At 40.2% G+C, this 129461-nt stretch overlaps 2 protein-coding genes and 1 long non-coding RNA gene across 6 annotated transcripts; 1 reads left to right on the top strand and 2 right to left on the bottom strand.

Annotated features, from left to right (window-relative positions):
- Positions 1-7776: 7776 nt before the first annotated feature.
- LOC308390752 (uncharacterized protein) lies at positions 7777-9647 on the top strand. The gene is made up of 3 exons (XM_080873028.1): positions 7777-8548; positions 8647-8929; positions 9062-9647. The coding sequence occupies exons 1-3, from the start codon at positions 8286-8288 to the stop codon at positions 9521-9523; spliced, it is 1008 nt and encodes a 335-aa protein (XP_080729154.1). The 5' UTR covers positions 7777-8285; the 3' UTR covers positions 9524-9647.
- Positions 9648-18820: 9173 nt separating this feature from the next.
- On the bottom strand, positions 18821-37860 carry LOC308390890. Of its 3 annotated transcripts, XR_013970518.1 has the most exons (5): positions 37731-37860; positions 33181-33335; positions 27621-27830; positions 19053-19231; positions 18821-18974 (listed from the first exon to the last, which is right to left on the bottom strand). It is a non-coding gene; the product is annotated as an uncharacterized lncRNA (long non-coding RNA). The 3 variants fall into 3 exon arrangements; XR_013970517.1 differs by having other exon boundaries at positions 19053-27830; XR_013970519.1 differs by having other exon boundaries at positions 19053-27830; positions 33181-33338; positions 37731-37855.
- Positions 37861-48633: 10773 nt separating this feature from the next.
- On the bottom strand, positions 48634-111333 carry LOC308390548 (glutamate receptor ionotropic, NMDA 2C-like). 2 transcript variants are annotated; one of them, XM_080872673.1, is made up of 16 exons: positions 110015-111333; positions 96838-97210; positions 95162-95260; positions 83839-83904; positions 81999-82187; positions 80873-81213; positions 80180-80294; positions 75576-75787; positions 67274-67442; positions 65397-65550; positions 64879-65004; positions 63368-63597; positions 58618-58778; positions 55875-56062; positions 53957-54189; positions 48634-51492 (listed from the first exon to the last, which is right to left on the bottom strand). In XM_080872673.1, exons 2-16 carry the CDS (start codon positions 97192-97194, stop codon positions 49933-49935), a joined length of 4200 nt encoding a protein of 1399 aa, XP_080728799.1. In that variant the 5' UTR covers positions 97195-97210; positions 110015-111333; the 3' UTR covers positions 48634-49932. The 2 variants fall into 2 exon arrangements, with proteins under 2 accessions (XP_080728799.1, XP_080728800.1); XM_080872674.1 differs by lacking the exon at positions 110015-111333 and adding an exon at positions 109104-109520.
- Positions 111334-129461: the final 18128 nt, after the last annotated feature.

Genomic DNA, 129461 nt, shown 5'->3' with positions numbered 1-129461 from the left:
CTGCTCTGAGCGACAGAATAAGGCTAGTACTGGAACAGGCAACAACAACCACGACCAAACACCGAGGCTGAGCTTGAGGCTTGTGTCTGCGCATGTAAATGTGTGTGTGTGTCGTAGTGGATTGGTGGGAGGGGAGGCCATCTGTCCTGGCCTATTATGTCCATAAGACACACTCAACCTCATACTGTGAAACATAAATTGTGTATAAAAAAAGGAACAAGAACAGACCAATTCTGTATTTGGTTTCATTTGGGGGTTTTATTATTAATGGCTATTTTGAAAGAATATTGCATCTTGACATTACCAGCAGGGGAAAGTGGGAACATGAACAAGAGATGGAGGGAAGGGCAGAGGAGTGGCGCACAGAGATGACACGGCAGATGGTTGATTGGAGATTATCACTGTGGGAGGAAACACCAGGAAGTCAATTAGAGGAGGGGACAGCGACACTCAGACAGTTGGAGGACCAATCAAAATTAGTTATATTTGATCATGATATTTAGAGCTGAGCACTCAGAGTCCCAACCTTGAGAGCTGAGAGAGATTATGGGCCAAAATGACCACTACGCCCCTTTGTGAATACAAAATATGACAAACTGAATCATGGAGGACTGTAAATGTGTTTCTCTGTGTGCTGAGCTCCAAGCTGACTTAAACAGTTTTAGGAGCTTATTATTACTGAGACCTCTGACAAGTTATTTTAATCAGTGCTCAGAAAAACAAGAAAAGAACGAAGGACAAAGAGGCAGAATGCAAGATGACACGAAACGCAAACAGGAAAATATAGCAGCAACAATCAGACAAAAAGGAAACTAGAGAGTCGATTTTGACAAAACATCACAATAGTCCTCTGACTTTCTTGTCAACCATCCTTTTTTCCATCTCATTTTTTTTCTCCTTCCTGAGTCAGTGAAAGTCTCACTCACCATTTCCCTCAGCCTGCAGGTCTGCATTATGGCGTGTATTGCTGTCATTCTGCTGAATAACGATGACAGTGTTAGTAAGCACGGCTATCACTTTCTTTCATAATGACTACAGCTACCCTGACAGGCAATACCTTGGACAACTCTTTTTCACTCCTCACAAACACTTCCCACTGCAAACATATGCTCATACGGTGGCAGAAACAGCAGATAGCAAGAAGTGTTGAAACATGTCACTTTTAGAAGTATTAAGGCTTCCCTTGTACGTGTGACTCAGCAGGAGTTTAGCGGTTAAGCTCGAGGCTCTTATCCCCACAAAACAAACTTTCAGTGTTTTATTTAAACTGAAGGATCTTTCAGGTACAATGGCTCTGAATACAAATGCTACTCAAACTCCTGATTGAACTGCCTAGAGCCCAAACAGGAAAAAAGAAAGTAATTGAGTTGTAAAAGCTCAGTTCTGAAGCAGGCCAATTAGTTTCAACACTGAGGAAATAGGACTTGTCAGGGAGTTTGCGAAGGGCAGACTAAGGGAGAAAAAGAAGCAAGGAGAGGGAAGGGTTTATGCTAATGTGTGTCTTAGTACTGCTCCTGTCCCGGAAAATATCGGGGCTGAGAGGCAGCAAAACCTGGGAGTGCAATCTACATGTGACCCCCTAGAGAAGCACTTTGTGTGACACCGGGAGGAGTGGCTGCTCTGCAGAAAGGGTTATGCAAATGTATTCAACTTTCCCAAGGAGCGAGGTTCAGATTTAGCAGCGATGCATGGACAATTGGCAAAAAGTGAATATTAACTGAGAAAATAACATTAAACATAAGAGAGAAAAGTATATTATTGGCATACCTGTTGGGCAATATGGCAACCTTTGCTTACAACCTCAAGCTCAGCATATCAGTTGGTTAACAAGGTGGTGAATTTGTAATTCACTGTGACGCTCAAATAACTTTAAACCTCAGTATATTTAAAACACAGTCACAGCCAAAAGTTTTAAAGGTCTTGAAATTCATTCCGATTAGAGAACGAAGGTCTGTGCCGTCCACTGATTGCACTCAAGAAGTGCAAATGTTGGCATAACTGTGGCAGTAGTAAAAGTTTCAGAATTGTCAAAGTCAAAGTAAATTATTGTGTGGGGACTATGCAATTTTCTAAACTCAGGAGACTACAAAGAACATTAGAAGTCATCCTCTGGGCTTAAGAAAGATTTGTGTTCAATTTTTGTGCCAATGTGTCCAATTATTGATGATGCATTTCACTAAAAATGTAAAATTATAAATAAATCTACCTCAAACTGACATTGCCATCCCCTGAGTTTTAGCAAGTGTGGGTAATAGTGCTGTTAGTGAAAAACATCAACAGCAAATGGCACCTTTGTAACAAACAAACAAAAGAGTTTCAAGGAAGAACCCATCTGTGTTCAGGCTAATCAAAACGCATTATCACTACATTTTTCCCCAAAGCTGCTGCCAGTTGAGGTCTGACTGATTAAAATCAGGCACAGGGCTGCTCTCTAGCAACCCTCCCAAGCCTAATTAAGATACTTGGCTGATTAGAGACTTGGCTGATGACAGCTTTCACGTTGATATCACATTGAACAACATCAGATACAAGCTTAATGGAGCATAATAGAGCACACTTTTAGCCTTTTATCCCTTTTGAACACGTCAACAAGTATAGGTGTCTGCTCATCATCTAAAAGCAACACACCCACCGTTTGTGATTTTTTTTTCCTTCTTGCCCCATTCCCCATATCTCCCCAGAATGAAAAACAAAGCTGCCAGGCTTCCCTCCTCTTCTCTTATTTCCTCTCGTCTCGCCTGATCTGTCACCGAGTGTCTCCCAGCCATCACTCTGTCTGACAGATGGACTATCTCTGAGTCGTCAGTCACTCCACTGCCTCTACGCAGCCGTCATCTGTAGCCGGCAGGGACACCCCCTGCAACACACCCGTCACGCTGCAAATGAAGAGAGGCCCCTTGTCTCCTGAAATAGGGGAAGCATGAGGAGAATATATTGTACAGATTAAGGAGTCTCCCTTCACATGTGGATGTTGGCATTGCTGTGAGTGGTTGTAATGTGAGTTTTAATAGTCAGGATGAGGTTTGACCTTCAAGTTGCACCATGTCTCTTTGCTTTAATCTGATTTAGCACACTCTGCCCCCTGAACTACATTTCCCCCCCTGGTGAAACAACAAAGTGTTTGCATTTGTCTTATCTAAAACACAAGAATGTAAAATATCTTGTAGATAGTCTGAAATATATACAAGTAAAAGCAAATGAAACACAGAAAAGACAAATGCTCTATCTATCATAGACATGGAACAAGTGTTGCATTAATTTCCGCTTCAGCAATGACTTTTACTAACAAAATAGAAACGTAACTTTGATGCAAAAGTGACAAAAACATGCTTGCCTTCAGGAAGTAGAGGAGCAGCTCCCGTCACGTTTGCCAAGCCCATAAACATTTTTCAAGAGGTGATTTGCAACAAGCCAACCACAGATGTAATATTTAAAAGTCAAGTAGCTTCTTCAAATACTTTGGCCGATTAGATTGCAATTCATTTCCGACAGTCGAGTGTAAATGGAACCGTGAGATCACTTGCAGTCCCATGGTTTGTTTCCTAGACACATTTCGAGTAGGTGTAAAAGGCATTGTGTTTTTAAAGCATGATTTCTATTAGTCACAAGTGGAGTGGAGTGGTATGTGTTGACCTAACAAAATCTGGCTTGCAGTCTTTGTTTTTTTTGTTTCTTCTACCAACAGCAAAGCGAATGCATTTAAATTTTATTGCACGTTTCAAGAAAAAGACAATTCAAAGTGCTAAAGATAAGACAGAATGCTAAATTTAGAATGTTATATTAACCTAAAAATAGACTAAAACTGATTATGTAGCATAGCGATTACAGTACTGCTGTTGTGCAGTATGAAACAATAAATAGACAACATTCAAGGCAAACACAGACATGATGGAAGGTGTTTTAAGATGGGTCTTAAATGTGTCTGTGACTGTCAAGCTTTCTAAAGTGATACATAACATAACATTATGACCATTGAATCAGTGACCGACACTGATTTTCTTTTCATCAGGGCTCCTGTTAGCAGGTGGGATACATTAGGTAGGAAGTGAACATTTTGTCCAGTTTGACAAGGGCCAAATTGTGATGGCTAGTCGAAGGTCGGAGCATATCCAAAACTGCAGCTCTTGTGGGGTGTTTCCAGTCTGCAGTGGTCAGTATTTATCAAAAGAGGTCCAAGGAAGGAATAATGGTGAATCAGCGACGGTGGCATGGGCAGTACACCTCGTTAACATAAATATCCAATCAGCCAATTACATGACAGCAATTCGATATGGCTCAGTTGACCTGTTAAAGTCCAAAAAGAGCAACACAAATAAGAAGGAAGGAGATTTTGAATGTCACAGTGTTGTCGGTGTCAGGCTGGGAAGGTCTGAGTATCTTTGTATTTGAGAAAATGGTCATTTTCTGGCATTTTCCCCACACAATCATCTCTGTGGTTTATAGAGAATGGTCTGAAAGAGAGAAAATATCCAGTGAGTGGCAGTTATCTGGATAAAAATGCCTTGGAGATCTTACAGCAGGATAACAGGCCATGTCACAGATCTCAAATCAAATCACACCGTTTTCTTGGACATGACAGGAAGTTCACTGTACTCAAATGGCCACCAGAGTCACCAGATCTCAATTCAATAAAACAGCTTTGGGATATGATGGAATGGGAGATTCTCATCATGAAAATGCAAGAACTGTGTGATGCTTTCATGTCAGCTGGATCAAAATATTTAAGGAATCTTTTCAGTACTTTGTTTAATCTATGTCATAAATAATTAAGGCCATTCTGAAGCAAAGATTAACTAATAACAAACACAAAAAAGCTCTTGCTCTTAAGCTGTACCACATCAGCTTCATCTTCATTTAAAAAAAGGAAAAGGAGAGAAAAAAAATGCATCTAATTTGAATTGGACTACCACATTTTTGTTTCCAGGTAATAACTCTCACTGGGATTATATGCTGGTGAAGTCTGACAAATTACATCTTTGGCCATGCCTGTGGTATGCTCCTCCAAGGCGACTTTCCATTTAGACTGAGGCAGTCAGATGGAGATGTGAAGTTATAAATGTGTTTTCCCCCCTCAAAGCATGACAGATAGCTGCAAGAGATTTGAAAAACACAACAATACAAGGGAGGTACACATGTGTGTGCTTATCAGCACGTGTGATTAGTTCTGTGTAAATAAAGAGAGCCTTTCTCAATATAGATACACCCACCAGAGCTATCATGGTTAATAATGTGTCAGGGAAGATTGATGGTCAGCTAAACAGATGGGACAAGCTTGTTAATGTCTGTGCCTGTGTCAGTGCTCATGGTGGCGAATAAGTATGTAAAAACGACAGTTACATTTTATTCTTCCCTGTCGTCTGCCTGTTAATTATTCCTTATCCTCTTTCATCTCAATTCTAAATACGTACCATGTACTTACATCCATTTATAAATGGCACATGGACTTTAAATGAAATCAGAGGACATATTAAATGCTAATTATAATGTAGTCCAATCCCAGTGCACTTCAATGGAGAACCCACTGAATACGTCTGAATGGGGTTTTCAAAGTGTTGCAGCACAATTAGGCAGAGTTTGAATACATAATCAAGACACATGTCAGCTTTTGTAAGAAGTGATTGTGAACACATTTTGCTGACTGTACTCTGAATGCCGTTTTCTTTATCCCCATTTGTTCTTAGTATTTTCTGTCTTCACCAAAAATGGCCCTCCCCTCCTCACTTCTCCTGGATTACATCTCTCTTCTTTGTGTGCTTTGTCAATAACCGCTTTCAGCATCGTCAAATAAACACAGACAACACACTGCTGGTCACTTTTCCCACAAGTCCTCAGCCAATAAAAGCAACTCTTCTGACCACGAGTGACTGAGTGAATAAAAATAACTGCAAAGCAAATACAGATGACAATTGTTTGGTTATTTGAAGTGGCATCAAATCCAGTTTTCAGTCCAAACACAGTCTAAATATTCAACACCGCTGGTCACACAGATGCCCAAAGTGACCTTGTTGTGTCTGTGTATACATCAGATAATGTTTGTGTCTCAGTGTGAGTGTGTGCCTTGTGGAGGGTATTTTGTTTATTTCCAGGTTGGATGTGCTGGGATGAAAAAGACGACTGTATATTTAATGAAATCAAGCCAGGTCACCTTTATTTATATAAGACAACCACAATTAAAGTAAGGGATATATAAAATATATAACATGAACACATAAAAGTGAAATCAATGCACAATTGGCTTTAACCTGGATTCTTTCTAGTTGCAAAAAAAGGTCTAAATGACTCTGCTTACTTGATGCATGATCTCAGTAAGGATTTCTGATGGTGGTCTCATTCACCAGTTTCAAATCTTACATGCAGCATAATGGACAACAAAGCTAAACATACTTTGCATGTGGCTAATTTTTGATTGTCAAGTCGCTGCCATATAAGTGTGCAGTGTCATTAGTTTCTCCGTCTTAAAAATGTATATTTCTTTCTGGAGATCTTTCAAAGTTTTTCTTTCTGCTTTTTCATTCATTTTCAATCCAGTTCTTGAGCCCGAACATTTTCAGAGGAATGTTTTCTCTATTTGTTAATCCACTTAACGCTAATCTATGAATCATTCGTGCATAACGATTTTTTTTTCTACATAGCATAGCATTCTTCTCCTCTGCTCTTCTCCCTGTACACCAACTGCTGCACCTCCACCCACCAGTCTGTCAAGCTAATCAAGTTTGCAGATGACACCACCGTTATTGGACTCATCTCGGACAGGGACGAGTCTGCCTACAGGAGGGAGGTTGAACGTCTGGTGTCCTGGTGCAGCCACAACAACCTGGTGCTGAATGCCCAGAAGACAGTGGAGATTATTGTGGACTTCAGGAAGCACACAGCCCCACTCCCCCCCATCATCCTGACTGACACCCCCATCACCTCTGTGGACTCATTCCGCTTCCTGGGTACCACCATCACCCAGGACCTGAAGTGGGAGCCCACCATCACCTCCGTCATCAAGAAAGCCCAGCAGAGGATGTACTTCCTGAGGCAGCTGAAGAAATTCAACCTGCCAACACGGACGATGATGCAATTCTACACTGCAATCATCGAGTCCATCCTCACCTCCTCCATCACCGTGTGGTACGCTGGAGCCACTATCAGGGACAAACAGAGACTGCAGCGTGTTGTGCGCTCTGCTGAGAAGGTGATTGGCTGCAGACTCCCATCTCTGCAGGACCTGTACACCTCCAGGTCATTGCGGCGTGCAGCTCGGACCTCAGCTGACCCTTCTCACCCTGGACACAGTCTGTTTGACCTGCTCCCCTCAGGCAGGAGGCTCCGGTCCATTCGCACCAGAACCTCTCGCCATAAGAACAGTTTCTTCCCCTCTGCTGTTGGACACATGAACAATAACCATATGACTGTACCCGCCACTAACACATGACCCTACGCTGTGTCACTGCATCATTCTATGTTTGGCACTGATCACCACCTGCACTCATGTATATATCTTTCAACGTAGCACTCTTAATTCTTATTCTCATGTATATATCTCATGTATATCTCATGCACATATCTTTCCACGTAGCACTTTTAATTCTTATCCCTACTTTTATTTTTTTTCCATGTCTATTTAAGTGCTATTTATGACAGCATGTTTGCACTGAAGCACCGCAGCAATTTCCTAATGTTGTAAACCTGCTCAACATTTGGCAATAAACCCCATTCTGATTCTGATTCTAATCCCAAAGCATCCCTGGATAGTAAAACACACACAGGCATTCTATACTTACAGTTTTTTTCAGTCGCTAACAAGCGTTTGTCCAAACAGTTGTCACATTTGCAAAACTCTAAACACAATTAGCACAGCATCGGTCTGTTGTGGCCATACCATTCACACATTTCATGTCGTGTTCACCCAATATGCAGTCAGTGAACACATTTCCACAATGCTTACATTTTCTTAACAGACAAGCTATACCTCCCAACAAAATTATGGACTGTTTTTGTAGTATCTACGAATGTTAACACACAACATCCCACAATCGCAAAAACAATATTCCAAACCTTAGATACAGTATAAAAACCTCTGCCTCTGCAATGATATCAGTACAAAAACAATATCAATATCAAAAACATATCTCAGCTGATAATAAACAAACAATTGAATAATTGACACACAGCTGATTTATGTTGGGTAAATTGGGCCAACCACAGCTTCTTCCATTCTGGCTTAGACTCAGTGGGGTTTATAAGGCAAGACCTTGAGGAGTGATGTTTTTGGAAACAAAAAAAAGACAAACACTGTAATGTCTGGTCGAGGAGGAGTAAGAGCAAGGGGCCCAGAGAGAAGAGCAGGCCCAAGGAGAGGGCAAGGTAGAGGTGTAAGAATGCGTGGTGGTGGCATTCCAAGGGCTGCAAGAACAGTAGTCAGTGATGAAATTCGTGCCACTATCATTGACCATGTAATCAACCATGGTCTTTCACTAAGAGAGGCTGGTGAAAGAGTGCAGCCCAATTTGAGGCGGTCAACGGTTGCCTCCATTATACGCATCTTTCAACAAACCAACAGGTAAGTATTGCATTTTACATGGATTGTTTCTATTCTCACTTGACATGTCAATATTGTCATACAGTAATGTATATGTTGAATTTTTTGTCTTTCTAAAGAATGCAACGTCTTCCACCCTCTGGGGGAAGAGGAAAGCTCCTCAGTAATGATCAGGAGCTTGCCATTGTAGAAATGGTTACTGCAAATAATGCAATAAAACTGCGTGAAATTCAAACTAGAATTGTGGCGGACCATGAGATATTTGACAATATCGATAGAATCAGCCTCACAACCATTACGCGGACATTGTCCAAACACAGAGTGCAGATGAAGCAGCTCTACACTGTTCCCTTTGAGAGGAACAGTGAGAGGGTCAAGGAGCTACGACGACAATATGTCCAGGTATAGTGTATATTCAATCCAATGTCCAGTTCTATAAGCTTTGCACTTTGCAAGTAGGTAACCTACACAATACTAGGTTACAGTACAGTATGGTATACAGTAATAACATGACTTACATAAACTTTGTTTCAGAGAGTTATGGAATTGGAGGCCAACCAGGCCCCTCATGAATTCATATACATCGATGAGGCAGGATTCAATCTGGCCAAAAGGCGTCGACGTGGACGAAATGTAATTGGAAAAAGGGCCACAGTTGATGTGCCGGGACAGAGAGGGGCAAACATTACCATGTGTGCAGCAATTGCAAATGCAGGATTACTCCTTCACAGATGTCAGGTTGGACCCTATAATACAGAGCGCTTGCTTGCCTTTCTCAATGATCTCCACCAGCGCCTGGTTCCAGAGCAGGGTCAGGAGGGTGAAAACATGAGGACCTTTGTAATTACCTGGGACAATGTGGCTTTCCATCACTCGCAAGCAATAACAACATGGTTTGAAGTCCACCCAAGACTGGTAAGTCTCTTCCTTCCACCCTATTCACCTTTCCTCAACCCCAGAGGAGTTCTTTTCTGCATGGCGGTGGAAGGTTTATGACCATCAGCCACATGACCAGATGTCCCTCCTTGAAGCCATGGATGCTGGCTCCAGGGACATCACAGTTGACGATTGCCAAGGGTGGATCCGACATACCAGGCGGTTTTATCCCAGGTGCATCGACTTGGATAACATCAGATGTGATGTTGATGAAAACATGTGGCCTAACCCTGAAGATCGCAGAGATTAGATGCAAATTTTTTGCCTTTTTTTTAGCCCCCCTCCCCCCCTTTTTATCTTGGCTTTTTGCTGTTGTTTTTTTTGTTCAGAATGCTCTTGTGTGTTTCATGGATATTTTGTTCACTGTAAGCAATACTGTAAAACTTTCTCTGTCCTATCATACCGTGTTTCTACTGTACCTCCTGTAGTAAACAGTAAAGAAACAAAAACTTGTTTGCTTTTTACTGGAATGCTTTTGAATGTGAACATTACTGTACATGTGGACATACAGTTACCAACCAAGACATTTCTGGTGTCAAAATGGTGGATTGCATGTTTCGCATGCAAATACCTGTAAAACTGAAACATAAAAGTCTATGCAGTTTTTGTAATGTCAATAATAGCCAGTATTTTGAAACCTGGTGTACTTTGATTGACTGCATGTACCTTGTGAAGTGAAAACAAGTGTTATTCTTTGACAGACTAATTTCATTTTGAGTCAGATTCATAGTGTTTTTGTACAGTTAGTGTGTGCAGAGAAAGATGTGTTCTGTTTTGAAATGAAGAGTTAGTATATATTTAACAAAATGTATTTTTGAGAAGGAAATTATCCATTTGGCCAATTGTGTTTTGTAGGTGTGAGTCTGTGTTAAGAGTTTAGAAAAGTATCTGAAGTATGGGTAGGCGCTTGTTAGCGATTGAAAAAAACTGTAAGCACAAGTAAAGATACTAGTGTTAAAAATGCTCCAGTAAAAGTTCAACTTCTTTACTCAAGTGAAAGTGAAAAAGTACCAGCTATGAAATGTACTCAGAGTAAGAAAGTCCTAGAAGAACATTTCTACCATCAGTTTTAATGCAAAGCTCACTGAAACTTGTGCTACATTAATGTAATAATAAAATAATATTAGTAGGAATACAAACTTGTTTCAGTCTAAATATTAATTCTAACAAATATACTCAGAATCAGTTAAGTAGAGCAGAGAAAAAGAAGGTTTGTTTTCTGTTGCCTACATTGTAGAGGGTGACTTTGCCTCTAAACAGGAAAATGAGCACAGCAAATGGGGTAACCCTAAAAACAGTTGTAGTGGCTCAGTGCGGGAAAAGAAAAAGAATCACAACTCAACAATATTTGAGTGTCTGCATTTGGGTTCATTCTCCTGGTCTGGTCACTCTACTGTTAACACCGGCCTACTTTAATCCCTGACTATGGCACACTCCCCCCCCTCTTTAATTTATTTTTATGCAACATCCCCTGATGATTAATACATGAGCAGGATTGACTTTCACGTGTTACTGTTTAGGACCAAATGGGCTTGATGTTTGAAGGCTCGCAGTGACATGAAATAGTAACTCCCCCTCAAACGTAACGAGGAGTAGAGAGTACAGATATTTGTTTTAAAATGTAGGGAGTAAAAAAAAACAAAAAACTACTCACTTAAAAACTACTACTTAAAAATTGATCTTTCAATAAACAACCTCAATGTTTCAGCAGCACTCGAAGCGGCCACACTCAGTCAAGAGCTAGCTAACGAGTGAGTGCCTGTGCTGTGACAATGTGTCAATGACGTCGCATTGTCCTACCAAATTCTTAAAGAAAGCAGGTAATCCATGCTAACTGGTCAGGGATGCACAAAATTGTGCTGCTGAAGGGCAAATTCCAAGTTCCCGTTGAAACGTAATGCATCTGTATAAGGGAGTCAAATTATAATACAAGAATTTAATGCATAATGTAATGAAGTTTGACCACAAAAACGATTTTAGCAGGCCACACATGTTGTATGAGCAAACTGCACGTATTTGTAATATATATTGAAATTAATTGTTTTGCGGTATTTTTATGAGAGTCACGCCCTGTATTGCACGCTTAAATAAACTGCTCCACCTATTTTACATTTTTCTAGCAAAACATTAAGAAATGAGATGTGGCTCAAGACTTTTGCACAGCCCTGCGTCACAGTACACTCGCACAACCAACAATTCAGTTGGGTTCATTTGTAAACATATTCTGACTCATGTTTGTCTAATGAGAACAAATGTAATTGCCTTGCACTCGTTACTGTGATAGCGTTTACTTTTGTATGCAAGTCATACACTGAAGTATCACTACATGCAGCCAGGAAGGATGACAACAAAAAACTTTAGCTTGTCACTGTTGACTCTATCATTTCTTGGTGTTCATATCACGAAGACTAAATGAAACATTGCCAAAAGTGAATTGCATCAATGTAAGAGGGAAAATTAATCGGTTTTATAGGAATACTTAGTTTATATTGCATCAGTTGAATTCTCTATACAGATGTTTCCTCTTCAACACAGTATTATTACTGACATCTGAAATACATTTACCATTGTATCTGACTTAAATGAATCCCACTGACCAATTTGTTGATGTGATTTTGATGCTATAACCCAAAGACACAACTTTTAATAAGATTGTTTTGTCCTTTGAGATACGGACACTCTCACCTCTTCCCTGTTGTCTGTCTCCACCTCTCTCCCCATTTGAGGGGAGGATCTGTCCTTGTTACATGGTGGCATATTGACTTTTGCTGGAAAATAGACATCATGTATCCTTGGGGTCGCATTTGTCTTCATAGATACCGTGTTGAGACACCGAAAGAGGGTACGAGACACACAGAGTGACACAGAGATGGTCAATAAGCAATGAATGGAGACGACTACAAGATGGAAACAGAGTGAAGGACGGGAAAAGAAAGAGACATACAGGGAAACAGGACACAGAAGGACAAGAGAAAATGGAGGGAAAGCTGGAGAGATAAAAAATGATCTTCAGATGTTGGCCGGCTGCTTTGGGCATCTGGGATAGGAGGAGAGTGTGAGTTGATTAAAGTATTGTGTTAGCCCCATGAGTACTGACAGCCATCTCTTCTGTGATCATATTTTCCTCACCGAGGAAATGCCATCCCACCTCTCCTCTAGATTTAATCACACGAGAATTTGTAGAAACAGCTGGCCTCAATGTCAGCGCAGGGCTGCTTCTCTGGGATCTGTGGAGGGATGCATTGGGGAGACAGATGCCGATAACTAATGGCCATCGCTACACACCCGTCCTCCCCCAAAGCTGTGCATGTAGGGAGAGAGACTAGAAAAAGTTTTGCGAATTCCTAAAAATAACCATGTGCTTATTTCTATGAATAGATGCCATATTGCAAAAAAGGTTCTTTTAATGTGACGTTTTGTTGATTCCACCAGTATCAGCCTATTTTTTTCACACCATTTAAACCTTTAAACTGTCCCAAGAGTATTCAGTGTTGTATCTTTACCAAATAAACTTCAGTATATTGTTTACATGATCAAAATAAATTAATAAACAACAAAAACAAACAAACTGAAGCTTGCCTAGTGTTTCTAGTCTCATTTTTCCAAGTTATGGACCCAGTAATTCCACGTCCTCCAGATTCCCAGATAAGGCTCTCATTCAGACCTGCTACAATCCCACCTACAGCTACTGTGTATCGATTCTTGACCTCTCCGGCTTCACCTCTGAGACAGTTACTACACACTTCAAGTTTCAGTAAACATTGGTAAACACTGACTGACAGTTTGGGTAATCAGTAAGGTTAAGAACCCCATCCCTTCCATGTTTGCTAACATGGTTTCTGCTCCGTTATATCACAGGGGTCGACAGGCCATGGTACTACTAGTCTCAGTCCAGAGCCTGGATAAATTGAGAGAGTTGTGTCAGCAAGGGCATTTAGCGTAAAATCTTTCCCATAACAAACATGCGGATCCTCACTAAGAAGGAGGAGGATGATCTGGTGTGGTGACCGCTGAAAAGAAGGAAAAGAAGAGCTTCTGTCATAGCACGTACTGTTCTTATCAATTCTGGTTTATTTGGCTAATAAAGAAAACAGGACCACGATGACAGTCACTGCTGAGCAGGTGGATGACACGACTGGCACAAGATGGCAGCAGTTTCTGCTCTCGCTTAAGTAGGTGGAGGAGGTGGGAGCACATTGCACATCTCTTCTTCTTCTTTTTAAGGCCAGGGTTGCATCAAATGAACAAACGGGTCTACACAATGTCTTGCTTCAATACACATGCAGTAAATGTCAGATTGTGTTCAGGGACAAATGAGCAACATACAAAATTTGAGTGTGTGTGTGTGAGAGAGAGCAAGAGCGAGTGAGTGTGTAAGTATTCTCTGCATGGCAGGGCAATTCATTCTGTTGTGACAGTAATTCTGAGAGATTGTATTGATTGGTCCTGATGGAGGATGAGATATCAAGCAGAAGGACACTTGTCCCTGTCTGTCGTTTCACTCTCTCTTTGTCTGACACACACACACACACACACACACACACACACACACACACACACACACACACACACTCACTCAGGCACCCGTCTAGAGAGGCCGCATGAATGGATAGAAATGGAAAGTAATCACACAGTTAAGTGATTACACAACAATTTTAGTTTCGCAGTCTTCGCTCTATGAGTCGTTCTTTTTCGTGCCCTTCTGAAGTCCACCGTATTTTAACGACAGAAAAGGGAATTCAGTGGCAGCTCACTTCATCACTGCTCTGCACGACACTGTTTTTCTTCATTCCCTGGATGTGCTCCACTGCAACTGTGGTTCACTTTATGTCACAAGAACGCCTTCATTTAAGGTTTATTTTCTGGCAGATCTGCTTCGCCTGTGTGTGTGCGGGTTCGGGTTGGTGGGAGGTTTCGCTTATAAAAGAGAATTAGTAGAAATAGATATCATAATAAGCTGCAACCCTTTGTATTGTCATTGTGCCCTGTCAGTACAACCTCAGTGGCTGAGCAACATGTGGCTGTCCTATAAAACAGCAGTGCTCACATGATGCGTCTGCTTTATCTCTATTGATTCTGGCTGGTTCAGACCTAACAGGTATCATTCCTCTCATTACTCAGTAATAGTCCTTTAATTGGTCTATTATTGGCACTTTTTTTTTAAGAACCTAATTGGTGTTTTGCAGCGTAGCCAGCAGTTCCTTCTGGCTGCCAGCGAGAGTGAGGGTCCTCAGGGCGCTCTCAGGTGTCTGAGCTGATTGCCTGCCTGCCTGTTTGCTCTCAATCTGTCAGGGCTGTGGCCATTCTGGCAAAAAAGGAAGCGAAATTGCCAGACAACATTGTGAAAGTGTGTGTGAATGTGTGTGTGTTACCCGGGAAGGCGTCGGCATGGCACACCATCCTTCAGGCGGCACCATGACAAGACCCATCTGCCAGCCAAAACAGGGGGACTGGTCAGAGCGGTTCTGGCACAGAGTGGCACAAAAACAGCTCCTCTCCACCTTCCGTTAATAAGCCTCATCTTCTCTCTGTCATCCTCGCCTGCTTTCGCACCGTTATTATTCTCCTTTATCCGACCCTGTGCTGTCTTTGATTCGTCCCCTTTCTTTGAGAGCCGAGTTATCCAGCTCTCTTTAAGCCTCACCTTGTCTCAATTAAACTGATGAGCTTTTTCTACTGACTATATAAAATGTATATTAATCACACTTTCAACAGAAATCTGTCTTATATTAAATTTTTGTATTAAATCCTGTCTCATATCTATCCCACCTACACCCTGTACGAAATAGGTGGGTGGATTAACAGAGTATTCCTATTGATTTATCTCACTGAAAAACAGACTGCCATAGATATTTTTGCTCACCGCTTGGTATTACATTATACCTGCAGATTTAAAGTCTTTCCACTGCATATTCTAACCCTGCAGGATGCTAATTTGACCTCTGCTGCACAAATTAAGACGTGCCAATAGCAGGGACGGGTCATTTGGATGCAACAATATTAAAAGAAAAGCTTTGATTAAGCCCAATATGTGGTTTTTTTGTGTTTGTATGCATGTTTCTTGGTTTGCCCGACCTCAGACTTGGTAATTGGAAGATGTTTATCAGCCTGTTGCTGCTGCTGGAGTGTGACTGACACCAGGTCGCAGTGAGTCATTCACACAACAACAAACACAAACATGTAGTAACAGAGAACACAGCCAGATCCCATCAAAAGAAACAAACACACAAGCTAATATACACACAGGCCACACATGCTGCCATGCTCAGATACATTATTTTGCTTGTGTGTGTGTGTGCGCGCTTCCTGTAACTTTTCTCTATGAATTTTCAGCCATGCTGAAAGTAATTTTCTTGCAGAGGCTAAGTTCATTGAGGGTGAGGATGTCCAGACTTTGCAGGATATGTTGACAGCAGCTGCAAGGGCCAACATACACACAGACCATGTTGCTTTCAGCAGGACTGTCCACCTGGGAACGCCGTAGGGACTTTTCACTGACTTCACTTTCTTCATTTAGCTGCTGTGACATTATGACTGTGCCACAGAACACTGTCAGGTCTGGTTTGGGAGAACCAGGCCCCTGTCCAGTAATTAGCAAGCTGCTATAGAAGCACGGTGTCGGGACAGGGCTGCCAAAGTGACACAGCAAAAATTCAGGGAAAACTAATTTGTTGGGCTGCTGGTGTTTGTTTTGAGCCTTGAGTAATACACAGCAGCTGTAGCAGCAAATTTAAAGAGTGGCACTAGAGGGGAGAGTATGCATGCCTTTACGCTTACATTTATATTTACATTTTTGAAATCCTTTCACATCCTTTCTTGTATCTATTGCTCTTTTTTTTTTTTTTTTTTTTTTTTTAAACTTAATCTTTTCTATTTGATATCCTTGGACAGTAGGGAGTTTTAAAATCCAGATTATCTTATCTTATCTTATTAAAAACACAAATCAGTCCAATTGTTCCCAGTGCAGCAGCACACTCAAAACGATCCTGTCTTATACACAGCAGCCAGATGGTATGAGATGACACAACACATCAAAGGCTCTGATTGACAGTGAGAAGGTTAATAAGAGGGAAAACAGATCACAGAAAAGAACATGTAAGCATCAGTGCAGACGACCCATCGCCTCAAGCAAAGAAGGAAAATGAATGTGAGGCAATATTGCAAAAGCTACAGGTTTTATGGCTTCAGCTTTACCGGAGATGTCTGAAGCTGTCAGCCTAAAAGGTTGGGAGAATACGGTACCAAGCAAACTAAGAGGGCATTCGAAAACGAAACATCACTTTTGGGAGAAAAAGTGGCTCAAAAGAGTTCTAGATCTCAAACAGAGGCTAGAAAATTGTCTGCTAGGACCAGGTAAGTCAAAGCTAAAACAATTGCAGGTGTCCTGGTAGGTTCAGAAAATGGAAATGTGCTGTCAAAATGACTTTGTCTGACTATAATATCAAAAGAACTGTCAGTATGCCACATGACAGTGAGGCTATTTTGTAAAGACATGATTACATGTGTTTCCTCACATTTTATGTCACCCTTTGGTGTGACATAATGATTTCACACAGGAAGTAATTAAATAAAAATACATTTAAAAGAAGGCAGAAAGGCAAAGCAGTTTTTCAACTAACAGCAATAACAGGTGAAAGACAGGTGAGTACTATGTGCTCTATTTTTGGTTGGACAAACACTACGGCCACACATGCATATCCACTCAATCCACAGGTGATAAAAAGGGTCGTCTTCATTAAAATGTCACTCTCCATAAATGAATGCCCATATGTTTCTGTGACATACAGGGTCAAACGCATATATGGAGGTCAGCGTGGCCTCCTAATGAAGGTTGCATGCACAAACAATTAAAGCAAAATGCTGCAAAAATGGTTCGCAATGGTTTATGGGAGCTAGATGATACTGATTCATCTGGCTTCTATTTGATTTGAAAATCACCAGTGGTAATTCCACATCAGTCTTAGTGAAATATATAGTGTATGCTATTACCTTTATACTGATATTATGCACTGGCTAAATGTGATGATGTGGTGGGTTCATTATATCTTGCTGTGGCTAAGACTGCAGGCAAAGCTACTTTGCTGAAGTTTCAGGTATTAGCAATTCTGTAATTATCATTAGCATCATTATGTCCCTTCCTTTCCTCTCTTCCTCCCTTCACCCATCCTGCTCTTCCCCCATCTCCCATTGGCAAAGTGTAATCATCTGAGTTATCAATCACAGCGGACTGCCTAAGGCGCAGAAACATAATACCTGCAATGACTGAAATAACTCATATCTATAGTATGACTGAGAGAATGAGTGTTTTTTGACCCAATGAAACGTGTCTGTGTTTGTGGAACGAGCAGAGTTGGATTCTGATTTGCAAATGTGTCTTTTGTATCTAAATCTGAGGTAGTGGGGATAAAACATTGCAGTGAGTACTGCGACAAACCAGACTGACTAGCTAATACATATTTATACTCTGAATATTATTTTCTGAGATGTGTAATATTTGTGATTTTTATATGTTGTTGAGAAAAACATTTTTCAAATATTAATGCTCAATTTTTTTGCTCAAGTGTGCTTGGAAAAAAAATGCATTCAGAAGATGAAGCTTTAGAGTTTACACATTATTGATTGTTTCTTGGTAACTCAGAGAAATTTAGTCAGCATGGTTTCTGAAAAGGAGTAATTTCAGTGTAAAATTGCTTTGGAACAACTGATCAAAGAAATTCAGAACTTTTAGCAACTTTTATGGGAATGTGTTTGTGTGTGTGCACACGCTGGGGAGGGATGTGCTATATTGCATTAATAATAGCAATGATACATGTAAAAAAAAAAAATCTGTTTTTAAAGCTGCTCAACACAACGCAAAGCTCACCTGAGGCAGATGCAAATCTCTAACAACAGCACATTATTAATGGCGAAGAGAAAACACGTTCCTTTGTGCAGTCTTAAGCATATGTTGGGTGTAGAATATTCATGTGGAAAAAGCATTATGCAACAGTGCCATACCCTACGGTGATGTTATAGCCATATGCAGAATACTAGTGGGTATGTACTGTAGACATGCAGCAGCTTGTGCACATTAACAGTAAGACCAAGAGCAAGTTAACAGCAGCATCTCTGCTGTAACTTTCAGATTGTGTGTGTCATGTACCGCTTACGGGAATAAATGGGGAGGGGAGTTTGAGAGTTGGACTAAGAGGTAAACAGCACTTCAAATGTCTGTAACATCTGGTGGTGAAATAAGTGTTTAAAAAGCTTCCTCATAATTGTCACGGGCTGCGATGGCAGACCGTGGAGTTGCAGTGAAAGTAGGGCCCAAAATGCGAGACTCTTAGTGAAGGACAGTGGATTTATTGACAGCGGGTGGAAAACACACAACTATATACAAAATCCCGGCACTGTGGTCCTGTGGCGATTCTCCCTGAATCCCACACAGTGCAGATGTTCGTGAAAGGTGAAACAGTGGCGACTCCAAAAACTCCCACACCGTGACTTCCAAAACACACTCTGCTCCAGATTCCTGGTAACACAAACACATTCAGGTCAGCAGGGACTCTACTTTCTCAAAGGTTTATACCAAGTCCACGGCTGTACTGACGAGTTCTGACTCAAGAATCCGGCATCGGCCTCAGCTCAGCTACAGTCTTAAATGCTGCTCCCTTGACGAGCGTAATCTGCTGCAGCTGGCAGAGGACGACGAGCAGCAGGTGTGGCTGTCTCTAGAGCAGAAACGCTTCCAGGTTTGCAGTCTCCTCAGCACACCAAAACCTCCGGAAGCTCACACGGAGAAACATGGAGAAAAAGGAGAGAAAACCAAAACACCACACGGAAAATATAAACATACACTAAAATACATGAGCCCTGGGTCCCTAGACCCAGGTCATGACAGTAATTGCACTACCTTATCAAGTTATTGTCGTAAAGTCATCCGCTTAAAAATTGAGAACCAGCATAAATAATGTGTATTAGGAGTTTTGTTTTACACGGGAAAGAATGATGAAATTTACTGTGAAAGATGTCATTTTTGAGCATTTTGTTATGTAAACCTTAAAGTGGACATGAAACACTACATTGCGATGCCATCACATCAATATGGACTAAAATCACAAAAGTATGTTTCCAGCAGCTTGTTTAATCTATGCCATGAGAAATTGAGACTCTTCTAAATACAAAGATGGTTCAACTTAATACAAGCAGTGTGTACCGAATGAATGGGAGTGTATGTGACAAAACATAACACTCAAAAATAACAAAAGAAATACTCTTAAGTCAGTAGCTTCAACATAATCTTTTTTTTCTGCAGGTTTATGTTTCCTCATGGTATCCTGTAGCTTATCAGTGTAAACTGATCAAACTCTTATCAGTCCTTAATCCAGCAGCAGGCAGCTGTATCTGTCACAGTTTGCAGGTTAAGGACCCAAACGTGGGCTCAACAGGCAGGCAGGATTAAACAGAAAGTAAACTCTTTAATGTGGCTGTTTGCAAAGTCTATAACACAAAGCCAAAAAGGTAAAAAAAGAAAAGAAGCCACATGAACACAGAGGAAGGACCATACACAAGCTAACCAAAAATCAAAGATGGGCAGGTAACACACTGATAAATTTAAAAGAAAGTGAGAAAGGAAATCATCAGAGGGTAATTGGAGAAATTGGGAACAGGATGGTAACGAGGCACAAGGTGAAACCAATAAGACTAATGACCCATGGGAAGTAAAACTAAGCACACAGGAGACAAATTAAATGAAAAAGAAGAAACATTTAAATGCAGAAGTTCGACACACATATACAAAGCAATTTTACACTAAGGGGCACTCTGGGAAAGGTGAGAACACTTGTATGAGAAAGTCTTGAAAGACTAAGATCGCGAAAAAAATACCTAACAGCAATTTAATATCTAATAGCTCTAAATAATCCCAAAATCAAACAAAAACACAAAACACAATTTCCCGCAGCCCAGTCTACGATCTTTACACGACCAAGCAGGTGATGCACAAAGTTGTAGAATAACCTTGTGTTGAACATAATTGAACATTTAGCTACTAAAGATGCCGTTATTTTCCTCTGGTAAAGCATAAAAAACTCAAAGAATGATCGATATTCAACTGACAGTGCTGAGGAATGCGACTCATATTGAATACTAATGTTGCTCCCTACCTGCTGTGTGTGTTACCGAGCATGTTGCCTGAAATTGGATTTTCACAACATTACTAGAGCAGAAGAAGAAATAATACTATATAATAATGCAAGGTGACCTCTAAAGTAGCTTTCAGATCAAGCTGATGTTCACGCTGGTGTGAAGTGCTTAGAAGGTAAATTTCATAAAAAGCCAAAAGTATGCTCTAAATTATGCAAACATGCTTCTTCTTTCTTTACTGCTTTGCCACTCCATCACTTGAGTCCACCTCTGCCCGTTTCTGTCTGTAGAGGTCTGATATAGTGACTCATCAGGTGAACTGCACCCTGAAGTTTATCTGTTAGAGTTGCTGTTATGCACTAAAACCAGGGTTGTGTCACCGCTGAAATTACAGGTTGCAAAGAAAGCCTCCAATCCTCCCAGTCCCTTTCACAAGGAGCTTTTTTTATGATTAGCTTTTCATTTTTCACTCTGTGCATCAGCTTTTAAAACCCCAGAGCCTTTAAGACTTCACACAAGTGCTAAACAGACATGCACCAGAGAGCCCTGCTGGACTTGAATCCATATTTGAAATATTTCGTATTCTCAGCCCTTGCTGAGATCCTTTCGTTTCCTTGTTTCTTAGGCCGTTTGCTGTACATTTACACTGCTGGCCAATAAAAACATACAAGCTGCTTTTTATAGGAAATCTGGACACATGACACCTGCACAGCTCAGGGTTTTCATTTTCAGCCATTCTGATGTAGAGTTGCTGCTCTGCTTGGGATCCTGTTTCATGACCTAGTTTCATCCAAACTTTAGTTGTTGGACAGATGGCGTCACATTTGACTCCAGAATACTTTGGTATACAGAGGAGTTCATGGTTGACTCAGTGACTGCAAGTTGCCCAGATCCTGTGGCTGACAACTGAGATAAAATCATCATCCCACCATCAACTTTGGTCTCGTCTGTTCACTGGACATTGTTCCAGAGGTGATGGGGTTTGCTCAGATGCAACTATTCTAACCTAAGCTGTGCTGCCATGTTCTTTTTAGTGAGCTAAGACTTTCTCCCAGCAGCCCTTCTAAACCAATCGCACTTGTTCATTCCTTTCATAATAATGCTGCCACAAACTTTAACATGCTAACTGAAGGTTTTTGCATTGCACAGCCTGACCTCGGGGTAAATGGGCTAGGACACCCCCTTCTGGGAAGATAGTGACAACGGTCTGAATGCTCCAGACCAGCAAAACTGCCAAAACTTCTTTTTCTACAAAGGGAGGAAATCCTTCCTTTTTAAAAAGAAATAAATTTTTTAAATTCCTACTGAGGGAATAAGGGTGCACTTAATCTTACTTTCTTTTTCACATGACTGACAGGTAAAAAAGGCCTGATAATAAAATGATGAAATATTTCATTTTATTAGTTTTTTTTCTCTTGTTCCAAAGACTTTATTCATTGGCACTTACGTTTATATTTATTGTAAAGGGGAGAGAAGGATAGCTTTACTTTATCTGTGTCTGCGCAGCCATTCCTCAAGTGGGACAGGCAGGGTCAGGAAAAGATTTACTCTGTCCATTCTTCTGGGTCACACTCACTGCAGAAATCAGTGTTGGTGGATAACACATGCTGGATGTCACGTCTCAGTAGGAGCAGAGATTGTAAAGATAGTTAAAGGAGCCGGCAAACTGATGTGCAATTGAAATCTAAAGATCGAACGAAAGAATCATTTTATTTGAAGTGACATCAGCTGGCTCGAGGGATGTCGATGAACCAGACAAGAATGTCTCAACAATTGGACAGAAAAAATTTGGTACAGGCATTCATGATCCCCAGAAGAATCCTACTGACTGTGACGATCCCCAGCCTAGTCCCTAAGCCCCAATAGCATTTAAAACTGTTTACATCTACTAGACTGGCAGTTAAAAAAAGACTTTTCCCAAGAGTCCTAATGATTTGGTTGATCAAGTTACTGAACCTCAAACTTAGGCTTAAATTTCTATAAACTACACTCGATTTTTTTGCACTTATTTCTTGTAATACTGTAGTTTGTTAATTAATATTAAAGCTAGAAAATTGATCCAGATTTTCAAATTATAAAAAAGAGAAGCTTTTTCACTTTTAAAAACTCTGGAATAATTCTTATGCAGGCTGTTACCTGTAATGCCACAGAAAGCCTGGAAGAAGTCATTGTGCTATTTGTGATTATTGAGCTAAAAGAGCAGTATGATCATCTAAAACTCCCCCATCTGCTTCAATCAGTCAACAGCTCTGTGGTGGACTCCAGGTTGGAGGTCATGTCTCCGGACAGGTGGGAGGATTTTGTTTTTGGAAGACCCCCCCTTCTGGGTTCCCATCTGTCTGGCAGTGAATGGAATTAATGTGTCCCATAATCTGTAAACATAACCTAAAATCTGATTCAGGCCATAGAAAGCAAAAAGTCTGTGCAGTAATCTGTCCCATGATCTGCAAAACAAGCTACATATCCTCTTTTGTAACATGCTTCTTTTTCCACCAAAGAATTCTGACGTCTAAGTCGGCCTCAGAGAGCTTTCCAGCATAAAACTGCAATTTCAGAGCTTCAGTTTGATTGTAATGGAGTGCAGAAATCTCTCCAAACTGTACAGTGATTTCAGAGATGAAATGTTAAGTTACTTCATGCTGCAAGAAGGAAAAATGTAGTGGGGGGAAAAAGCTGAAATAGCTGAATGACTTTAAAGCATCAGAGGCTGAGATGTGCTGCGATAGATAAAACCCGTGTAGCAAACTGAAACTCTTTATATTACTCAGTGAACGATGTGTTCAGTGGATGTGAGTTCCCAAATTTTTTAATTAAATTTCATAATATTGTTGAGAGAAGTAAATGCACTGGGGGAAAAAATGACATAACTACTCGTCACCCTGAAAATGAGAAAAAAGAATATATTTATTCTCATGTTAGACAAGCCACAGTTCTATTTATCAGTTTGTAAAGTTGCTGACTTTAAAATGACAGTTTTTAGAAGATCGTGAGTGAACAGAGAGTGAATGCAGAGAACGTCTGAGATGAGGCCACTGTGGGGCAGGCCTGTAGAAAATGAACTGCCTGTGACTATGTTTGTGTTTGTGTGAGAGAGAGTCTGAGGAGTCAAGCCCGCTATGTAGATCTTCCAGTTCTGCTTTGTGTTTGCTATGATGTGTTTTTACATGGGCGAAAAACACTCAAGGGTCATCTGGCGAGAGGAGCTACTGTTTAACACTCCTGCTATGTTATTAGATATTTTATGGCAAAATTTCTACCTAAAGCAGAGACAATGTGCATATTCTTCTCCCCAAAATGTGCCTTTTTTACATTCTGACTATTTTTGTTTTTTTCTTTTGCCTTTTTAAATACAAATATTTCACGTGACATTTTCAGAATATTTGTTGAGATTAAAGGGAACCTTTGGACATTTTTACCACGAACCAGTTGTGTTTGTTTGTCTGACTGAGAGCAGGTGAAGTGACACTGTCCAGAAAACTGATCAGCCACCACAGTCTGAAGGCAGTTAATGGAAACGCACAACAATTTTTTGGACAGTTACATAGCTTTTGTATTTTTTTTCTCTTTTAAATAAATCAGTGACCATGTGAATACAGAAGAAGATTTCAAAGTTAATCCCCCCATTTTCAGAGGTTTTAAAAGTAATTGGACAGTTGATTATTGTATGATTATTAGTCCTATGCACATGTGAGTCTGTTTCCTGATTATTCCATAACAGATTCAATAAATAAAAGACTTGGAGTGTTTCTAGGTTTTTAGCTTGTGTTTTATAGCTTTTGATTACAAAAACTTTATGAGTGCATTCTTAAAAGAGAAGAATTACAGCTCAGGGCTCTGGGCAGCTCAGTAACTCAGTAAAGACCCCAGAAGACAGTTAATGTGGATGATGACAGAATTATTTCCATGGTTAATAAAACCAACTTTACAACATCCATTTCTTTAAGTCTAAACACTCTTTCGGATTCATTTACAGGCCCAGTTTTCTTCCCTGCTGGGTGAAGCATTGCCTTCAGAGAATCTCAGAAACATAAATGATAAATAAAAGAAACTTTCTACATTGAAATGAATGAATGAATTCTCTTTCTTTCTTTCTAACCAGGCTGAATCAGCAGGTACAGTAGTGAAGATCAAGAACGCCCTTCGTCACATTCATGCTGCGATGTAAAGTCACACTTCTGCATCTTATGTTGCAGGAACTTTTACAGTGGCAGTTTCTCCAAACTTCCAGCAGATAAAGTCACCTCAGCTGTTGATAAGCTGACTTCTCTCACCTCGAGGGAATACTGACGCCGTTCCACACATATTTGTGCGAGTGTGTGATCAGGCTCAGAGTTCTAATATTTGACAGTTTTGGAAATGTTTTGGCTGCGAGCAGCCCGAAGAAAGCAGAACTGCCACAGATAAGCAGCTGAATACACTGCCACATCTCAGCTGGCTTCGGCAGCGTGGTGAAGATGGTGTTATTTGTACCCTTGTGTGCAAACACTTCATGTTCTAAAACGGGAAAAAAGGAACTTGAAACTTGCACAAGCATGAAAAGCTTGTCTGTGGTGCTGTATGAGTATCACATACTAAGTCAGTTAATGTCAGCTGCATATGTACATAACCACTTTTTGCATTAAATACATTGTCAGAGTACTAGCGATCTAAATGATAAGCTATTTATCCCCCAGCGTTTACTTTTAGAGCTCATCAGGGGTTTTAATGATAGTTCAATATTAATATTTAAGTTGACACAAGTAACACTGTCACAATATTTGCCTTTTTTATTTAATATCTATTGAATAAAAAGCAGCTGAATCAGTTTGGTACAAAAGTCTATTTTCTCTCCAATCCCCTACCCTGCAGCTTTTCCTGTGCTCCACTCTCACATCCCCCTTGCCAGCCTGTGATCACCCTGTGATCTCGCTTGACTCCTGTTCCTGCAAATATAGCCAGTCTCCCAGTAGTGCTGCTCTGTGGCAGCTCATCCACACATTACAAATGTGTTTGACCCTCTGTGTAGCCTTAAACAACACCCTTCAATTGTATCACTGTGGCATTTTTACCAATGCAAATGCTTTAGTCTTAGTTTGTTCCTGTTTCAAGCTCCTTTTATACTGTAGTGTTTTCAAGGTAGCAGCTTGTTAGTACATATACACACAGTGTGGAGGAGAGAGAGTGCTACATGTTTTCCTTTTGGGAATTGATGGTATTGTGGTGTTTTCACATGAGTAAGTATGCTAGAAAAACGTACAACTAAAATAGCTCAGGTGGTAGAAAAAAACAAGAATTACTTGTTTCATAAATTAAATTGTGTGATAACAACGTGAACAATGCAGAAACACCTCTAACATTTCCCTGAATGTACCACTGGCACCAGCTTTAACAGAAACTCTACAACTACTGTTTAAACAAGGCTGTACTATGACAACACATAATTGGCCTCAGTTTGCCTGTTTTAACAATATAAAGTGCAAGTTGTAGTACCAGATTAAGCTCATGAAAATGTTACTGACCTTTTCTTCTCCCTCATGTTTTATTCTGAAACGAAAACTTTAATTCAATAAAACAGACAAGGTCGATTCTCCCCTTCTACACAGCACAGTACTGCACTGACCTGTCATATCCTCTCATACCACTCCTGACACACACACACACACACACACACACACACACACACACACACACACACACACACACACACACACACACACACACACAGTCTCGCGGACACAAAAAGTCTCTTCTAACCTCTCATGTGTTCCACTCACTCTACAGACATGCAGCCTTTGTTTCAAGGTTAAATTGTCCCTGGACAGTGGGTAACAGGAGGCAACAAGAAAACATTTGCTTTCCCACTTAATATTTTCTGCTTTCCTTCACTTTTGCTATTTTTGTCATTAATGCAGACTATCCCATTTCAGTCAGTTTCTGCATTTACAACTTTTTCCATGCGCACTTAATACAAAAGGTCTTTATATCATCTAATTATAGCAAATAGTATTTTCCTAAAAAATAAGTGTTACTATTGAGAATAATATATATAATTTAAGGGGTCATCCATTGAAGCAAAATACTTCCACAAATTCCAGATGTTTCTGCATTCATGGTTTATAGCAAAAGGCCTACAGATGTCATGCGCTGAACTACAAAAACTACCATAGGTCAGTTTTGGCATGCTACTATGTTCAAGGACAAAAACAGTGAACATTTGAAAAGGCAGACATCTAGGCACTGCTTCAAAGCAGATAACTACTGTTAGTAGTTATGTTTCCAATATATAACAAGTTCACTGTGTTAGCAAGCACTGGACATTGGGGTAGAGTCTTGCTCACAGCAACAGAGTCCTGGTTTCATGGACTAGTTGGGGCCTTTCTGTGTGGAGTTTGCATGTTCTCCTGTGCCTGCGTGGGTTCACACTCGGCTATAGGAAAAGGAAAAGGCATTCTTCTACATTATTTGAACTCATCCTCTGTGTCTGTACACAATAGCATAGCAATACATCTGTGAAAACAGATAAATACAGTAATACACTTTAAAAATTACCTCTCCTAAATGTAAAACTGCAAATGTCATTATTAATCATGCAAGACAAACAATGTTTAACTTCAAATGCATGTGAACAGTTATGAAGGAGGACTTGCTTCATGCTGCTCATAATCATTAGGAAATGAAAAATCATCACTGGTCACAGGAACTTTTAGAAAAAAAGAAAGGTGAAAAAACCTGACAGTGCTTGTAAAGCCTGACTTTCACGGCTACTGCATCTGTTAAAACAACAGCAGGCGTTTCAGCAGGTGCAGTTCTCCATCCCATAACCACGCTGGACAAATGACAATAAAGTTTCCACAGAAGATTCTTTTTTTTTTTTTATAGTTTTGGATTAGGTTTGATAAGAAAAAGGACAATCTGAGTCCTTAATAGCTGGTCATGGTGACATATGACAGGTTTGTCATAGTTGCAGCTTTGATATTTTGCTTGAAATTAATAACATTTTAATTTACATCTACAATTTTTCTCTCATTTCAGAAAAAAAGAAGAAAAAAACTACCTCTTCACTGGAGGATGAAGTGTGGTGTGTGTTGATTTACGTGTGTGTTTGTGTGCTCAGCGGCACAGCCAGATGACACTTCCTCCTCGTTAACCTCTTAGTTTTCAGCTTCCCACCAAGCGAAGTGTAAGAACGATGGCGAAGAGGAGAGGAAGAGAAAGATGGACGAGTGATGTTCCCTTTCCCATTACTGCTCTGTTCATTTGAGCCCTGGAGGGAAAACAAAAGAGACACCGAGCTGTAATAGACACTGTACATTTCTGGACAGACGAGTGGAGTCTGAATATTATTAGTCTGTGTCTACCTACAGGAAAGAAACATTAGAAAGCAGGAGTGATATTACAATCCTCACACACTTCATGCACAGAGTGTGCTCTCAGGAAGGCGTGGGAATTTATAGTTTTTTATATTATGCTGATTTAGTTTGATCTAAATCTCCTGCGGGTGAACAATTAATAACATTTTCTTCACATCTCTGGTTTTGCATAATGATGCATGACTTGAATAAAGATAAAACTTCACATGGTAGATGATGGCTCAAAAGATAGAGACTCTCCGACTGGCTCGACACGTGGCTTTTGATAGACACCGATGTTCATTTAGCGCAGATTGCTTTTCATAAAAAAGGATATGGAAGGTGTTTCATGTCAGTCACTGGAGAAGACGGCACCTTTAAAGCTGCAGTTCTGAGGGTCAGACAGTTTCAATCGTCTGATTATTTTTAGAGGCAATTATGCCCTTGTATTTGTCTCTGTTTATAGTAAGTAGAGCTATTCTGCGTTAGACTTTCATGGCCTTGTCAAGGTATAAATTAATAAAGGCTCAGGAGTAAAAGCTGTTTACAAAGAGACTAAAGGGTATTCATCAGAAATATTTCAAAACATATGATTGGTTATGATAAAAGGTTACATGGACATGTGAGATGTTGAAATTGTGCATGAACATTAAGAAAGAAGCAGTTATCTGTAATCTGTCTTCTTCTTAGATCATCATTGAGTTCTTTAAACCTTCCCAATGCTCTGATTACTGGTCAATCCAGTGAGTGTTGTCAAATAAAAGCCTTTTACTACTAGCTGTAGTCAATCATGACCACAAATGAGAAGTTAACAGACGTTTACCTTGTTAAGATAGAACCTTCAGCACAGCTTATTAAGGTATAAGTGAATGTATGTATACTTTTGAGCCTGTGTGGGCTAGAGAACATGCTAAATAAATTCAAATATGAACGAACGATTTAAAGAAATCATTAGAAGCCCAACATTACAATGGCATCCACGTCCGTGATGAGCATATGTACACTTCTGACCACAGTTGTACCTGCAATCGCACCTTAGTGTAGCATACTTTAATTTAAAGGCACTGATTTAAATTCTTTCCCTGGAGGATCAGCCTTACCTTAACCTCAATTACTAACCTTAACAATTAAGACAGAAATCACTTTACATCTGCTGAACGCTGGGGTAAAACTCAAATGAGGACATCAATTTTGGTCCCTAATTAGACGCACTCTCCCCCAGTCAGTTGCTCAAAATTACCCCAGAAAGCACACACAGAGAGACAAGTGAAATGTCCAGGTATATCAAGGGGAAACCTCCACTGGGCAGAGTTTAGTTTGACTTTCATTTTCAAGCTATTGCATACACCCATTTTTTTCTCTCTTTTCGTGAGGTTGTAGGGCATGAGAGATGGGAAGGGATGTAGAGCGTGAAGACATAAGTGGGTTTGGAAGTCACATTGACAAGCTACAAACCTCAGAGATGTTCATTACCTCCCCTGCTCCTGTCTAGATGCTCCTAGAAACACAAACCGTCCCTCCTGTATGTACGCATGCTTGTGTTTCACGGATTCAGCCATTATATGATCCTTCTGTGAGTCTGCCTTGAAAGTGAAGCATGTGACATATTTCTTGCAACAAACGTTTTTACATCAATTAGAAGCAGATGTTCTTGATCAACTTAATCTGGAACGTGGTTCAGGTGGACTATTCTGTGTTAAGAGTTACTGAATCTTTTCATCAAAATCTAATATTTTTACTGTGGTAGATAAAAGTCAATCAAATGTTTCATGTAGGTGGTCACAATAGTTTTCACCTTTTTAAGAAGGTATATGTTTTTTTTGCTGTTCATTGCAGAAGGGGAATGGGTATTAGGATATTAAAGGCATTTGATTTTTCTAGTGAATAGTCTGGTAAAACGTCTTTCCTATCTAGGAGTCACATCCACTTATTGCTTATTGTTTGTGATTGGAAACTTAACAGAAATGATAAAGCTGCAGTTTTGAAACCCAAAACAATGAGCCAAAGGAGACTAAATTGCTCTGCAGAGTGGGACGAACCCTGTGTTTTGTAATTTTCCCCAACAGACAGGTCAAGACAAACAGACACAGATATACCAGCAGCACCTAATATGATTACAGTGTTTAATGCTGCACTGCAATTACTCCCTTACTGTGTGAGCTTTTGTAACAGATGAATACATCAGGGTTTATTTAAACGCAAGCAAGGCGAACGTCTCTCACATCAGAAATGAAATCGGCAGGAATAAATAAGTAAACAAGAACAGCCGGCTCTGTGTTGATGAGAAACGTGTGCTCACTGGGTATTAATCGATAGCAGCAGTTTTCATCTTCGATCCGGCATTGTTTAACAAGAGGAGGACAGCAGAATGATTTCTGATTGTTCTTTCTAAAACGTTGTGTCCCAGTTTGGCATTCGGTCTAATTAAATTGTGAGCATTTTTCTCTTTTTCTTCTTCTTCTTTAATTTAATTTGAATTTTGTTTACATTTTCTTCTATTTGTTTGTGTTTTGCCTGCTTTGACCCATTTAACAGCTGCCTCCCTCCTGCTTTCTCGTGTTGTTCGGTCACTGTTGTCACAGTTTTGTTATATCAGGTGAGGGTTTCATGGCATAAGGTGACAACAGGCAGGTAAAGATGAATGGAGCCCTGACTGGGCTCTGTGGGCTAATCTGGCATTTTGCACATGGATCACTGGCAGAGCTAATTCAGGCATAAACAGATTCAAAAGCACACAAAGAAAGTAATGAAGCGTAGCTGGCCAGACAGCGCAGACAGAGTCCCTGCACATCTGAACTCAGACAGGCACACATGTGCCAACACATATACACCAGCTGAGAGACACAGACTCACATTAGAGATATAAAAAGGCTGGCAAGTTTGCAGCTCTTCACTGGGGCATGCGTATGCTCGCCTGTCAGTGCTTCAGGGAGAACTGACCAAGTGTGTACATCTGTCTCGACCTCGGGCTCATCTCTTACTTGTCTTCTTTCCACCTTTTCTCCTTTCCTTTAGCTCCTTTTTCAGTTTCCTTTTCATCATTTTCTATCTCGTCTTCTTTCATTTCTTACCACACACACTTTATCTTCTTTTCTCCTTTCCTGTTGTTGTGCAGCTCATCCCTTGTTTATCCCCATATCTTTTCATCCTTTGCCTATATACACTAACCTTTCTTATAAATTTTCTGGCACTTTAAATCCTTGTCCTCTATTTTCACACTTCTCTTTTCTGTTCCATTACACTTCTCCTCCTGTCCTCCAATTTCATTTTTGGTATCCGCTGTCTTTTTCCCGATCCTGCTTTCTTTTCCATTCCCATTCTCTCATTATGTCCAAAACAGTGAGTCTGGTTTGATCTCTGGCTGATGGTGATTCCTCTCCGTGAGCGCTGACAGGTAGGATAGGCTTCATATCCTCGGCTCGGCGCCCAGATGACTCAAGAAGGGGGCTTCTTAAAGTGCAATGTTCCTTCCTCCGTAAATGAATGTGCTCAGATACATGGAGAGTGAAAATGAAATAGGGAAGTGCAGGCGCAGACAGGAAAGCAGGTACAAAGGAAACATGTACAAGCGTGTTTGCCTGCATGCATGCAAGTGTTAGAGAGCGAGGGGCATAAAAGCAAAATTACAGCAGTCAGTAATTTCTGTTACCGCTGAATCAAATTTACTACAAGGTATGCAGATTTGTTTGGGGGGATTATTATGTCTTATTTTGTTAGAGTACATACAATCCTTGACCCTTCTAACATTATTTTCTTCCACCCGGTGTTAGTTTTAGTCTTTTTAATTAATTATTATTGTATCAGTGGCATATGTCATAGGAAATATTTAAGAACATCAGTACAGGTAATGCAATAAAAACTTTTTGAAAGTTGTAGACACCCAAAAGTCTCAAGAAATATGTCTATCAATGTCTCATCGGGCACATTGTGAAAGCATTTTTACCAAACAGATACTAAAACGAAGCACTCACAAAATTCACAAAAATCTTTCAGTTAGTTTACTTTTTTCAAAAGTCTAGTATTTATTTTTTACATTAGTTAAGTAAAATATTTGTTTTTTTCCACACGTAGTTTTAGTTTTTAGTTTAAAGGTGGTTTAAGCAGCATATGGGTGGGGCTGCTGCATAGCAACAGCTGTGTGCCTAATATCTACACTCTGTATGACATCATGAAGCTACAAATAAAGAAAAAGCTGAGTGTTTATCACAGTCTGAAACATCCAGTTTTTTATAGTATACTGAATATATGATATAACTCAGTGACTCAGTGTAACAGGAGTTACTGTTTGTCAAAAACAACTTGCTGCCCTGCTTTTGAGTAGCTCATAAATGGTGACACAATCATCTTCTTGTTTTACAATCTTTTGACTAACAGCAGAAAAAAAATGACTAGAAATACAGAGATGATGATGCGGTAGAGGGACTTAGGGTGGATGCAGTATCAGTAAAACTGACCTGAATTAGTATGTGAGTGAGTGTGTGACACACAGACACAGAGAGAGCTGCTCAGGGAATCTGTACACAAAACCAAATCCTGATCCTCAAACAGCTGTCTAAAGGACTGCTCCAAAGTAAGGATTTGCTGTCCAAATATATTCTCAATTCTCGAAACTTAAATTGTTCCCCAAACCCAACCTCTGTTGGTCAGAGGTGGATTGTGCTGACTCAGCTCCTATCTCACCGTCTCCCTTAAAGTGCAAACTTGTCGACAGTCATCTGCTCTCCTCAGCTCTGAGCACACACGCACATTCTTATGTAAGACATGACCTTCCCAAGGTTTTTCTGATAACCTCTTACGTATTGAGAGCTCTCCTGTCTGATGTCGCTGCATATTATCAGCTGGTAAAGGCTGATGTGTTAGGCATAAATCATTATGAAGGGGTAGAATTGTTGGTTTCCTGTTTGGGGAAAAGGAAGCGAGACAGAAGATATCCTAAAAAAACTAATTATATCCACTAAGATTTTTGTTGTAAATACAACTTAATTACATGTACTAAAGTAAAGTATTAATTGTTTTTTGAGTGTTTTTTTCTTTGTGTATTGATTTTGTTAACCCTCAAAGCTAATCCTGTGGCCGCGCTGACTGACAGGTGTGCTGACACAGACACCTGTCGCAATACTAGGTGTCACCTTCACTAAGGGGGACTAAGGAGGTGGTTACTCCAGGGCACGATTAGCACAAAGTGTCTAGGACACAGGGAGAGTTCAGTTAGTGGCAGAGCAGGGCAGAATATCAGACGGAGGTTGTGTAGGGTTGACTGCTTACTTGTAGCAGAGGTGCAGTGAATCTTGGGGGAAGCTGTAGATCCGAGTGGGAAGCTTAGTGGCAGGATTTCCATGAGGGGAAACAGGCAGCAGGCAGGGTGAATGATACTGATAGGTCCTTTTACAGAGCGGGGTTGCAGAGGTGATTAGGGGTTCCTGCTGATGGAAAGACAGTGTGAAGGTTTGTGGTAAACTGTTGACACAGAGAGAAACTTGTTAGGCAAGAAATCTACATGAAGGAGACACAAAGGAATAGGGCCTGTGATCACTGGGAGTAGCTGATCAGGCCAGGTTTAAGAACTGCCTCCTGATTGCTGCTGACCGGTGCCAGGTGCGAGAGATCGCCTGCCTCCACCTCAGAGAAACTGCTGCCAGCCTCCAGGCACATCCACCACTCACTCAGACCGTGACACTATCTTTATTTAAGTGCAAAATCCAGCCTAAAGAGACTTCAAAATGATCACCACTGCAATTCTACAAGTGTAGGTGCAGATAGAAATGGATGCTAAATTGCTAAGGGGCTCACTGTTCATTACTGCCTTCATTACCTGTTGAAGATCCAGCTTTGGCAGCTGGGCTTGATTCGGCATCCACTCAGCTTTAACATCACTGTTCATGGCTAGCTTTAGGTTAGCATGCTGTCCGTGCAGATGTTTTCAAAGAGCCGTTGTCTTAGCAGTATACTGCGGTTGTTTCTGTCCTGGACCCAGTTTACATGTTACCACAATGCTCTTGACCTTTCACGCAAAAAAAATAAATAAAAGTAATATTCATATCTCACCATTGTCAGGAGTTTTAGACCATAGAACAGGAACATTTGATCATTTTCTTTCTAGCAGTCTTTGTAATAAATATTAACAGCATTAACAACACAAATTATATGTGATTTCTGAGTTTAGCACATTACTGAAAAAAGCGTAAAGTGATTAAGGTGACTAAAATACGAAAGTACTAAAATAACCTACTGTGTGATACAGATTGTCCATTAATTCTGTTCTCAAATTTAGGTAATTGAAGCTCTATTATTTTTTTTTAGTCTAGTACTTACTTATTAATCTGAATGTGGCACCTGTACAGCTTACAAAACAAACTTTCTTCAATCTGATGACAATTTAGGATGAAATTTTGGGCTGTAGCAGAATTACAAATGTGTTGAAAGCACGTTTACTTTTTTGTGCATGCACAGTTGATAATGCTGCGGTGCATACGGTTCACCTAGTCAAAATTTCACCTTTGCAGGTGACTTACTTGGACCCCAACAAATAAGTGTTTAATAATACAGGGGACTGAATGTGAGATACACCTTTCATCTTTGCATGGCTACTTCTGCTTCTGTGGTTTCCATGTAATAAGTCAAGTCAAGTCAAGTCAAGTCAACTTTATTTGTCAATTCTGCCACATGTACAGGACATACACAGAATAGAAATTGCGTTACTCTCAAACCCTAGTGATTAGAAAAATGCAAATAAAATAATTAAAAAGTAAAAATTTAAATAAATACAATACAATTTTACGTATAACAAAAAAAAGCTATGCAATATACAATATACAATATTCAAGTAAGAAGGCATAGTGGTGCAAAATAGGCAAATAGTGCAAATGGGGATTTAGTAGTGTACGGTAAGAGATAGTGTAACAACAGAGTCTTATGAGGTCCAATGCTTAAGCAGTCCAATGCTCCACAAAGTGACTGGAGCAGGCCAGTGAGTGCGTCAGAGAGTGAGTGTGTGTGTGTGTGTGACAGAGTTCAGTGAGACCGTGGTGGAGAAGAGGGGAGAGGGGGGCAGAATCGGGAGGGAGTTTAGCTTCCTGACAGCCTGATGGATGAAGCTGTCTTTCAGTCTGCTGGTCCTGGCCTGGAGACTCCGCAGTCTCCTCCCTGACGGCAGCAGCTTGAAGAAGCTTTGCATTGGGTGCGTGGGATCAGCCGCTATGCAAAGGGCTTTTTTAGTGAGACGGGTGCTGTAAATGTCCTGGAGGGAGGGGAGAGAGACACCAATGATCCTCTCTGCAGCTCTCACTATGCGTTGGAGGGATCTATGGCAGGACGCATTGCAGGCTCCAAACCACACAGTGATGCAGCTCGACAGGATGCTCTCGATGGTGCCTCTGTAGAAAGTGTACATGATGGGGGCTGGAGCTCCTGCTCTTCTTAGTTTGCGGAGAAAGAAGAGACGCTGCTGTGATTTCTTGGCCAGTAAATAAATAAACTCAGTAAAGAAGCTTCTGAGAATGTAACTGGAAGGTAACAAGTAGCAACTCTACAGCAGCTTGTTGTTTGCTTGTTGACCTTTGTGATGAACTCTATGTACTCTTACAGTGATGCATAAAGAACTTGACTTTCTTAAAAATGACAAGTTTAACTATCCAGCTAACCTTGAAAATACATTTGAAATGCATTGTGTGTAGCCAGAAGAAGAGGAAATGTTTTTACCCAAATGTGTAAGATGACATTAAGCCTCTGTGGAAGACAGCTGACTCAAAGTCTGAATCCTGAGTGGCCAACAAGGCTGTGTTCATTTCACCAACAATCACACAAATTGCCCCTGCCATCTATTGACTCATGCCTAAAAACAATTTCTATCAACAAAACATACGAGTTAGGGCGAGAGTGAGTCCATGTGATGACAGACTGTTTACGTAGTCCTGAGAAAGGTCGCTGTGTCCCTGTACCCACTGGGCCGGAATCATCGTTCCAAATTTCTAATAGTTGCCGCATCTCGGGTGATTTCCTCAGGGGTGCAAACTGAAATGGACTTTTCTCAACTCAGGATACATCATATGTTTTTCCCATTTCCTCTTGCTGGTGTGATTTTTTTTTTGATCCCTTTACACAAAAGTCATATGTTCTGGTTAGAAAATATGGGTTGCTGTTTTGTTAAATAGACTACAATGAATATATTATTAGTAATCAATCGAATAGTATGAAAGGAAATGCTGTTCATGGAAACCGCTTCTTGAGGTTTTTTTTAAAATCTAAGTCTGATATTATGATGTCGTCACGCTGCCTAGGAACCACTGTACTGACCCATTTTTCATACACAGATAATTTTATTTAAAAAATATCACTATCATTGTCACTTTCATGACAATAACATCTAATTTATATCTAAGACTGAATATTTAGATGTTATGACAACATTACATTGCTTAACAACCACCTTCTAACATATATATGTATGTATGTATTTTTATATATATATATATATATATATATATATATATATATATATTAGGGGTGCAACGATACACAAAATTCACGGTTCGGTTCGATACTTTGGTGTCACGGTTCGATATTTTTTCGATACAAAAAAATGTTCATGCATTTTTAATTTGTCATTTATTAAAATTATAAATATATATTTTAACTCAAAAGTACAGTTTTTAAATTTAACCCTAACCCTTGTGCTGTTTTTTATTTTGACAGCGAATGCGCACCTGCGGACCACTTATGTGCAGCCCTGGTTATTTAGCTCATCATATCGCAGCCACAGAAATTATTTTGTCCATGAAACCATAAAGCTGCACTTTCTTTTTGCCTTATAGTCTGATTTGTCATAACTTCTCCGTTTTGTGGTAAGCTTTTCTTTGGCTGTCACTTCTTCACCCTGACCTGTCTTATTTGGCTCAGCAGAACTGAAATGCTTTTACACGCTCACTCACATAAGCTCAGCGATTCTCTGCGCGATCAACCTCTCACATGTTTAAGCTGCGGGAGATTTCACTTGTCATGTTTGCATAGTAAGCTAACGATTAATAAGACGATGTCAGAGGAATTGGTGCACAAATTATCATCACTCACAGATCAGTGCTGTCGCTCTCTATACACAGTTCGCACGATTGCAAAGTGAAAGCAAAAAAACAAGCGCAAATTCAAACGCGACTTCAATATGTCACATATTGACAGTGGCTCACCGATGCCAATGACATAATTACCCAGCTACATTTCTGAAAGAATGCAAAAGCATTGACATATATTTTTCCTACAATAGCCCGACGGGCAGGGAAGAGATAGATTTTGGTAGCCCGACTGAAAAAATCGCTAGCTCCAGGACGTCGGGCTAGCGATATTGCAAGCCCTGTATCTGATTGAGGAATCACTCATCTTTGGAAAAGAGAGTTTATTACAGAGAAATGGCTCTTTCCAAAATAAAAGCTATACTATCCGCTTCTTCTGGGCTATATTCTCAGCAGCATAAGGAGAATCATGTGCTAACAGCTGTCTAAATGACTCGGCTAAAGTTAGTAGCATGCTTGCTTTTTTTTGTCTGCTTCCACTTGTCTTTGCACTAGGATGATGTCGGCGTAAATGTGCAGTCATATTCGTTGTGTTCCCACTAGTGCTTTCAGGTTAATCTCGTTGAAATGACCTTAACGCCACAACACGGCAAATCTCCGTTAACGAGCTACCGCCGATCGCTCTGTGCATGGGGCTAGACGGCCAACACATTAACGAGCTAACTGCGCTAACACACTAGTTCACACCAATGTAATTGAGCATTGCATGGCACATCCAACATACTGTTTTACTTTAGTCCATGACTTGCTTACCTTCAGGGTCATACGTCACATGAAAACCAAAATAATTCCAAACGCCAGATCTGAATGAGGTTCAATTTGCCTGTTGCAAGTAGAGCTTAACTTCTGTCTCGCTAGCTTGCCCTGCGCTCTTCCTTCTGACTATGCTGTCTGTGTTGAGCGCTCAGTGGATCTGCGCTGGACAGTGCAGCCTAGGCGGAGTAGTCGAACACAGATTCACTGAGCGCTGAACACAGACAGCATCGTCAGAAGGAAAATTGATAAAATAAATTACAAATGTTGTATTGTTCATACATATGCGTACCGAACCGAAAGCACTGTATCGAACGGTTCAATATCGATACGAATATCGTTGCACCCCTAATATATATATATATATAAAAATACATACATATACAAGTTTATTTGTATAGCACAATTCAACACCAAGGTGATTCAAAGTGCTTTACAGAGACGTTAAAAAAAAAAATAAAATAAAATAAAAAGCATGATTTAAAATTGATTAAAAAAAACAGTAGATAAAATCAGTAGTTAAAATGTAAGTTTTGAAATTTAAGCTTAAAAGTGTGGATTTGGTGTTTTATTCAAATGCAGCTGAGAATAGGTGAGTCTTCAACCTGGATTTAAATAAACTGAGTGTTTCAGCTGATCTGAGGCTTTCTGGGAGTTTGTTCCAGATATAAGGAGCATAAAAGCTTCTCCGTGTCTGGTTCTGACTCTGGGAACTGATAAAAGACCAGATCCAGATGACCTGAGGGATCTGGAAGGTTCATACTGGGTCAGGAGGTCACTGATGTATTTTGGTCCTAAACCATTCAGAGCTTTATAGACCAGCATCCGAACTTTAAAGTCTATCCTCTGACGGACAGGCAGCCAGTGTAAAGACCTCAGAGCTGGACTGATGTGGTCCACTTTTTTGGTCTTAGTGAGGACTCGAGCAGCAGAGTTCTGAATGAGCTGTAGTTGTCTGACTGAATTTTTAGGTAGACCTGTAAAGATGCTGTTACAGTAATCAAGCCTACTAAAGATGAATGCATGGACTAGTTTTTCCAGGTCCTGTTGAGACATCAGATCTTTTATCCTTGAAATATTCTTGAGGTGATAGTAAGCTGACTTTGTTATTGTCTTAATATGTTTTTCTAAGTTTAGGTCTGCATCCATCACTACACCCAAATTTCTCGCCTGGTTTGTGGTTTTTAGGTGTATAGATTGAAGTTCTCTGGTGACCTGTGATCGTTTTTCTTTGGCACCAAAGACTATTACTTCAGTTTTGTTTTTGTTTAGCTGGAGAAAATTGTGGCACAACCAGTCATTAATTTCCTCAATGCATTCACCAAGAGCCTGTACAGGGCCTCGGTCTCCTGGTGACATTGTGATATATATTTGTGTGTCATCTGCATAGCTGTGGTAGTTTATTTTGTTGTTCTTTATAATCTGTGCCAGTGGGAGCATTCAAATGTTAAACAGAGGGGGTCCCAAGATGGAACCTTGGGGAACTCCACATGTGATACTTGTCTTCTCAGATGTGAAGTTACCTATTGATACAAAGTATTTCCTGTTTTCTAAGTATGTTTTGAACCAGTTTAGTACAGTTCCTGAAAGACCTGTCCAGTTCTCCAGTCGTTTGAGTAATATGTTGTGGTCAACTGTATCAAATGCTGCACTGAGATCCAGTAAAACTAAAACTGACATTTTTCCACTGTCTGTATTCAGACATATGTCATTAAACACTTTGGTCAGAGCGGTTTCAGTGCTGTGGTTCTGTCTAAAACCTGACTGGAAGTCATCATAGCAGTTATTCTGTGTTAAGACGTAATTGAGCTGTTGAGAAACTGCTTTTTCAATGATCTTACTTAAAAATAGGAGATTTGAGATCGGCCTGTAGTTGTTCATTTATGTCTTGTCAAGATTGTCCTTTTTCAGTATAGGTTTAATTACAGCAGTTTTTAGTGTTTCTGGAAACACACCTGACATTAAAGAAAAGTTGACGATCTGTAACAGGTCTGACTCCAAAGTCTTTGAGACCTTTTTGAAAAAACTTGTTGGCAGGACATCTAAACAGCAGGAGGAGGAGTTCAGTTGACCTAAGTTCACTGAATTTCCCGGAGGAACCCACCCAAGGGATTAATAAAGTTTCATCTAATCTAATCTAATCTAATCTAAGATGTCCTCCAGGTCTTTGCTGTTAATAGGGTGAAACTGTTTGATGGTGTTTAAACAGTTTTTCGATGGACACAGTACATATCCTGAATCTGCTGTTGATGTACCAATTGCTTGTCTAATTTTTTGGATTTTTTCTGTGAAGAATTTGGCAAAGTCATTGAATGAAGTTCATCTGCCACTGACACAGGAGGGTTTGTTAGCCTGTCAACTGTAGAAAATAAGACCCGAGCATTATGACTGTTTTTGGTGATGATGTCAGAGAAGTAGGAACTCCTTGCACTTGAGCTTACGCTAATGAGAAAAGAAAGAAGAAAAAAAAAACAAACACTTGTTTTTAGAGCTCTTTGATGGAGGGACGCTTTAGACCGTTGTCATGATTGTTGGTGAAACTACAGTTATGAACAGCTCTGGTGCTGTCGCTGGTAGAAAAATGGAGCCAAGGTCCAACAAGTATGAATTAAAAATAATAAACAAAAAAACAACCACCAAATGTAGGATGGAATGCAGGGAACAGACACGTTGATTTTAGAGGGAGAAAACCCAGCTAAGCTACATTTGCTGATGATCCTCTCATTTCATGTCGCCTTCCATCGCATCTACTGTACAAGACAGCAGAAGGAGTGACACGCACAACATCACTAAACAAAGTATGAAAAAAAAGATAGAAACAAGCAGAGTTTTTGAGTGGATGTCAAAGAAAGGAACTCTGTTCTGTCCCATTTCCAGCTGTGAAACCATCACACACTGATGCATTAAAAGGGATCAACAGCTCTGAAAACCATCATCCCATCATTAACAACACCCTGATGGATATCTTTACTTCTTATTCTGGGCTCCTCCACCAGGAGAGCATAGGACTTTACCTCATATTAGTGGAGGAGGGAAAGACTCATAGAGGGGAAAAAGATGTTGAAGATAATAAGGCTGCTCACAGCTTCTAGGTCAGGAGGCTGGGACTGGTTAATTAGAGGGCTATGGTTTGGGCTTCTGTAGCCTGCAGTGTGTGTGTGTGTGTGTGCATGTGTAGTTATGTGTCTTCCTGGCAGGATGTGGGGCCTCGTTCCTTGGCTGTGCCATTGGCGGCTCATGATGAGGCTTTGTTAATTTGCTGAAGTAATCGCTGCCAAAACACCCCAGGAGCTGTCACCTTGGAAGGACAAGAGGAGAGGCGACAGTGTGTGCTTTATACTGTTGTTCACAGGATGTCAGCAGCGTGACACCTGCTAATCACAGCTGCCACTTTCATGTGAGGAAATCAAGATCTTCCACAGAGCTGATTTATTCGTCAGACAAGGTGGAGCAGAGCTTCTGTGTTTACCTCTGTGTTTCTTGGTGAGGTCGCATCTGATGATATATAGGCTGTGTACACACAGGCCAGACCCTGATGTGCTACACTGAAATTACTCCCCAAAAAACTCATTGAGAAACTGGTGTGCCTCAGGATTGGGGCTTCTGGTCTAATAGATACTGGTGACAGTTTGGGAGGGATGAAAAATCCAGCTAATCAATAAGAAGCTGAGGAAAATGCCGTGTGAGGTGCAAGACATGGTACCACACTCCCATTTTTCCACCATGTCTCCTAGAAAGTACTTATTTCTTATCTAGTACTCATTTGGGTTGGTAGGAAGTATAACTGTTGCTCAGATTATGTTTACAGGCAACAATTTTTTCTTCGTTTTTGCTCTTATGAGCAGTGGTAACAAGGAGTCTGGCGTTAATGGGGTTAATATAAACAGCAAAAGATTTTTACATCCTGCAAAGAAAGTGTGGGTGTGTTTTTAATATTGTAGCTTGAATTAAGGTTGTTACCTAAGAGATGTAGCCACTATGGAGTGAGCTTACATTTTAAAGCCTTGGTTAGCATTTTGGCTTCATAGTCTGATGTGTTCCCTTGTCTTTTTCATCATGCTTGTTGCTGTGGGTTTCATGTTTTCCTTATCATCCTGTTTTAATATTGATTATTATTAGCACCTACAGCTACAGCAGTGTCTGCATATACTCCGCCTGTCCCTCAGAGCAGCCATGTCTCTAACAATGCAAAACTTTAAGCTTTAAAACAGATTAAACTTGGAAATTACATTGAAGAAATCACTGCCCTCTGTAGTTGTGATGGAGGGGAAGTTTAGCTGCAGTAATGCTGGGCTGCTCCAGATCTAGCTATTCTAACATGGTTAGACTCACTATACAAGAGTCTGTCGTAGTCTGAAGAAAAAAGGACAAGCAGCCTACTTTGATTAAAAATGATTAAAGAGCAGAGAAAAAATGCATTTCAGTAGTTTGTTTAAACACTAGATAATTGATCTGTTAATTAGGTTGACACTGGTCTAATTCAGTTACATATCTCTGTGTTTAAAATTCCCTGACCAAAATTGATCTCAACTTAACAAACAGTAGAGTTACTTTTACACCAAAGCATTTATTGTCTATGATTGTACCAGCTGTTACAGAAAGTAGAAGCAAATATAAATTTTTAAAGCCAAAACGAAAATTGCACATCCAAACGTGCTCTGGCCTCCATCTGTATTGTTCTGCTTATTTGATTTCCTTCTCCCTCAAAACAGATTTGAATCACAGCCTCGGCCTTCCTGAATGGCCGAGCTCATTCCCCTCCCAAAGATGGGAGTGATTGTGGGGCATGAGCCTGAAGATTGCTGAAGTAATTAACGTTCCTGCCGGCTGGCAGATCCAATCGTCTCGTCTCGGATACAGCGGGAGCTGCTGCATGCCCGCACGTTCACGCACACAAGCACGCACAGACATGCACGTGGAGTCTCAAATTCAAAGTTTAATTGCATACTGTAGCACAATAAAATATGTCCTCATATGCACAGACAGCTGTCACACTCAGAATGCTGTACTGCTTTGATGATTTAGTTAATATGAAAGCGAAAGTCAAAACAACCAGAGCGTCTGTCATCTACAGCATGTTCTTGCATGTACGTATGCCAGTGAAATAGCAATGATGTTGTTTTTCAGTGCTTGTGTATCTCTCTTTAATTTTAATAAGGCCATCATTACAAAATTGTACTCCTTCACGCAGCTGTAATTTCACCCAAGATTTGAAGATGCTTGGGATCTTTTCACTGGAAGGTTTTCCACATTTCCTGGTTTTCCATATTGTCGTCCTGCAATTCAAATGATAATCCTTCCTCTGTCAGACACAGAGAAATAAATCTTTCCTTACCTCTCTTTGCTCTCCTGCACACTTCCCACCTGTTCTCATATCAGCTGTCCTAATATTTTTCTCTTATCCTTCTCCTCTTCTCTCCTCATTCCCTCCACCTCCCCTACCTTATTCTCTCCATCTCCTCGCCGAGCCACCTCATCTCGTGCCCTCCTCCTCGCTTTCTGTCTCTCCTCCTGTGACAATTCTCAGCCATCTCCTTTGCCATCTCTAGTTTCCCTCGACAATCTTTTTTCCTCCCCTCAACTCTTGCTCCAAATATTTTTCTTCTCTTCATTTCTACCCACACATTTTGTCCTCTCATCTCATCCCCTCTTCCTCTTTCCTTTTCCTTCTTCTCACCTATCAGGGAGGGCAAACCAGCCTTTTGTCTCAAGGTGACTCAGAGCATCTGGAGCTGTTGCCGCGACATGTGAAGCAATTTATTCGCAAGCGGGAGGTGTGAGGAGACCGGACTCCGGCTCTCTGGTGACTCCAGACGTTGTGGCCGTCGACCCTGTCAAGGTTGCTGCTTGTTTATATCCGTATATTTTTTAAAAAAGAAAAGCATATGCATAATTAAAAATTAACTGGGCTGCCAGATTCAGTTTGTGCTTCTTGGCATTAATTTTATTTAAAAAGAGGTCATAAACAAGCAGATTTACACACTGGATGAACGAGTCGAACATCCCAGTGTGAAGTGAGGTGTGTCAGTGCAAATGACAAGATGAATGGATGAATAATGTTTTACCTTCAAGGGTGGTCTTTATAGACTACTGTGTCCTGACATGAAAATTAAATCAGCAAGCTGTTAAAGGTGCCTAATTGTTCTTCATTTCTTCATGTGCTTCCCTCCCCTTTCATCCGTGTCTGGGATTGAGATGCCATATGTTTATGTGTGTCAGTATGTATTTATAGATGGAAAAAAATGATTTGAATGTGTAAATGTTGTGCAAGTACTTCATATTAAAAACATGTCAATGTGTTGGTCTCTGTGTGTGACGTCGGCAGCCTGTCCCAGGTGCTCCATTGATGTTTTCATATGCATGAGTCACATCTTTCATCATTTGGCAGGACAGGTCCTTCATCAGTACTGATGGAGCCTCTACACACATGTAATCAAGACACAGGCACACAGACACACACACACTGGAATACATCCAGGTTTCCAGGCATTTAGTCACCTCAAGGAATGCAAATGACTGTGCTTATTTTTTTTTTAATTCAAAGCACTCAAGTAAAACACTGAAATGATTTTCTGTACAGTGTCTCTCACAGTTATTGTGTGGCTATTACCATTATCTGCTAGCTGTGCCAGCCTTTTCATGCTGTGCAACAACAACAAAACAGAAGAGTCTGCAGCCGTTTTTGCTGTCCTTAGGCACAGTGGTTCATCGAGCAAGTGTCGCAGCCTGCACAGTTTGTGTATACAAAGACATATGACTTGTTAAAAAGAAGAGACTTGTTGGAATTAAAAATAATCAAATGACTGATCATCAACAAGTGTGACCATCTCTATGAAAGCTGTGGTTTTCACAGTGTTAACGCAATGACACAATCTTCGCGGCAGTGAAGGCCCCAGCATATACACCCTAAGATCAGACCATGCGATACTGGGCTACATCTGAGACTCTGCAGGCTTCAGTTAGTATGTTAAATGTTAAAATGAATAACAGTGCAGTTATAAAAAGACTAAAACCATATAGGTTTGTTTTCTTTTGTGAAGGATTTCCAGGAAAAATCTTAATCTGTTTAAAACATCCGCTTTATCCGAGACCGGGTCGCGGGGGCAGCAGCCTAAGCAAAGAAGATGGATGAAGATGTTTAAAACATTTTTTGGCCATAATGTGCATAGTTCAGCCGAAGTCCAGATCTCAGTCTGATTGAAATGCTATGCAGGACCTTTAGAAAAATGTCTATAAACAAATGTCTGAAAACCTCAATGAACTGTAAGAAGAGTGCGCTTATTGGTTATTGTTGCTAAAGGTGGTTCTGCAAATTACCTAATCATGGGATTACTTAGTTTTACTTCGACTGCAAAGAGTCCAGTGAAGATACACCAAAATCTTCATTTTGTCTTTTTAACCACTCAGAGGAGGCTTGCTTTTATGTTTCTGGCCATTGTCTTACTGAATAACACAAGTAAGGCTATGCTTCAAAGCATTTCCTTCAGGATTTTCTAGTAGACAGCAGAAATCATGATTCCATCAATTATAACAAGTCGTCCAGGTCCTGAAACAGCAAAGCAGCCCTAGACCACCACACCACCTCCACCACGTTTAACTGTTAGTATGATGTTCTTTTAATAAAATGCTGTGTTAATCTTATTTGGGCAAGTGTGGCATTCAGATCTTCAAATGTTGTTCCGGGTTCTTCTGTGACCTCTTGGATGTGGTGGGCTCTTGGAGCAATTTTGGTGGTCCAGTCAATTTTACGAAGGTTCACCCGTGTTTCTCGCTGTGACTTTTGATTTTTTTTTTTTAGATCCATACATGCTCCAAAGGGTGGCTGGCCTCTCCCTTAGAGATAGGGTGAGAAGTTCAGCCATCCGGGAGGGGCTCAGAGTAGAGCAGCTGCTGCTCCACATCGAAAGGAGCCAGCTGAGGTGGTTCGGGCGTCTGACAAGGATGCCTCCTGGGCGCCTCCTGGGTGAGGTGTTCCAGGCATGTCCCACCGGGAGGAGGCCCCGGGGCAGACCCAGGACACGCTGGAGAGATTATATCTCTCGGCTGGCCTGGGAACGCCTTGGTATTCCCCGGATAAGCTAGAGGAGGTGGCTGGGGAGAGGGAGGTCTGGGCCTCTTTGCTTAGGCTGCTGCCCCCGCGACCCAGCCTCGGATAAAGCGGATGAAGATGGATGGATGGATGGATGGATGGACATGCATAACAATCCATAGATCCATAGAGATCAGGACAATTTAAAATTCAGACTCAATGAAAAACAAAGTTTTGACAAAGAGTTTTTATGAGTCATCTTAAGGTTAGTTATTAGTTATATTCGTGCAATAGTTAAAACTTTTCACTAACAACTAAAAAATGTGAACTGTAATTTAACATATGGTAAATATAAAAACAATATGCAAGAGCTAAAGAATGGCAAAAAAAAAAAATGGTGCTGATGTGTTACAGTTACATAAATGTGGAGAGATCTGGTCACAGAGCCCCAGATGGCCTGATAGCATGTAGAGGGTGTTTACTGATGGCTGGGATGAATTACTTTCCCCACAGCAGAATGGAGAAGCTCTTCCAGATGTTAATGTGTAACAAAGAAGTGAAACGTGCAGTTCTTAAAACCTCCATCTGAAGAAGGTTATTTTAGATTATGCTATATTTAGATTATGTTTTTATTAGCACAAGTACATCATTCTCCACTGTATACATTGCTGCTTCATAGATTACAAGTTCAAATTCAGAAGCATCCATTTTTTCCTTCTCACCAACAAAAGAAAATGACATAGATGCTTTATGATATAGAGATGGGCATCTCTTCTAACTATACTTTCCTTTTGCACAACAATGCTATCAGATAGTTGTACCCAAAAAGATAAAATCCACCTTCACCAGTTCAAATCCAGGCTTTTTATCTTGGGCCAAAAAGCATGTCTTAATTACATAATTACCAAAGCCCGCTGAGCCTCTTTCTGATCTTCTAGGATGAAAAGCAGTCCAATTACCTCAAATGCTAAAAATATGGGATCAGCAGCAGAGAAGAGGATTAAATCAATATTATGGTCCAATCTAAGGCAATGCTCCAATAACAAAGAAGAAAGTAATGGAAAAATCATAGTGCTCAATGTTTTTGCTCCCGAACATTACTCATCTGGCTTCCTCAATGGAGTCTTATCTCGTTATGACAACAGCATGGAGTAAAAGGTCACCTTGGACTGAGGTATGTTATCTTTGGTTGAATTTGCTTCAGGCAGGGGTTACTGGAGAGTTAACAGCGTGCCATGATCGCCACTCTGTCAGGTTTGGTAAACGCTGACAGAAATTATGTCAAAAGTTGAAAAGTTGACAGCAGATTAGAAGTGACAGAAGAACATCACTGCCAGTTGATGGTATCTTTTTTTCTGCCTTGTATTTGTGTCACCAGCTGACATGTGACCCAAACACCAAAAGGATATTCCTCCCGGATGCTGCAGCAGATGATTGACCTCCATATGACAAGATCAGCGAAGGAGGCTTTGATCTGTGACCAGATCCTCATCTTCGTCCGCTAGTCTGCCTTTCCTGTCCTTTCTAACTTGTATATTTTCTAAGTTCTTAGTTATCAGATATCACTGTTGTGCCATTGTTTGATATTTAAGTATGCTTAACTATATTTTCTACACATATGTGTTGATTTTTGATATGTGATCAGAGGTTTGGCAAATAGAGAAGTTAGTTCAAAAGTCGTGTATGTATTAACAGATGTGTATTTACAGAGAAGTCTGAATTAAGACACTGAACAGCAGGCACTTAGCTGTGCCTCATAATCTACCACAAAATCTCTGTAACATACACACAATGACATGTTTGTATATTTTCAACATGCAACAATTCTTTACAAAAACAGTACTCACCCCTCAGAACTTGATCTTTTGTCACAGCAAAGTCACTGATAACTCAGATCCGAGGTCCTGGTGACATAGTTACTCTGCTCTCTTATCTCCTTCCTCCTTTGATCACTATTACAGCGGTCACCAACCCCTGGGCCATGGACCGGTCCGTGAGTCGTTTGGTACCAGGCCGCGAGAGTTGAGGCTCAGGTGTGAAATTTATGGTTTTCAGGGTTTTTATCATTTTTTGGCGTTATTTCTTTTTTTATTGTTTTTATCGTTAACTCTGTTTCCCTGGATCTTTTCCCAGGTGTTATGAATAAATCTTCTCTTTTTTTTGTACTGGTACTGGTTTTATGTTGTTGCATTTATCTGCAACACCTTAAAGGCTGGTCTGTGAAAATATTGTCGGACATAAACTGGTCCGTGGTGCAAAAAAAGGTTGGAGACCGTTGCACTATTATATTACTTTACCTGCTAAACGTAATTTATAATGCCACTGTGCTGACGACATTTACTATAAACAAATTATTGCATCGTTGACGTCAACCGGTTCACGAGCGTTTTCTACAAATGACAGGAAGCTAAATCAAGAAGCACAAGTGATACATTTCCCAGCATTCCCGTCCACCATCAAAACTTTCCTGAGGCAATGCTTGTTTTAAATAATTGAGTGCAAAACGCTTGAATAAATATTTGATGCATAAAAAAAGGCTTTGGTTCACAGTCTGTCCACCTTAACATAATAGTGAACAATGTATTCTGTGTAACCTGAAGGATCCGTATGATATTCCTTTTGATTTGACCCCAGGGCTGAATAAGATTTGCGATACAGATGTGTAGCTAACCAAAATCTCTAAGGAATGTTTCCACCACCTTGTACTATGAAACTTTCTATGCTGTGATGAACTAAGGTCATGGAATCAAGTATCAGGCTACCCAGAGTACTGTAATATGGCTTTGTATTCTATTAGAATACAAATGTTCCTCAACAAAATAGGAGCAACAAAGAAGAAGTACACATGCATATTCTTTCAAAAAGGCTCTTTAATTGGTCTAAGTGATTAATTACAGGGTGAGGGAGCCAGGTAATATAGATACTAGAATAGCTTTCAATTACCTCATTTAAATTTGATCATTAAACAGTTAGAGGAGATGGGAAATAGGGACAATGAGGGAATATAAAAGAGTGGAAAAGAGGGAGTGATGAAAATCGTAATATAGGCAAACTGTAGAGTTAATACAGTAATAACAAATGTTTCAATAAATCAGCGACAGCTTTACAAAAAGAAAAACTCAGAATGTGCCAGAGGTGTATTTAGAAAAAGAGTGACTATAAATTCCTATCATATGTAGAATACATGAATATGACACTAACAGCCTCAATTAACACATTTCTCTATATTGATATAGTATTTAGGATATAGAATTGATTTAATGTCAGGCCCTGTGCGATGTTGTGCTGTACTGTAGCCTCACAGTGAGACACAGCGAGGAACGAGAGTCCATAGTTTAAGACACCTAGTGCTGGTCAATCCTGTCCTGTCGCTTTCACCAGTTTGCAGATTGTGTTCACATGGACTGCTTTCACATAGTCAATCCCTTGTCTGCCTCATCACTACATGAAGACGTGAAGATTTTAGCTCCAAAACATTATGAATATTTAATTAAGTTACCTGAAAATAACAGATGTCTCAAAATGATTATTACTTCAGTTTAGAAAACTGCTGCTGCTTTGTGTTTCTGGAATACAAGCATTTTAATACTGAATGTTTCATGTTGGAATAAAACTCTCCACGTCTGCTTTGCATCTCTCTTAAAATATCTTGCTACAATGGCTGCTTGTTTTTGGTGGTTGTGTTTAAAGATAGTCCATCTATTCGACACCCAAGACTAAATCCCAACCATCCACAATAAAATATACACAACACACACAGCATGAAAACTCTGGTTATAGTTTAACCATGCGCCAACACCATAGACTGCTGTAAATTTTGGTGCACATTGAAGCACAGAAAACACATAAGCGTTGTTCATAAGAAAGCAGCAAGTGGGTTTAACCTGCCAACGTCAGATTTCGGTAGCTTTCTTGAGGATATATTGGTAACAGTGCAGTCTTCTTTCTGTACTGATTATCGCGTCAGTTCAACATATCCGTAAAATCTGGCGAGCCAAAACTTTGTTCTTTACCACATAAAGTCACATCGAAAATCAACAGTTACTTCAAGTCACACACTTTACCCTTTTACGTTAATCTAACCAATAAACTCTCTCCACAGTGGTAATGTTTTAATGTCCTGTCAACTGTATAACCACAATTTTCACCTTTTGAGGTCCTAGAGGTGTCCAATCAAACTTCAGATTCCAAGCTGGACACCCGTCGCCAGGGCCTAAGTACACAGGGGCTCCCCACAGGCTGCCCCCCTGCTCCCTGACCTACCTGAGCCTCTGATCCAGTCTGGGACCCCTGATAGACCCCGTAGGCTCCATACACACTGTCCTGGTACAACAGAGCCCGCTGCCCCCCACACCCCCCACCACCACAAGCCAACAGCTGGCAAACTGGGCTGGATCCTGGGTGATTGCTAGCAGTCTGGCTGTGGTGCTGCAAGTCCAGAGGACCATGGTAGAGGGGGAGTCCAGGGTATGAGTTCAGGTAATGTGCATACTGTCTGCTGAGCAAGCTGGTGGCTCTCCGTACCACGCCCCGCCCTATCCCAGTCCCATGTTGCACTGCTTCTCCATATGTTGGTAGGTGGGTTGAGTGCGAGTAGCGCAGCCGCTGGCCCTTACGCCCATTGGGCTTCCTTTGGTCCTCCCTTATATGGAGGTAGGCCTGGTTCCTCGGGAGGCACAGGTTGTTTCGAAGATGTGCAGGATTGTATGCCTTAGCAGGTGTAGTTTGAGTAAGAATACATGGGAAGAGGTCTGGAAGGGTTGAAGGTGATTGACTGGACAGGGAAGACTGGGATTCATCAAGCTGGTGGATCTGCTCGCTACCCCATGTTGCTTTGAGAAAAGAGGGGCGTCTGTGCCTGCGTCTGCCTCTCAGCACAAGGTCCTCCGGTGGCCAAGAGCCGTAGTTCTCTACACGCGGAGGCATCGTCTCCCCTGTGTAAATATTGTCAACGCTCGGGGACGACATGTGGTTGTCTTGGAGGTGGTTGACTTTAAGCTCACTCAGACACACAGGACTTTTGTCACTCTTTTCCTGCTCCCCGTGTATTCTCCTCTCCACATCCCCATCGTCAAACTGAAAACTCTTGGACCTCCTTTTCCGTCGGGAAAACCCCAGTTGAACATGCTGGTTTTGGGGTGAGGAGGCTGGGTGAGAGGTGTAGATGTCAGGTAGCTGGAGATCGGTGCAGGGAATGAAGGACGAGTGTGAGTGGGTGTCTACATAGAGTCTCCCGGTGGTTTGGTAGTGGTGTGGATGTTGATGAGGGAGTGGCTCTCCAACGGCCAAGTGGGGACTGCTGAGGCTGGAAACAGGAAGTGGTCTGTCATACAGACATGAAGTAGAGCGTGTTGGTAGTGTGTAGCGCAGTGGTGTGGGCCTGCTCATACCCCTCTGCTGTTTCAGAGAGGTTACAGCAGTCAGAGGTGGGGTTAGAGACTGCTGAGGAAGAGAGCAATGATTCTCTGTAATATAAGCAAACCCTGCTGGTACAGCTTCTGTGGCAACTTGTGGAACACGAACAGGCAAGCTGCCACCATGTCGACTCAGCTGTTCAATGGTCTTGGTGGCGTTGTCCAGGGAGCTCTCTACATTAGCGGTGGAGACCAAATCCTTTGCAGTTCGAAGCATCTTAAGCATATTTGCTTGCGCGTAATTGGAGGTCAAATCAGGTTTGGCCAAACCAGACGAACGCCCAGTATCCTCCACTCCATTGAAGCAACTGTAAATACCCTGAAAGATAAACGAGAGGGACAAAAAAAACAAATAAAGAATGAAGACAAGACGTGAGAAAAATTCTTTGCCCCCAAAGATCTTTTTAAGGACTACTTTGGCATTACCTTGAAATACTGTTTAGTTTCTTTTATATGTTTGTATTTCATCTGATCTAATGAGAAAGGCTGAGCTGCATTACAATACAATGTTGTGTGTTATAATAGACCACTGCTGGTTATAACTACAGTGAGAGTTGGTGAATCCTTATTTATAGCTGCTGTCTGTGTTTCTAATATTAGGAAGAAACAGTGAACATAGTGGTGGTTCAGGCAGGGTTCAAGAAGTCAATCTCTGCAACAGTCTTGGCCACATTACTGAAGCTGCTTTAGGCTACTCTCAGCTGTGGTGTGTCTGCAAGCAACTTTGCAACCCACCTCCATCTCAGCTTCTCCTCTTAATGATGTCAGTGATTCTGGCTGTAGCTGTGCATTGGATGTTAACCTGACATATGTTGGTTGCACATATCTGAGGGAAGCACAACAGGTTCAAATAATACTAGTCCTATTCTAGCTGGATATGTCTTTCACAGATTGAACCAACGGCACATATCCAGCCACAGCTTCATCTGTCACAGCAGGAAGAGAAGCTACCGTTCTGCTTACATCCAGATGTCTACTGTCTGTACTGCAATACTTCTCTCAATTACCACAGACAAGAATGACTCAAAAGACAAGAAAACAGAATTTAGGAATAAATCAAGAAATCACTGGTTAGCCACAAACTGTTTAACTTTGAATCGCCCTAGTGGGAACAATTTGACAGATGAGATTTCCCCCATCTTAAAGTGATGACCCACCTCTTATATACTAAACATCCCATTGGCATAAAAATAGATTTCATTAATATCTTATCTTGTCACCAAGGCAAGTGTTAGTCACCAGTAAATTATGCATTCTCCCCGAACCCAAGGAAAAACTGTTTAAGCTGAGAGGATTGGACCAATAGTGGCACATGGGGACACATGCCTAAAGTCCCTTACAGAACAAACTGTCTCTAACTCTAACAAACAAAGAGCCAAATCCCATGACTGTTCTCTGCTTACAGTTAGCTGAGACATCCTGAAAGAGCCAAATTTAATTTGGTCCTTGGGGCCGCCCCATATGGATTAATGATCAGATAGTCATTTAGCCGTTAATCTGATAAAACCCAGATCCAGGCACAATGGTATGATTACACAGTAGAGGAGGCTGGAGTCCATAGACATTTTCCTGGCTGTAACTGAGGCCAGAGAATTTTGCCTCAATAACCACATTCCAAAACAACTGCATCAACAAACTGGGTAGTGATTTAGGCTAATTGAACATTAGGCAATCAAAGTTAAATGCTGAGTAAACATCAGAATTAGAGCTGCTTTTCATCCTTTTTTGTCTCTCCCCTCCCCTCTCATTCTTAATAAGAATACTGTACCATTTTAGCTAACATTATAACAAGGCCTTTCAATAACGCAATGTAATTGCATGCAAATACACAGCCATTTGCATTAATTTATCATCACATAAAAGCCACTTCGTGTAAAACAACATGTTAAATGAAGAAAAAACCAACCAACCACTTAGAGCCAAAATAATATACCAGCCAGTCTTTCAATCTCTCCAGCAAGCTGTTATACAACTAATCAAATTACAGGGGCCAATCAGTCACTTAACTAAATGATCAATGCAAAAATCAGCGAGGCAATTTCTCAATCCCCCTTCTGTAAATCATGCAATCAGTTATCAAACCAACCGAGGATGCATAAACAACCCAGCTCTCTCACAAAAACAACTTAATCAACTGACAAGAGGCAACCTGATAGCTGAGAGGTTAGAGCACATAACAGCCATCCATCCATTTTCTTCATCGCTTATCCAGCCAGGGTCAGAGTGAGGCTGGAGCCAATCCCAGCTGACACTGGCTAAGAGGCGGGATATACTCCGGATAGGTCACCTGTCCATCTCAGGGCTAACACAGAGATAGACAGGTGTTCGAGCTAACATCAACACATACGGCCAATTAACCTGAGGCAGGAAGCCTAAGCACCCAGAAAAAAGCCAGGTGGGCACAGGGAAATCATTCAAAGTCCACAAATAAAGGCCCCAGCCAACCAGCAGGTCAGAACCCAGCGTTAACCTCTGTACCAAAGAGCCATATCAACTGTTAAAAAAGAAGATTTAATCCAATATATGTAATATATTCATTATATATATTAAAATCAATATGTATGTCTAAATCTTTTTTGCATTTTCTGTGTCCTCACTGGACCACAGTGCAACCCTGGAACATACCAGATGTGCACAAATGCCATCAGCAGTGATCCCATCCCAATTCCCGCTTGATTTTTGCTGCCTGCTTTCTTTCTATCCTGCCTGTTTTTGTTGCTCCTATTTCCACGAAGGCAATAAATAAAACAACAAAAATCAGTGAACAAACTTGCAAATCTCACCCTGCTGATGGCCAACAGGAAGTCGAGTTTGTGAGACTTGTGAAGGGAGTGTCTTAGTTTCCAGTAAAGCAGGTGTTCCCAGGCAAAGACCAGCAAGCTGAGGCCCATAGCCACCAGTAGCATGTAGAATACACCTGCCATGTTGTCGATGTCCAACTTGCTGCTCATTACTTCGTTCTTCTCATTCTGGCAGATGCCTGACAACCAAACTGTCTCTAAGCGCTCGGTGTCTCCTAAAAGGGATGAAGGTTTATGGGAGTTAGTCAGAGACATGGCAGCTTTATAGTAACCTGAAGATAACCATTTCCATAATGAACATGTCATATGTTTTAGAGGTTTTTTACACTGTAGTTGGACAGAGCTAACTTCAGGCAACTCTGAGATCCATAGTGTGAATGCTTGTTGTAAACAAAGCAAACAATTATTCTGGATAGATGAAGTTTTTAAGGTGATTTAAGTTTTTGGAGTAGAGCAAAGTTTTTGTTTTGTTTTGTTTTGCTTTAGAAAACAAAATATTCAAATGTCATAGGTTTCAATTTCTCATAATAAACCTATGATAATTATTATTCAGTTTGCATGACTCATTCTGTATTGCGGCCTAGGAATCGTAACAATTGGGGGCTCGTCCAATATTCCCACCTTTAATTTTGGGAAAATGTGAGTAAATATAGTCTAGTTGTTGGTTTAGTGGACTGTATGATTTGCACTTGTCTTTCCACTTTCCCTGGCCACATTAATGGCCCAGTCACAGGGCAAAGGGTTATTAAATGTTGATGATTTCCTTCTATTAAATTAACCCTACATATTGGGGAGAAATGTGCTCAGATTGGAGTGTGTTTAATTTGGTTTATTGTTCTTTTTGCACACACATCATATGCCACACACTTGCCAGCTCATCCATGCACTGCTTCACAGCACTGATATGAATTTACACTCATCATGATTATTATTAAGTTTAATTAACCTGTGGTAATCCTTATTCATTTGGTGGTGCAACTTCATTCTTTGTTGCCTATGAGCTGACCATATATATAGTGGAGATCTGTGTGGCTGGAACACAGGTATGTCTAACTGAAGTGAATATTTCCATCTGTGGAGATACTGTATAGCCTTAATGTGAATATGTGAATTATAAAGGGAGATATTAAGTGCATATTATACTGTATATTTAGGTAATTATTAATGTTTTTTAAAATTCAACAAAGTTTTGGACCAAAACCCAAAGATATGTATGCATAAGGTGTACACAAAAGCTTTATACATATGCATATTTTGTCTTCTTTGTTTTTCTGGTCATGTTAATGCATTCCCATGTTCCAATACAGCACCCTTTATATCAGAGAACGTAAGGTCCCTGAACATATCTCCATTAAATATCATTACCACAAAAGCCACCCCTCTAGGCCTCTGAACAGGTGGCCACCTCTTGAGCTGAGCTCTCCCCAGCGGCCCATTTTATCACCCAGTTACCGTATGTTGACCATAAACACACTGTTAGTTACATCATCACGGAAAACTCGGAGTGAGTGTGAGTGTGTGCGTATGCGGGGAGGGTGCTCTTAAGCTCTCAGAGGAGGGAGGATATTAACTCCACACCAGCGGCAGCCACCATGGTGAATGTGTTTGTGTGTATGTGTAGGTAGGACGTGTATATATATATGTGTGTGTGAGTGTGTCACAGAGATAATCATATCCCTAACATTTCCTGCTGTTCTGCAGGATATTAACTCTTCCCTGTAAGCCCACTTCCCTGCTGATACAGCACACACTGAACTGGACTGACTCCAGATACATGGTGCACATACAGTGTGCCACAGAGACAGAAATAAACACAGACGTTTACAGTTGAGGAAAATCTAAAAGTGTGTGCAGGTACGAGATGTACTTTTGAAAATGAAAGATTTGGATCTGTGCCTACCATCTCCAAGGAACTGCAACAGTGCTAGATCAATAGGTCGTTTCCAGCGTGAGTCTTTCTCCAGAGCGATGCCATACCCCGTGGTGGCAAACACTTTCCCACTGCCGATGGTCACCAGTTTGCAGCCCTCATCCTTCCCGGCCATGTAGTTTAAAACAGCAGCATCATAAATGAAGGCGTCCAGCTTCCTGCATGCAAATGGAGTATCTTAAGTGTAGTGGCTGTTTGATGTTTTTATATATACATATATATATTACTTAAAATGTTCTCTGTATGATTTTATTTCCACCCTGATGAAGCTTCAAATCCAAATGCATCAGTCAGTCAATAAAGTTATTCTATATATTACAAGTTCTGCTGGATTTTTCAGACTGTAAGCTGTCCTCATGAACCACAGACGTAGGTGAAGTTGTTCCAGAATCCCCTGCACCGTGTGTTTCACTGCCTAACTTTACCCTCCTTCTGATTTCTCTTTTCCGTTTTGCATATTTGTCATATTTGCATGTGTTAGATCATGAACAAATTTTAATATTAGACAAAGATTACAGAGTAAACACAAAATGTATTTTTTTTAAATAATGACTTCTTTTATCAAGCAAGTAAAGTTATCCAAACCTACCTGGTCCTGTGTGGAAAAGCAGTTACATCCTAAACGTAAGTAACTAACAACCTGGCTGTGACAAGAATTGCAATCAAGTGTTTGTGAAAACTGGCAACTGATGGCAGCAGATGGCCACCCCACCCTGAGCCTGGTTCTGCTGGAGTTTATATCCTGGTAAAAGGAGTTTTTCCTTCCCACTATCGCCAAGTGCTTTCTCCTCGGTGGTCTTTGGCTGTATTATTGCAGGATCTTTATCTTATAAATAAAGCGCCTTGAGACAACAGATTAATTTTGTGCTATTTGAATTGAATTGAATAGATGAAGGCATCTTGAAGCAGCAAAGCAGCCCCAGACCATCGCACTACCACAGCCATGTCTGACTGCTGGTACCATGTCAGGACTCAGAGCTTCCAAAATGTTTGTCTTGTCAGGCCACTAAATATTTTCCCCAAACTCTTAGGGATGATCAAGATTTGGCAAATGTGAGAAGAGCTTTGAGTTCTTTTTGGTCAACAGTGGTTTTCGCCTTGGAACTCTCCCATGAATATCATTTTTTCCCAGTCTCTGAAGGCCCAGTGAGGCCTGCAGTTCCTTAGATGTTGTTCTGGGCTCTTGGAATAACTTTGCTAAACCAGCCACTGCTCCAAGTTTTGTCTATTTGTGGGTAATCACTCTCATCGCAGTTTAGTGGAGTATCAAAGCCTTAGAAACTGCTTTGTAAAGCTTTCCAGAGTAATAGACATCAGCGTGACTTCAGTGTCTTTAGAGGGTGGCATAATTATATGATGCTTTTTCGACAGGTGTAACCGTAATCATGCCTAAGAATGGTTTGTGACATTTAACTCAAATTAAAACAAAAAAAAAGGTTAATCGCAGTTAATTCATGTTCCAACAAGAGTTGGGTGTATTTTTTCACAAAGCACCAGCATCAGCTTCGATAGAATTTCTCCCTTAGTGAATTTTTTTTGTACTTACTGAGTTGTGTACTCTGTGTGTAGTTTGGGGTATTTTAGCCTATCAAATAGGAATGTGGTATTTTACTTACTACAGCCCACATTCTGCCTTCTAGTCCGACATTACTGTTAGTTAATTTAAAAAGCAATCAACTAGTTTGAATCTTGTTTGATAGTAGAAATTCATCAAAAAGAAGCTTTACTCAGCTTTTTTTAAAAGTATAATGCCAAATTTAAATGCACCAGTTGAGAGCCTCTCTCTTACAACACTCTGAAGAGTCTCGAACAGAAACCCAGGCTGTCGGATACAAGGATATCGTTGGACCCCAAAGCTACAGCTAGAGGCTCTGTGAGGCTGAATTAAGATAAAAAACACTTTGGGCAAAGAGGTAACGTCAACGGGTTCACAATGACAGGCAAGTATTCACGGGCTAATATCTGTTCCCTGCAGACAGTGACTGTCTGCAACAAAATTGAGTTGGTTGGATAAAGTTTAAAGTTAGGACATTGCATTAGATTAAAAAGTCAAAGGATCAACACAATAGTTACGATTTATGCTCTTGGGCTCATGGATACCTGCACTAAATTTAATGGAATCTATCTCACTCTCTATCTGACACCAAAGTATCTGATACAATTACTTCATCATCTCGCCACCGTGAATGCTTTTGCAGAATTTCAGAGCAGTCCATAAGTCGGTGGTCTTTTACGTCTGGAACTGACTGACAACACACTCCATCAGGTGCATTACTAATTAAAGGTAAACAAGAAAGAAAGAAAGAAAGAAAGAAAGAAAGAAAATGTTGGATCAGATGTCTGAAAATCTATTTTTATTTCAGAGGGAAACCAAGAAAATCAGTAAAAAAAAATATAAAGAGCGCACAACTGGTTTATAAAAAATGTCCCAAATCACCTGTATGGTTCTTCAAAAATGATCTGGTCCTTTGTGAAGTTGGCATTCCCGACAGCTCTTTTCTATACAAATTAAGCTCTACTAGAAATTACTTTAAACCTAAAAATACACCCATCAGATTGGCCTATTTTAGAAATAGATACATAGAGCATCAAACCTCAAGTGTACTATACAAATTCTAATAATTATTACTATGTCTTTACTTGGATGAGGACCAATTAAATATAATTTTCTATCAAAATGTGTAATATATTTAAAATGTAATTAAAACTTTACCCATTTTTGAGGCTTTCTAGGGCTTCCTCCACCCCTTTCTGGTTGTATTTCACCATGTACGTATGCATGTCGGGGTAGTTGCTGCGGATGTTTCTCTCTGTGCTTCCATTTGGGACGGTCCCGAAGCGGAAAGGAGGATAATGCTCATGTGGTCTCTGGAACTGCAGGGAGACGGAGGAAGAGAGAAAAGGGAAAGGGGAGAAGACGCATGAGATAAGTGAGACATAGTGAAATAAGAGACTTTCAGTGAGGAGAAAAACATAAAGAGAGAAGGAGTAAGCAGTGACAAGAGACTGACGGTAGTCAGGGAAGAATATGGAAGTGGGAGAGAACAAAAAAAATGCTGATGAGGAGAAGAGCAAAAGGGGAAAAATATATTTTAAAATGTAGACAGGGAAAACTGAGGAGAGTAAAGAAAAATGAAGATATGAAAAAGGAGTATGGGCTCAAATTGTGGTCATAAATATTTTGTACTTGTAAATCAGTTTTGTATGTGTAAAAAGAATTTGTGTGTGTAAAAAAGATTTGTATGTGGACTTAGCCAAAAAAAATACGTGTGAAACTCTGCAAGTTGCAAGTACGAATTTTGACCCTATTTTTCTTCCTTTCATCTGATTGGTCAATGTCATGTCAATCACATATTTAACTATCCAATCAGAGAACAGATGGGTTTGGCTATTGGAGGGGTGCTTTATGGAGCTTCAGGTCCTTGAAGGGAATAAATGCCCTAAAGGAGTGTCAGAGAACAAAAAACAAAGGAAAGACCAAAGGATGTGGAAAAGAGGAGGCAAAAGACGAAAGAGCAGAAGAAACAGGTGAAATAAAATGAAGATGAAGGATGTGCAGAGGAAAGAATAAAAAGGAAGGAAAGGGGAAAGAAAAAACAAGAAGAATTCAGGAAAAGGAGAAAAGGAAACATAAAGGGAAATTAGGAAGAATCTTAGGCAAGAAATTGTGAATCAATAAATGGAGAGGAAATTAAAAATAAACTAAAGAGCAGACATAAGTGTGAAGTAACATGGTAGAAAGGAGTCAAAAGGATGAGGGACTACTTAGAATAATTTATTTCAATTTCATGAGCTGGACCACACCCCAAACACTTGAATTTCTACAAATGCCTGCTGGCACCACGTACTCTCTGCTGCCATTTTCCCTGGCTCAACGTCTCTCAAAGGTATGATGGCGATTTGCTAGGCCCAGAAGCCACCACCGATCCTTGGTAAAGCCTTTTCCAAACTACAGCCTCTGCCCAAGCTCCCTGCTTCATCTTCAATTAACGCCTGTCATTCATATTTCAGGTTGAGGTTCTTGCTAATGAAATCCATCTTAAAGTCATTCCATCTTTTTCCAAAACTGATCTTATCGGCGACTAAACGTAACGCTGTATAAATGGAATGGAAGCCACTCACTCACCTCAGTGTTATTAAAATCTGATATCAACATGCATGAGTTCGAATCATTTCACTGCACAGAGATGATCCTAGCGTGGTTCAATCTGTGGCTGATCGAAGTTCGCGTTTGATTAGATGATGCAGAGAGCAGAATGAAGCCGAAATATGTCTGTTAACGCTCAATTAGACTGTAAACAGCAAAGAGCTATTCATCTTGGTTACAGCGTTGACCTTTTGCGCTGAGCACGAATGAATGGGCCAATCAAAATGTGAGCGTACGAGTAGATGTGTCTATGTGTGTTCATATAATCACGCTTTAGCTGCATTGCAATGGCTTTCGATGAGAGGCTTTTTGTTATAATGAGCTATTTGGGGAAAAAAAAGGCCACATCACAGCCAGAAGATTAGAAATTACAGGATAGGTTCACATTGTGCAAGTCTATCTTAATTTGACACCCATACATACAACTGAAGAATTATTGGTTGCTGTAATTGCTGCTCCCGTCCATGCTGGCCATCAAGAGATTCCCTCTAAAAGCAATTTCATTGTAATTGATGGGGCGGCGATGTCCTGAGCTCCTCTTGTGTACAAAATTGCAGAGTGTGTTTAAGTTAATAAAATAATAATATGTAGCATCAACAGCCTTTTAGTGACTAATTGCAGCTTTGGAAAACAGTTTCTGTGGAAGCAAAGGGCAGAATTTCACACAACAATTCCTGAACTTGAAAGCTTACTGCAATTTTATACAGATCAAGGACTACAGAGTTTGTTCCCATTAGTTTGAAATTACTTTAATAGAAAAAAGGGCAGTTATGCATGTCTCATATTGTATGTGGGCATTAAAATACACTTATTTTAGTACATAATGACTGTACAAAAAGTCCTCTTACTGAGGAAACTCTTTAGGTTAAATTTTAGGAAATAAATTTCTATCATTAGGATTAAGCCAGTAATCTCGTTCAGCAGTGCGTCCTATAACCTTTTTTTTTTTTTTTAAAAAGTACAAATGCCTCATGGTAAACTTAAAACCTCATGATTGCGATTATAATCACATCACAATTATAATCATCCTTTTACCTTATGTATCATCTGTTCTTATTTACAGCATCAGAAGATTCCCATTTCATCTGAGCTGGAGACATTTTTCCAAACCTGAATATGAAACACCTACACTACAGTGATGTGTATAATAAATCCACAGCTCACAAATAATCCCCTCCAAAAAGTATTTCATCCTGTTTGAGAAATTTCAGAACTTCACGGGTGGTATGGTGGTGCGGTGATTAGCATTGTTGCCTCACAGCATGCAAGTTCTGGGTCCTCCTTAAATATTCTGTGTGTAGTTTGTGCTCCCTGTGCCTGTGGATTTTCTCTGGGGATGCCAGTATCCTCCCAAGGTCCAAATACATGCTTGTTAGGTTAACTGGTGATCTGAAACTGACTGTAGTTGTAGATGTGTGATAGATAAAGCACTGCATGAATGGCTTTAGTGACTTGTTGTGTAAAGCGCTTGAACAGTAAGACCACAAGCCTGCTATGTAAGTGTTGCTACACTTTATTATTATTAGCCAGCTGTTTAAGAAAATTGAAAACTTTATTTTTCAATAAAAAAAAATTCTTGTCATCTTTTTCATCACTGTGAAGTCACCACAGTACTGCAAACTAACCTGTTTATCATGCACTAAATAACACACCATTTAAAATTATTACAGCTTAGTTTGTTTTGCAGGATGTTTCACAATATGAAAATACATACTTTATCCAAATGCATCATATACAATTCAAATATGTGATGATAATTATGGCATTACACATAAGCTTTAAATCTGCAATTTAGTGCTAGCTAGATTCTGGAGTACTGCAAAAGACACCTGCGCTTCTTCCGGCCCACTTAAGCTCCAGAGTTAAACCAAAAGTAATGAGTCCATTTTTAAAATGTAAGAAGTAGAAAGTACACATATTTGTTTAAAATTTTAGGGAATAACAGTAAAAAGTTATCTGAAAAATAAATACTCAAATAAAGTGCAGATACCTGAAATTCTATTTAATTTTATTTAATATTTGCACTTTATTACTTCCCACCTGTGGCTATTAGCAGAGATGGACAGTAACTGTAATCTGATTACTTGTTTCAAGTAACAAGTAAGGGATTATGATTGCAAAACAGTAATTAGTAATCAGTAAAGAAATGGCATTACTTTCTTGGAGAAGTAATCAGTAATTAGTAACTAATTACTATTTTCAAGTAACTTGACCAACGCTGGCTCTTAGTAACTTAAACCCTATTTAGTCCAATTGGCTCATGATAGAGAATAAATAATAAAGAATGATCATATAGTTATGCATGCTAAACTAAATATTGAGATATATTTGGGTTTAAATAAAGCTCTTCTTTTAGATAGATTCATATTTTGTCCATAGTTAGTGCCACAGAGCAGATTTCTTTCTATTAATTTTCTTTGGAAATTCTAGGAAATTATGATGTTATTTTCAGAACAAGACATATTTCAAAGACTCCTAATTGTGTGTCCTTTAAACCTGCAACATGTAAACCTAGCGAGGGTACGATCTAAACCTAACCAATCTTTTGTTGTGCTGAATTAAAGGAAGGTGCGGCTCTATGCTGTGCAGGCTAATTAATATCAGTTCTGGAGCATAATGCATTTGCATAAAGTTAATATAGTCAGTTAATACAGCCATAGATCACTGAAGTGGCTCTGCTGATCCCTGCCTGGGAGATGTTTATGCTATGTATGAAGACAGGCTTTCTTGTAAAGCTCCTCTGAGGACTTGCTTCCAGGTTGAGTGTATGTGTGTGTGTCTTAGTATGTGCATGCACATTTAAGTAAAGTATGTGGGTGTTCTTTTCTTCTGTTGACCCTTTTTTGTTGCTGTTTAGTTTTTTTTTTTAAATCATTTGACATTTTCCGATCTTGTTTTAACAGTGTGAGCGAGACAAGCGATGGAGACGGCACAGAGAGAATATTGATGGACAGACCAAAACACTGACAGGACAAGTTGAGACTCAGACACCATCTGTATTGACAGAAGGGAGTAATTGATTAGTCATTCATGCCACTGGGCTCCCCAGTGATAGGAAAAGGACAGAGACATTCACATCAGAGTCTTTTTACTTGACTTCATCTTAAAGGCTTTCTGTGAGTCTTTTGTCTCTCCTCCATTCACGGCTTATTAGTCAATGCGGAGTGACAGCGAGCAGATGATGTGGTATAAGCTGGATTTGAACAAAAAGACATGATTTTCTCCATATCTCACAGCTCCACGAAAGCTCTCTGTGTTTGAGACCAACTGTTCCACCTCATTGTTCCTCCAAGTGAAACTTTGTTCAGTGTCTTACCTTTTTGTCAGAGAGCCCAGACACGGTGTCGATATATTGCTCCTGGATCATGAAAGCAGCCAGGTTGGCGGTGTAAGAAGCCAGGAAGATGACGGCAAAGAAGGCCCACACCAGGACCATGATCTTACTCGTGGTGCCTTTAGGGTTTTCAATCGGGACAGAGTTGTTGAAGACGATGCCCCACAGCAGCCACACTGACTTCCCAATAGTGAATGTTGGACCACCGGGCGCTGATGAAATAGAAACAGGAGATAGTATCATCTAACCATGCAAGTTTTATCTTTTAGAGTAAACTAGTAGGACCTTGAGCTCATCTTCCTTTATTGGATTAGTGGAAATAAACAGCGAAGTGGGAAAACTGTGGAACTGTCCCTGGATCAGTTGCTGCAAATAAATGCCACTATCTTCAGTTAACTGTCTGGATTGCACTGTGATAGACATTTCATATTTGTTTGCACTTTGAAAAATGATATTTGCCAATTATGTGATGTGATGTAAAAGTAAAGGCTTTGCTTTGGCTTAAATACCCACGTTTCAAGGGTCAGAGAAGAAATTATCTGACGTCAGAGTTTTCTTGACCAGTACCTCTACCCAGATCTCCTCTTACTGCAGACTTTGTCCTTCCATGTTCTTTCCTTCTTTGCTCCTGACAAACTAAACTAACACTCCCTGCAGTTGCTTCCAGGCTTTTTTCAGTTACAAAACCCACTGCGGCTGTCATTTCCTCAGCAGAACAGTCTTGTTTTCACTGGGGATTGGGGCTTTCTTCAGCCAAAATATAATATAAAAAAGAAATCTCTAAGCAAAGCTAAATTATCTGCATGGTAAAATACCACCAGAGTTAAGGGGAAATTAAGTTTTGTTTGTTTTCTTTTTACGTGGATGAATGGATTCTTTAAGTGCAGTATTTGATGACAGTGTTCAGCCCTTTTCTTTATCTGGGTTCTTTCTTCACACAAAATATGTCTACTGTTCACTGTGTAAGTATTCATCAGCCATCTCATGCCCTTCTACAAACTTCAAGATGACAGAACAATTTCACAGCATCAGCCGGTTTCCATCGCTCTCTGCCACCATTGCTCATGTGCAGCAACGGAGGGTGCCACCGCCATCAATCACACTTCGATTAGTGAAGCGACGAATGCTAATTAAAACAGGAAAATGACCTTTCGGACCTGGAGACGAGGCACGCTCTGTCAGCGCTGAATTCTGGGATTGATTAGCCCTCCCAAACCCAACCCAAAATTTTGGGTTGCAGGACATGCTAGCGGGAAGGGGCGGGATTTAGAGGCCTGTAGGCAGGCTTACTTTGAAATGCTTGGTGGATTCAAATTGAATAGCTCTGAGCTATTCTGTGGATAGTTTTAAAAGAAGAAAATACTAATTGACTCCATTTGACACATTACACTCTGAAAACAACAGACTTTGCCTCTGCTTTAACGATGATCTAGTAATTATGAGTCCTGTATTATCCATCATAAATTCTTCCAATAAGAAGATGTAAGACTCACCTTTGGCGCTCACCAGACTGCGATTGTAGCCAGCTGGGCTGAAGTATTCAAACACAAACACCGTCACAGCCACCACAGTCAGGCACATCACAAACATCATGACCCAGACTGCTGGGCTATAAGGCTCTGGAAGAGGGGGAGGAGAAGTGAAGGAACAAACATGGGTTGGCGTGAGTCTCTTTTGTGGTTCTGTTTCAAAACCTCAGCCTGAGATAGGCGGGATCAACGTGTGTGATAACAGGATACCAGGAGGGAGAATGAAGCTGAATTTTGTTGTTTGGTAAAGAGATTTAGGTGTGTGTGTGTCATGCATTAGGGGATTTAGTTGTAGGCTACAGTCATTGGTGGGATAAAAGCTTAATGAAAAGTTTTCTAAAGCGTCTACGGAGACAGAACTCGTTTAAGTAGGCCACCCTGCAAGAAAGTGGTTTGAAAGACGGCAACATCGCACTCCAAAGATAACAAATGATACAACCAGCTTGAACAGAGGAAATTGTAAATGTGAATGTGCTTCTCACCAAGAAAAGCAGACGGAGATACTGTTCCGTTGCTGCGCGCAACCATGACGCTGATGCCCGTCTCGACAAATGGCACAGAGAAGTCGATGATTTCAGAACGCTCCTCGTTGATAGTGAGAGAGCCAATGGCCATGTCAGCCCGCCTGTACAGCACCTGAGAGAAGAGACATAAGCAGAAAGCAAACAAAACCAACACAGAAGCACAACAGTGAGCCAGCTGTAGTGGTCAACAATTTCCCCCTCTTTATCCTACATGTGCTCTGCTTAAAATAGAAATATTTACACATTTTACAAGCAATCCTTTTAAAACAGGGAAGCCACAAGCAGCAAGCAATAAATGAAAAACATTTCTTTCATCATTTCAGAATCCACAAGGAGAAAATGCTGCATCTCAAGAGCTCTCACATCCAAGCCAGTTTTTCTGTAAAGCATTTTTTACACACATACACACACACAATTATACAGTTCCAAAGCACAACGTCTTCAGGCACAAAAACACAAGCAAAAGTCTCTCCTGAGGAACACCTGTTCAGGTGCTTCACTTTCAGATGCAGCTGTGTTGGACGTGGCTTGGTGTGTGCGGGGAAAATGATGTATTAGCACCGTATGCATATGCATGACATCACACCACTGACCTAAAAAAAAGCCCATCCAAAAAACCAAAACTCTTGACTATTCTTGACTCTCAACTATCATTACTTGAAACTGTATTTGTGCAAAAGTAGGAAATCACTGCCTACAAATGCTCAAGTACTGTTCTCAGGTACTTTTACCCTGACATTTTTCATTTTAGCTGGACTAATGTTAAAATTTCCAATTTAAAAGATAATAAAATATAATGGCTTCAATATTAAAAAAGTGTACCTGGTGTAAAAACATTTAAAACGTTCCAGTCTTGTTTTAGTTTCATCACAAATTGTATTATCTGACAAGTATCTGATAGGAAATTATTACTCTGATCCCGCTCTACTTGATGGGGCTTACTCTGAAGTACTGTTTAGTGAAAATTTATACTTTGACACTTTTTAGTTCTATTTTTTATGTTAACAGTGAATAAAAATTTTATTTAGTATGAAAAGACTGACTTGTGGTGAAAAACCCACAAAGAATCGTCAACCTCTCTGTACTTTCATTCACTTACACAGAGTATTATAGTGTCTCAGTTCAGTCGTCGGGTTTTATAGCCTGCGGGTTTAACCTTTTACTTTATTCTCATTACTCTCATCAGCCTTGTTTCCAGCTTTAGCACGCAGCGCTGGTTTTAAGTGAAAAAGCTTTTATAATAACCACTATACGCTAAGTGCACCAGGGAGCAGCTTTTTAGCAGCTAAAGAAGAGGAGGATGGTAGAAATCAATGTAGATCTACAAGAAGAGTGAGTATTGTAATTAGATGTATTGGGGGGGGGGCATGGAAACTTATAATTGTCAGTTACAGCTTTCTGCACTTCCTGCAAGTAACCCTAAAATCAGCCTCATACATATTTAAATGGTTAAAATGAATGTTACTTTGTGTGTGCCATGCTTCTAAATACAGGAGTCTCTCTTTTTAAAGTTGGACTATTTCTGAATTCAAGAGAACTGCTTTGGTTGAAAGGAGTAGACAACTAAAGAATAATTGTTGCTGTGTGCTGTATTTGATATTCAGTGCTGTTTTTGGCTGATGTCTAATATGCTACTCATAAATAACTTACATTTATGTTACTAGGGCAGGCTGTAGCCTAAAACCTCCATTTATTGTGGTTAGATCTGTGGCTGAACATCTTCATACACCTTTTTTATAATAATTGTCTGTTCAACGCCAGCAGGCAGCTCAAGAAAGCTGTAATGTCTGCTGGATTCAGGGACTTCTTGTTGTTTCAGTAGACATATGTCTCACCTCTCCAATCATCCCGTTCCAAACGCCGCGGACCATCTTGCCATGTTTCCCATTGGTAACCAGGTAAAGGTCATAGGAGAACTTGATGGTGCGGGACAGCTTCTTCAGGATGTCTATGCAGAAGCCCTTACAGCACAGCTTTGTGTAGGACTCTGAGTGGCCAATAATGCTGCAAGAAGGGTGAGAAAAAGCAGAGTCACACACACGGTTAGTACAACTTTGCTTAACCATCCTGTGATCAAAGATCCTCGCTGGCAGCTGGGACAGTTGCTATCTTTAGCATCAACACCAATGCTGTTGTTTTACTTTGCTTCAGAGAGCGAGTGCTAAATAGTCGCAGGCTCTCATGCTGACAGACACCATCGTCTACAGCAGCAAAGTGAAGGGCAGGCAACGGCTGCTTCATTAGCTGGAATCAATGTCGGTTAACAGCACGTCTTTCAGTGAGATGGAGGCGATGCCTAAAAATGACAAACAAGCACAAATACACTCGCACACTGTGTGACTTCATCGAATGGTTGACTGACTGTGATGGCCTCTAATCAAAGCCCATTAAGGTGTGTAGCATGTGTGGGGTGCACTCCCTTCCTCTCTGTGGCCTTGCTACTTAATGGGGTGTTGAAGAAGAGAACAGAGGGAAAGGAAATTGTGGGAAAAAAAATAATAGAATAAAAAATAATGGAAACCTCAAAAAGTGACACCAAACAGGGAAAGTTAAAATCAGACAAAGTGAAAATGGAGTTGACACACTTCCTGAGAAAAGAAAAACTCTCTTTTTCCCCCTCCGCTCTTTCATCTATTCAGCTGCCGAAGAAGTGGGTCTAAAATCTACGAGGGCTGAGTCACTCGGTGTGTGTGTCTGTCTGTGTGCGTAACTGACTGATAACCTCGGCATGTCAATGAGTCAGCATACGAGCTGAAGAACGATAAAGAGACGACGTGAGTGAATAAATGAGCAAGTGATTGAATGAAAAAAGTCAAGTGAGTAATTAACATTAAGGTGATTATTTTCCAAATCTTAAGAGTTCATTTTAGAAACATTTTAAGTGCATTTGGAGGCTTGGTTCTTTCACGGGAGTCTAGCTCTGATAAACGCCGTGTTAATTAATTGCTTCAGGAGCTGGCCACCTGTCGTCATTATACACACTCCACTAACAATTCACACACAAACACACACAAAAGCACGTGTAAACTGGGCCGTCTCTCTCCGTTTCATACACGAACACATGCACGCATACAGTACAATGTCCCCTGGGGATGCGCAGCAGCAGTTGTGTTGTGCTGTGCTGTGCGGTCTCCACAAATGCCCAGAAACTAGTGCAGCGTGGAGGGGAGCATGTTAGACCAGAGAGAGTGAGAGAAAGGGAAACTGTCAGCTGAACAGCAGACAGGAAACATACGGACCAACAGCCAGACGATGCAGCGATGGGGCAGCGGATTCAGTTTTGAGGGAAATGAGGGCAAGTGCAAAGGAGGACAGATGGAGGAGGAGGAGGAAGAAGGAGAAGAGATTGTGAAATTACCATCACTGTGATCCAGTTGAAATGATGAGGAAAACACTACAAAGTTAATGCCCAACAGTATTGCACCGCACTGATCGTCCTCGTTGCTGCACAGTGCAAACTATTAAAGTTTGTATTTCCATCAGATAATATAAATCTTATATTATTAATCTCATCACTGTTTATCATTTATTTTCTTTTAATTGATTACCTGAAGCAGAATACATTTTATCAAACCAACAGTCAAACTCCAGAGGCACGCTTTGTAACCATAAGTATACGGATACTAAAGCTTTGTGATTCTTCAACATTTTATTACTATTTTAAACCTTTGGATAGAAAGCTGGACCTAATCTAAAATGAATAATAAAATATTTGTCTTATATTACTTTACTGGTTTATATAAGGATATTCAAGCAGAGCTAAAGCTATTCAATGAACACTGTGCCTCACAAGGACTGCAAGTGAGGTAACATTGTTTCGCATTACTTATGAGTCTTGAAGGCGTCTGTACTTTTATGTGTGCTCTTTATGCAATCGTTAATAAACTTTGAAATGGAAAGTGGATTCATTTTCTCAGAAAGACAAATCAAAGACGTGCCAAATGACAGAACTGATGCATAAAGTAAGAGGGAGGTGGAACAGTCAGACATGGACATGTAATAGCCTTCACTCTTCTGGTTTTAAGCTTGCACTGATACTGGTTTACTATAATGTTCGAGTTCAGGTTATAGTGTTAGGTGAGCGCAAGGCCAAGATTCTTCCATATCAAACTCAGAAAACCATTCCTTTATGGACTAAAATTTGAGTGGTCATACTATAATGGTCAATTCTAGCTGCTATACAAATAAACTTGCCTTGCCATGAATTTAAATGTGAATGCCATCCATCCATCCATTCGCTTCCGCTTATCCTTTTCAGGGTCGCGGGGGGCGCTGGAGCCTATCCCAGCTGTCATAGGGCGAGAGGCGGGGTACACCCTGGACAGGTCGCCAGTCTGTCGCAGGGCCAACACACAGGGACAGACAACCATTCACGCTCACATTCACTTGCACATTCACACCTAGTGGCAATTTGGATTATCCAATTAACCTATCCCCACAAGCTGCATGTCTTTGGACGGTGGGAGGAAGCCGGAGTACCCGGAGGGAACCCACGCAAACACGGGGAGAACATGCAAACTCCACACAGAAATGTGAATGGTTTACTATAAAAAACAAAACTGTATTTTAAAGTAATGTTATTTGTCAGTTTATCTTTGAGCAAAAATGCATCAAGGTAGAGGAAGACCAGCGCCTCCAAATGACCTCATTATTAGATACTTCTGCTGCACACAACTAACAGTCATGTGAAAAGGAGCATTTTCAGAGTACTCTGAGCAGTCTGGTGAAATGCCAAGTAAACCCTATGATTCAGTAGTTTGTAGATTTTTACCAGCAATAATTTGAGGTAGTCTCACATATGACTTCATCTGTCTCTTACAACTTGTAGAGGAATTCTGGTCCTCTTAATTACAATATTTCTGAATTTCATTGAGGTGTGTGTTGATGCACAGCTCTCACACCACAGCATTTCAATCAGGTTGAGGTCTGGACTTTGACTGGGCCATTGCAACACCTTGGTTCTTTATTTTTCAGCCATCCTGTTGCAGATTTGCTGCTGTCTTTGGGATCACTGTCCTGATCCACTTTGGGCCAAGCTTTAGCTGTAGGCCAGCTGGCCTCATATTTGACTCAAGAATACTTTGGCATTCAGAGGACGTAATGGTCGACATAATGACTGCTAGGTGCCCAGAAAACAAGCCAAAATGATCATGCCTCCATCACTGGGCTTAACAGTTGGTATGGGGTGGTTGTGTTGTGTATATGATCAAATATCTCCACTTTGGTCTCATCTTTGCAAAGAACAGTGTTCCAAAATATTTAAATGCAGATTTGTAAACCTAACCCCTGCTACCGTGTTCTTTTCTGCAACCCTTCCAAAGAATTAATACTTTTTCAATCTTCTTCTGATATTACTGTCATAAAGTTACCTTCCAGTTTCCTAATACTGACCTTCCAAGTTACTATGGAAACAGTAAGGATGTACTTTCTCAGGACTTCAAAGAGTCTTGTGATCATCATGTGAAGACAATGTAGACAATAATCTTTGAAAATAGTGTTTTCAAAAAACAGCAACTTTTTTTTTACATTTTGTAAAAATTGTGACCTATCAGAGTTCAAAGGTGTTTATAGTATACAATAAGAGAAAAACATCTTAAGATAACATAAGCAACTCTTGTCAATTTTGAATAATCAGTTGTCCAAATTATTTATCAATTATCTCAAATAATAAATTATCTAAATTCCTATCTGTTAATTTTCTGCCCCAGATCTTATCTAATTTAAGAACTGCTTCCCATTAGCAGCTGGTCGCTCAGTATTGGGTTACACCATACTATTTCAGACAGCTGAGATTTGAGACGCTGGATTTTAGTGTGGAATTCCTACTCTTAATCAGCCCGGAGAGGTAGGCTTAGCCTTTTGGCAAAAGAAGCTATCATCTGTCCAAAGAAAGGGTTTTTAATGAGCAAGACAAAAAGTTTTAATCACACTAAACATCTGCTCTGCAGGGAAGCCGCTCAGACCACACAACAAGATTAACTGATTTATAGAGCACCAGTCGCCTCTCTCCCTCTCTCTTTCCTGCTCCCTCTTTGTTGGTCACCGTCCAAATGGGACACGCCAGCCAGAGAGAAGTAGAGAAAGAGAACCAGAAAGAGGGTAGGCTGGGATAACATTGTCCCACTATGACAGATGTCCCCATGTTAGATAGATAAATCTTCTTTACTAGCAATCAATGTGCCATTGTGCCCAACAACAGCCGCTACATATCTCATTCTATAATTAATGTGCCAGCCATAGCCAGATCTGCAATCTGCATAAATGATACATGCACCACAGACACATGTACACACATACGTGGAGTCATTGAAGTGAGCATGAACACAGCATTAATTAAAATAGTTTATCTGCTTACAATCAGATGATTGAAGACCGGTCAGTTTGTGCAGACTGCAAATATTACACCTAGAAATCTTCACGTTTAGCTGTGATATACAGATACAGATTCCTCTTTACTGCTGAGAGTTAGATTAGAAGATAGACACTGCTCTTGTGTCTATATATTATGCTACAACCTGCACCCAGTTAGCTTAGACTGGCATAAAGAAGTACGTAAATGCTGGACACGTAACATCATTAAAACCATAGCAAGTTCTGGTTTTAGTGGATATTTAAAGATTAAACAAACAACCGATCAACCAAAACCTTAAAACCACTGACAGGCGAAGTGGATGTTGGTACAACACAATTTTCTGCTGGGAAACTATGGATTCTTTCATGTACCATCCAGCTAAACATTGTGGCTGGCCAAGCACGGTGATAACACCTCCCAATGGCAGTGGCCTTCCTGAGCATGACAATGATGTCTGCCACACTGCAGAAACTGCTAAGGAACCGCTTGAGGAACATGACAAAGAGGCTGAGGGTTGACCTGTTCTCTAAACTCTCTAGATCCCAATCCGATTAAGCATCCATGGGATGCACCAGAATGAGCTCAATCCCTGCACACCCGACCGTATAACCTGCAGGACCCAAAAGCTCCACTGCCAAGATCCTGATGCCAAAAGCTACACAACACACCCAGAGGTCCCGTGTCCATGCCATATCTCTCTCTGTCTCTCTCTATATATACAGTTTTGAAAATCATTTCAAAACTGGATAGCACTCTTGCACTCAGCCATGTACCAAGCACATGTCTGATGGTCAGACTCTACCAAATGGAGCAGACCTTACAATCAATAAGGTTCCACACTTGAGCAAACACTGCAAGCAAACATACAAAAATGAATAAATTGTAACATAATCAATAACAGGCAGTGAGATTCCAGTTAGCGATAACAAACTCCCAGAGTACAGGGCTAAGAACATCAAGGAAACTACAGTTACATCCTTTTGATACATTATCATACCAATGCATTGACGTAGCTTGTTTGCTGTCAGTTGGGATAGTGCATCATGATATCTGACTTAATATCCTGGCAGAACTAGTTATTAAAAGGTGCAGAATAAACAGCCATTTTTTTGCTGTCAGTGACCAACTGCAAGGAGTTGCATTGACAAACAGGTTAGCCAAAGGCAGGACATGCAACCCCTTAAATCTCTGGGTAACCACGTTTGATCACAGGTTGCCTGGTGGGAGGCAACCTTTTTAAAGCCAATGTATCAATCGTAACTTCATTGCACACAGTTGCAATACTTTGGCTGTACAGTGGTCTTTAGCTACTGTTTTCCAAATGTGACTGTAGCGTTAAAGATAAGTCCAAAGGCAACTCGGTGCCTATAGATAGTGAACAAGTGGGCTAAATATGTTTATACCTTTCTGAGCATGTTTTTAATGTGATTAACTTATCACCAATACAGCTTGCTTTATTATACAGCCTGTCCAGGCGTTTGTGCTCCAGTTTTTTATGGGTGAAATTCTAATATTTTATTAATCTTGTTGTTCAGCACTAAGTAGCATATATCTATCTGTCCGTTGCATCCCTACAGTTTATGTACCCACCACAGTCAAAATGCAATCAATGCAGTCGATGCTTGTGGCTCATAATAAAAACATCAACATCACTGACAGATTATGAGAAAAAAAAAATGCTGGATGAAGATACAGTTTAGTCATTAAAACATAACTTTATGAAATAGAGGAATTAGCAGAACACGAAACAAAGACACAAACACATCCATGCCCCAATTGGCTAAATTATTGGGTTTGAATTATTGGATTGACCTGCCAATTCTTAGTCAACATGGAAAACTTCAGTCCTTTTTCTCTTTCTTTTTGGCACTTAGTAAAACAAACCAAAACAAAACATCTTACTTTAAGAGCTAACAAACTAAAAATAATCTGTTCCTGTTACACATGTTCCTTAGATGTAAATTTTATATTCAACGAAAAACTGGTAAGTAAGCAAGCAAAGGCCCTTAATAAAATTTACCAGCACTGTAGCATAGGTGCTCGTGTAAAATAGCTAATCCAAGACACATAGAAAGATTTTTATAAAAAAAAATAGTGTTTGTAAATATATTTATAGTTTCAGTTCTCCCCTTGTCAACTTGATAAGTGAGATGACAAAGTCGTAAACACTGCTTACAAGACATATCTGTGAAAAAACAACAACAACTCGTGATATAGTTTCATTTCTATTGTGTGTGACCATGATGAAGATAGTGTGTATTCTTAATGAACACTAGTTCAGAGGTAATAGCTGTTTAATGGCTGTTTTCTGCCATGCTGTGATCTGTGTTTGACACCGAGGGTGTGATTTTAAAGTGCTTAGACACTCAGCACACACAATTACTCTGAGTTTAATGAAGTGTGGAGGTATGCAGTGTCTACTCAAACCTAAACTGGGGCAAAGGAAAAGGGAGTGAGGGAGGGTGTAGATGTCTGAGTGTGGGACTGCAAATTTGCTAGAAATAGTGCCAATATGATACCTTTGTTATTTGCTAAGTATTAAAACAGTAAAAGCTCATTTAATGACTTTATAAAGGAGCATGTGATGATGGAAGTTCATAACTATGACCAATTCAAATCTAGAGTCATTGAACACTTAGGTACGGCTTTTCAATAGCTTGTTAACGCAAACATCTAATCAACCAATCACACAACATCAACTAGATGCATATAAGCATGTAGACAGCCTGCTGAAGTTCAAACCGAGTATCAGAATGGGGAAGAAAGGTGATTTAAGGGACTTTGAATGTGACATGGCTGTTGGGCTGGTCTGACTATTTCAGAAGCTGGTATTAAAATACTTTCTTAATGGCAGAGCAGAATGACCTGACTGGTTTGAGCTGAAAGGAAGGGAAGAATAACTCAAACAGCCCATGATTACAGATAATATATACAGATGAGCATCTCTGAACACATAACATCTTTAAGAATGTTGGGCTACAGCAGCAGAAGACCACACTGTTTGCCACTCCTGACAACAGGAAACCAGAGATATAACTCACCAAAATTGGAAAAGTGAAGACTGGGAAAACATTGCCTGGTCTAACGTGTCTCAGTATTTGCTGCAAGTCTTAGATGTAGGGTCAGATTTTGGCATAAACAACATGAAAGTATGGGCCATCCCCTTATCTCAGTGGTTAAGGCTGCCGATGGTGCAATGGTCTGGGGGATATTTTCCTGGAACTCTTTGGGCCTTTTAGTACCAACTGTTGCTGACAATCTCTATTCTTTTATGATACCAGTTTACCAGCAAAATAATGCATCATTTATGCATCACCTCAAATCTCAAAGTGGTTTCTTGAACATGGAAATATTCTTTGTGTTCACAGATGGGAGATAAAATATATAAACATGTCATCAAAGCATATGGCTAGTTGTATTTTGCCTGTGTAGCCCAACATGCACATTGAGACACAGTGTCTCAGTCTGGGTCAAACTACTGGCAAGTTCTGCTATAACCAAAAAACATGAAACTAGACCATTTATTTTGTATTTTATGAATATATGCTGACATATGTTGTCCTCTTTTCATTGGCCAAGACCACTGCTTCAGAGGTTTTTTTTTGAATGCATACTGAAACAACGCCACCAACACTGTGTCACTGGAATTGCACAGTTTTCATCTATTTAGAGCCACAGCACTACATTTCATGAGACAATGCTGTGGTATAAACATCTGTGACCATGTATTTGCTTACATCTATGTATTTATTAAGCTGTGCGTGTGTTTGTGTTGCCATGTGTACCTATCTGTGTAATTGGACTGACGCCTGCAGGGCACAGTGTTGCGGACACAGGTACCCGTGCCTGGGTCTACATTCTCAACCATGACGAACGGATGCTCCTCCAGCGTAGCCACGGTCAGGTGACGATCATCAGACACATGCTCCAGGAAGTTGCCATACCGAGGCCAGATAGGGTAGCGAACTTGGAGGACGCCCCGGGCATACGTACCCACCTGAGCAAGAAGCGTGAGAGACAAAGATCTCATTGGTATCACATGTGAGTCCCGACCTTCGTGTCAACACCTTCCCTCTTCACCTACCCTGCCATTCCTAACTTCACAGGATGAATAATTTTTATAAAAATTTTATAATGAAAAAATGCATGCGCTGACCTGGAGGAAGAGGATAAGAAGATCAAAGGAGAGTATACTCATTAACACATGCTGAGGAGACTTAAGTGTTTGAGAAAGACTTTTACTGGGGAGGAAAAACCCCTCAGAAACTAAAACAAAGAGTAAACCAACTATATCACATTAATAATACAGCCCAGCATGTGCTGCTTTCGCTGTGTGTTCATTTTGTTGACTGATTATTCAATTAATAATTTTCCCTTTTTTTAGACTAATAAACATTTCGAAATGTCACTATTCATAATGGTAACTGTTCAAGTGATTACCGCTATTTATTTTGTGTGTTTAAAAGATTTGCTGCATTTGTAGAGCCGGTGTAAGTAAAGCTCACTGAACTGAAAATAAATGAACAAACTGAGATTCTGACAGATTCGTTAACGAGATTGCTACTGAAAGAAAGGAATAGACTGCGTATTTTAATGTCACGGAAGCCACTTTTGCACCAGAATTGCTGTACAATGTCACATCACGCAATGGATAGTCCCATAGATGTCGGCGGTAAGCTCAACGAAACTCTCCCCATGAGGAGCAAGACTGTTTGTCACATCAGCCAACCTAATGAGGCGTGCTGAGCTTGGCCAGCGCTGACTTACTGCATATGAAACTCACTCCCTTACAGATTTAATGAGACCTCTTTTTCATACCAACTCTTGATTCTTTCTTCACCTTAGTCATACTAATGTTTTTCCTTCGTCATACATGGGCGACTTAAGGATCTGTATAAAGGTGCAGCACGTAAGGCTGTGATTTGTTTCTGTGCGCCGTCTGTGAACGACAGAATGGCAGAACTGCCAGTTTTGAAGATCAGTCATTTGAATTTATGGGATCCTCGTGTGTCTGAGCATCTTAAGCATCTTAAGTGCTTTCACTGCCATTCAGGCACTCACTGGACCAATCATTGAATACTGGGTTAAAATATGGTGTGATGAATGAATGTGCCACACTCCTATCTATCAATCCAGTCAGGTTTTGACAATAAGTAATGCATTTACCTTGCTTTAAAAAAGAGTCTCTTTGTCAATGCCAAGACAGCACTAGGTAGTAGCAGAGTAGTTTTATGTTTGGAGTTATTTTTTTCTTGAAAATACATCTTTAAAACACGTCAGTTTTCTCGCTCTCTTTTTGGCGGTTTCTGCAGCTATTTTTCTCTTTTTTTTACACATTTTATTGTCTGTGAAAAGTGACAAATAATGACCTCTTTCTGCTGACTTCTGTTAATTCAAAACCACTGCCAAGAACCAAAGAGTCATGATTCTAGGATTCACTGAGCGAGTGACAACAATAAGCTGCGAATAACAGATCCTTCAATTTTTTGTAACAGAGCCAGAGAAACTGTCATTACGCTCCCCTATCCTAAGCTTCTTGTTTAGTTTTTCAAATTCAGAAAAAAGGTGCTACTAAACAGCAAAATGTCTACTGTTAGAGCTTCCTATTTTGCAGTTCCTTCAAAATAAAAGGGTACTTATTGAGCCTGAAAATGAACTGTCATTTTCCATTGTGTTTGCCATTTGTGTTTAGCATCTTGTGTTTTCCTTGTATTGTAGTTTATTATTCTCGCCTCCTCTGTGTCACTGGAATCTTGTTCACTGTAATTTTTCATGTGTCTTATTTTAATTAGATGTTCTTGTTATTTCCTCATTTATTTTCACAGTCAATCAGGAAATATTTCCTGATTTATCTCTCTGTTAATGATCTTGATTATGTGCACCTGTACCCTATTCCCCACCTGTTTCCACTTCTCTAATCACCCCTCTGTATATAAATAGTCCCATCTTACCTTTATTGTTTGTGTACCTTACCCAGGGTGTGCTTTGCTTTCCTGGCCAAATGATGATGACTTTTGTTTTGTTTGCTTTGTAGAGTTTTGAATTTAGCCTAATAGAAGTTTCTTTTAGTTTGGCTCTGGATGCCTTGGGTCCTGTGTTTATTTCCAACTTTCTGCTACCATAAAACTGTTTTTTTTTTTGTTGGGACAATCTCACTTTAGGTCAGTTAGAGTCTATTTCAGAACAATGGTGAAGTGAAAAGGCTATACTGCACATAGCTTGTGTTTTTGCCAGTAAGTCATATTCAGGAGGCACTTCACCCCTACAAATTCACCATACAGTAGTCAGGTTTTCCCAGCATTAGCTGGCTTCACAAAACCTAAAACCCAAGTTGGAGATAATGGATAGCAATTTCCTTTATCAAGCTTCAGGCTCTATGTGTGCTCATATAAAATGAGGGTGTCCGATACATCATTCGACTCTTCCTATGCACAAAATGGATCGATGGGGCACAGTCTGTTCCAGTCATACACATTATCAGTGGAAAAGGTGATGGTGCTGCTCTCTAAAGAATACAACACTATTGCTGCAAGTGAGATTAATGTTACAGGAAATCATTAATCAAAACTTCAGAGCAGTTAAATAAATATATATTAATGTGAGTTACTGCTCTGTGCTGCAGCAGTTTAGAGTTGCGAAACTAAACAGTATATATTTAAACACTGAATGTTGTTTGGTGTGTTCAGTTCTGACATTGTCCCATAAATGGGACAATAAAGAAAAATCAATTATTTTATTGATCGAATAGGTATTTTTAGTGATAAATAGCCTACAAAGCTAACTGATCAATTTCAGTTGCAGATGCAGCAGTGTGAAAAATATTAGTTTCGGACTAAACGTAAATCCTTTAATTCAAAGTCCTTTAAATTCCTGAGACACTGGGATACCAGCAGTTTGCACTACTGTAACAGAGGGGTTAAGATCTACAGGTTGCATATAAAAAAACCTGCTCCTTCGGCAAGTATCATACCAACAGGATACTGTAAATGAAACAATATGCAAAATTGCTCCAGATCAGTTTATGTGTTCGCTGTAAGTTACCATGGTGATCTAGCCATGTTAAAACAAAGGAAAGAGGAAGAAAAGAGATCCTCCTCCACTTTATATTCGACTTACCTCACTTATACCCCTCTTGTCTACTCTTTGGGGTTGGGCAAGAAGTCTGTTTTTCCTTTAAACATTGCAGCTCTGTTGTTAATAAAAATAAAAGGCAGAGCTGTGTGACAATTCACATCTCCCATGTATATAATTTTATTGATTATCGCTGCTTTGTATTTACTGTGTTGAGTCTATAGGTGTAAAATTGATACAAGATAAGACCTGGGAGAGGATCCTGGCAGTGAAAGGGGACAAATGTCACCCAGCAGCACCCTTCAGATGATGATAAGGAATAACAGCATGTTAAACTGTCAGGCTGTCACAATGAAAAGAGAGAAGCTTGAAAAGAGCAAGTACTCCACGACATGTCATTATAACGGATGATATACCTGACACAAAGAGGAGAGGGAGAACAAGCGGCGAGAGATCGGGCTGTAATGAGATGGGATTGAAAAGGAGGGAGAGGATTCGCAAAATTTAGATGCTTGTATGGCATCTTGTCAGATGTCTTGTTATCTGTAACTTGTGAACGTCAATACCTGTGCTCGGGGACTAACATGGGGAGGGAGAATACGTGATTTTAGGATCTACAAGCACAGACGATCCTAACCCCACTTCAGCACAATGACATGTCCATGTTCATACACATATACACACATGCACACACCAGCCAGGAGGTGACATTGATAAAGTAGGTTGGTCTTTCCAGGGCAGAAATAAATGAGTTCAACTGTAGCTGTGAGATTACGTTTAGGTCTCTCTGTTCAGTCTGTTTTTCAATACACCCTCAGGCTTTGACTGCGTGTGTGCGCTTGTGTGCGTAAAAGGGATTGAAAACACTCCCTAGGCTGCAAGGCATGGTTATGAGGAAACGGGAAGGATTCATCCTCACCAGGAAACAAAGATGCACACTTCTATTGATCTGAAATAATGATGTCAAACTTCAAGTCTAATGCAGTTTTTCAGGTGTAAACTATCAGCATTTATCCAGATTAGATCTTTAAGTTGGATGCTTTCACACTTAGAGGCTGTGATTCTGAGCCTATGGAAGTAATGTCCATCATTTTTGCTAAAAAAAAACAACAACTGTGCTCTTCTCATGTCATGACAAGCCTGAGCACACAGGCATGATACACATACCCACACCAACACTTATGATGTCTGTTAAAAAGTGCAAACATTTTGAAGGAGAAACAAAATCCCAGATTTTATTTTAAATGCATTTTGTCTTGGCCTGCTCATGGTGTGTTTCTGTGCCAGTGTGTGTAATTCAGTTAAAGCTTCTCAGTACCTTGTCCCAGATTCTGTCCCGGTCCAAAGAAATGATAACCATAGAAGGGTTTGAGAGGAAGCCTTGGTTGTTGAACGACAGATCTCTTCTCTCCCAAGTCACATTCAGCATGTGTCTAATCCCAACAGAAACATAAACAGTATGCAATCAAGGAAGTTTGACTTCTGCTTTCTAGAAATCAGAATATGCATATTCATTCACACGGATGCATGCACATACAATGATCACCTGCTAATTAAATCTAAAGCTCCCCCCGGGAGCTTAATCTAATGTAGGAGACTGGAAGTAGCTCATTAGGCGATGATAGCGGCAGGTGATTGGTCTGACAGCCTAGTGTTCCCACTGAGTGATTTCACTGTCTCTTAATACATTAATCCATGACAGACTAGACTGTTTATAATGAATCCAAATTAATTAGCATTTCAGACCACATGCTAAAGAGGCGCTATACTCGCACAAATTTCAATGAGTAACAAAACTGTTAATTCCTCTAGAAGTTAAATAAGTTAAAAGTTATAAAGATTCCAGGCAATACTAATGGAAAAGTCATACAGACAGGCTTTACATCAATCATCAGCAGATTAAATTCTGCTTATTAAAATCTGCAAGCACAAAAAAATAACTACTATGATACATATTGGAGCTTTTGGGAACATAAGGAAAACAAGTAACACCTGCATAGTGTTGCTTCACCTGAACAGAGTGTAGTTGTCTGAGTGTTTAGCCGGCTTGTTGCAGTCACCGTGTCCCTCGGGGATAAAACCATATTGCCGCTTGAAACTATCTGCCCCTTTGGCTACGATGGCGACACCCTCCCTCACTCTCTGCCGCAAGCTTTTCCTCCACTGGTCGGTAATCACACCGATTACACCTATAGGAAAGCTGGCAGGTGGAGAGCTGTCAGGGTTGCCCACGGCCAGACTGGGGAGGATCCAGATGTAGCCTGGCCCCAACAGACCAACCTCAGCGGCATTTTTAAAAAGGTACTGCGCCTCTTCGTGTGAGCAGTACGCCAGCAGAACCTGGGAGTCCAACTGCAGATGGACAATAAATCAGAATATCCTGAGCACGCTGCACTACTAAGTCATCAGAAGCAGCTAACTTGGATAACATAGATGTTTACTAAGTTTACATACAACAAAAGAAGCAGCTCTCATTAAAGAGGAAAGCTCACGGTGTCCACAAGATGCCTCGTCTCCCCAGCTGCTGCAATATTGAACACCTAGAGCTAACTTCCCTGTTTTAAGCAATATTAGGGTCTGCATATGGAGGCAGGAGGGATGCCTGTGGCAAATTTTCCAAGTCTGCCACCAGAACACAGCTTGTTTCCCATTTGGGAGGTTTGTGTTTTGCTTTGTTCTCGCAGGCTGATTACTTTCCTTTTCACTCATTTTGTACTTTTCACTTTTTACTCAGTATTTGGTCAGTTCTGAGCACTGAAAACGACTCCAAAAACATATTGCTTTATGTTAAATTACACGTTAATGTTAAAAAGACTAGTGCTGCAACATTATGCTTCAGAGTACCCACCCTGAACCAGTGCCATTACTTCGAACAGAGACAAAATGTCATAGCCGTCTGGCAACAGACAAAGCTAATAACATTTTAGTCTATCTCTGTGTGAAAGCCTTACAACAGATTGGTGACCTGGCCACGGTGTACCCCATCTCTCATCCTATGACACCTGGGATAGGCTCAACTACTTGCCTCCTGCCCCTGCGTTTCATGCATACTGCCCATTAAAACAGGAAAACAGTAGCTTGTGATTTAATCTCCCAGATAATAGAATCCCTTAACATTTCAAAGTGACTTGTCGTACCTGCTGAAGCATGCGTTTGAGCTTCATGTCACTTGCTCCAACGGACATTTCCAGAGACATTATATCCTGCACATTCCACAAGAAGTAGGAAGTATCTGTGTAGGACTGAACTATATCCACAAAGGTGTCGTAGCCCGGCATTAGGCTGGTGATCACAGCAAATTCGCCCCAGTCATACTCCTCCATCATCTGAAACAGACACATGCAGAATTATCAATATCTGCTGCAAGAAAAAATATTGTCACATCCTCTAAGGTGCAGTAAAAGTAAAGAAGTAGAGTAAATGGTAAACCCTAACTTGGACAAATGTATTATGTTTTAAAGAGTAGATTAATATATCTACTGTCTGCTATTATGGGTCATTAATGTCTGAATTTTGCATCTTAAAAAATCATGTTCAGTTCTTCCAAATGATCTCTCCTCATCCTCAGCTACCAATCACAAGGGGAAAAGGGTACAGTTACAGTTAGTGAGTGGGCCCTGGAGCTGTTGCTAGGTGAAACAGGTCACAAAGAGGGTGCTGCTTTAGTCGCTAGCAGATTGCAGCAGTCAGCTGTAATTTGCATAAAGGTGCCGACATGTCTTAAAACACTTTTGAAAGGCTAAAGGTTAGTAAAATTTGCTGCAGCCAGCACGTTTCCAAAAACACAACTTTTGCTCTGTAGACAAACATTCTCCGTTTCTGGTTTTTCATTTTTCAGTCTCAATATTGTTTGGCGAGTACCTTATGCGTGTCTGCAAACATGATCTATGCTTGATAGGTGCAACTGCTGCAAGTTGCAAGTGACCAAAGCAATCACAAGGAGGCTTTTGCTTTTACCCTCAGCAACTACTGGTTTCAAGGGGTAAAGGCAATTGATTGCACAAAGTGTCATGGAGCTGTTTTTTGGACAAAGGTTTTTCTGTTGTGAACTCTGAATTCTTGTTGTTGTTGCTGTTTAACATTATGTTGGCTTTCAGAAATGTGGCAACGAGAATGAAAAAGTATCTTGATTCCTCGATGTTTCAGTTTCTGGTTCTTTCTGTGTTTTCTTTTGATAGAGTTCTTCTTCACTTGTCTCTTCTTTTATTTGTTCCTGCCGTGTAGTTTCCCCTGGGCTCATTACCTCAGTTTCCTTGTTTGTGTATTCACTTCTCATTGCTCTATGCTTCCCTGTGATTTTGCCTGTGTTTCCTAGTGTTTCCATTCCCTATGAAATTATTCCTTGTGGCTAAAACTTTAGTTTACTACCATTTCGATTAAACAACTAAGACAAAGTGTTAACTAGTAGGCTTCAGAGGTGCAGAAAGGTTGTCATCTGACTTCTGGGTGTACAGAAGTCTATGGTAAAACGGCCCTCAGATGCCTGCTCTGTAACCTTAGTAAACACATGACTTTAAGGTCACCTGGTGAAAATAAGGTCTACAGGTTTCAAAACACCAAGATGACAGAAACCACATTACTTAGCTTAAAGCCTCACAACAGCACTTCACTGACAAACGCATGAATTCATAGTGTCCAAGTAATTTGAATACTGTCTGTGGTATTGAGTTGCTTTTGGTTTTGTTTTGATTGTACGGCCGAAGTGATTCCTCTTTTTATTTAGAAATGTATCGAGCCTAACTTTGGGTTTAACATCAAGACAGTAATGACAACATCAATCAAAAAATATACCTGCCAATTGTAAAATAAAAGTCTGCTGCAGATTGTATTCGTTTATGGAAACTCCAAATTCAAATTGGGGATCTGCAATTGACTTGTCAGCCTCATCCCTCTTAAGATTTAATGAACTAGAATTTTCTTTCCTCAAAACTGAAAGAATTAAGTTTTTGTCAGCTTTAAAATAATGCACTTCCATACCTTGAATATGCAGTTGACCTGCTGCTCCAGGGAGACTCCCATCTGCAAGAAAGAGGATCCTTCAGCCTGCAATGAAAAAGAGTGCTTCATTCAATGCTTGTGGTTGTCATGGTTCTGAAGGTGGATGATGCAACAGCAGCTCAGAGCAGACTTCTTTAGCGGGGCTCATGCTTGCTGTCACAGAGGTTTAAAAAAAGTGTTGAGATCGAGTACCCAACGGGTTTCATTTCATTTGTGTTGTGAAATATTTTCACCCATGGAACAAAACTAAAATATTCTGAGTAAATCAGCACACAAAAAATCCTGGTACAGTGTTGAACCTGTCACAACAGAAGCCAAACTGACAAGATATTCACATGAACTTGCTCGCTTGTCCTCATTTTAGCAACATCTTAACATTGTTACAGCTGCAGAACAGTCTATTTAAATAATTAGTTCCCTTGCTCAGCTGTAAAACGGTCCATGTTAAAAGTCACCATGGAACAGTCTTACATAACCAATTAATTAAGAACCAATAAAGACAAAGACAGGACTACATTTTAAGAGGGTGATGCACGGGTGATTGCATTTGAAATAAAAGATCTTTAGAGATTTCAGCAGTGTCTTTAAAAAACCTTAATTGGGCAGTTTAAAAAGTGACCAGAAGCACACCTTTATAGTTTTACACATATGACAGCAACTAGTTAGCAATAGCTCCTTAACACCAGATAGCTGTCAAAAATACCTGCACCCTATAGGAATAAATGTCCTATAAGGAAAAAATGCTTTTATTTTTTCCAGGGCCTTGATTCCCCAAATTGGCTCTCAATGTCTCTGAAGTGGAAATATTCAGTCCTGCTGCTCTCTTTATGTTTTAGGCGTTAGCGTACATTTTCACACCTAACTGAAGTTTACCTCCGAATGAACAAAATCCCTCTTAGCAGTGCACTCATACACAGACTAAGCATTGGCTGCACTTTGATTCAAACAGCCAAACCAGACAAAAGAGTTAACCATAAATTTCCACAGTCTGGACACTTTGCCCCTATCTTTTTTTAGACCCGCATCTGTGATAGTTAAAAGAAGTTGGAGATCTAAGGGGCCTAATGGTGCTGCAGGGCATAAGCAGACCTGTGATGAAAGCAGGTGCAAGAATATGCAGGGTCTTGACACAAGTAGTGATATGTTTTAATTTAATAATGGGTGGAGATGGGGAGGTTGGTGCAAGAAACGCAGATCAGGGCAATATTGTCTTTTTAAAATATGTACATGGTATAGTACATGTACTATACCATGTAATGCACAAGAGAAGAAGGCAAACAGAATGAATGAGAGAGAGAAGAGCTACTGTTAAACTGTCAAGTGCCATTAGGGACCAGGTCTCAGATCTTTTCAGTCTGTTCTCGTCTCAGAGGTGACTAACTGTCATCGCTCCTTCCTGTTGCTTTTCCCTCTCTCACAGCTCAGAGCCTCTGCAAAGCCCAAGAGAGTTCTGCAGCCTGAGGAATACCACAGAAGTATCACAGCCAGACTCTTTCACTCAATTTCTACCAATTTTATCTCTGTCTGTGCTTGTTTGAAACTCACCTCTATCCAGAGTTGAAATGCTACCAGACCACGGACTGGGCTAGGCATCAAAATAGCTATAAAAATAGCAATACTGAGGCTGTCAGTGAATGAATAAAAAATGGCTGTGGATTGGCAGTCCTGGTTAGCTATAGTGCCCCACTTCAGCTAGTATGTCTATGCAGCGGTGAGGTGCATCATTAGAAGAGAAAAATACAATTAGTTGTGCCCGAGCTATTAAACAAGCTAATAACACGGTGACCTCCTCGGTCAAGTCGGTGCTTCATCACTATTCAGTTTGTCACATCAGAATCAAACATGTTTGAAGACATTCACTTTCTCTTCCATAGTGAAATCAAATGAGAATTACAACAAAATCCTGTTCTCGACTAACTCTCACAGTGACACACCCACACAAAGAGACAGAGTTCATCCTCCCTCTTTTCATCCTCCACTTCCCAGCCGTCTTGTTCTCACCACCTTGGCAGTGCGGCTGTCACACACAAGCGTAATTAGCAGTCCTACTGCAGCAGCGTATGGTAATATGACAGGGAGACTGTGGACATGGTGGCTGCTCACACAGTCCTCTCATTCCACGGGGAGAACTTTGTACTGTACCGTTGCTCAGTGGAGTGACTGGTGTCAGTCAAGCACACACAGATGCTCATTCACATATGGACACAAATGTATTACACAGTAATACCCAGACAGGTCTGCTAGATTTACCATTTTAATTGCTTAACAAAGCCCCCTACCACAAATCACAGCCAAATATTAGCATCCATTAATGCATCTGATGGCCACAGATAGTTCACAAATTACATCAATATGTATAAAAATAACAATATGAAGCAGCAGAAGACCACTTCTGTCAACTAAAGAAAAAAACAGGAAACTGAGGCTGCAATTCACATACCTCACCAAAATTGCACAACCCAGTCCAACCCAGGAACTGAAGGTGAATCTAATAAAGTGGCCAGTGAGTGTATAGTGCACTCTTAACAAAAATGAGGCATGAAAGCCAGCTCTCCCCACAAAATCTATATTTTTTAAAGGTCAAAGGTCAAGGTCAAATTTATTTATATAGCACATTTCAAACAGCCGATGCTGCACAAAGTGCTTAACAATATAAAAACTACAGTAAAAATAAAGGCACTTTTCTGGAGGTACACCAAATGTGTAATATACTGAATGTGACAATTTAACAGGAAAATCCAATAATGGTGTTTCTGTAAATGGTTCGCTGTCAAACACCATCTTTAAACCCTAGCTAGATTATAAAATATGATTCTCGTCCACCCTTTCAAAGGGTAATAACAACATGCCCATGATAAAAGGTGCTTGCGTATTAGCAGGAGCAACATGGCCCTATATGTCTAGCCCAAGGACACTTACATTGGCACATGGACACAACCTGCTCCACAGTCTCTGCAGTGTCACTGGGGGTATGAGATATTCCCTCTTTTGGCATTTTAATGATGCAGTAATGATAAAATGTGCTTTCTAACATGTTGACTCCAAAGACAATGGCATATAATTTACATTATTTCTGAAATCTGAAATTCATACCCTCTAGAATGATAAAAAAAAAATTTCATCACCAAAAAAAAGACAACTTTGTAATGAGTGAGCCGTGTGTATTAAACGACAAACAGGCACAAATCACGCCAGTAAACTGCAAAGGTTTCGCATTTTTTGTTTAATTTTTCATTCCATGAAAAATTAGTTCCTACCTGACTCCCTGAATTTATGATACATATCATGGTACTTTTGCTCGAAGTTGGTTAAAAAATGTGACAACATTTAACACCCTCTTGTCTGGGTGAAAAGTTTTAACAAAGCATAAATGTGTTTTTCAACCATGATCATTTCAGTCTACACCTTTGGGTCTTTGACACAGAAATTTTTTTTATTGTAAGAAGGTAAAAATTGATGTATCTTTCTAAATATGCTAAGGCCGATGCACAAACAAAGAAAGGAAAGAAAGGAGGCTCTCGTCAATTTTTTTTTCTTTTTTCATCAAGTTATCCGACATTAAAGCTACGATAATCACAGATATATTTTTGAAGACATGGTCTTGGTGACAGCTTCTCTCTTGAAAGGGACTATATCTTCAAAAGAAATGATCTCAGGCAGTATTTCAAAAGTAGTTGTGATGACTTGAGCATCAGCGACAGAATCAGATTATCTTTTGGTGCATTGGGGTTGGTGGAAGAAATCAAGCACATTCGATGGAAGTTGATGGAAATGTTTTAAGGGGACTTACTTGTCCTTTATATAGTGACATTTATCTCTTCATGATGTCAGGAAAAGTATTAAACTACTGAAATACTTTTATTACTACTTTGACCGACTGCCTTTTAGAAATTATTGGGTCATACTCATTGGATTTGGCCATTAATGTGATTTTATTCCCAGCAATGGAAAACTGTATCCAACGTGAATGCAGCAGCTCTGTTCTTCTCATGACCTGTTTATAGAGTGCTGTGGTTTCTGGATCATGAGGCCGAGGGAGAGCCAGAAGGGAGGCGGTGGAGAGAGGAAACAGAGGTGCAGAAGGACAGACAGAGAAAGCGGGTCAGTCTGGCAGCAGAAACAAACTCCTAAAAAAGAAACGTACACTGTGATCCAGTGACAGTTGTCTGGCTCACATCATCACTTTGAACCAAAATCACGACCAGCGTGTGACCTTAGACTGCAGCCAGTCCTCAGACGGTAACCCTTGAATATAATCTTCCACTGACAGCCTCAAATTGTAATAGATGATCTTATATGCTCGAATGCTCGAACTCAACGCTTTCTTTGCTTCAAAAATCCATCATGTTCACAGTTTAAAGGCACTTTTGTCCATGTTTACTGGCATCCACATAAAGCTGTCAGCTTTTCTTTTTTTTAAATTCCAGACCGTATCATCGCCTGCCAGTGCAGTCGCTCATTATTTGATGTTTGTAACTGTAACAAACAAAAGCTTGTTTGTGAGTGATCAAACATTTATGGCGCAAAACAGAGAGATTTAATAGTGCTTCATGAGAGCAGATAAGAGCTGTCATCTGCAGTTAATTAATTCCTCCTTTCCCAAAATGTTTCACGGCGGCTATTAAAATAATTTACTACCCTCTGTCATTATTTTAAGAGTGAACTCAACCCAATTTACAAAAGCAATGATGCTCTTTATATTTATGTCAAGTGAAAACTATTTGTTTTGTTTTTTTCAGAAAGACATTTTTTAAGATGAGGTGAGGTGATGAGGTAGTTTTTCTATCACGTCATTGCTATTATGTCCACTTCACTGTGGACGTAATATGTTCCTATGCCTCATGGTTTTTTTTTAAATCTTTATCTCTTCAACTGCTTAAGTCTTCGTTGGAAGAAGTAATTGTCTTTTGTTTGCTTCTTGGATCAATTTAAAGGTTCTCAAAATTACGTGAATCATATATGTAGCCTACACAGACTCTAACCCATATTGGATTTTGAACTGACTTGTTATCAGAATTAGAAAGACTTTATTTATCCCCAAGGGGCAATTAACATACAACAGAGCAGCATAATGTTGAATATAAGGACAATAAGAACAGGCAATGAGAGTGAGATAACAAATACACAGAATATACAGTTTTAAAATTACACAGTTTTAACATTAAAGTGATTGAAAGGTGAATAAATAACTGTAAGTGACTAAAATTGAATATTGTTATTGCATGCTCTCTACTATCATCTTTTCAGTAGATTTCAAGATACTTGGAGAATTAATGGTTAAGTAAATTACATTATGGAGATTTAATAATATTAAATTAAACTGCATTTCGTTGCCCTGTACCTGTGCATGTGCAATGACAATAAAGTTGAATTCTATTCTATTCTATTCTAAATAATAATTAAAGTAATGTTAGATGTGATGATACCAGAAATAGTGGATCACCTACTGGTGATGGCCAGATGGTGCGATATGGCAGCCTCGCCTCTGTCAGTCTGTCCCAGGGCAGCTGTGGCTACGACTGTAGCTTGCCTCCACCAGTGTGTGAATGTGAGAGAGAATGAATAGTGGAATTGTAAAGTGCTTTTAGGGTCTCGAAAGCGCTATATAAATGCAATCCATTATTATTATTATTATTATTATTATTATTATTATTATTATTATTATTATTCTGTAATATACTCACATATCTATATTATTGCTAATATATATTGTAATATATCTATATCACTAAAGCACTTCTGGATGGATGCAAACTGCATTTCGTTGCCCTGTACCTGTGCATGTGCAATGACAATAAAGTTGAATTCTATTCTATTCTATTCTATTATTATTATTATTATTATTATTATTATTATTTAAACCAACTGTTAACTGTATATTTCTGCACATTTAAGTATTATTATTCATATTGCCGCATTCATTGACCTTGTTTATAGGTAATTTCATTGTTTAATCACATTAAAATGTTCCTAATTTAATGTTTAAAAGCACCTGGAAAAGGCAAAATCCCATGTAAAATTAGGGCAACGAACTATATTGTCATTACTGAAAATAACCGTATTTTTATGAGAAAGTTATTTTCTGTTATTTTCTGGTAATATTTTGGCGCCCCAGCTGCCAGAATATTACTGTTTTTTTAGGATTTTTTTTTTTACGGTGTATCATGGCACGCTGGTTACAATCTTCCACTGGGGATTTTGCTATGGTTATGTCTAGTATTTCTAGTGAATGCAGTGATGACAGACGAGAACACTTGCAGGTGATTAAAAAATGTACAGTTGTGATTTTAGAATTTTGGTATTAAAACGTATCAAGTATAAAAATGGCTGATTCTGGTGACATACCTACTGCAAATTGGGAAGGAAATTGGGGAGTTGTAAGTAAATACTCCCCTGGTGCCTGCATGTGGCTGCAGGGTGGTGGAGGGATTGAAATAGCAGGTAGTGATGTGGAGCAGGAGAGAGAGGGATGGGACATTTTGCAGCTTTAATTCACCACCAAAGTGGGAGAGTCAGGCATGTTACGTGTCTATGACATAATGCAGCTCGAGCGGCCTGACCTAGCTAGCAGGCTTCGCTTGATTATAGACAACAGTGTGGACAGGCATTGAGCCCTGACCTCAACCCTATCCAGCACTTCTGTGATGTACTAGAACATCAGCTGAGAGCCAGACGCCAACATTGAGCTCCGATGAGGGGCACAGCATGCCACCAGCAAAGCATTCAGCTGCTTGCAGCTTCTTCATTTGCAGTGAATGACGTTCAGAGCCACCATAGAGCCCCACCTGAATCCTAATGGGAATATGTGTGAAAGAATATAGACGCTAGTACAGCGTTAACAATATAACCACTCAACTTGGCCTTAGGCATTGTTGCTGAACTGAAGATGGTCTCTGCCATTTGTAGAGTAATGTTTTACATCTTTTTCTGTAGGACACCAGTAACTGAGTGATTTGGAGAATGAAAATTTTCTGAAATCTTTTTTTAGTTAACATTAAAGTTGCATTTGAGCTAAATGTTAAGGTTTGACAGAACTTATGAAATTTTGATGCAAAGAAATTTGGACATGTACTCTAAGTTACTAGATCTAGTCATGTAAATTATAGTGCTATATATACATTGTTGTGTGTGTCTACTATTGTATTTTCTGTATCTGTAGTGCAGTCCCCAGCACATAAGTATCCTTTGTACTGGAACTATTAAAGTTCTATCAAAAAGATCCAAAAAGTAGAGCTATACTGTGGATGCTGTGCCCAAGAACAACATTCAAAAGTTGAATTTGTGCTCAAATATAATTTAATGGTATTAATATGTTACTGGTATAAGAATCTTTTCCAGTGTCTCTTTGTTATCTTTTCTCAGAATCATTACATTTATAACACCAGCAGCAAAAGCGAAGGATAGGGTGCCCCCTCCAAATGATTGATTATACTATATGTGCACTCTGAAGATTCCAAATTACCTGATATGCTGCTTTTTTGTCATTTTCTGTTAAGCCAAAAAAAATCCCTTACATTTATTTTATTTAGTTAGTTATTTAGTTATGTATTTATTTATAACACAAATGATGACGAACTCTGGTTGGAGGACTCCCCTGTGAATTTTTGCCTTGGCCCCCAACAGACTCTACTGGCGTCAGTAACACTGACGCCAATTGGAGCAAACCTCTGCCCCAGGCTTCAAAATGTTATCTAAATCCTCAAAACAGTTAATCTCCTGATCTGCTAATTAATTAACCTATACAATTAATAGTTATTTTATGAAGCCGATTCATTGTTTGCAGTGGAATAATAAATACAGAATGCTTTTAATCCCTTTGCAACAACGACATCATCCCGTGTCGTTGTTGCAAAGGGGGCATTTCAGAAACATGGACAAACTTTCCTGCTGGAAATTTGAAGAGTATAGCTGGAGAAACCAGATTACTGTTGCATATACATTTGCAGCTAACATACAACTATTGTGTAGTGGCAGTGTTAGGTGTAACACATACTGTAATCACATTACATTTTTAGCAACATAGTAACGTTACTGAACTAAATTTAGTAATTACATATCAGTTAATCAGTTATCAGCACGCTGGGCAGATAGAAAGAGAAAAAAGTCAGACATTTGCAGCTATTGAGGATTGGAGATACTGACATTACTTTTATTTCTATTGCCCAAAAGGATCAGAGCGTGATTCTAAAGTGCAAACTGCATGCAGAACAGAAACAACTGCATTATACTGCTAACACATTGGCTCTTTATAGCCATCTGCACAGACAGGATGCTAATGCAAAGCTAGCTGAGAGCTCAAAGTCATTGTAAAGCTGAGTGCATGCCGACCCCGACCCAGCAGCCAGACCCTGAACTTCTCTTTGAGCTAGTTTTCATCTTTGCTTTGTTGCCCTTTTGTTCATACGCTTTACACTGTAAAAGATAGTTTAACAAATTGCGTTCTCTGGTAAGTAATTAAATGACATACTCCGTTACTTTTAAGAAAAGATTGATGTGTAATGCATTACTTGACAACCCCAACCCTATGTTTTGGGGTACTCATAACCATACTTTGATAAAACACCCTTAACAAAACCCGTGTTTAACACTTGGATTGTCTGATATTTTGGTGTTGTCTGCATACTTTTGGCCAAGTGACGTTTCTGAAAACATAAAACCCATCAACTCTGAAGATGCATCTTTTCCTCAGACTGAATACAGTTATTATCGCAATCACTGCCATCATAATTAGAATATTCATATATCAGATGTTAGAATTTTATTCCAACTGAATTAAAGTTTTGTTATTAAAGTTTCTTGTTGTTCCCCCTGCAGCCTCGTCGGCACCATGCTCCTGCCCCCATCCTCATCTCCTCTCTGTCGCCTCCTGCTCCACTGCTCCCACGACTCGACATCTGGAAGTAGCACCCTCTAATGATCGCCCAGCACACTGCAGTGACTGACAACCAGCCAGCCAAGAACACACAAACAGAAAACACGCTCAATCTCTGATTTCTAACTCCTCCGAGAGACACGTCACTACATTTTTTTCCCTCCTTCCCTCGCAGGCCCCATTGAACAGCCTTTATGCTGTTTTTCAGCGCTTCCTTAACCTTCAATTTCCTCTTCTTCGCTTTTGCTTGATGTATGTGCCGTCTGACAAAAGCCTTCAATCTTTTCATCTTTGTCTCATTCCCTCCTTCCTTGTTGTTCACCATAGAAAGATCACTGAGACAGGAGCCATAAATAGGCGGCTCGGGCGGCTGCTGCTTCTTTTTAAACCCACTATCAAAGATATTCATCATCATCAGGCCTATTGATAATCAAGCACTATTGAGCTCTTTTATCCCTTAACAGAATCATGCACTCACGGGCATGTCTTTCTCCATCCAACCCACCTGTCCCATTGTGCCAGACACCTCTGACAAGCTTTTTTTTTTTCTTCTTCCGGACAACAAAGGAGCATATAGAGAGACTGAAGAGGAGTATGAGGGTAAGGGTAAAATAATGCCTTCGACATGCAGGCCACAGGAAAATGCTTTTCTTTTTGTGTTCTACAGAGAACCACCACTCAACACTTTGGACTTCTCAGGGGCAACGTCACACCTGCTTGTTTGTGTTTGCTCGCTGTCAAGTTGACAGGTTTTGTGATTGGCTCTGCAAATTACCAACCAGAGACCAGTGATTGATGATGAAATTTGACAAAAATATTCTGGAGGCAGCAGAAGAACTGTGTGAGATGTGTGTTAAAAGCAGATCTGAGGTAAATGGCTTGGAGAAGTTTTCAGAGGGACAGAAAAAATTGAGGGAAAAGATGAGTGAATGGTTTGGATTTGGGGATAAATGGTAAGCGCTACAGGGTGCTTCAGCCTCCTGAAGGCTCTAATTAACAGTTTAATGCTGTCCTAGAGCTCCAAGTGAGCAAAAAGGAGCACAGGCCTCTGGCTTACTTCAAGCCACAGTCTTAATAGACTCTGCCAGCATGCAAAAAAAAAAGTAGATTCAAGGAGCGAAGGTGATGGAGGAAAAGAAGAAAGCAGTGAAGGTGTAGAGAGACCAAAGCAAAATATGAAATGCATGGGGGAAAGAGACAGGGTTAGAAGTGATCTAACCAACAGGGGGGGGGGGGGGAGGAAGAGAGAGAATTATGGAAACAAGGAGGACTATTTCACTCACAAAAGAGACTCAGCTATGAGACAGTAAAACACTGCCTTTGGGCACCTGTCAGCCAAGCTTCATCGAGGCATCTTTCTCTTCTGTCTGTCTCTTATTCACTCACTCTGCCATCAAAATACAGCAAATCAATCACTCTCCTGCAGTTACAACTCCTCCTGTTTAATGCCTATCTATGATGTGACATCAACAGGAAGATGATAAAAACAATTACTGTGGTTTACAAAATGTTGCTGAGGGTGGAATTTATAGCCACAGGGCTATACAAGTTTCGATTGGTTGATAGGTGTAGGAATGAACCCATTTGACTGTGTGTATGTGTGTGTGTGTGTGTACTTCTCATATGTGACAGTATTCATTTGCATGTGTTTGAGAGTTGTTTCTATAAATACAAGGTGTTGGAGATAGCAGTTAAGCAATTAAAGGAAGGAAGGGGAGATGAGCCGAAAGCTTAGAGTGTGAAAGGAAGTAGAGACGGAGCCACATTCCCACCACAAAGTGGAGAAAAAGTAAAGATTAAGAATCCATCTGGTGTCATCAATCTCTTCTTTACAATCTAACTACACAGCTCGCTGCTCTCCATTTCTATTCATCAATGAGATACATGCTAAATCATAGCGGGAAAAACCTGCTGGTCTTCGACTGTGTAGACATGATTGATTGAAGCACAGATCACCCGTAGCACTTGTCTCCCCTTACGAAGTTTCCTTTCCCACAACTCAAGACTTTTCCCAGCCACGGATTAGACGAGATGATGAGGGTCGAAGGCTCTAGTCATCGCTGATAATTCACCCATCTGTATTGCTCATATCCAAATATTTGCATGCAGCGAGTTACTTGCCAAAGTAGGTTTCACCGCTCTGACCTACTTAAGTTGTTTTAAGCTGAGTGATGCCGGTGCAAAAGAGTTCTGACTAAGACAGGAGGCTGTGAAGAGCGAGTGCTGCTGCTGACAGGATTTATATTGCAGGTTGTTGTTCATCTTATACCAAGAAGTTGTTTTTCCCTCATTATACATATGTGACTAGTATTATTTTGATACCTCTGACTGAAATGCATTCACGAGTGTGGTGCGAAGGTCCAATTTAGGCTCGATCCTGGTGGTGGGACAGTGTTGAGAAGATTGAAAGTCTCATTGTTTTCACAGTACCTTATACGGTATGACGACTGCAGACCCACCACTGATGCCCACAATTGGCAGAGCTGTCTGTGTGGAGAGGAAGTCCAAGATCTGTGCTACTTCTGCCACCTGAAAGATTAAAACAAACAGATTTCATATTTGAATAAAAGAAGATGAAAGTGTTGCACCAGAATAACTCATATTCATTAATATAGTTTTACCAATTAGTAGTGGTCGAAAGACCAGGATGTAAAATTCATATTCAATCCAGAAACTGATCGATTGCCAGTTTAATGGCAAACTAAGCACCTTTTTTTTTGTTTAAATCAAAACAGCACTTGAAAAGCAACAATTTTGTCAGGCAAACCTTAACCGGCATTAATAAAATAATACATAATAAAAATAAAATAAAATAAAATAAATAAAATAAAATAAATATAAAACATAATAACAAGTCTTTCAGATGTTTTAAAAAGGTAATGGTTTCAAAACTTGTAGAGCTCCAGTTTTGTTTTCATGTAATTATTATTATACTACACTCAGAATTTGTATTAAAATTACTAATAGGGGAGGTCACAAAATCTGCCAACTCAACCATGTGGAGCTTTCCGCTGTGGTGACTTCTTGTAGATAGGGTGACTAGCCGAAACTTGGGGGGCAAATGGGCAACATGGTGGCAAGAAGGTCCTGGGTTCAAATCCCCCAGGAGCCTCTTTATGTGATTGCATAGTTCTCCCTGCGCCTGCATGGGTTCTCTGGCTTGTGTGGTAAAACAGTTGGTGATTCTAAATTAACTATTGTTGTTCATTTTAATGTCACAGGCTCCAACCCTATCACAAACTTGACTTGGATGGATGGGTGGATGAATGGATGTTTGCAAAAGAAGAAGAATTTGACTGTGAAGTGCAAAGTTGCTCAGCGATCCAGGCATCTATGAAGGGAAAATTGTTGCATTAAAATAGCAGCAACAAAATCCAAAAAATAGCATGTAGCGGCCAAAACCTACATGTACCACGTCTACCCATGCGTGCTTCCATAGTAGATTCTCTATTGCCACAGTTTTCTTTGAGGTGTCTGGTTTTTACTGGCTGTTGTTGGAGTTATGGCAATAGTTTAATGGTAAATCAGAGACCTTGCTCTTTATTAGTAAAAGAATATGTGCTAACAATTAAATGCAAGCTTCAATTCTATGGTATTAACATTAAAAGGCATATCAAATAATAAACCTGTTTCAAGCGTTTTACTTCTAATGTTTAAATGCACTCATAAAACATTTCACTTTTTTCAGCAAAATTCTTTTTAGGAGATTTCAGTGATAAAACAAATCTTTGGATGATGTTTTTGGTAACTCTATGCTAGCTATACTTTTTCCTACGACTTCATTTAAGCTGAGAACAATGCCTTTTTTAGGTTAATAAATCCTCTAAAATACTGCTTTGATTTAATGCAACATCTCTTCCCTTTACGATCTGAAACCCTACCGACACCATAATTTAATTTCTGCAAAGACAGCAAGTAAAAGTAAGCATTTAGTACACGCTTGGCATCTCAATTTGTTCCTCTTTGTGATTTAGGACAGGACAGATGCTTTTTTACATAAAGTCTTGCCTCGTGCAGCTTTAGGAAATGGATCTGGGTGACTGAACACCATGACTCTGGAGAGGATGTCGGATCAGAAAACACAAAAATGCATAAATTATTCTTACCTGAGCGCCGGTACCCGAGCCCACATCATCCTCAAACACCACACCGTGCAGCTTTTCCGTTGCCATGGTATCGCAGAGACGTGTCAGCAGGTCACGAGGGTTGGTGTCATTGACCAGCACCGTTACAGGGCTGACTACTACGGGAAGGTCGACAAAATTCTCTCCACTGAGACGACCTCTAACCTCATTCTGGTAGCTAGAGCCGCTGAACACCACCGCGACATTGATGGACGGGTGCAGGAGGAGCGGCCGAGCCTGCAGAGGAAGCGGGGAGGAGATAAGGAGGAGAAGGAAGAGGAGAAGGAGGAAGAGAGGGGGCCAGGGGGAAGGAGGAGGATGTCCCCTGGGAAGGGCCATGCTGGCAGGCTACTGCCTGGAAAGGAGGGTGGGAGAAGAAGAGAAAAGGAAAGGGAAGAGAGCAGCAGTCAAATATACAAGCTGCTTTACTTTTGTGATGCTTTTGACATAATGCCTCATGATCCCTCAGTACATATCCATCCCTTACTTCCCTCTCCTGGTCTGTCTCCCTCTCTGACCCCTTTGTATGACAGTATTAGCCCTGCATTTAGACTTGTGTCGTCAGGAAAACTGTGTCTGTGTGTGTCAGAGTGTGCGTGCATGTAATCCTCCAAAATCCAATCCCCAGTGTCATGACTGTAATCACCTCCCCATCTCTATACATTTCTGATTTGGTACACACACACACACACACACACACACACACACACACACACACACACACACACACACACACACACACACAGGATTCCAAAACTGTCACACATGTCCTCAACTCTCATTACTGGGATTACATTACGTTGCACCACATTACTTCAGCCAACCTCTCTCCATGTGGTGTGATGTCATCAGACTAACCCCAGAAATGCAAGATGCAAATAAAGCCATAGAACTGAAATGACATCAAACTCTTCATTTATGCATATTGTCATTACAAGGAAGAGTAATAAAAGCAATACATATAATATAATCCAAAAGTGTTGAAATACACTCATTCATCATTCTGTTAGGTACATCTGTTCAACTGCTCAGTCACATGCCAGCAACTCAGTGCATTTAGGTATGAAGACATGCTCAAGGTGGCCTGTTGACGTTCCCATTCTAAACCATGATTTAAAATGGGGAAGAAATGTCATTTAAATTACCCTGAACAATGCATGGTTGTTGGTGACAGACTGGCTGGTTTTTATCATTGTAGAAAGTGCAGATTTTGTTTATTGTCCCACACAATCATCTCGAGGGCTGACAGAGAATGGTACAAAAAAGAGAAAATATCCAGTGAGCAGCGGTTCTCTTGCTGAAAAAACCTTGCCTATGTCAGAGTCAGACTGCTTTGAGCTGATAAGATGACAAATGTTAATCAAATAACCACTTGTTACAACCAAGGTATGCAGAAGAGCATCTCTGAATGCACAACATATCGAACCTTGATGCATCTCTCCTGTCAGCTAAGAACAGGAAAATTAGGCTATAGTTCACACAAGCTCAACAAAAATTGGACAATAGAAGATTGAAGAAACATTGCTAGGTATGATTAGTCTCAATTTCTGCCAGGACATTAAGTGGTACAGCAGAGTGAGAACTTAGAAACAAAAAAACATGATTCATCCTGCTTTGTGTGAACAGTTCAAGCTAAAAGGCTGTTGGTTTAACACCAGCATTTTTCAATTTTCTCAACTTCAATTTTCTCGATACAGGATGGGCTCCTTAGTAACAACTGAACATTGTTTAAACACCACAGCCTACCTAAGGATTGTTGTCCATTTCTTTATGAACATAGCGTACTCATCTTCTGATGACTGGTTACAGCAGAAAAACAAGCCAGTCTCAAATTTCATATCGTCTTCTTGAACAGTCCCAAAGAGCACCTTTGGGATGTGATGGAACAGCAGTGACTGCACCGCTACGCACCCCTGCAACATCATCATCAAATTTGCAGATGACACCACTCTGATGGGGCTCATCACCAACGATGATGACACCGCCTACAGGGATGAGGTCCAGCGACCGTCAGAATGGTGTAACTACAATAACCTCACCCTAAACACCAAGAAAACCAAGGAAGTGGTCATGGACTTCCGCAAAACAAGAACTGATCCCCCTCCCCTATCCATAAAAGGTGACTATATGGAGAGGGTGTCCTCCTTTAAGTTCCTCGGCACCCACATATCCAAGGACCTATGCTGGTCCACAAACACATCAGCCCTAGTAAAGAAAGCCCAGCAGCGCCTCCATTTCTTGAGGGTTCTGAGATGGAACAGGCTGCAGACTGAACTCCTAGTGTCCTTCTACCGCGCCACTATCGAGAGTGTGCTGGTGCACGCCATCCCTGTGTGGTACGCTGGTTGCACAACAGCTGACAAGAAGAGACTACAGAGGGTCATCAGAACTGCAGAGAAGGTAATCGGCTGTCCACTCCCCTCTCTGGACTTAATTGCCAGCTCAAGATGTCTCTCCAGAGCCAGGGCAATTATAAAGGACCACCTCCATCCTAACCACCACCTCTTCAACATCCTGCCCTCTGGAAAAAGGCTCAGATCCATCAGGTGCAAAACCAACAGACTAAAGAACAGCTTCTTCCCGAGGGCTGTCAGAACTCTTAATGCAAACTAAGAGTGTGTAAAGACTTCCCCAACACATTTATTTTATTCTATTTATTTAAAAAAAAATTTTCCACCTTCGTTGTATATTGGTTTCTCTTCTTCTTACTTTAGCACCTTTGTGGTCCAGCTACCCAATTTCGCTGTGCAAGAAACTGCACAATGACAATAAAAAGCTCTAAGTCTCTCTAAGTCTAAGTCTAACAGGAGAGTCACATTATGGATGCACAAATCAATTCAGTTCAACTAAGTTTTATTTATATAGCACCAAATCACAACAATAGTCGCATCAATGATCTATAAATTGTAAGGTATAGACCATATAATAATAGAGAGAAAACTCCAGCGGTCAAACAATGCCCTTTGAGCGAACTCTTGGCAACAGTGGGAAGGAAAAACTCCCTTTTAACAGGAAGAAACCTCTGCCGCTTCCAGGCTCAGGGAACAACTGTGCAGAGCAAGCACAAAGAATTAAGGATGTTTGGAAGGCAAAGTGGCGTGTAACTTTTTTGAAAAGTAAAAATTATATTTCTTTGTACTTGGTCTTCTAAAATGGTCGTCGCTTTAATTAAAACCTAATGTTTGGCATGCATTCACAGTACAACTCAACTTTGCATTTGCTGTTTGAAGATCATTTCCTATTTAATCAATAACCTTGAGCCTTTGATTAAACCAGGTGGGCTTTCATATAGCAAATAAGGATCTCCACACAAACACTCACACAGTACTTAATAGGTAGGACAGAATAGATAGCGTGTTGGTTTCATCTGCGGCCATCAGAGACACCCTGATAATTAACAGCACCTCTCAGCTTTGATTCAAAGCAACACTGGGTTAAATGTGTCCCATCTCTCCAACACACTTCATGCTCCTGGCATATCAATCATTCATCTTAATAAGTTTGTAGGCTCCTGGGTTTTACGTGCCCATAGCAATAAATATGCAGTTTGACCCCTTGAAAGGCAATTTATCCTTATTAGATTTATTCCAGAAATAAACCATTGTGTTTAAAATGGGACTGATGGACAATGAGACTTTTTTTCTTCAAGTTTTGCTTTATATTTGTCAGTTTTCTTTTATTCTATTGATTGTAATGGTCAGCAGTCCCACACTGGCCATTTTACTGACATTTTCTAAGCTTCAAAAGCTCTGCGATGCGGCATGTTTTTAATTTGTGCAGCACATATTAGAAAATTATTATCGAATGTCATCTGCATATTGTGACATTTTGTCAGTTCATTTTAGCTAGGTCAACAATTTAACAAATCCAACCTCTCCAGTTTTCTGGAGATGCCCAGAAAGCTACAGGAGGTGAAATATGAGCCGTTATCAGACCTTAAACAACACACCCTCAAGTCTTTCAGCCAATCATGTTAATCATGTTATGGCCCGCAAAAAAAAGTGTTTACTGCCTGGGCGCAGCAGCCTTTAATCTCTTGGCCAGAGAGTTGAGGTCCCTGGCGCCATTAAAAAATAATTTGAAATTCTTTCGTTTTTAAAATAAAATGTGAATATTTATAATTAGAGCATATTTGTTTTCTCTATCATAAAAAAACCCCTACACTATTTGGATCAACTCAGTGCGGCTCGCCACGGTTTGGGGGGTTTCCATTACCTGGCACCAGGTACTCTCTTAGTACCTGTTCGCCAGGTGTTCCAAGCAATCAGAGCAGGTACTAAAATGTGACGTCATCAGGCTGCATGCCACCGACTGGTTGGACAGTAGCCTCACTCGATGAGTCATGAGAGCTTCTCCTTCACGAAAATTAAACCGCAATTTTTTAGGCCCGACAACAAGCGAAATAGCCACAAAAAACAACGCGGTGTTCATCTGAGTCTAACGAAAAGCCACAGAGCGAGCAGCAGGGATATTCTTGCCTCGTTCACCTTTTTTGTAGTGTTCGTGTCGGGGAGGGGGGGGGGTGCATTGCTTTCACAACAGCCACGCAGGTTAGGTATCAGTGGATTGTAATGAAAAAGTAATCGATCAGTGGCGAGTCAATCCGATTAGGCAGTAGTAGAAAAGGGGCTTTTGTTTCCAGTGAATAATTATATGTTAATGTAAATTGTTGTGTTATTTGGATACTAAAAATTAGCACTTTAGTCCCCCAAGCAGCATACTTAAACTGAAAGCCATAGACAAAGAACAGCTGATTATATTTCAAATATGTGAAATAAAAGGCAAATAAAGAAACACATACTGACCTTCGTTAATATCTGAAGCAGAAAATGTAGGCAATATTCCTAATTATCACACATAATGTTCATTTTACAATTTGGATGTTACACAGTAAGATTAATATTGTACTGAGAGAAAATGTTATATCTTCAAGGGTAAGAGCTGTTTTTTGCGAAACATTATTAAAGCCTGTGGATCAAAAGACGTTCATATTCTGGAACATATTTGTCATTTAAAAGAAATTACACCGCATCTCCAATAGCTAGAGGATTAAAAGGGAAAATTAGAAGTAAAATTGTGCAGCTGGATAGTGTATTGGTAAGACTACACACCTTCGGAGCGGGAGTCACAAGTTTGATTCCCACCCGGTATCTAGTAAGGGTCCTGGCTAGACCCCCCGTGCAAAGCAAAAAAAAAAAAAAAAACAAGCCCTGCAGCCTGTCCGCAGCTCGGACACAAGAATTTCACTACGTGTTGTACTCTGTATAATGACAAATAAAGGTTGCTTGTTGTGAAAATTAACTCTTAGTTGTGCCATAACTCAATGCTTTATGCATGAATGTGAAATTAACTTGCAAATCTGTCATAAACTTTCATAATTTACTTTTTCATTTCCTTCTACCAGAGTGAATAATAAACTGTTTACACAATGCTTGCTGAATTTTGCTTGAAATTATATTAATTCAAGCTCACACACACAAAGTCAGTAACGGGTTTAATGTAAATATACCTCCAAATGTTAAATGTGGTGGAGGGGAAACCAGAGGATATCTGCAAAAGATGGAAATAGCCTGTGTGGATCATATGACTAGAGAGCAGGTCAATTGTTCATTTACCAGTGTAATCTCTGGAAAAAGAGATTAGCAGTGTGTTTGTGTGCGAGTGTCTGTGTGTACGTGTGGGTAGGAAGTTGAGGGAGTGGGTGTCTCTGCTCTAGATTGGCAGCAAGAGTATGATTATGACACACAAAGGATGTGAACATAAGAGAAGGCCACAATGTGTCTAAACTTAACACACAACAACTGACTTGTGGTCTTTTTAAATGAATTATAAAAATCACATGGCTTGTTTTAGAGAAGATGCAGTCAATGAAAGATAAATGTGAAGATGTGAAGATGTCAGACAGCAGATTGTCAGTAAGTGTGTACACACATTTTCCCCAAATCCTTGGATGTTTTGCCCTTTTTTTTAAGGTTTATATTCACATGCACAGTTTGAGCGAATGAGCATGGTAGTGCATGCACAGGTTTTTTTTATTATTATGGAAATTTCCAGATGGAGTGCAGCTCTTCATGTGTGATAAACTCTCTCACTGGGACTTAGGTAGGCATGCTTCAGCATCAACACGACAACGTGAATCCAAATTCCTCTTGCCATCACTGTTAATAAAAAAAAACAATCAAACAGCTGCGAAATACAAGAACAATGAGAAGTATAAAAAGAATGGTTTCTGGTTAATTTGACTAGTAAACAAACAAACAAAAACAAACAACATACCTAATAGACAGTGTCTCATATAAAATAATCATTGGTTTTTTTGTGGGGGTTTTTTGTTTGTTTTTTATGGTTGTTGTTTTTCGTAATATCTTTGCCTAATAAGTACAGAATATTTCAAGCCTGCCGCCCTCTGAGAACTGATCAAATTAATCATAGCTAAAGTAGGAAGCTACTTTTTGTACTGAACTTTTCACGTCTCTGCTGATGCTACAATAGTGGAACAATCAAAACTCTCATGTGGCCTTTTAGCCGATTAATTGCTGCACAATCTGTCATCACAAATTAAAATGTTATTTTTCTATGTAATTTCTCTATAACAATGGGGAAAACACTGACACACATCTGAGTTCTCATAAGCCTATAAGTGGGCTTGTTTCACTGTCTGCAGTAATGTTTGTTTTTAACATTATCAATCAAATACTGGACTACATGTTAAGCTGATGTGTAAGTCAGTTCTCTCTCTCTCAGCTGGGATATGACAGCCTCCCTCTATTCTCGAGGGGAATAAGCAGATTGGAACTAGTTGATGGGATGAGGATCATCATCATCAGAAAATTATCAGCATGCCTTGTTTGTAGGGTTCTCATAATACAAGAAATCCAAGCTCAATACTGATACCCAGGAAATTATTCAATGCTTAATACGATTTTTGATATCACAGGGGCAAAAAAAAAATATTTTTTTAAATTGACATTACCAGTGGGTAGCACTGATAGCATTTTTGCCTAGCTCATTTGTTTTTGGCCACAGCCATCAGGCACTGCTTAATGATAACTTGACAGCTAATGTGGTTATTGGATAAAGATACTTTCAGCTGTTCACTTACTTCTACAGGACCTTCCATAGCAATTTGTATCTGTATGTTTGATTTGGCAAAGATTTTATACCAGATGTTCTTACTGATGCAAACATCCCAGTTATCTGGGCTTGGGACCAACACCATAACTAGGAGAACACTGGCTTGTGGTTAACACTTATGATAACTGATACTTCAGTGTTGTTGGAACACAGCATTACTGACCTCCCCTAAATTCCTCCTAAAGTGTTGTTTCATGTTGTGAAAACTACTTAATCTGCTAATGAGGGAAGAGGCTGTGTGCTTCCCTGTGTGCAGGTGGAGGAGGTAAAAACAGCATTATTGGTATCATTACTGAGAAAAAAGGAATATCTAATCCAATAGTCATTTTTGGTATTATTGATTAGTATGTGAGAATTATAAAAATAATTTTTTAAAAGCCTTAGTTTCAAAGGTGTTGTTGAAAAAAGAATTCCACGGCACTAATTAGGGAGCCTGAATTAGTGGGTAAAATTAATGTAGTAAAAACGAACATCCTCTCATCAACATACAGCATGCACAGTGCTCTGACAGCTGCAGGAAACGTTAGGAATCTCTAGAGCCCATTTATACAGAGCTAGGGTCCAAGAAATCCCAAAATGAGCCTTTATTCTGCAGAGTTATTTCATTTCCTGATACTGATATTCTGACAGTGGAAATTCCCAGTGAATACCTGATTCAAAGAATTTTAGATGCAATACTGATTGCTCTAATTGCAACACCACCGACAAGTGAACTTAATAAACGTGATACTTTTGTTACATGAAATACTAGAAAACCTTGGGTCCTGACATTGATGTGGGTGCCACCTATGTGTTGCTGTAGACCAAGCATATCTGCCATGGTAGTATCTCTGCAACCTCAGCACTGGCCTCATTAAGTGGGACAATGCCCCCGCCCAATCACACAAGTGCTCTGGAATACAACAGAGACCCAAGGCTTTGACCCAGCTCCTGAACTCCCCAGATCCCAATCCGATCAAAAAAGCTCGATCCACAGAGACGCTGTCCTGCAACCCACAGGACAGGACATCCCACTGGATGTTCTGTCAACAACCTGGTGCCAGACACCACGGCACACTCCCAGAGTTCCCATGGCCATGCCCCAAATGGTCGATCAAAGGACAATCTAGAAAATATTTGGGGCGTGATGTTATGGCTGTTCAGTGGTGTATAGAGTGGCTATGCCCACTCTCAGAAAGACATTATGTACTGTCGTGGATTTTACATGTTTGCATCACATACAGTTTATTTGGATAAGCCATGTTTTCTCACTTGAAACAAGGAACCCTGTATTTCCGATTCTAGATTAGGCAGATAGGAATTAGCCAGTGTAAAATAGGTAAAATGATCCTTGCAGCATGACACACATCATATCCCCAATCCCCCTAAATCAGAAAGCATATCAAGCCCATGATGGCTGCCAATTTGAAACTCTGCAGCTTTGAAACTGTATAAGAGGTATGGCATTGTTAAAACTTAGAGAATATTTTGATGACATACAAATTCCACCTGTAATCTGTTGGTGTGCTCAGGATTATGAGCCAAGGTGTAAAAATGTAAAAGTTGAAAATGGAGAAGATAAAAGATTCACATCATTCACACTAAAATTATAATAGAAAAATATAAGTTAGAGAAATAACTCCGATGGGTACCTTATGACAATTATTTTACTCCAAATACTTTGGACAAAAGCATCAAACAATGGATACCAAACCGAATAACAGCACTGTGTAACGTAATAAGACAACCAGTACCCTTTAAGATACGTACAAGAGATTTTTATAAGTGGGATGTAAAGCATCCCGCTTACAAAAGTTTTGAGAAAAAAATGGCATAATTACAACCATATTAGAAGTCTACAATTCAAGTAATATTGGGCAATATCTACATTACATCAAGAGTTAGTGGAAAAGAAAAGGAATGCAGCACTTCATGTTGAATAGAAATGGGAAAAAGAAATGGGCATGAATATTTCTGAATAGTTGCACATATGGCAAAAACAACAATCTACTACATCATCAGGTAGTTGGAGAAAACAGTGTTGGGAAAACACATCAGTAACACAACCATGCTGGAGCGGTAAATGTAAATTTTTTGGTTATTATCAACATTCTGGGTTACGATATCCTATGGTCACATATGGTGTTGTGGTTAGGTAAGATAGCAAAATACTGTGCCAAGAGAAGACACATATTTGTTTAAAATGTTATCAGCCTGTAAATGGCTGAAAGTAGCGAGTGAAATATATGTTATGGAGTAATTGACTCATAAGGTACCACTTCATGAGGAACTGTGTTGAGAGAAACGGAAGAAATGGACCATGTTCACATGATAATGACAAGGTGAAGGCTGAAATACTGATGTCACAGAAACAGACTGCAGAGACAAAGTAAATCAGACTGTTCGTGGGGTGATGTGGTGATTTTCATTGGTTTGTTTTGTTACTCTCCGTTCTTTTGTGTATATCTGAAAGAGAAATGAAGTGTTAACAAAAACATGGCTGCCAAGTGGAAAGACTTGAGGGACTCAGTCATGTGCAGATTATTGAGAATCCACTCAATGAAGCACTTCCATTACCATTTCCTAAAGTAACAGCTATGTATATGACCAATAACTGTCCACTGGGCACAGCCACTCTGTCAACATCCTTTCCCTTATCCCTTTATTCCTCCGTCTGAATGACTTAAAGAAGCTAAGTTGATATGTGAGCTCTCTCATCCTCATGTTCGCATACAGTTACTACAGCCAATCAGCCTTCCACATACAAACCAAGCTCACAATATGAATAAATTAGTGTGTCATGCTTAACCTCTGAGCTTATTATAAAACACATCACATGTCTGCCACTTAAAATTATCATAATAAGGATTTTAACAGCTAGCTTCACAGCCTCATTTCTCAGTAGGTTCCCGATTTCGCACATAAAGATTTGACAGCTTTAAAAGGAAATCGTTGCAAGCCAGATGTATCGGCAGACGTGACTGACGCTGACATGGTAAGAGCGCGTCTAAATCTGCTTAGCCCTCAGCTGCTCAAATGTATAGCAATCAAAACCTCAGAGACACCCAATTTGCATGCCACACCTTCTTAAAAGAGACACTGTCACTCTCACAAAACCATACATGAAATTGTATATATTAATATGTACATAAAAAGATTTGTCAAAAATCACAAGAAATATTACATTAGTGTGGAACTTTTAGGGTCCTCTTGTGGCCTAAACCCCCAAAAAGGAACCACAGCGGTAACTGTTCGCAACACAAACTTTGTAATGTAGTGTTTTACTCAACCTTTTTCAGAAGAATTATAGTATTTCAGAAATACTTAATTTTATTATTACTTCTGTTTGTACTTGTTTAAAATGTCTCTTGCCACACTGTGGTCCTCAGATTGGTCAAAGACCCCTGAGTACCACTGCTTGAGTAAAAATCATGATAATACATTATTAACATACATTTTATTTACTTTCCAGGAGCTTGTGATCCATTAAATTTGTCTGTAGAACTCTTCCAAATTCAGAGATGCCATGCTGAGAACAGGTGTATATATAGCTCAAAAACCATATGCCAGCATTGTATTTATAGACCCAGTGAATCAATATTAATAGAGCAGGAAAAAAAAACATTTTATTGTCCGATTAAACATCTTGTGGCCGTCAGATTAAATTTGTGAGCTTTCGGAGGGCCTCAAACCCCTGTTTGGGGAACCACTAGCCTGTGGATTAAGTAGTTTTAAACAAACTGTGCTAGATTGTGCTGCTCCACGATAAACTGAATGCAAACTGGAGCAGAAAGCCTCTGTCACTAATGTAGAAGAATGAGTCTCTACCTACGGCTTATGACACAAATCAATGAGCATTACCAAATAAGTGACACAGCAGCAAAACTCTGGAAGTGAAACATTCATAATCCATAAGTAAATGAGTCATTTTGAGGAAGCTTGCATACAGGTGGGGAGGAATTGCACACACACGCACACACACACACAAGTACACACATACAAATACCAGAGGTGGGACCAAGTCATTGTTTTGCAAGTCTCAAGTAAGTCTCAAGTCTTTATCCTCAAGTCTCAAGTCAAGTCTCAAGTAATGTCAGGCAAGTCAGAGTCGAGTCTCAAGTCACTGGTGTAAAAGTCCGAGTCAAGTCACAAGTCTGAAACTTTGAATTTCAAGTCCTTTCGAGTCTTTAAAAAAAAAAAAACACGAAAAAATAATGTTGCAGTTATATGCTAAATGTAAATATTAGACCATGTAATTTTAAAATCTGTGTTTTTCTCAACACATGACAAAATAGTGAACTTAGAAAATATACACAAATTGTGAAATTGCACCTCTTTAAAATGCAGCTCAATTAAACTTAGCTCCAAGAATAATTTTCACCGACAGTTCTGAGATAAGCTGCATGTTATTCTTGGATGCGGTTGTAGGACCGGCTTTAAAATCGCATGACAAAAATATCATACACATTAAAAAAACTGTATCACCAACGTAGCCTGGACAACATTTGCTAGTTAGATGAAGTCAGCTATCTCATCTTAGCATATTTATATGCATATTTATAATCATACGGTTCTTGGAGTGAGCGCATACACTCATGAAGTTTAGTAACTTCAGGTCACTGCAACAAGCCCAGGTACAGTTTACCGACGGATGGGTGCAGGACCTTGAAATGCACCGTGTAGAAAGTAAAGACCATCGTACGTATCATAAGTTTACCAGTCTCACAAATCGTCGTCATAAATACACATTCGTTAACAGTTTATTAATAGGACCTTTGAGCTCAACGGTAATTAATTAGTAGTGGAAATAATTTCTGGTAGCATCACAGAAATGTAGCAGTGACAACAATACTGTATGCTGTAATCGTACTGGGCAATTAGTGATACAAAAAACCTGTTTTATCCTGTGAATAAAAGTATATGTTTTTGTCAATGTACCATAATAACAGAAGCGAAACGCAATATTGTGTCAGGACAATTCACTATTTATGCACAATAAATAAAGGAGCATAGCGCCACAATTTCTGTTCAGCGCCAGACTTGCTTGTAACCTATATCACCAATTATGTTATGAAAATGAGGTATTAACTACTAAAAAACACTGACCTTCGTGTAAATGCTTGGAGCAGACTAACCTGTGAGCTGGAGTGTTCTGGGACGTTATATTTGGTCTTTGAATGGCTGCAATCCAGACCATCCGTCGCGTCTTTGTTACTTCGGAAACATGGCTTGAACAATTTCTCTTCAACGACGTAATCCGATAACAACCGATCTCTTTACCCGTCGGCTTCCCGTGGCTGTCATGCGACCGGCTATTGCAGTTAATAATACAACAGCTTCTTGACATTTTTGTGTTTCTTTTTATCGCTGTATAACTGATTTTAATTGAAAGCCTGCGTGCGCTAGTACCGCTTGCCACGAGTTCCCAGAATCCTTTGCGGTTCTACCCGTGAATGACGTCACATTTTCAATCTCTATATAATATGCATGTTAAATTTTATATTTGGGGTAAAATATCAAGTCTTTTCAAGTAAACCGGTTCAAGTCCAATTCAAGTCCCAAGTCATTGGTGTAAAAGTCCAAGTCAAGTCACAAGTCTGAGAACATTTTTTCAAGTCAAGTCTAAAGTCATAAAATTAATGACTCGAGTCTGACTCGAGTCCAAGTCATGTGACTCGAGTCCACACCTCTGACAAATACACAGAAACACATGCACACGCACATGCACATCTACAAAGCTGCTAACCGCCAAACCCCAGAGTGAAAAATGCTAATATGTCCTCTTACAGTATTTCTTCTTATAGTAACAACTGGCTGCTCTGTTTCTGTCAGCAGCAAACAGGAGCTTTCTCTCAAGGAAACTCTTCACTTATCATAGTATTCCTGCATCCATGCAGTGTGTCTACACTCTCACTTGCTGAAAGCTTTTCTCCAATCTTGTATCTATCTGTTGCCCCACATACATCCCTGCCACTTCTATTTTTCTGTCAGAGGATCAGATTAAGAGACATGAGTGTCAGCGAGTATGTGTGACTTGCAGACTTACCTGTGCTTTCTGCTCTGGGTGAACTCCTGCTGCTCCATCTTTTCCCAGATGTTTTCCTCCAAGTGTCTTTTTCTGTTGCTTTCCTTTTCACCTGCTTTGCACCTGCCTCTCTCTCCTCGCAGCACCTGTAGGAGTATGCATTTAGACCAAGTCCCCGCGTGAGTGCAAGCCCGAGCAGGTTATCAGTGCTTCTGTGTCTGTGAGTGTATTTGGCAGCTTTGGATGTCTGCACACTCCCCTCGAGGACTTCACAACGTGACAGTAAGTGTATGTGATATCCCCAATTTTCCAAAAATCTCTCTTTGAAACTGTTCGACTTCTCCTCTCACTTCTCTCCTTCTCCTGTTCTGCATGTGTCACAGTCAACGCATTCGCGAGTGGTCATGAAGGTGAAGACAGGACATCAAAGTGGGACAGGAAAGGAAAGTGAAGGAGAAGGAGGGTGAAAGAAGACGAGAGGTGTGGGAGCCCCTGGATGAGCAGCAAGCCTGTGTGTGTGTGTGTGTTTGTGCGAGTGTGTGCATATGTGCATAAACCCACTGTGTTTAGCTCTCTGTCTATATCCCTCAGGCTTCCCGCTGTTCAGATGAGAAGAAAAGCAAAAGAGGAGGGGGGAGAGTGATAAAATGCCTCTTCAGTGAAAGGGGCACAGACGCCGGTAACACTTCAGCAGAAGAGACGGTGACGCTTCCCCGCCGTCTTTTCCTTCCTCCCCCCCTCCGCCTCCTCGTTCTGTTTTTCCCTCTCCCTGCTCAGGAGTGAGAAACATGACAGATCCACGGGAAGTTAGTAAATCTCACAGACTTATAAGGTAGGGTCCTGTGCACGCATCTGCATCTTTGAAGCAAAAGTTTTTCCCTCCTCCGGTCCAGTTATCAATTCCCTCAGAGATGGTACTCCACAGTAAGGGATCCCCCTCCCCAGTGATGATGACTCTCCTCAGGTCCTGTGTGATCAGAAAAGGTGAGGAAAGAAGGATAAGATTTGTGTTGGCTTGCCTCCCCCCCTCGCCCCCTTTGCCATATGGATGAGAGGTGATCCAGATGTTGGCTGATGGGAGCGTCTGGAACACGGAGAGAACAGCGGGGCAGATGGCAGGTCTGTGGGGTCGGGCCGGCTGTGCACTAGCAGGTCCTCATCCTGTTGCACTGATTTTTTTTTCCCACCAGAGTTTCTCTCTCTCTCTTTCTCTCTCTCAGCGTTGTGCTGCCGCTCATCTGCCTTTGCTGCCACACCAGTAATCCTGCTTTCCATTTCCTCTATAACTCCATCTTTTCTGTATCTCTCTCTCTATCTCTTCTCACTCCATCACAGGAGGGGCTGCCTGTGAGTCCTGATAATAATGGTGTGAGGATTTAGCCTGCCTCCCTTCCTCTCCTCCCTCTCGCTCACTTCAGACCAACCCCTCCTCCTCTCCCAGCCCACTTTTGCTCCCGTTTTCTCGGTATTATTCACCTTCATCCTGTCACATATCCTGTCGTCTTTTCCCTAATCACTTCAGTGTATAGCTCAGTCACTTCACTCCCTCCTTTGCCTTCCCCCCCCTGTTTTCCCTTCCACCATCAACAGGTCCAAAATGAATCCCATCACAGTTTTGTTTTCCTGGTCAGGAGCCCAGAGCCTGTGCCTGTTGTTTATCAGTGGGAATACAGTTTTAAAATGTCAATAAGCCAACAGACCACCATACAAGCCCGCAGCTTTTAAACAAGCATATAAAGTGTTGAAGCAAATACTCCAGTAAAGGGACTGTACACCTATTTTAGATTTGTTCAGTTTAATTACCAGCCGTACTGCTCAGGTGGTGAAAATAATTGAAAGAGGGTTTTTTTTTAACTGTCTGGAGTCCTGCAAATTTAAATGAATGCAAATATTCCAAGTAGCAGAGAAAGCAAATCTTTGCTTTGTAATATAGTCTGTGTCTGTGTATAATCAACTCATGAACCAGCTGTACAGGCATTAGCTCGAAACATATGGACACACTGTAGGTGGCTGAAGTGTTTTTGATATCAGAACCCACCAGGGAATCCAGCTTTGTCTTCCAGTATCTCGCTTTTTGTGTTCCTATCTCATTATGTTCATGAAGTAAATTCACGGAGCTGCAGAGTAAGGATTTGTTTTCTAGTTTTCTTAGCTTTCAAACCCGCCTTAATGAACGATGCTATCGGTTTGGGGCTTTTCCTTTCATAACTATCCCAAATGTGTGGAGCAGCTCCTCGTTATCAATGTTAACTGAATAAAAGAAGTGGCCAAGAAAAACATTTGGATATCATTTTTCTACTTGTTCCCAGATAAATGTTTTTATATAACTTTAAATATATATCTATGAATTCAACTACATAAATATGTTTGCTTAGTATTGCAAACGCATTGCATATACAGACACGCTGCTGTTGGAAAATGTGCAAACCATTAAAAGGCTCCAAAATCTGACAAGTGCACACCTGAGTAAAAATTGTTTTGCTACTATTGCTCAGTTTGAGTTGGCTGTCAAAGCTGCCTTTCTGTCAGATTTTCCCTCAGTTTACTTTCCTGTCCCACTTTTATGTTCTGTCTTCACCTTTATAACCACTGTCAGGTGAAATTACAGGCAAGGTGTCATTCGGCGTCCGTGCAGTGACGGACCTGCTGCAGCAATGTTGAACATTTAGAGATGGATGGAAGATTGCTGATTTTTGTTTTTCATTGTCACATGTTTTTTTATTTTCACTCTGACTTGCTTGTTAGGTTTAGAAAGGTTGGATTTTGGATTAAAATATGTCCCCTGCACCTGTAGTTTACCCAGTGGGCTTAAATGTTGTGTTAGGAAGTTCTTTATTATCACATATATGTGATGTGTTGAGAGTGCATCATGCACAGATGCCAAAGGACACCTTCTGTTAGTAATTTAGAGATGCCAAAAAAAGGCTATATTTGATACCTTGGGAATAATAACGCACGGGCTGGATATCGCTTCAACTAATTACTGGCATGTATTTTTAGTTTCTCCCCAAAACTCTTAGCATTCACTTGTGTCTGTAATACTCTCAGTAGTTTATGCATTTGTTGCTCTGTTTTTTACCACCACATCTTGAAACTTCAATTAATAGATGGATGTCTGATCATTTTTGATCCACATCAAACACAAAAGCCAGTAAAAATAAAAGAGGCGCACCAAATGGGACAATGGACCTGGAAGTGCTACACCCATACAAATATGGTTTTCAGGATTATTTGCTGTGTGTCTCATTCACAGACTAAAGAGCATGCTACAAAGGCAATCATCTGCCTGCAATTAGACTGAAAAGCAGGAGAGAAAAGAGAAAAAAAAATCAATCCATCATAATTCTCAGACCTTTCGTTCTGCTAGAGGAAAACATTTTAAGTTATGTTGAATGGAATCATGTTGACACGCATAAGTGTGTATCGCTGTGCCAAGAGGAGAAAGTAGTGAATAATGCTGAGGGCCGGAGAGATAGAGGGAAAACAGTCTGATTGCCTCTTACGTCTCTTCCCTTCTTCATGGCTTACTTTTGACATTACTTCAGCAGAGGAAGGAGAAACAATTTCACTGTGCCCCCCTCCCTTCTCTCACTCACGCTGTGGGACAGGCGTTTCATAGTTTTACAGAGTGCCGTCTTCTGCAGGTTACCATCACTTCTAATAAAAGCCGTTTTCTTCTTTTTCCTCACTCGGCAGCTTGGTCAGGTGACAAGCCTTTCGACTCTGCTCTATAAATACAGACAAGTGTTAAAATAGAGTGCTTCAGATGTAAGACGGGTGACAGAGGTGTTTATATCTGTGCGGGATGTGTGTAGAGGATACAGCAATACCTCTGGTAAATGGAAAGAGACAATAGCTGACAGATGTTTTAAAGGATAGTCTGTCTGTGAGCAGCTGGACAGTGTGTAAACCAGCCAGTTGGGAACATATGTTCTCTGGACAGCAGCTTGATCAGGCCCTCAGATTAACTCAGATTGATTCAGTGAGTAACAAAATTGTGTTTACTGAAAGAGAAAAGCTTGCTGGCTGACAAGCAAATAATTAATTCTACTATTTTGTGTGTTGCCACGGAGGATTTATGTTATATGCAGTTTGTTCTAATACAGTACTCATTCTCAGGGATTGTCAACAGACCGATTATATAGACTCTTTAGTAACAGATTAATTCATTGCGGTACTTTTAACTGCTCTGTTATTTCCCAAGCGTTCGTCACAGTGGATGGATTCACATTTTTGATTTGGCACATTTTTTTATGCTGGATGCCCTTCCTGATGCAAACCTCCCACTTATCCGGGATTGGGAATGGCATGAATACACTAGTTTGCTCATCAAATGAACATAGATCATTTAAAGCTCTATATCTGTCAGAAGATTGTGTTTTGTGTACTCGGAAAGGGCCTTTAAACAAGTCCCCTTGGGGTGTCCTGTGGGGCGTTCTGTGGGAGAATGGGGGTACTTGGCCCATTGTTTGAAGCTGTTCTCTCCCTGTATGGTGACAGCTTAGTTCGCATCACCAGCAGTAACTCAAACTTGGTCCCGGTAGGAGTTGGACTCTGCCGGGGATGCCCTTTGTCACAGATTCTCCTCATAATTTTTATGGACACAGTTTCTACATGTAGCCAAGAGACAGAGGGTCTCCGCTATGGTGGCGTGAGGATCACCTCTGCTTTTTGGCTTTACCAGAAGGCGACTTCCCCCTATCACTCCTGTGGTTTCCAGTCGAGTATGAAGTGATAGCAATCAAAATTAGCCTCTCCAAGTCTCTCAGCCAGAAAAAGGTGGAGTGCCCACTTTGGAGTGGGGATGAGCTTTTACCCCAAGTGGAGGAGTTTAGGTATCTTGTGGTCATGAGTGAGCGGAGTTGAAATTGGAGACTGACAGATGGATTGGTGTGGTATCAACAGTGATGAGGATGTTGAGTGAAGCGTCAACCTCTGAGCAGTGGGTACTGACAGAAGGAGAAAAAAATGTGGCTATAAGTGGTGAAAATAAGCTGCCATCTTTAGGTACTGTTATTATTTTTATTATTATTGATCTCATGAGCCAAATAAAGACGGTTTACATATTTTTTCATCATAATTAATAAAACTATTTCAATCTGATTTAAACCTTGCAAGAACTTTATTGTCAGGTAGGTTGTTTTTTTGTTGTTTTTACAACAGTGGTTTGTCACAAATTTACCAATGGGATTGATATAGGGTGACATGGTGATGCAGTTAACACCGTGACGTCAGACTGTTGTTTTCAAATCCAGGCTGGGGCCTTTCTTTGTCAAATCTGCACATTCTCGCCTTATCTGAATAGGTTCTCTGTGGTTTTTACCCCCATACTGCAAAAACATGGTTGTTAGGTTAGTTGGTGATTCCAAATTGGCCATAGGTGTGAATGTGCATCAGACTGGCAACCTGCCCAGGATGTACCCCATCTCTTTCCCTATGATAACTAGAAGAGTCCCCCCTGCAAGCCTGACTTGGATAAGCAGAAGAAAATAGATGGAGGGGTTGGCATATCAGAAGGCCATATGCAATATAATTTGTTATATAATTTTAAAGGCTCATTGAACAGTTTCACTGTCTGTTGGTTTTCAGCAAGTTCCAGGAGAATCCATACCATTATGAAAATGTCTTTACCCGTAGTTGTCATCATGTTGAAAGAAAACTAGAAAACAATGAAGCACCTTGGACAGCGCTCTGAAAAAAAGACCTGAAAAAAGGCAACAATCCCAAGGTCTCTGCAGATTTGGTGAATCAGCGTCTTCACTGAAAATTCTCTTTTTGTGCTGGAGGCCAAACAGTTTTGGGGGTTAGTTGTGCAACTTGTTTTTCAATGACGCTCTATAAAAAGCAGAACAGATATTTAGTTATAGAGCCAAGCCTGTGAGTCACTTGATGCACTCAACTCAAGCTGTGGAGCTACTCTCATAAATGACACACTCTACTATCTGCAGCACATATCCACTGTACATGTGGACTATCCACCCAGACCATCATGTACACCTTCTCATGATAAGTGGATCCTGAAACACCATCAAAATGCTGAAAGTATTGCACTGGCTTAAGAAACAGCCGAGCAGATAATAGTGAAGCATTCTCTGCCAGTAGAGCTGACCATCTACTAATCAAAAGGTCTGTGTTTTGGACGCCCATGTTTAAGTGTCCTTCGGCAAGACAGTGAACCCCAGGTTATCCCTGATTCTTCTATGCGAGTGTGTGCATCATAGTTATAAAGCACTCAAAGGCATCGTATAAAGAACTGCGTGGCTTGGTGAACATGAATTCTGGTTAAAAGTACATTGGGTGCTCAGTTAGAATAAAAAGGAATTATATAATTTCCAGTCCATTCACCACTTAACTCTAAAAGCTAATAAGTGTACTTCCAAAAAATGTGTTTCCCTGCGAAAATCATACGCTTTGTTAGGGTTTTTGCTAGAGCCTGAATGATACATCGATTAGCTGATACAGTGGGGCAAAAAAGTATTTAGTCAGCCACCGATTGTGCAAGTTCCCCCACTTAAAATGATGACAGAGGTCAGTAATTTGCACCAGAGGTACACTTCAACTGTGAGAGACAGAATGTGAAAAAAAAATCCATGAATTCACATGGTAGGATTTGTAAAGAATTTATTCGTAAATCTGGGTGGAAAATAAGTATTTGGTCAATACCAAAAATACAACTCAATACTTTGTAACATAACCTTTGTTGGCAATAACAGAGGTCAAACGTTTACTATAGGTCTTTACCAGGTTTGCACACACAGTAGCTGGTATTTTGGCCCATTCCTCCATGCAGATCTTCTCGAGAGCAGTGATGTTTTGGGGCTGTCGCCGAGCAACACGGACTTTCAACTCCCGCCACAGATTTTCTATGGGGTTGAGGTCTGGAGACTGGCTAGGCCACTCCAGGACTTTCAAATGCTTCTTACGGAGCCACTCCTTTGTTGCCCGGGCGGTGTGTTTTGGATCATTGTCATGTTGGAAGACCCAGCCTCGTTTCATCTTCAAAGTTCTCACTGATGGAAGGAGGTTTTGGCTCAAAATCTCACGATACATGGCCCCATTCATTCTGTCCTTAACACGGATCAGTCGTCCTGTCCCCTTGGCAGAAAAACAGCCCCATAGCATGATGTTTCCACCCCCATGCTTCACAGTAGGTATAGTGTTCTTGGGATGCAACTCAGTATTCTTCTTCCTCCAAACACGACGAGTTGAGTTTATACCAAAAAGTTCTACTTTGGTTTCATCTGACCACATGACATTCTCCCAATCCTCTGCTGTATCATCCATGTGCTCTCTGGCAAACTTCAGACGGGCCTGGACGTGCACTGGCTTCAGCAGCGGAACACGTCTGGCACTGCGGGATTTGATTCCCTGCCGTTGTAGTGTGTTACTGATGGTGACCTTTGTTACTTTGGTCCCAGCTCTCTGCAGGTCATTCACCAGGTCCCCCCGTGTGGTTCTGGGATCTTTGCTCACCGTTCTCATGATCATTTTGACCCCACGGGATGAGATCTTGCGTGGAGCCCCAGATCGAGGGAGATTATCAGTGGTCTTGTATGTCTTCCATTTTCTGATGATTGCTCCCACAGTTGATTTTTTCACACCGAGCTGCTTGCCTATTGTAGATTCACTCTTCCCAGTCTGGTGCAGGTCTACAATACTTTTCCTGGTGTCCTTCGAAAGCTCTTTGGTCTTGGCCATGGCAGAGTTTGGAGTCTGACTGTTTGAGGCTGTGGACAGGTGTCTTTTATACAGATGATGAGTTCAAACAGGTGCCATTCATACAGGTAACGAGTGGGGGACAGAAAAGCTTCTTACAGAAGACATTACAGGTCTGTGAGAGCCAGAGATTTTCCTTGTTTGAGGTGACCAAATACTTATTTTCCACCCAGATTTACGAATAAATTCTTTACAAATCCTACCATGTGGATTCATGGATTTTTTTTTCACATTCTGTCTCTCACAGTTGAAGTGTACCTCTGGTGCAAATTACTGACCTCTGTCATCATTTTAAGTGGGGGAACTTGCACAATCGGTGGCTGACTAAATACTTTTTTGCCCCACTGTATTTCCAGCTAATACTGGGCACTCACATGAGAATGAAGCTAAAATCATTATTTATACCGGTATCAATAAAAAAGCAACTTTGTGAATAAAGCATCAATAATGTGTTCTTTAGTTTTTTCTTATATGGAATAAATAAAACACTATAAAACACTAGCATCTGACTAATGCACTAATTGGCTGGTTAAGGATTTAAAACGAGGAAGGACTTTTTTCAGTGGCACCCATTTATATACAATAACTAAATTAATATAAGCGTAGTTAAATCAAAACAGAAACATCTATGTGTAGGAAAACAGATCATTGCCATCAGGAGCTCAAAGTTGTATGCTGTTGTTGTGACGACCCTCATACTTGCAAAGAGGTATTCTACTATTCTACTACAAACAAAACTCCTAAAAAAATCCTTCTAAGAGTAGAACTGAATCTATGACGGCCCCTCCCTGAGCCTGGTTCTGCCGGAGGTTTCTTTCTGTTAAACAGGAGTTTTTCCTTACCACTGTTGCCAAATGCTTACTCATAGTGATGTCCTCTGATTGTTGGGGTTTTCTCAGTATTATCAAAGGGTCTTTACTTGACAATATAAAGCACCTTCAGCCAACTGTTGTTGTGATTTGGTGCTATTTAAATGTAACTGAACTGGATTGAATATATAATAATAAGACGACACTGCCAGCACTGCCGGCAGCACATGTAGCAGAGTATAGATCTGCAAATGGGATGTGGCATCAAGCAGTTTCTTTTTTACCTCTAATGTCATTTGGGGTCTAATGTAACTACCGAGCTAATTTCCTGCATCTTTATAAGGCAGATATAAGCATTCAAAAGGCACAATTTAGGTGGCCAAGTCTTTGTCAGGTTAATTTAAGCACCGGTCCTTTTGAGTATTTGAACAAATGACTAATGCGACATAACATTTGCTGTGTTCTGCCGATACCGCTCATTGCTCTCCCCACTTCTCTGTCTGCTTAACATTAATCAGCTCCACCTCCATAAGCATCCTCGTCCATTCTTGGGAGAAAGACATCTGTTATCATCACTCAATCTCTTTCTTACTGTATGTAGGATTGCATCCATGCTTCAGGGTGTGATTAGGTCAACGCCAAGACACCCACTACTAACTGTTCTGCTGTGTGCTATTCTCATATCAATAATCTTTTCAGGCTTAACATTGTATTAAAGACAGAAATACCTTTACAAATTGAGTACAACCTCAAGCGTAGGAGCTTATGCTCTAAAAACTTGAAAAAGCTCAGCGAAGTGTTTTATAATAATAACAAGCCTACAGTAATACAACACCACAGACATGTGCGTAAATAAAAAAACAAACCTAAATATACTTTAAAATGACTTAAAATGGAGGAAAAATTAAGAACTACAATAATACTCCACCAGCTAAACTTGAGCCACTCTCGACTCTAAGCCTCGAAACCAGATAATATTATCCATATAAATTTAAATGGTAAATGGCCTGTATTTGAATAGCGCTTTACTTAGTCCCTAGGGACCCCAAAGCGCTTTACACTACATTCAGTCATCCACCCAAATTTAGATAAATACTTCACAAGGATGAAACGGCTTGCGCAAAATAAATGGCAGGAGTTAGAATAACTGTTTAAAGACTGAAACACAAGTAACCTTCAGAGATGTTTTAGCTAAAAGTGGACTAAGCAAAAATACCAATATGATTAAAAAACACCGCTCCGAGAGAATGAAAATAGAGCCTTTGCCATTGAGACTGCTGCGTATACTTTGTACTGATAATGTTGTTAGAAGTGATCTAAATCTTTAATTTAATTTGCTTTGCTGGAGGAAGTAATATCCGGGTCACAGTGTCAGTTGCCAGCATCTCTGTGTTCCACTGAGACACAAAGCTGTGTCGTCTGCATAGCAATTAGATGCAATTTTACGTTTACAAATGATCATGCTTACAAATTATGCGCCCTGAAGGAAAAATGCAAAATTAAAAGAAAGCAACCCAAAAAGAGCCCTGTAGAACAAAGACATAACAGGACGAGCAGAGCAAGAGAAGAACTCACATGTCAAAATGCTTTTAACAGAAACGTCTCCACTAGAAGTTAAAGTCTGTGTGGTCAGCCAGTTGTTTTGTAGATTGTAAGCAGCAGTGGCATTAAACTGAATGATTAAGCAGCAATCAAAAAATCTCTGGAAACGTTAATGAGAGCAGTTTCAGGAGTGTGGAGAGGCTTCTGAGTGGAATTTATCAAGTTAGTGATTTTTATTCATAACATGACATTGCATGCTCAAACATTTCAGAAATGAGTATCACATCTGAAATGAAACTGCAGCAAGAAAAGGAAAACTTCGCTTCCAAGTAGTTGCAAATTACTCAGATCCAAAGGCTAGTTTCCTTTTAGTTGGGTTTTAGGTTAAGCTTATTTTCCTCCTTTGCTGTAAGTTTATTTTGTCTCTCTTTCACACACTTAGGAGCTATAGATTGCACTGTAAAAAAAAAAATCCTAAAAAAACAGTTCTATTCCAGCAGCTGGGGCGGCAAAATAATACCAGAAAATAACTTTCTCATAAAAATACGGTTATTTTCAGTAATGACAATACAGTTTGTTGCCTTAATTTTACATGGGATTTTGCCTTTTCCAAGTGCTTTTAAACATTAAATTAGGAACATTTTAATGTGATTAAACAATGAAATTACCTATAAACAAGGTCAATGAATGTGGCAATATGAATAATAATACTTAAATGTACAGAAATATACAGTTAACAGTTGGTTTAAATAATAATAATGGATTGCATTCATACAGCGCTTTTCGAGAAACCTCAAAGCGCTTTACAATTCCACTATTCATTCGCTCTCACATTCACACACTGGTGGAGGCAGCTACAGTCGTAGCCACAGCTGCCCTGGGACAGACTGACAGAGGCGAGGCTGCCATATCGCGCCATCGGCCCCTCTGGCCAACACCAGTAGGTGGAAGGTGAAGTGTCTTGCCCAAGGACACAACGACCGAGCGTGTCCGAGCCGGGACTCGAACCGGCAACCTTCTGATTACAAGGCGAACTGCCAACTCTTGAGCAACGATCGCCCTAAATAACAATAATAATAATTATTATTTGATGTAAAAAAAAAAGTTTATAAGAATCATTTTATATATTTTTCCATAGCATTACATTTTAATTTAATAATTCAATCTTTTAAATAACGGACAAATATTTGTGAAATTATGATACATTTGTGAATGTTTTTAAAAATCTAAATATGCATATGTACAGACAGATACATTTAAAAAACAAGAAAATTGTGTTTTATTACATTTACAGTGATTTTACGTTAATTTACATTTGAAATGTAAAATCAGTCTATTTATGTAAATTTAATGATATTCTAGAAAAACAGTACAAAACTGTAAAATACACAGTAAAATACTTTTATATTACTTTTTTTTTTTTTACAGTGTGTGTTACTCACATTCAGAAGGAATGGAAGTATTAACAACTCACTTAGGAGTACTGTGAGTCTCTTCCTCAAAGTTAGATAGAATTGGGCTTCCTTTTTCTACTTATATCCAAAGCACTTTACTATTTGTATTTACACACACTGGTCACTTCATTAGGTACACCTGTTAAACTGCTCAGCCCAAATTTCAAATCTGTGATATGGGCAGCAATGCCAGTAGGCATGTAGATGACCTTCTGAACTTCAAACCTGCATCAGAATGGAGAAGAAAGGTGATTTAAGTTGCTCTGAAACAGTTTTAATTTAGCTGACCAACAACTTACATCATAGTTTTTGTTAATGACCTAATGCACAAGGACAAAAGCTATGATGAAATGTACAGACACTTTTGTTAACGAATAAAAACGAGATAGAAATATTCTGGAGAGGCAAGATCCAATCAGAACTAATCTGCAGTAAGGTTAGAAAAGCACAACTAGCTCCCTCACTCCCTGTTTTGCATAAAAACAAAACAAAATGTCAACTCTTTGGAGGACGAGAAGTGTAGACATGTGGACATGCATCAGGTTGGCACATCTTTCACATCTGATGTCAAGGAAAATAAAATGTTGAAAACATGACAAACTTTTATGCTTTATATTTGAGTCAACTTGAGATTTAATCTGCTATAATCTTAAAATATCTAAGCGACTCTTTTAGACTTAAACTAAAAGTCTATAGATGCCTAAACTACGACTAAAACTAAAATGTTCTAGTCAAAAGACTGTGACTAAAACCAATTTGCTGTCAAAATTAACACTGCTTTTAAGTTGGTTCAGGCAGTCCTTCAAAAACTGCTGATCAAAGGTTAACAAAGAGTGGTATGAAAAAGAGAAAATCTCCAATGAGTGGCAGTTCTTTGGGAGAAAATACCTTGTTGATGTCATGGATATTTCCAGTACTTGTTGAATCTGTGAAATGAAGAATTTCTGAAAATGAATTAATAATTATTTTTAATAAATGAACCCTCTCCGATAGCTCAGAGTGAGCAAGTGTGACCAAAGCTGTTTTCAGGCATGAGGTCAGAGTGACGCATGAGGCGCACATGGTGCTCACTCTGTGGCTGTGAATTCACCAGATATTACTTGCACTGTTTTCACAGCTAAATCAGAAATTACACTGACTTTTGTGGAAGGTGGTCTGCTGGGTAAGAACCATTTAATATCCAGTCCAACTGAGTTGGAAATGTACTCTCTCACATGCACTAACATGTGGTAACAATAGTAGAAAAGTTCGGGACTTTGCTACATGTGTGAAAATGGCTGCACACTGTCAACTTGCAGCCTAAAACTTTCAACATTCTCCCATTAGTCAGTGCCTTCGACTTTCTGTCATCTTGTGTTGGGCAGGTATTGTATAATGAGATTATCTGAACTTTTCTACTTGCAGCCTGTCACTACCAATGAGAGTCCTACCCCTGTAACACTAAACAGATAAGAAAATTCCCATAGAGCTGCGGGGAGCATTGTGGAATATTTCAAGTCATAAGCGGTGCATTTATTAAGCATTCACTTGTTCTGTTGCTGAAATTATATATATATATGAAAGAAAGAAAGAAAGTGTACTTTATTGATCCCGGTGGGGAAATTCCTCTCTGCATTTAACCCATTCACTCAGTGAAGCAGTGGACAGCCATTGGGCTCCCGGGAAGCAGTGTGTAGGGACGGTACCTTGCTCAGGGGTACCTCAGGGTAGCTGTTCAGGAGAATCGAACCCCCGACCTTCCGATCATGGGGCCACCACTCTACTGAGCTATCCCTGCCATAATATATATATATGTATATATCTATATATATCTATATCTCTTTATAGATATATGTAGAGATATAGATACATATATGGATATATAGATATATATATATAGATGAGTGCAACTCTGAGTAACAGTTTTTGTTTTATATTATTTTATTTCAATCTGACTTATAAATATATATAGAGAGAGATAGTTAGGAACACAACATGGAAGAATTATAGCAATAAACAGATCAGGTGCAGTCAAGAATCAGATACCCGACTACGTGTCTAATTGTACTGAAGATTTACTAGATTTACTGAAAGAGAATATCTCAAGTATATATCTTTAATCCATAGAGCCCATTGGATGACAAGGCTACACATAGACAACCAGTTGTGTGTGTGTTTTGTATGTGTGTGTAGCTGTGTACACTGGTGAAGACAGATGTTTAAACAGGCAATCATCACTCAATGAGTAAACGGCTCTGGAGATTGAGCTAGTGTGTGTGTGTGTGTGTGTCTGACTGGAGGTGAATACCAAGAAAGGAGGACAGGGAGTGCAAAGACAAGAGTAGTACACAAGAGGTGGAGTAAATAAAGCCTATCAGCTCATATTAGAGAGCAGCCATCAAGGCTGAATGCAGATTTGTGATTAGCCCACATTTGTGGTATTTTTATCTCTGAATGCAACTCTTTGATCGCAGCCATGTGTCAGAAGTGGAAGAATCATCTTAAGGGACATTTTTCCCCGGGTGTTGTCTAAAATACCACCTCCTCAGGGTTTGACTGGCTGATCTCTTTGGCTGCTGGCTCGCACACCTTTCCTAGCATTTGACCGTTCTGTCTGACTGCATCTTCATCTCCCCCTTCCTCCTCCTCCTCCTTTTCCTCCTCCTCTTTCTCCTTCTTCTAAAGACACACTTTGAAAGTAAAAATATCCTGAGTCCAGAAAGGCATGAGAAGCGATAGATCCATAAATAACCTGGGTCTTGTTTGAGATCAGCTGACATTTTAAAGGCTGCCAGGTATTAATAACATTTCTCGTGAGACAGAGATTGTCTCTCTATAAGTCTGTGCGTGTTTGTGTACTTTAGTGTGTGTTTACACATGTGTACAGTGCATGAGCATGACTGTGCATGTTTTTTGGGGGGGTTTTGGTGAGCGGCAGAAAAAGAGACATAGAGACAGCGCTTGGCTGGTTTGTCATTCTTATGAAATTTTACCCCAGGCACAGCTGACAGAGATTTTACAGTTTTATTCTGAATGAAACTCCCCTGACAGAGAAGCATGTTCATGAACTAACCAGTCACATCAGTAGACAGCATCCGTGACGGAGGCTCCTGCATACAGACGATAAAATAATCATATGATAGAGTTTCTAAATATTTTACTGAAAGGATCAAATATTCAAAAAATATTTTTATTTTAAATGTATATGGTTTTCTTTTCTTTTTGTAGTTTTTATTGGTTGATTTTTTTCCCCCTGGAAGTTGGAGACCCTCATATTTCTGTGTGTTTAACTTTACCCTGTGTCTCCTGTGATTCCTGTATATCCCAGTTCTTTGTACTTCTTCCTGTTTTCTGTTGTGTTTTATTTCATTTCATTTTTGTGTATTTTTCCTGTTTTTGACATTCCCTCCCTCACAGCATTTCATTTTACCTGAGTATTCTTTCACAATTATTTTCCTTTTTATTTCCAGTCGGTAATTTATCTGCTGTCCACTATCCTCCCCTGCATATCTTTCCAATAATTAATTTTTTGTTGTCAGTTTTTGGATTCATTTTGGACATTGGTTGATTTTCCTTCTTGAACCCTTCAGTGCCTTAAGTTTATTCTCAGGTTTAATTAAATTTCCCCTTGGTTTGCCTTATCTGCACGTCTTCATGTCTGAATCTTTTGAGGATCGACTTCATGTTTTATTTGAGAGGACTGTGACCTATAACCTTTTGCTTGTGTCTCAATATGAGCTATTATTTAAAAGAATAAGCCCAGCTCATCCTTTTACCCAGTTACCCAGCTCTGTCGTCCATTGCCTGCCTCAACCTAGTGAATCTCCAGATTCAGCTTGTCACTAATCTGCAAACAAATCTGCTAGCCTTCAGCTTGAGGTCTGAGATCAGGGTTTTTTTTTATGGAGCTAGAATTCCTAAACTTGTGCAACCAGTCTTCACAGAGTTGAACTAGCAAAGTATTTCTCAGACAGTGATCGCAGTGCCACACCTACCGAGGAAGGGATGAAAAATTAGAACAGATTAAGAATCTGTGTCGGAGGTTAAAGACCAACAGAGGGAGTCGGGTGAGGAGCTGCGAGTAAATCCATATAGTTTCAAGGTCATTTCTTCTTACCACTATCTTCACTTTTCTGCCCTTGTTTGATTTTACTAGGTGGGAGGTCACTGGTAATTATCTGCTCTTGTCAAACCTAGGAGACTCGGTGAGAAGCCAGGTCACCTGTGATTCTGATTAAAGTCCTGGGCGTGCACACCATCGCATATACATGTGTGCACACACGGGCTGCATACACGGAGAAGCAGCAGGCGATTGTGCAGCATTTCATTACGCTTCTGATTTGGTCATTCATCATGTCACAGCGAGGTCACAAAACAGCCGACACATGTTTATGTCTGTGGAGACTATTTGAGCCTGTGTGTGTGTGTGTGTGTGTGTGTGTGTGTGTGTGTGTGTGTGTGTGTGTGTGTGTGTGTGTGTGTGTGTGTGTGTATTCAGGCTTTTTTCCTCTTTTTTGATTATTTTTTCATCTCAAGCTGAAATGACAAAGACAGCCTTAGATGACTCAAATGAAAAGGGTAGATTATTAAAAGAACTTATTCTTGACTTGAGTAATTTGCATGTTTGCGATCTAAATAGACACACCTTTTTCTCAGGAGGCAGCGGACATCAAACTGGAGTAAATATCACAATTAACATCTTCTTTTAATTAAATGTTGATTTTTTTCTACTTCCTGCTTACTAGGATGTTGCATTTTTACATTATGGATGAAATATCTGAGTTGAAAAGTGTTTTGTTTTTGTTTTTCTCTCTCTTTCATTGCAGCCGCATATTCCAGCAGTAGAAACGGAGAGATCAAAGCGTTGAAGGCTGCAAACAAATAATGAACAAATGTACAAATGTTGTCTGGCTGAGACTGTGTGACAAGAACACTGATTTCTATTCTTAAAAAACAACAACAACACAAGCCATGATTATGATGTGTATGATACGTGTTGGGTTTTTTTTTATTTCAACTTTGTTTTATTAATTTCAACAATGACATACAAAGTTAGCAACAGCTAAGTCCATCTTGATTTCAGAACAGTGGTATGTCCATTATACCCTCCAACCCCCCAACCCAAATTCTCCCCCTACCAGGTCTACAATAGACAAAACACTGCAGAAAACCAGTTTCTGCCCACACACACACACACACACACACACACACACACACACACAAAAACCCAAAAAATAAATTAAAAAAAACAAAAAAAAAAACCAACACCTCAGGACCCATACACATAACAAGCATAACCCCCAAAAAACAACAACAACCACAACTCCCCCCCCCCTCCCCCCGCCCCGTAACCAAACAGACAAACAAAAACAAACAAAACAAAAACAGAGAAAACAATAACAGAGAAAGGACCAAGCAAAACAAAAGGAAAAACAAATAGATAAGGTATAAATAAGATTTAAAAAAAAACCAAAAAAACATTATAATGTAGCTTCGCTCAGTTCACTGCAGACTCAGGAAGTAAAGTAATAGTGTCGACCAGCAAGAGAAATGATTTCCAGATTTTATTAAATTCCCTAATAGAACCTTTTAGAGAGAATCTAAGTTTTTCCAGCTTTAAGTTAAAGAGTACATCTCTCACCCAATGGTCATGAGTTGGGGGGTGGGGAAGCTTCCACTTCAACAGAATAAGCCTCCGGGCCAGTAAAGTGGTAAAGGCTAGGGCCTGTTTGAGGGGACCAGATAAGTTCAAGTCAGGAGGAATGCCAAAAATTACAGAGAGTGGGTTAGGAAGGACAGTCTGGCCATATGCTTGGCTAAGTGTGTCGAATATATTCCTCCAAAATGCACTCAGTTTCGAACATGACCAAAACATGTGGACATGGTTGGCAGGCGATAGTCCACATCTGCTACAGGCATCACTGATGGTTGGATAGATTTTATATAATTTTGCGTTTGTATAGTGTACTTTATAGACCACCTTGCACTGAATCAAAGCATGACGAGCACAAATTGAAGACGAGTGAATCAATTTCAAAGCACGATCCCACTGCTGTTCTGGCAGGGTTGTCTGAAGCTCTTCCTCCCATCTCAGCTTAATATGAGAAATGGATTTGGGGACCAAAGCATCTAGTATTTTATACAAGGCTGATATCAGTCTGTTTTGATGAGGGTTCGTCTGCAGGATGATATCCAGATTTGTTTCTGGAGGCCGATTGGGAAAGTGAGGGAACTGCGTTTTTACAAAATTTCTAGCCTGAAGATAGCGAAAAAAGTTGGAGTTAGGCAGGTCGTATTTGGACGATAGGTCAGCAAAAGATAGAAAGGTGTCCTGACTATACAAGTCCTTAACAGTCCTAAGTCCGTTATCTTTCCAACTACTAAAGGCCGCATCAGTGTTTGAAGGTGCAAAATTAAAATTTTTTGATAAAGGTGTTAGCAAAGACGGTCCAAGTAGCCCGAAGTATTTTCTGAACTGTCGCCAAATAGTTACTGTTTCCTTAGCTATTAGATTATCCCCAACAAGGGTTGGAGAAAAAGGGAGTGGTGAGCTGAGTATTGATGATAATGAGTAACAGCTAGATGCAGTTTCCATTTGTACCCAGGCTGTTACAGGGGGGTCGTTATGAACCCATTGTAAAAGTTTTTGTATGTTAGCTGCCCAATAGTAGTGTCTAAAATTGGGCAAACCAAGACCACCATCACTTTTAGAGGACTGAAGAATAGACTTGCAAATTCTAGCTTGTTTCCCTCCCCATATGAAATGTGACAGAATCTTTTCTAACTTGTCAAAAAATGCCTTGGTAAGAAAAATCGGGACATGTTGAAAAAGATACAAGAATTTTGGGAGGACACTCATCTTTATCAGGTTAACTCTCCCTGCCACTGACAATGGTAGAGAAGTCCAACGGTCACAATCTTTCCCAACATTTTCTAGTAGGGATAGAAAATTCTCCCTCATCATTTTATGTATAGAAGAGGAAATAAAAAACCCCAAATATCTAAATCCGGTTTCTGTCCACTTAAAAGGCACTATTGAGTGGGGAAGAGCTCTGGCCAGGGAATTAAGGGGTTGCAACTCACTTTTTTGATAATTGACCTTATATCCTGACAGTGTACCATATTGGTCCAGTATGTCAAAAAGCACCGGGAATGAGTTTAGAGGGTCAGAAATGTACAGGAGCAAGTCATCTGCATAAAGGGAGAGTTTGTGAGTCACACCGAACCTTGTAATGCCTTTAAATCTATCCTCTGAATGCAGCCATATTGCAAGAGGCTCGATAGCAATGGCGAATAGGAGGGGTGAGAGAGGGCACCCTTGCCTAGTGCCCCTCTCAAGTGGAAAAGGCAAAGACAAGTTGTTGTTAGTACGAATACAGGTGGATGGCGAGGAATATAGTAGCTTAACCCAGAGAATAAAGTCAGCCCCCAAGCCAAACCTATCCATCACCTCATAGAGGAAGCTCCACTCGACGCGGTCGAAAGCTTTCTCCGCGTCAAGAGATACCACAACCTCTGGAATTGAGTTGCACGATGTATGGATAATATTCAAGAGGCGTCTTGAATTGTCATATGAGTGCCTGCCGGCCATAAACCCCGTCTGGTCAAAGGCGATAATTTGTGACAGAACACGTTGTAGCCTAAGTGCGAGGATTTTAGATAGTATTTAAAAGAGAAATTGGTCTGTAACTACTGCACAACAAAGGATCCTTATCCTTTTTCAAGATTAAACAAATAGTAGCTTCGGACAAAGTCTTGGGTAATTGACATTTTGAAAAGGCTTCATTATACATATCTTTCAACAACGGTGCCATAAGATCAGAATTGACTTTATAGTATTCTGCAGAGTAACCGTCAGGGCCCGGCGATTTACCTGTGTTTAAGGATTTAATGGCTTCTTGTACCTCTACTACAGTGATAGGTCCCCCTAATCCTTTCATCAGATCTCTATCTATTCTTGGAAAATGT

This window comes from Rhamphochromis sp. 'chilingali' (assembly GCF_963969265.1).
Source record: "Rhamphochromis sp. 'chilingali' genome assembly, chromosome: 22".
NCBI lineage: Eukaryota > Metazoa > Chordata > Actinopteri > Cichliformes > Cichlidae > Rhamphochromis > Rhamphochromis sp. 'chilingali'.
Note: the sequence above shows the minus strand (reverse complement) of the source record. Positions and strands in the feature narration are given on the sequence as shown.

Bases quoted from the DNA above. Each gene is read 5' to 3' on its own strand.
- LOC308390752 (XM_080873028.1), top strand. From the start codon at position 8,286: ATGTCTGGTCGAGGAGGAGTAAGAGCAAGGGGCCCAGAGAGAAGAGCA. The intron at 8,549-8,646 runs GTAAGTATTGCA...GTCTTTCTAAAG, and splicing joins ATCTTTCAACAAACCAACAG to AATGCAACGTCTTCCACCCT. The intron at 8,930-9,061 runs GTATAGTGTATA...ACTTTGTTTCAG, and splicing joins TACGACGACAATATGTCCAG to AGAGTTATGGAATTGGAGGC.
- LOC308390548 (XM_080872673.1), bottom strand. From the start codon at position 97,194: ATGGCCCTTCCCAGGGGACATCCTCCTCCTTCCCCCTGGCCCCCTCTC. The intron at 65,551-67,273 runs GTGAGACATATG...CTCTTCTCTCAG, and splicing joins GGAACGGGATGATTGGAGAG to GTGCTGTACAGGCGGGCTGA. The intron at 51,493-53,956 runs GTGAGATTTGCA...TTTATCTTTCAG, and splicing joins TCCTGTTGGCCATCAGCAGG to GGTATTTACAGTTGCTTCAA.